Raw genomic sequence first — 144,179 nt, forward strand, 5'->3', positions numbered from 1 at the left:
TGAGGTTTCTTGTAAGGTAAAGACTGGTGGCCATTTTGTACTCAGTATGGTGCCGGCCACTTCCAAGATGGTGTTAGTCACACCTAAGATGGTGCCAGTCACATCCAGGATGATGCTGGTTGCGTCTTAGATCCATCATTCCTGCCTTTTAAGTATAAAGAAAAGGGGAAAGGGGCGAGGGTCTCATTCCTCTGAAGCTACTTAGTGCTGAAGGTGGGTGAAGAGGAAAAATTTGGCCACACAGAAATGTCATGTGTTGTTGTGGGGCGAGGTCTTCTAAAGGGAGATGGTTGGTTTGGAGAGGTTGATATTTATGTTCCATGAAGAATTTGGTTACCTTTTGGTTGGCAAAGTCCTGCATACAGTCCTGCAAAAAATTGGAAAAACACCAGAAAAGGCAGGGGCCAAACAGCAGGAGAAGTCCCAGCATGGTAGCGGTACCAGCAGGGGCATTAGCCAAGGGGTCCATTTCCATAGCCCGCTCCACCCTTCCCAAGAATCAGTGGCAGCCTGTCTCCTTTTTGCATTTGGTCACAGAGTTGCTGGGCTATATTTCTAACAATGCCAGATTTATTGGTGTAAAAGCAGCATTCTCCTCCTAAGAATAGACAGAGACCTCTCTTCTCTGCTGTTAACAGGTCTCGTCCTCACCTGTTTTGTAAGACGACTTCTGCTAGGGAGTCTAATTGGTCTTGGAGGGCTATCATAGTTTGGACTACCTGTTCAATTCCATCAGCCAGTTCTTGGGTTATTTTATGGTAATAAGATGTCGAGGTAGCTATGCCTCCCACTCCTGTTCCTACTCCTGCCACTATACCGAGCCCGAGGAGCAGGAGAATGACCTGAATGGCTTGTTTTACCTGGGTATGAGCCACCAGAGGGATCTCTAAAATTTGGTTACCAGGAACAATGTTAATCTGGGGAGTTAAAATTGCTGAGGTACAAATTCCCATCCAGTTTTCTGGGAGGCATTGGTACGAGAATGGTCCACAAAGTAGACTCTCTTCCAGGGGCTGCAGGTGATGTTTGTGTTATCCTTTGGAATTCAATCTTTTGTTGTAAGATTGCCCACTTCTATGTTGCCAGTAAGATCTGTTAGACAATACCCTGCCGGCTGAGGCTGAGTTAAGGTGATGTGGGTGGCCACCACACCCAAGAGAACTGAGATACGGTTGTTTGTAGGCCAATTAGACAGGTTGAAAGTAGATATGGGTGTAGCCTGATATTGGGGAAGGGCTGATCGTAGGCAAAGCCAACATCCTCCTGCTAACGAGGGGGACATATAATTAAGTAAATGGTGGGTGGCGTTGAGGAGCTGTATAACTTTGGGATCCATTTGAAATAGATATCAGGGTTAAGGGAGCTGGAGAGGACATCAGTTTGGCTGGGTGGGAGTAAGGTTTTTTTTTTTTAATAAGATGACCAGTGAGGGGATCTTAACCCTTGGGTTGGTGTTGTCAGCACCATGCTCAACCAGTGAGCCAACTGGCCATCCCTATATAGGATCTGAACCCGGGGCCTTGGTGTTCTCAGCACCACACTCTCCCAAGTGAGCCACGGGCCAGCCTGGGAGTAAGGTTTTTAATGATTTGTTTGATTTGTTTTTGACGTGTTTGGTCCTGGAGTCCTCCCCCATCACTATAATCTAGGTGTGTGGTCCTGGTGAAGCATACATATTGGCTTCTTGTAGGGCACTGGGCTCCAGCAGTATCCCCCTTGGAAAGAGCCATTCAGTAGTCCCTTTTTTCATGGGAACATGGTGTGGCTTTGGAGCTATCATAACAGGAAGCTGGAAGATGTGTAATAGAGGTGAACCTATTTTGGACATTCGCATACCCGAGTCTAGCTAGTGCCTGTGCACCAACTGTCCATCCTGACCCGAAGGTCCTGATTTGGGTAATGCACTGTGTGCATGGTGAAGCAGAAGCAGGTGTTAACGGCGAGAGCAACAGAAACAGGAAGAGGAAGAATGTAAGGGTGGAGGGACCAAGAGAACACATAGTAGGAAAAAGGAGTAGAGGGTGAATTCATAAGGGGTGTAATCGCAAAGGACGCCCTGCCAGGCTAGCTCAGTCACCCACTTAAGGATGTTGTTCACATCAAAGGAGGCAGGCTGGGATCTGTCTCGGGTTAGATCCTGAATAAATGATGTGAAATGGGCAATAGCAGGTTGGGATCAGTCTTGGAGTGGCTCTTGTCTGAGTAGTGTGAGGTAGGCCTGTAAAAGCGAGAGGATGATTGCTAGGAGGAAAGATGATTTTTCTTCTGGAATTGAAGGAAGAGTGGAGGTCCTGGAAATTTTCAATTTTGTAGGTCCTAAAATAGACTCCTCTGGCTTGGTGCTAACAGATTTTTGGGTAAAGTCGTAGGTGCTCATTTTATCAACAACCAAGGGGCCTTTCTTAGTACTTTTACTGCCATGGGGGTGGTGAGAAGTACTGTATATGGCCCTTCCCAGCATGGTGAGAGCAGCTTTGGGGTCCGGGTTTTAATGTATATTTGTTGTCCTGGGCTTAGTTTCAAATTTGAAGGGTAGTGGGGAAAGGATGAGGTAATAAAAGGTTGGCTTGTTCATGAAGAAGGTCCCTAATGAGCAAAAGAGTAGGGAGATACTGGCCTAAAGGTGATGAGCTAGGAGGTAGTGGCGTAAGGGTGGAAGGCCTGCCATATATGAGTTCAAATGGGCTGAAGCCAGTGGGTTTACGGGGGGCAGCCCATAAGTGAGCTAGTGCCAAAGGGAGGAGCTGTGTCCAGGGAAGAAGAAGCTCCATAGACAATTTGGTGAGGTGTGTTTTAATGAGATGATTAGCCTTTTCTACTTTGCTGGATGACTGAGGCCAATATGGTATGCGAAGGTTGCACTTGATGTTTAGGGTTTGGGCTGTGAGTTGTGTGACTTGGGAAATGAATGCCAGGCCATTGTCTGACAGTCAGGCTAGTGGGTAGGCCAAAACGGGGATGATTTCTGAGGTGAGAGCTCATGTCACTGTGGCTGCATCTTCTGAAATGGAAGGGAAAGCCGCTACCCATCCTGTGAAGGAATCTATTAAGGTTAAGAGATAGTGCATCCTCTTGTGGGGAGGCATGTGGGTAAAATCAATTTGCCTATCTTGGCCAGGTGTACAGCCTGTAGCCTGATGGGTGGGAAAGGATCGGACCTGGAGGCCACCCTGATTGGAGCAATGGAAACAAATAGGGCAGTTTTTGGTGATTTGTTTAAGTAATTTAGTCATGTGGGGATAATAATATAAAGGCTGGAGGAGGTGTGATAGGGGCTCATAGCCTATGTGGATTGTGTTGTGGAAATCTAAGAGAATTTGTTTTGCCTGTGTTCCAGGGAGAACATAATGACCAGAAACAATATACGAGCCATTTTTCCTTTGTGCCCCCAGTTCTAGGAGGTGGTGCACCTCTTGAGGGGTGTACTGGGGTGAAGGCATAGGGGCCATAAGAAGAACCTGAGTTGGGGAAGTGTGGGGGTCTGATGATTGAGCAGCCTGTTTTGCAGTTAGGTCTGCCAGTTTGTTACACTGAGTTATGGGGCTGTTGGAGGTCTGGTGCCCCTTGCAGTGTATAACTCCGACCTCCTTCGGAAGATGGGCAGCCTCAAGAAGCATCCTGATGAGGTGTCCATTTTTTAAGGGCCCTCCTTGGGTGGTCACGAATCCTCTCTCCTTCCATATAGCTGCACGAGAATGTAAAATGTGGTAGGCAAAAATTTTAAAAAAAAAAAAGGTGGTAGGCATATTTAGAGTCTGTGTATTTATTGACTCATTTATTATTGGCCAGGGTGAGAGTGTAGGTGAGGGCGATAAGTTCTGCTTGTTGGGAGGTGGTGTTAGGAGCAAGGGGAGCAGCCTCGATGGTTTGTGTTAAGTTTACTATGGCATATCCCACCCATATCCCACCCAGGGGGCCGTTGCAGAGGTGGCGCTCCCATCTATGAACCATGTGTGTTGGTGCTCTGTAATGGGGTGTGGTGAAATGTGTGGAAAGGGATTGAGAAAAAGGTCGAGGGCCTCCATGCAATTGTGTTCTACGGATCAAGAGTGTCTTGGAATGAGAGAGGCTGGGTTTAAGGGAGGACAGGGTTTAAAGGAAAACTGAGAATTTTCAATGAGAGTAAGGTGGATGAGTTGTAGGTGGGAGGGGGAGAGAATTAACTTTGCCTTATGACTGACAAGGTCTTGAAGATGATGGGGGGAACAAATGACTGTTTGCTGTCCAAAAGTTAATTTAGAGCTTTCTTGTACTAAAAGGTTGGCTGCTGCCAAGGCCCGTAGACAAGGGGCCCATCCCCAGGCTGTGGTGTCTAGTTGTTTAGATAGGTATACCACCAGGGAGAAAATATCTCCTGCCTCTTGTCCCAAAACCCCGACTGCCAATCCTTGGGTTTCGGTGACATATAGGACAAAAGGATGAGATAGGTTTGGAAGACATAGAGCTGTAGCTGTGAGGAGAGCAGCTTTTAATCACTGGAAGGGAGAATGAATGGGCTTTGTAGAATCCAAGGGAATGGCAGGATCCCCTTTGGCTGCCTCATAAAGTGGCTTTACTAGCACACCAAAGTTGGGAATCCATAGGCAAAGACACCCTGCAAGTCCCAAGAAAGAAAGGATTTCACCTTTTGTGGTAGGGGTAGGGAGTTCGAAAATTAAAAGTCTTGTGATCCACCGTAATGTCTCTGGTGCTGTGGGGGAGGTGGACTCCCAAATAGGTGACTGAAGGGGAAGAAATTTGGGCCTTGCTGGGGGATACTCAATATCCCCTGGAGGCCAGGAAACTAAGGAGAGCAACAGTGTGGGCCTGTGAATCCTCACAGGAGGGGCTACAAAGGAGGAGGTCATCCACATACTGTGGTATAGTGCTGGAAGTGGGTGGAAGTTCAGAAAAGTCTCGAGCTAAGGCTTGGCCAAAGAAGTGGGGGCTATCCTGAAACCCTTGGGGCAGGACCATCCAGGTGAGTTGCTGGGATCGATGTGTGTTGGGATTGGTCCACGTGAAGGCAAACAAGTCTTGACAGAAGGGGTGAAGGGGAATAGAAAAGAAAGCATCTTTGAGGTCAAGCACTGAAAAGAAACGAGTCGTAGTAGGAATGGTGGATAAGAGGGTGTAGGGATTGGGAACAACTGGGATTATGGGTAAAAGGGCCATATTAATGGCTCGGAGGTCCTGGACCAAGCAGTATGAGCCATTGGGTTTTTTTACTGTCAGGATGGGTGTGTTGTATGGTGAATGAGTGGGTCGTAAAAGATTGGAGGAAAGGAGTTTATGTATGATGGGCTTTAACCCTATGAGATGATTGAGAGCAATGGGGTATTGAGGTATGTAAAGAAAAAGGGAAGGATCTTTTAGAAAAACCTGTATGGGGGAATGATGAGTGGCTATAGAGGGGGAAGATGTATCCCATACAATCAGGTTGACCAGGTTAGAGGAAAAGAGAAAGGTGGAGTTCGTAGAGTCCTGATCTGGGGTGCTTGAGCCAACAACAGAAAGGAAGGTGTTTGATCATATAAGGTTAAAGTTGCCCTGAATTTTGAAAGAATGTCATGCCCCAATAAAGGGGCAGGGCACTGGGGCATAACCACGAACTTATGTGAAAAGTGGGTGTGGTTAAGGGTGCAGGAGAGGGGTAGTGTCAGTTCAGGGTGGTATTCGGATCCTGTAACACTCACCATGGAGATAGAGGATGGAGTGGTGGGCCCCGAATATTCAGAGAGAGTGGAGTAAGCGGCCCCAGTGTCGATAACAAAAGAGACTGGCTTACCTGCTACAAGGCGAGTACCCTAGGCTCACGCATGGTGATCTCTGTGGGAGCCTCAAACCCTGGGCCTCGTCAGTCCTCCTCCTGGGCAAAGTCAAGAAGTTCAGGCAAGGATGGTCTTACTGGTGGGTTGGGGATTGGCCCACTCCCTCTCTGGTGAGCGGGGAAATCGACCTCCCAATGACCCTCCTGTTTGCAATGTGGGCAGGACCTGGGAGGGGGCTTAGGGTTGGGCAGGCTCAGGCTCAGTGGCCTGATTGGCCACACCTGAAACAGTTGCCGGGTGGCACATTTCAAGGTTTGGATATGTGAACCCTTTGGGTAGGGGATCCCTGGATGGCATCAGCCAGAAGCTGGTATTTGGCCTGATCTCTTTTGTATCACTCCTTCTTTTCTTCCTCCTCTCTGTTGTTAAAAACCTTAAAAGCCAGATTGAGGAGGTCTCTCTGGCTGAAATTGGGGCCATCTTCAAGTCTTTTTAATTTTTTCCAAATGTGTGGGGCAGACTGAGTGATGACATGAGAATGTAGGGGAGCCATTCTGGCCGGTGAAGAGGGATCTATGTGGGTATGTTTTTGTAGTGCCTCCAAGAGATGGGTTAGGAATTCACTGGGGTTCTCAGTGGGTTATTGAGTAATTTCTCTTAATTTATCATAATTAACTGATTTGTGGGTAAGTTTTTGTAAAGCAAAATGTATATGGGTGACCATTTGATCTTGGAGATTATGGTCCCCATGTCTGCACTGATAATTCCAATTGGGGTCAATACGGGGAAGGGCTTCAACACCTGTAGGCAATCTATTGTTCTGCGCATGAGAGTCATCTGCATGTTGTTGGGCTGCACCCCAGACCTGTTCTCAAACCTCAGACAAAAAGGATATTTGTAAGGATCATGAAAATATAATGCCAGGTGAGGGCATAGGATTGTGTGAGATATTTAAGTTCTTTTAAATAAGTATCAGGGTTAGTTTGGAAAGATCCGAGATGTTTTTCAATTTGGGAAAGGTCAGAAAGAGAAAAGGGAATGTGAACGTGAACAATACCCTCTGTACCGGCAACTTCACGAAGGGGATACAGGGGGACTGGTGGCTCAGGAGGGGCCGGATGGGTGGAAGAGGCATCCTGAGAGTGGATGTGGGGTGGTGAGGGGGGAGGGGTTGGCACAGGCAAAGGGGTTGGGGGGGAGCATATGGTGGAGGCCTGGGTGCAGAGTGATCTGAGGGGTGGAAAGGAGGGTTGGCTTCCGGCAGGGGAGGTCAAGCGTGGGCAAGGAGGATTTGGGACATAGTACAAGCCTGACAGAGGGAGGGAGGAGACCAAAGATAGAAGCCTGAATGTAGGGAGTCTCTCCCGCCTTGCTGCTTCTGTGACAGAAGTTGTCAAGATCTGTTAGGGTGGCCAGATTGAAGGTGCCATTTTCTGGCCATTGGGATCCATTATCGAGTTTCTATTTTAGGCCGGACTTGATTGCAATAAAAAAGGAGATGTTTGGGTTTTGTATCTCCTTGAGGGCTGAGAGGTTGTAGATTGGACAAGAGGCATCCCAGAGGAGTAGATCAGGAGGGTTTAGTCTGACAGGATCCCATGCTGAGGGTGAGAAAGGGGAGAAATCCCAGTAGGAAGAGGGTGGGAACAACAAGAGGTGTCCCTATTGTTGTTCTGCCCCCTCGGATGGAGGGCAGCCACCGGTGTGAGGGCGTCCCCTGTAACTGGGGTGAGAGAAGGGTCTTCTCGGCCAGGGCCTGGTCTTTCGAGAGAGACCGTAGTCGTAGACTGAGGATAGAGAAAAACCCATAGGAGTAGATAGGAAAGAACTCTTCTAACTCACCCCAAACGAGGCTGGTGGTGGATGTGTCGGTCTGAAGCAGCAAGGCGAAGGCGAGAGTCCCGGGGGCCACCTGGTTTGGCAGGTCTGGGAAAGGTGGTCGGGAGGGCCAGTCACCCCACAGGGGATCATCCAGAGGTCCTGGCCAAGACCCTTCCCGGGTTTCGGCACCGAAATGAAAGAAAGTGAGCCAAAACGCCGGGTACCAATCAAGCTTTATTAAAGGAAGAAAATCTGCAGGGCTGCGCTCAAAATGGCATGCAGCAGCAGCTAAAGGGAGTGAGAGAGCTTATATGGGTTGATGGGTGCGAAAATGCAGGCGGAGAGCGGGAGGGGGTGCTGGTGTGGAGGGTAAGTCCAATGATTGGTGTTGCTGTGGAGGGTAAGGCTGACGTCACCAAGATGGGCGGGTACCTCTATGCGGAAGTAGAAGAGTTTCTTTGTGTCAGAAACCACCAGATTTCTTGCAAGGTAAAGACTGGTGGCCATTTTGTACTCAGTATGGTGCCGGCCACCTCCAAGATGGCATTAGTCATGCCTAAGATGACACCGGTCACATCCAAGATGGTGCCAGTTGCGTCTTAGATCCATCAGTAATAATGTATTGATATTGGTTCATTAATTTTAGCAAATTACATGAATTTACGTACTAATGTAAAATATTAATAATGGGGGAAACTGGGTGTGGTTATGTTGGAACTCTGAACTATCTATGCAATTTTCTTGTAAATCTATAAGTTTAAAAAAATAAACTTTCCCTAAAAATATCAATTAACTACATTTGTATATATTTATTTCTCAATTCTACCTGTTCTATGAATCTGTGTTTCTTCTTTGTCCTATAGTCCACTCTCTTGACTACTGTAGCTTAATAATACCAAGAGGAATCAGTTCCATGGGTCCTCCAAGTACTGTTTCTTTCCTGCAATCTTTTTTGTTTTCTCTGGAATTAGTAATTGTCTTGGTTTGCTTGTTTATTTGTGTGTTTCCTCAGACTACTTACTAATTCATCCCTCAGGTCTTCACTAGTTTAAACCTCCACTCCAAAAAACCAAACATTTTAAGAATATTGTCAATTTCATCTTCCTAAAGAAGTCATTCCTAATTGTTTTTTTAAAAAAATTTTTTGCAGCTGCCAGGTCTGGGGATCTGAACCCTTGACTTTGCTGTTACCCCTCAAATCTTTTTTAAAGATTTATTTTACTTGTACATATTTGTGAGTACAGTGGGTTGTTTCAATACATGCATACCTTGTACAATCATTCACTTATGGTAGACAGCATATCCATTACCCAAACGTTTATCTTTGTGTGATTACGTTCAAGGTCCATTTTTCTAGCTATTTAGAAATATACAATATATTATTAGCTATAGTCAGTCTAGAACACCAGAATTTATTTTTCCTATTTAGCTGTAACTTTGTACCCATCAATTCATTGCCCCCTTCCTCCCTACTTCCCTCCCAGTACCTGGAGACCATTATTCCACTCTCTATTTCTATGAGAGCCACTTTTTTTTTTTAGATCCCATATATGAGTGAGATCATGCAGTGTATGTCTCTCTGTGCCTGGCTTACTTCACTTAATATGATGGTCTCCAGTTCCATCCATATTGCTGCAAATGACAGGATTTCATTTTTTAAATAGCTGAATAGTATTCCATTTTGTATATATACCACATTTTAAAAATCTGTTCATCCGTTGTTGGTCATTTACATTGATTCCATTTCTTAGCTATCGTGAATAGTGGTGCAATGAATATGGGAGTGCAGGTATCTCTTCAATATATTGATTTCACTTCCTTTGGGTATATACCTAGTAGTGGGACTGCTGGATCATGAGGTAGTTCTATTTTTAGTTTTTTGAGGAACCACTATACTGTTTTCCATAATGGCTGTATTAATTTACATTCCCTCCAATAACGTATGAGAGTGCCCTTTTCTCTGTATCCTTGCCAACATTTTTTATTTTCTGTCTTTTTGGTAATAGTCATTCTAACTGCATTCCTAAAATCTTTTGATTTACTACTTTTTGGACTGCTTTCCCTTAAATAGATTGTTCATTTCCCTTAAATGTTCCAGTACCCAAGGGCCCAGGAGGTTAGGATTTGCTCAGATCTGTATGAAGCCCGTCTTGTATCACTTCTTACTAGAGTGACCAGTAGTCCTGGTTTGCCTGCATTATCTTATTTTAAAACTGAAAATCTCATGTCCTGGAAAATCCCAGTCTTGGGAAAATGGGGATGGTTGATCACTGTACTTCAAATATAAATCCTAACCCTTATGTATGAGTTGACTTCAAGTTTGTGAATTATGTATTGGAAAATTGAATAAATTCATAAAATACCGTTATGTTATAGTTTATTTATTGTATCTGTTGTTAACCACTTACCATGGAAATGAACTGGCAGTGAACTCCTTATTTTATTCTTTTCCTTTTCCGTTGCCCTACTCTTTTGTTGCCCCTTTTTCTACAACCCTGCAAAATTCAAGTATGATTTCAGGTTTATGAGAAAGCAGACTGTTTTGCCTGTCTCTCCTTTGCGGTAGTTAGAAAAGCAAAAACTTTGCTTTAATAAAAGTCCCTTAGATAGGTCGTAAGACTCTGAGATTGTTGAGAACTAGAGGGCGAGATGGGATCAGCCATGGGCCCCTGTGCAAGCCTGTGAGGAAGGGCTGAGGAGAAGAATCTGCCAGGGCGTGGAAGGGAGAAAGAGCCTGGCAGACATGTCACCCTCGGCTAAAATGAGGAGTTTAAGGCCTTAAAATGACTTATCAGACAGATTAGAGACTGTAGTAAGCTGCTTCTGAGATGGCCCCCAGTGATCTCTGCTTCCTTCCCTCCGTCTTGAGTGTGACTTTCTTCTAACTCTCAAAGGTGATGCGACGTAGATGCGTGAGATTCTGACTTACTTGTCAGCGGATCTATTCCCTTCTTGGCTTGCATTCTTGTGTGATGTTGGGGAACCCCAAGTGGCAACTGATTGTGGGTGGCCTCTAGTTGTTGAGGGCAGCCTCTATCTAACAGCCAGCACAATACTGAAGCCCTTACTCCTATAACCGTAATAAATTAAGGATGGTGTAAGCACAGACCCACTCGTACTCAGCGCAGTCTTCCCGCAACTGCGCAGGCGCCAGGACCTCTGGGCGCCGCGCGCCCCCCGCGGTGCCCCGCCCCGTCGCGATGCACGACGGGAAGGCCAAGATGGACGCGTCCATTTGAACGTCTCGCACGCCTGTCTACTATTAGCAGTCACACACGCTGCTGTTTCCCGTTCTTCCTCCGGAAAAGGGCAGGGAAAGGGGATGAGAAGCTGCAGTGGCCGAGGAGTAATCGTGACCGAGCCCGCTGGTGCCCTCGGGCCTCCTCGGCCCCCGCGCCTCCGGGGAGCAGCCGGGGCTCACCGCGCCTGACGCGTCCCGAGTTACACAGGTGCGGGCCAGGGCCCGCAGCGCCTGGTGGTCTGTCGCGCGCCCCGTGACTCTCGCACCGGTCCCGTGGACGCCTCTCACCCGGTGACTCCAGGGTGGGCGCTCTGCGGCTCCCTGGGCTGAGGGGCTCCCGGCCTACGGGTTGGGCTTTCCGGGGTGCGCCTTCACGCTCACTCCTCGCGGACCAATTTCCTGAGTTAAACGCGGCGTCCCCTTTTTCGCTTCAGCTTCTAGATTGGCCCAGTAGCCCCTCTGAGCGGGTTTTCTGAGTCCTAGGCTTTTTTGTTGGTTTTACCACCCCCTACAGAGGCTGGGAAGCTCTACCTTTTTTGTGGAGACTCCAGGTCCCGTGTGTGTGCATTTAGGTCACCTCTTTTTGGCATGGTAGTTTTTGTTCCTGGTATTCAATGCTGATATTTTGATTTATAGGATATCAATTTAATATAGTACTTTTATGCGTTGCTCTTTATGTTGCCCCTAACAATTAAAAATAAATTTGTAGGAGTTTGAGGCACTGTAAAACTATTAAATATGTTGTCTTAGTCAGTACAAAAAGATACTGTACTGTAAAAATAATTCTGTGGTTAATAATTCTGTAGTTTTCCCTCAGAGTTATAAGGGAATAACATTACAGAATCATATAACTAAAGTTGGATAAAGTCACAAGTTCTTTAACGTTGGTTGTCCTATTGAGTAGAACATAGGAAGTCCAGCTAAGTTTTGTTGTTCTCTTGTAAGTTTTATAAGGCACTCTAAGTTATGTCCCAAGTTGAAGTGTTCTCAATACTGATTTTTTCTAGCAGGAGGGGGAAAACCCTTGTGTCATATTTTGTGACATATAGTTATCTCAGGAATAGCATTTAATTCACAGGGAAATAACTGCGTTTCTACAGGAGCTGCATAAAAACTACATAGGCTTTAAGGTGTTTGTGCAGCAAAGAAAACTGATGGCAGAATGACCTCAGATGAGAAATCCAAGTCAAATTTAATTAAACCTTTTTAACCTTGAGTCCTGTCTCACACACTCTAAAGGTTGTCTATAGTGCTGATATCAAATGTTTGTTTTGATTTCTGTGTCTGAGGATTACAGTTTAAATGTGATGCCATGAAACTCGTTTTTATTGTAGGTGTTTCAGAGACAGAATTAGCAACCACCTTTTATACGATGTTATACAGTGTCAGAATTTTACTGTCTGTCACTTACTATATGTAGAAAGAAGTGTTAGGGAGGGACAGTGGCATATTTCCACCTACAGGTCATCCATATCTTTGTGGTAATAAACTGTAGTGTAATTGATTATATTAATTAAAAGTTAAGACTCTTAAACCTGTTACAAGCATGACTGTTCCATGGCTAGTTATTCATGTCTTGGTTCTGTGGGCTTAGTCCAATACTTGAAATTGGTTGTAGTTATATATTTAGGTGGGATTGGGGTGATGAAACTACTTATGACATTTGATAACTTATTAGGTCTTTTGTGGATTGGTCAGTTGAAAGCTGTAATTCAGACCTCTGATGAATTAGAATAATATGTGGTTCTTTTTGTTTGTTTCATTCCAATATGCCAGTAATCCCTAAAGTGTACTTTTCAAATGAGGTTCCAGCATCTGAACAGAAATGACCTTAAATGTTGAAAAGCCAAATATCATGGGACTGTAAAGTACTTGTCTAAATACTTCATATATGAAGTGTGGAAAAATTAGCATATAATAGTAGGAAATGTGGGATAGGTGTTGTGGGACATAAGTACTTGTCTCAATTCAGTGTTTTCCTACAGTGGTAACTGTCTGTTTGCCAGTTAGTCTCTGATGAAAATGTGGTGATAACCACAATTGCCTGAAAGAGTCAGGTCTGGAATGCTCTTTAATGGTACAATTACTTTTACACCTACAATATGATAGGATTATTTGACACTTATTTAAGTACTAATGACTCTTATGTTTATGGTATTTTTATTCTGGTTTTGACTCTAGACGCTGACCAGAATGTGTTTGAATTCATACAGAAATAATGTTGATATTTGGAACCGATGTCGAACTTCTATGAAGAAAGGTCAACGATGATTGCAGCCGGGGATTTGCAGGAATTTGTTCCTTTTGGTCGAGACCACTGCAAGCACCACCCTAATGCTTTGAACCTTCAGCCTCGCCAGCTGCAGCCAGCCTCTGAATTATGGTCTTCTGATGGTGCTGCTGGCTTGGTGGGATCCCTTCAGGAGGTTACAATCCATGAGAAACAGAAGGTTCCATTAAGTTTCCCATTATATTTTTGAAATGTAGATTGATATAATCTACTTGTGATTTAAGGCTACCCAGATGCAACTGAGAAATGAGGATGATGCTACTTCTAGGGTAGAGGTTAAGGTTTTTTTTTTTTTTTTTTAAGATGACCGGTGAGGGGATCTTAACCCTTGACTTGGTGTTGTCAGCACCACACTCAGCCAGTGAGCGAACCGGCCATCCCTATATGGGATCCGAACCCGGGGCCTTGGTGTTATCAGCACTGCACTCTCCCGAGTGAGCCACGGGCCGGCCCAGAGGTTAAGGTTTTGTAATTTTAATCCATGCTAAAATAATGACTTTATAACAGTGACTTTATTGTGTCCTAGTGTCATAGGTATTTATGTAGACATAGTATATAATTTGTGGTTTTATAATGAGAGTCAAGTTCAGTACTATGATTATGGTCCATTTTAAACATCTTTTTCTTTACTTAGTGTGTAGGGACCAGATTTCTTGTTATTTGATGTTTAAATGGTAGAGATTAGAAATGGTCCCTGCTGCAATCTAGAGTAGAGGAGAAATGCCATATAAGTATGTAGAGTAGTACTTAAATAGAGGAATGAAATGTAAGTGTGTATCAGGAAATCAATCCATCCTGCCTCATTCCATTTTCATATCCCTTTGGGATACCAAAATCTCAAGGAGGGAAAGTCTGTGTAGCTGGAAATTGAAACATCTCTTTTTTCCATTCATTTCAATGGGTGGGACAAGGGAAGGAAAGTGAATGTATATGTAGCTGTGAAACAGTCTGCGTTGTGTGTAAACTCCCCCAGTGATTCCCATGTGCACCTCACTTTCCCATCCCCCCAAACGCTTAATACATCTTTTTAGTCTCCCAAGCATGTAGTTTCATTTTGAGGTCTAGAGATAAGGTATAATTTTTATTCGTTTATATTTTTGGCAGAGAAATATAGAGGTGTAATAGAAAACATTTAATATGGAAAATTCTTGAGTAAATTCTTGTTAATGAAATCCTTTAAGATATACTCTACATATTCTACTTTGTTAATCACTGCACTAGCTCTTGTAGGAGTGGGGCTTGGATTGCATCTTAATCCATAGGCGAATAAATCTTGCTTCAGACTATTGAAAAAGAAAAAGAGTGCTTGAATATGTCTTACATGTGTTAATTTTTAAGGAAAGCTGGCAGTTAAGGAAAGGCATAAGTGAAATTGGAGAAGAAGCGGACTATGATGAGGAACTCTATGTGGCTGGAAATATGGTGATCTGGAGCAAAGGAAGTAAAAGCCAGGCACTGGCCGTTTATAAAGCGTTTACAGTTGACAGTCCTGTTCAACAGGTGAGTTGATTTGAATTTTAGCATTTGATTGACTATTCTGCTTCTGTTTTAAAATTAACAGAAATGATAAAAACAACATAATAATCCCAGCACCTGGGTATACATTTTAACATGTAGTGAAGATAATGGCAAGAAAATAAAGATTTCATTTTTTTTTTTTTTTTTGGCACCTGGCTAGTACACAGGTCCAAACCCTTGACCTTAGAAAGAATTTTTTATTTCATATATCATCACTTTTTTACACTATCCTTTGCCAATTTAATGATAATCTTTAGATACTCTGCTCTTGGGTGATTAAATTTATTTTCATCAAAAACTTATAAGACATTAGGGTACAAAAGTATTTTAGTACATGATTGTAATTGATTGCTAAGTACTGAATAAGTAAAAACTGTTGGGTTCATGGTGATACCCAAAAAAAGAAAGGAAAACAAACCTGATTTGCTTCCATTGCAGTTGGCTATTACACCTAACTCTGCTCTGAATATTGGTAATTAAAAGAATTAAGCATTTGCCATATCTTTGCAGGAAAATATGTAGTTCATCTCCATTTCATGAAGGAAAACTTACTTATAGAATAATGCCAACTAATAAACGTAGAAGGAATTGATAGAATTAGAAAATCACCATTTTGTAACCTCCAGCATAATAATTGATTCAGACAAAGGTTTTGAGTGAAGGGATGTTAGCATGGCACGAAGGTATCACTCTGTGGATTACTTGCTGAATATGAAGGAACAGAGATGTACTTCTACTTGGGAGTTATCTGTTGGTCTCCACTTCAACCAAGTGATTGAGTTTAGCATAACCCACAGTGGGATGAAAGAATAGTATGTATCTCCAGCCATAATGCCAGATGAAGTACATGATGTGTTCTACTAAGTTTTTTTCCCCAGAAGTATTTAACCTGAATGTTTAGATCGAATGTGTAGTTAATAGGAAATACGGGGACTAGAGGATTCAATTTTAAAATATCACGAGATGAGGAGTGGGTTAGAGGTATAGGTGAGATAAGAATAGTTGAAAGTTGATAATTATTGAAGCTGGTTGATGGGGACTTATTATCTTATTCTGTTTACTTTATATATATTTGAAATTTTTCATAATAAAAAGTTTAAAGAAAAAATAGACATGAGAAAATAATTAGACAAACCCAGAATATGGGACAGTCTATATTCTAGTCTCTTTCAAAAAGTCAGTCATGGAGAAAAGAAAAAAATAGGAACTATTCTAGATTAAAAGAGCTAAAGGGACATCACCAAATGCAATATTATTTGAACCTTGTTAAGTGAACTTTGATTGAATTCTGGTTTTAGGAAACTAGCTAAAAAAGACTTTTTAAGGAAAATTTGGGAAAGTTGAAAATGGACTAGATATTAGGTGATGTTAGAGAATTTTTATTATGTTTTTTAGGAGGGATGATGGTTTCATGGTTTTATAGGAGAACGTCTTTATTGCTAGGAAGTGCATGATGAAGTGCTTAGGGGTGAAGTGTCATGATGTGGTGCAATTTATTTTCCGGTAGTCAACACTCCCCCTTTAAAGAAATCCTACATGCACACACATAAATATGGCAAAATGTTAATGATTATTGGATTTAGGTGAAAAAGATAGTCATTGTATTATTTCAACTTATTGAAAATTTTTAGAATAGAAAGTTGGGGGGAAAAACTAATACATTTATTGTAGTTGAATTAGGGATTAAGCTGTTGACATGAGGTTTTAGAGGCTTTGACTAATGTTGAGTTCCTTGTTTGTAAAAACTGAAATCTTTTTATTGTACTTGGACATTGCACCCCACCCCGCCAACTATTTCCTGATGAGCATTGTACTCTCTCACTACTTATTGGAAAGGATAAACTGAGTTATTCTAAAATTTAAGGGCATGTGTGTAAGCATTTCTGTACAGGAATGTCGAAGCCAGTGATCTTTTTGATGATAATTTTTTCTCTATGTGACCCATGTAGTTAGTATAGATGTGAAAAGTGGATTTGATGATATCCAAATAGTTCTTTGCTTCTATGTTTCCATCTTAATTTCTCCAAGGAACAATTGCTTGTTTACTAGATTCCATGAATGTGCAGTTACATGTATTGTCTCCTTTATGTTAAGTTGCTTGTTAGTTGTAATCATAGGATTTAGAATTTCAGTCCTTTTGGTCCGGAAAATATATTGTTACTTAGTCTTCTTGCTAATATGAAGAAAGATAATTTTATGTTGTGGTTAATAATACCAAGTGTATATGACTCAGATTCTATTTGTTTATTTTTATTCATTCTACAAGTGTTTGGTGTCACTCTGTTTCAGACATTGTACTTTGTGCTGGGACTACAGAGATGAATATACAAACCAAACATAAACTAAAGTGCTATATTCTGAGTGATTTATAATAAGTGTGTCCACAGTGTAGTAAGAGGCTGAAGAGAGGGTTTTTCAAAGATGATGCTATTTAAATTGGAAATTGGTGAAAGAAGGGCGTTCTACGCAGAGGGAATTGCAACAAAAAGAATTATGGTAAAGCATGACTTTTTCTAAGTTCAGAATGGCTGTACACAAGATGTGGGTGTGGAGAGATGCAAATGGGTGCTAGATGGATCCAGACTGAAGGGCCTTGTATATAAACCAAGGAATTTTGATTTTTTTTTTTTTTTTAAAGATGACCGGTAAGGGGGTCTTAACACTTGACTTGGTGTTATCAACACGACGTTCAGCTAGTGAGCGAACCGGCCATCCCTATATAACCTGTGGCCTTGGTGTTATCAGCACCGTACTCTCCCGAGTGAGCCATGGGCCAGCCCAGGAATTTGGATTTTAACTGTATGCAGAAGGGAGCCTACCAAGGATTTTTAAATGGAAAGTAATCAGATTTGTATTATGAGAAGAGATTTCTTTGATGGCAGTATATAGGATTGATTGGAGAGTAGGGAGACTTGTCAGGAACACTATTTTGTGGTAATTTAGGTGAAAGAGATTGGTTCCTTGAAAGGGAGGACAGGTGAGAAAAAAAGCTGAGAGAGATGTGAAATGGACTAGTTGTCTTTTAGATATCAGGGGTAAAGGAGACATTAAAATATTGAGTTTTAGAGACTGAGAAGATGGGATTTCATAAAAAGAAGTTGAGACTATAATAGCTGCAGTATAAATTTTGGACATTTCAGATTGGAGTGCAGCTCTGATGCATGTTTTTCTTCACGAATTTTCATTTGCTAAAATGCTATTCAAAACTTCTACAACTCAACAGCAAAAAACCAAAAAACTCAGTTTTCAAATACGGCATTTAAAAAGGATTTAAATAGACATTTCTCTAAAGAAGATAGAGAAATGACCAGTAAGCACACGAAAAGGTACTCAACATTACTATTCACTAGGCAAATGCAAATTACAACCATCATGAGATACCATTTCACGCCCATTAGTTTGGCTGTTATCAAAAAAACCAGAAAAATGACAAGTGTTGGTAAGGATGTCCAGAAATTGGAACGCTTGTGTATTACTGGTGCTGTGGAAAACAGTGTGGTGGGTTCCTCGAAAAGTTGCACATAGGGTATCATGTAATCCAGCAATTCTACTTCTTACAGAATTGAAAGCATGGACTCAAACAGATACTTAACACACCAGTGTTCATAGCAGCATTATTCATGATAGCCAAAAGGTAAAACTAGCTCATGCATCCATTGACAGATGAATGGGTAAACAATTTGGTGAATATATGCCAATGGTGGAATATTATTCAGCATTAGAAAGAAATGGAATTATCATCCATGTTACAACATGGATGAAACTTGGAAACATTATGTTAAGTGAAATGAACCAGACACAAAAGGACAAATAGTGTGTAATTACACGTGTATGAGGTTCCTAGCATAGGCTAATTCATAGGGAAAATGGAATAGAGGTTACCAAGGCTAAGGGGAAGGGAAATGGGGAGTTATTGTTTAATGGACATGGAGTTTCTGTTTGGGATGAGGAAAAAATTCTGGAAATGAATAGTGGTGAGGTTGTACAACATTGTGAATCTATTTAATGCCACTGAGTTGTATAGTTAAACTTGATTAAAATGATAAATTTTATGTTCTGTATGTTTTACTGCAATTAAAAACACATACAGATGCCATTAAATAATTTCAATAAGTGATTGTCAGGCATGTCAGTTAAAGTTGAATGGCTTTTCCTAGTACATGTTTTCTAGGATGGGTCTTTAAGAAGGGGAGATGTTTTTCTTAGTATGTTTTCTAAAGTGAGTTTAGAGAGTGTAAGAATGATAAGATCAATCGGTAAGTCTGGAGATTATAAAGTAGCTTACCAATTTTAAATTCTTTAGATAATCTTTAGCTTTGTATAGGATATAGGGTTTAATACAAGTTGAGCCACTACTTGAATTTTTGCTGCAAGTCTTCTATCTAGTAGGTTTTTTGATTTTGTTTTCCCTTCTCTTTTCATAAAAGTTAATTGCAAATAGTTTATCTTTCCTTATAATATTTATCATCAATTAGTCTAATTTTATTTTCTTAAATTCTTTTTTGTTCTTATGGTGTACATATTAAGCAGAGGAGGAGGGAAAGTTATTATGTAAATGCCAATATTATTGTTTAGATGTCATTAGTTAAAAGGTTATTATTTAGATACAGTTTTCTTAGGCAAGCATTTTGTTTTGATTTTAGGCATTGTGGTGTGACTTCATTATATCACAGGATAAGTCTGAAAAAGCCTACAGTAAGTGTCTTTTTGAAATTTTATTTCTCTTATGATGAATCCAAATGTTTATCTTGTTTTTTATCCTACATAAGTAGCCACTAGTAATAGTGGTTTAGACTAATCATTTTTATATTGTACATTAAAGAATTTGTGCTGTTAGGATTGAACTCTTTTGGAAAAAAAATCTATAAATCTTGTTGTACCTTTTCTTTTTAGGTAGCTATGAAATAGAAAAATGCATATGTATATTGCAAAGCTCATGTATTAACATGCATAGCATAGAAGGAAAGGATTACATAGCTTCCTTACCATTTCAGGTAAACTTGGGTTTTTTAATTTTTTTCATGTGTTTTTTGAACATTCTTTAAGTAATTGGTTTCAGGTATGTCTTATGTCTCATGTCTTGTAGTAATCAATAATGTTACTTTACTCAAATAAAATAACTGTATTTTGGTAGCTTTAGTGGCTTACTGTTTTTCTGTTCTTTACATAAAAGATAAGTTATTTAAAGAAGTGAATTATGAAGTCTTTTATGAGAGGTTTTTGTCAGTTTAAATGATATACTCATATGAGAAATGATTTTGGTCATATTAAGTAAGACATATGAAAAATACTGGTTTTTTTCCTGTTGCTCATCGTGTTTTTAATGCCTGATATTGTTAAAATTTTATCACCTTGTCATTTTGTTTCTGATACTAGCCACTTGCAGGAATTTCATATTGAACTCCTCTTCCTTAGATTTGATTTTATGTTAGAGTTGCTTGTTAGAATTTCTTTTTTAAAAATGTCATAGTTGGGCCGGCCCCGTGGCTCACTTGGGAGAATGCGGTGCTGGTAGTGCCGAGGCCGTGGGTTCGGATCCTCTATAGGGATGGCTGGTTTGCTCACTGGCTGAGTGTGGTGTGGACGACACCAAGCCAAGGGTTGCGATCCCCTTACCAGTCAAAAAAAAAAAAAAAAAATGTCATAGTTAACGTTACTTTGTAAAGCTCCTACTAAGCTGCAAGAAAATCTAATGTTCTGTAATGTTTTTAAAAAATATTTTATAAGGAGTAGGTTCTCTTACTTCTGTCTTCTCCCACCTTTTTACCTGATAGGTTGCAAATGTTTGGCCCACTAAATATGGATTGTTGTTCGAACGAAGCACTTCACATGAGGTACCTCCAGGTCCACCCAGGTATTCATTTTATTCGGTTCAGAATATTATTACTTGAGCTTTTTTTTGTGTTGGTTCTGAGGTAAAATTGTTTACCTAAAAGTTTGGGATGGTGATAACTTCCATGCTAACAACATTGATTTCATATGCCATTTTCTCTCATCTCAGTATTATGCACTCATGAGCACTACTCACTTGGCAGTTAATTATCTACAGCTTTTTTCCCCCCGAGTAATAAAGTTAAGCAAGCAAAAAGCTTAAAGATAACAAAATTCAATTCTTAGTGCTGCTTTTTTTCATTGTGCTACTTTGGCCAAATCATTAGAACTTTCTTAGCTATAGTTTCCTTATCTGTTACAGGATTACTGCCATTTACCTTCTTGGATTTATGCAAAAATTAAATGAGCTAAATATACATAAGCTTTGACATAGGGCCTAGTAGGTATTAGGTGCACAATAAATAGTAGATGCTTATCGATGGTGTGTTTATCTTGCCTTGCTATAAATTGTGAGGTCACTGAAGGACAGGAACATATAGCACCTGTCATAGTGTGGTCTAAGAGGTAGACACTTGCTAAGTTTTAAAAAAAGTGCTTATCGAATTTAGTCTTTCTTTATTGATAGAGAAAGCCTGTTTTTGCCTTTTTTAAAAAAATCACTTCTTAAAAAATACAGACTTTTTATTTACTTGAAGTGTTTTTTCTTTTTCTTTTTTTTTTTAAGTGCACTCCTTTGTAAGCAAGTGTAGGAGACTAAATTTCTTTCTCAGCTTCCATAGATGCACTGCCACTAAGAGAGATAAATTCAAAAAAAGACTGCTTTGTGTCCATATTCCATTGGTACTGTAATGTGATGACTGCTGTTTACAGATATTTCCTGGGCTCTGTTGATTTCCCTATGTGTGTGTAGGTATGTAATTACCTAAGTAAGAGGAGAGATTTCTGGGAATGAAATAGAAGATACTGTGAAAAACAGTACATAGAGAGTTTAGGAGAGAGCTTAGGTTGCTTTTTGAGACAGTAAGTTTCTAGTTGCTTGTGGAATCTGGAGAAGATATTTCTTTGTAAGGGAAGTGCAAAATTTATGTACAAACATAGTCATCTTATATTGGTGATTGTTTGATTATTTATTTGTTTATTGCTAGAGAACCATTACCCACTATGTTCAGCATGCTGCATCCACTAGATGAAATAACCCCACTTGTTTGTAAATCTGGAAGTAAGTGTATTTTTATATTCTTTTGCATAAACTCTTTCTTTGACTTTGGGGACGGGTAAGATAAAAAAAAAAGGAGCTTATATGGAAACTGATTTGTTTTATAAAAATAATATAATTTAAGCATTTTACAGGAATAACTTCTATTATGAAAGTAATTCATATTAAAGCAAGAACTTGAATACCATCATATTAACTGTTCAGCAGTTATTCTAGTAAAAAGAAGGCATATAAATCAATCAGGGATACTGATATGTTTACTAACCTGCCTGTAGATGGCTCTGTTCCTTAATAACTAATAAGTGAGTGAATGCTACTTGGAGGAACTGAAGGTTTTTCTTTTTTTTTTTTTTAAGGGCCTTATGCCTATAGTGTGTAAATTTTAACATTTCATTTTTCCTGCTCTTGATAACATAATTATCTGGGGCTCAGAACTTTTAATATTTCCTACAACTATTTCTAGATGCTTATCTTTAAATTTTAAGTTTGGCTAAACATGATAGATAATTATAAATAATTATAATTGGACTTGAAGGCTGAAAAAATATTTATAGTCCTTGATGTTTTTATTGTTATGACTTTATCCCCAGTACCAATGGCATTTCCTTGCTTATATTCTGAAATACCACTGAGGTTTTTATCTTCTATGTCACAGGTTGGCAAACTACAGTCTGCAGCTTGTTTTTGTAAAGCTTATGAGTTAAAAATGGTTTTTACCTTTTTAAAAGGTTGTAGAAAACAACTAAGATTATGCAACAGAGTCAGTATGTGGACCACAAAGCCTAAACCATTTACTCTTTGGCCTTTTACAGAAAAAATGTGTTGGCAATTTTATATTATGTTGATAACAATTGCAAACAACCCAAATAAACATGTTAGAGCCTAAGATTAAGTGGTATGCAGCCATTATTGACTGTGTTTTTGAATAGTATCTAATGACCTCAGGAATTTCTTATTCATAATGTCAAGTATTATACAAAACTGTAAATACAGTATGACTCTAATTTCGTCAAAACCTATGAAGTGTGTGTACAAGTATAGAAAAAAATAGGGAGAAAAGCTTGGTAATGTATTAATAGTGGATATTTTGAGATAGTGGCAAGAGTGATTTTTATTTATTTCTTAAAAAGCATTTCTTATTTTTGTGAAATCACATTTTCTATTTTTCAGTTTTTTAACTAAAAGGGAAGCATTTAGCTGTTATGTAAGGATATAGAAACCAGTATTTGAACTTTAGAAGTAAAAGCTGAACTCACTAGGAAAAGACTTGTTTTGCACGTGTAACCGAAAAACAGAAACAGTAGTGTACTGTTCAGCATTGTTTAAATAGTTATTATGAAAAACAGATTTCATATAGAAGAAAAGAACAAATAAGAAAGTCAAACTTGACAGAATAGTTGATTGCAATTTATGAATAAATTGGTTGTTGGAGTTGTGGACCTTTTACCTGTGGCTGATGAATTTTAACCGTAAATCAGCACAAATCTTCCACATCTAATTGCATGTATGTGAAATTGACACTTGTAATACTCTAATCTTTAATGTATTTTAAGGAAGTTGATGCCCAAATTAAATTTATTAAAAATTTTGGGGCGGCCCTGTGGCTCACTTGGGACAGTGTGGTGCTGGTAGCGCCGAGGCCGCGGGTTTGGATCCTATATAGGGATGGCTGGTGCGCTCACTGGCTGAGTGCAGTGCGGACTGCACTGTGCCGAGGGTTGCGATCCTCTTACCTGTCAGAAAAAAAAAAAATTGGGGGTGAATTATGTAATATATTAATGGATTTTGTGTTTTAATTGGCTTGGTTTCTTCTTTAGGAATTTTAAGAACTCAGTTCGTAAAGATTAGTTTTCTAAAACCCATTGTTCTCTACCTGATTGTTTCTGTTTTATTTTTGAGGTCTTTTTGGTTCATCACGGGTGCAATACGTTGTAGATCATGCAATGAAAATAGTTTTCCTCAACACTGACCCCTCCATTGTAATGACTTATGATATTGTTCAAAATTTGCATTCTGTGTGGACTCTTCGAAGAGTCAAACCAGAGGTAAGAATGAAGGCAGGTCACCTCTCCTTAATATGAAGTGGTAGTTAATACTGAGTACATTCGCATGTTTTTGGAAGAAATGTGAAATAGATTGAGCTCCTTAGGAAAAAAGAAATATTGTGTCTTTAATGACAGTCTTCTACCTGCATTCTCAAAAGGAAATTGCCCTTTTATTCTAATTATTGTCTTTTTTTTTTTTTTCTTCCCTTCATTTTGACTTAAGGAAGAGAATGTTGTTTTAAAGTTCTCTGAACAGGGGGGAACCCCACAGAATGTAGCCACTAGCAGCTCCCTGACGGCACATCTCAGAAGCCTCTCCAAAGGAGATTCCCCTGTGGCTTCACCTTTTCAGAATTATTCCTCCATTCACAGCCAGAGTCGCTCAACCTCATCACCCAGTCTACACTCTCGCTCACCTTCTATTTCCAACATGGCAGCTCTAAGGTGGAAGTGTTTCCTTGTTTTAAATAAGCTATCCCAAGCAAAAGCTACCTTCTTTTCAAACTTTCTCATATGTTTTGGATGGTTTAAAATTTCTGTTGATAGCTCTTGGGGAGATTTTAGGGAAAATAGCTGTTATCCCAGTTATGCTACTTTTACTAATAATTTCAAGTATATCATGTCACTTTTTTTCCGTGAGTCAAATTTAGAAGCTGCTTGTGCTTGTCATAAGATTGGTTGCCTCGTTTCTACCACTGCATGGCAGCAGTTTGATGAATATTAACTCCAAAAATATTTTGGTATTATTTTCTTTTGCCTTAATTAATATTAGTTTTTTCTTTTTGGTTTTGTTAACTGGTATCTCTCTCTATAGATATATTTATGTAGATATATTGAGTTATAAATCTGTTTTTGTTGATATATATTATATATACACACACACATATATTCTAAAAAGTTCATGGAAATATTCATATGATCTTTTAATTCTATTTTTCCGTGAACTTTGTTAGGTACCCTGGTGTGTGTGTGTGTATTTCTGGTGTTACAGGGACAGTTTTGTTGGTATGTATATGTCCAACTATATAGGACCACAGTTTAGACCTTTTTGAATAATATAAACAGTTCATTTTCTGAGGAAGAAAATGAACTAAGTTTTAGTTTTAAAAGAATGAATTCTTCTAACGAGAATTCTGAATCTTTATAGAATATAGTAAAGCACATTGACATGAACTGTAAATAGCTACCCATTTAAAAATTTTTTTTATTTCTGGCTGAGATTATGCCATGAATGCTATTCTGTATATAGACTTTTGGGAAGGGTATTGAAATGTGTTTTAATTATGTAAACTTGCATTGCTAATTGTGCTATGCTCTCTTCTGTTTATATTGCAGTCGTGCTCATTCTCCTGCCTTAGGAGTACACTCTTTTTCAGGGGTGCAGAGGTTCAACATTTCAAGCCATAATCAATCTCCAAAGAGACACAGTATTTGTCACTCTCCAAACAGTAATTCTACTGGTTCCTTTCTTGCACCAGAAACAGAGCCAATTGTTCCTGAGCTGTGTATTGACCATTTGTGGACAGAAACAATTACTAATTTAAGGTTTGGAGTATATGTATATTTTTTTCGTTTATTTGTCTTTAGCTTCTGGCCAGTAGAGGGATCTGAACCCTTGCTCTTGGTGTTATAACACTGTGCTCTAAACAGCTGAGCCAACCAGCCAGCCCTATATTTTTATATTCAAAGAAAAATGTTGCTAAAAGTTTTGGAAAATATTTGATATTTTGATTAAGCTTTCTTCTAATATAATCAGTTTTTAATACATATAAAAATATATAGAGATCTATATTAAGGCCACCTTAATTGCCTTCAGTTTCAGTAAGAGGATATTAATGATACCAAAGTGATTATAAAAATATAATTTTGTTATTTGATATTTCTTCCTTAACTTAGTAGTAATGACTTCTCAGATTTGAAGTGTTTGATATTTTAGGAAGAAACAACCCATTTCTGTAGATTAGGAAATTTGGGATTTTGAAGTATTTTTCATCCGTTTTCATGTTAGTTGAAACATGAAAAACTCTACTTTTGGGAAACACAGTTCAGACCTCTGTTCTATGTGACCTTTCTCCTTCTATGTTCTCTTTAATAATTTATTAATTCAGCCGTACGCCTGTGTGTTTGTGCTGATTAACAGCTAATAAGTCATTGTCTCTGTCCTCAAAAGAGAGACAAGTAGTTGAAGGATGTTCTGCTGGTAGGGCTTTGGAAAGATGAATAGATATTTGCTAGGCAGGTAAGTGGGGAATGCCACAGTTAGCAGCTGGGATCAGAATAAGAGTTCATAACTGTGAGTGTGTGGTATATTCAGGGAATTGGAGATGCTCTCACTTTGGTTTGTGCAGGGGGCAGGGAAAGGGCTGAGAAAATGGAAGCTTGAGAGAGCGATTGCCCTTTAGGCCTGTTCTATTTGATGAGAGCTGGCTGTAAGAAGGCACTTGATATGCAGGTTGTAAACTCGGCAGAAAGAACAGAGCAATAAATGTGGGAGTTATTGGCTTATAAATGGTGACTGAGGCAAGAGAGTTGGATTAGAATTTAAAGAGTGTGTAGAGGTGGGATACATGAGGTTCCAAGAGGACCTGTGAATGAGCTTGCAGTTGCAGTGATTCTGTTAACTCTGTGGAATTGTATTCAGTAATCGTGTGTATGTGTAATGTTGTAGTGTATGTGCCTTTTCCTACGGAGAAGGTTTTTACATTCGTTAGATTCTCAAAGGGATCTGTGACCTCCAGATAGTGAGTCTATACTCAGTAGTGCAGAATCAGAAGATGGCTAGGATGGAAGTCCTGCAAACTATAGATTTTGGGGGTGATAGAGAAAAAGCCACTATAGAGAGACAAAGCAAGGGAGGTCAGATGAGAGAAAAGCAGGGAATATCATAGAACACACAAAAAGAGCATTTCAAGAATAAGGAGGTGCCAGTATTGCCAGGTGCTGGTGAAGTGTGGTCCTGAGAGGTGAGCTGAGATTGGAGGTGCTTGGATGGCAGTGATTTCACTGGTGACCTTGCCCAGAACATTTTAGGCTTCGAGGGTGGTGGGGGGAAGTGGGGTAGAAAAAGTAAATGGGGACTGAGGAAGTGAACATAGGCATATAAACTGTTTTAAGGAGTTTGCCTTTGAATGAGGATTAGGATACAAAACTAGCTAGAGGAAATCTCAGGGTCAAGGAGAGTTTTGTTTTTGCTGAACTATATTAAAGAAAATTAGTCTTCATGGCATTTTACCCCTAAATACCTCTGTGTGGATCTCTAAAAAGTTAGAACAGTGTTTTTTCTACCTAACCACAGCACCATTTTTCTATCCACTCAAATTAACAATAAGTCCTTCATATTTGGGTATTTGCTGTCCTCAAAGAGGAAAAGCATTGAAAATCCAGGGGAGAGGAAATGATTTATGGAACAAGGAACAGAAAGGAGCACAAGTGGTATATTGACAAAATAAAATTTAAAAAAAAAAAAGAAAGGAACACAAGTGGAGAGACTAGCCTTGGGGAGTGTATTAGTCCGTTTCTGTTGCTTATAACAAAGTATATGGGACTGGGTAATTTGTAAGAACATGAAATTTATTGCTTACAGTTTCTGAGGCTGGGAAGTCCAAAGTCCAAGTAACACAACTGGTGAAGGTCTTGGTGGTGGTGACAGTGACCCCTCCCATTGCAAGATGGTGGAAGTAGAGAAGAGAGAGAGACTCTCTTCTTCTCTTTCTTATCTTCATTTCTTTTCTTTTCTTTTCTTTGCGGCTGGCAGGTTTGGGGATCTGAACCCTTGACCTTGGTGTTATCAGCACCACACTTTCCTAAGTGAGCTAACCAGCCAGCCCTCTCTCCTCTTCTTTTAAAGCCCTCAGAACCATGCCCCTGACCACCATTTTAGTCCATTCACTACTGCACGGTCCTACAATCCAATCACCTCTTCACAGCCACACCTTTCAGTTACCATAATAGGATTTCCCACTTTCTTAACAGTCACAGTGGGGGCTAAGTTTCTAACAGATAAAACTTGCAGAACATAATTCAAGGTTCAGCGAGTTTTGGGGGGGACATAATTCAATCCGTTACGGGAGAAAGAAGGATTCATCAGATACATTGAGCAGGAGGTTGAGCTTCAGCCTTGTAGCCTTGTTTTCTCTGTGAAAGGGAAGGCAAATGCATGTTATTTATTAGAGGATGGGAGTGGGGAATAGGTAGTCAGGAAAGCAGAGATGTAAATACAGGTTGATCATTCCAAATCCCAAATCTAAAATGTGCTGAAATCTGAAACTTTTGGAGCACTGGTGTGCCACAAGTGGAAAATTCCACACCTGGCGTCATGTGACAGGTCACAGTCAAAACATAAGTGCACAACACAGTTTATTCAGCACCCTCAAGGAAACAGACCCTTCTAGCCTTCTTCAGCTGTGATATATCTTCTGTGCATACCCAGATTGCCTCACGCAAGCACACCCACAAATGGTAATGAAATGGCACTTGTGCAGGCTGGACACGCCAACAATAGGTTTCACGTGATGCCATACGTGAGGCCAGGACCTGTGTGGGTAATACAGTGGCATCTTTGCTTTCTGATGGTTCGATGTAAACAAGGTTTGTTTCATGCACGATATTATTAAAAAATACTGTATAAAATTACCTTCAGGCTATGTGTATAAGGTGTATGTGAAACATAAGTGAATTTTTTATTTAGACTTGGGTCCCATCCCCAAGATATCTCATTATGTATAGGCAAATATTTTAAAATCTAAGAAAATCTGAAATCCGAAATACTTTTGGTTCCTGTTGAACTAGGTTCTCTCTGTTTTTGTTCCTCATGTGTATAATAAAATTTCTGTCATGTAAATTTAGCCCTTAAGTTTTTATTTCTATGTTGATGTCTATATAAAAGGAATAAAATTTTCTCAAGTAAAAAAAAAATTCCTACATTTAAAAATCCTTTTTCTTTAAATATTTTATTGGTAAGTTGAATATATCACAGATCCCTCTTATACTTCTGTACTACTTTAGAAAGAAAGGTTTGGGAATTAAGAGGTATGGTTTAAAAAAGAGGAGTGAAGTGGGGCCTAATCTGAGAGAGAGAGAGGTTAGAGAGGAAAGGTCATGTTATAAAAAATCTGACCCTTTAGACACTTTAAGTGGTAGGAATGCAAGTTTGCATTTCTTTATAATTAGGTGGCTTGCATAGTAGTATGGAATTAAAAAGTCCATTTAAATAATAATTAAGTTTATTATAAATTTTCTGAAGAAAGCTATGTAATGGGCTCCCAATCAAGGAGCTGGAAGGAATCTTAGTGATCATGAAGTTTAATTCTCAGAAGTGCCTTTGTGTCTTCCAGTTATTTCTTGACCCAAGTAGTTTTTAGATGTCTTGCAGAATATATTCAGAGACTTAATAGTTACTGTGGTAGATTTTTGGACCAATGCTGACAATGTTTTTATTAATGTATCAATTGCAGAGAGAAAAATTCACAGGCCTCAAAAGTGTTTATTACTTCTGACCTATGCGGGCAAAAGTTTTTGTGTTTTTTAGTAGAGTCCCAGCTCCAGTTACGGTAAGTGTATAGATGTCCCATTGTTTCTGTGTAAATTAGAGCTGCTTTTTCTTTTATTCTGGCTTGGGTAGCTTTATTGAGAAATAATTTCTAATCATAAAATTAACATGTTTTAAGTGTATGATTAAATGACTTTTTGGAAATTTATAGAGTTGTGCAACCATCACCGCAATCCAGTTTTAAAGCATTTCTATTACCGTAAAAAGATTCTCTTGTGCCCATTTGCAGTCAGTCACGTTCCTGTTCCCAGCCTCAGGCAACCACACTCTAAAGGCTTTCTGCCTCTGGAATAGTTTTTTCTGGACATTTTATTTTACTTTCTTTTTTTGTTTTTTATTTATTTATTTATATATATATATATATATATATATATATATATATATATATATATATATATATATATATATATATATATATATATATTTATTTATTTATTTATTTTAAATTTTATTTTGTCGATATACATTGTGGCTGATTATTGCTCTGTCATATCAACTTCAAATAATTGTGGTTGTTATATCTTCTTCCCCCCCCCCCCCCCGGTTTGTGTGCGTGTGTGTGTCTGTCTGTGTGTGTGTGTGTGTGTGTGTGTGAATTTATATATTAATTTTTAGCTCCCACCAATAAGTGAGAACATGTGGTATTTCTCTTTCTGTGCCTGACTTGTTTCACTTAATATAATTCTCTCATTTTATTTTACTTTCGATTACAATACGTAGTTTTTTTGTGTTAGGCTTCTTTCATTTAGTATGATGGTTTTTCTGATCTAGCATGTTATAACATGTTTGAGTACTTCATTCCTCTTGCTGTTTAGTATTTCAGTGTATAGATATACCACATTTTGTTTATCCATTCATCAGCTTATGGACATTAGGTTTGTTCCCACTTTTAGACCATTGTGAATTATGGCACTGTGAACGTTCGAGCAAAAGTCTTTGTGTAGACATACATGATTTCATTTTTCTTGGGTAGATTCCTGGAAGTGGAATTGTTGAGTTGAATGGTAAATTCATGTTTAACTTTTTAAGAAATTGCCAAACTATTTTGCAAATATGTTATACCGTTTTGTATTCCCACTAGCAATATATGAAGGTTCGTTCCCCTTTAACCTTGACTCTGTTGGATAATTGTCAATCTGTGGAGCCATTCTAGTGGGTATGAAGTGGTTTTCATTTGCATTTTCCTAAAGGCTTCTGATGTTGATCATCTTCTCATGTGGTTATTAGCCATTCATTTGTCTTCTTAGGTGAAATGTCTTTTCAAACCTGCCCATTTATTTATAATTATTTTGAAATAATTATAATAATATAATTATATTCATTATAATTATATATTTATATTAATATAATAATTTTGAAATAATTATAGATCATCAGAAAGTTGCAAAATAGTAGAGATGTACCCTCCACTCTTTTCCCCCCAGAGGTAACATCTTGCATAACTGTTGCACATTATCAAAACCAGGAAATTGACATCAGTACAATCCACTCACCTTATTACAGATTTCATCACTTTACATGTATTCATTTGTGTGTGTATATGGTTCCATGTAGTTTTCTCACATGTGTAGATTTGTGTAAATACCAGTACCACCACGATTAAGATAGAAAATATCTTTACCATTAAATATCTTCCTTATGCTACCTCTTTACAGTCACACAACGTCACACACAGTTACACATATAGCCCCCCGCATCCCTGCCACCCTTCAGTCCCCAGCAGCCACTAGTCTGTTCTCCATCTCTGTATTTCTGTCATTTGAGAATGTTGTACAAGTGGAATCATACGGTATGTAACCTTTTGAGATTGCTTCTTTCCATTCAGCATAATACCCTTTAAGACTCATGGGTTATTGCATGTATCAGTGGTTTATTTTATTTTATTTTTTATTTTAATATTCAGCTGTGTGAAGTTTCAAGAGAGTAATGATAAAACCCAGCTCATCTTTGGCTCTGTGACCAATATACATGCAAAGGGTGCAGCACCAGTGGAGGTAAATGCAGGCACATTTCTTGAGAAGTTGAAAATAATTATGCTTCATCAGATTTTTCAGCTGAAAAATCTGCCAATGTGCTCAGATTGGAAAATAAATTTTTTTGTCTTTTTTGAAGAAAATAGGCACAATGTTGGTACTGGAGGGCACTGGAAACCTGGTGCTGTACACAGGAGTGGTTCGGGTAAGCAATAAGTACCGCTTTCATGCTTTTAGACTGCTCTCATTATTTTTTAATGTTATTTTAATTTGATATTTAAAATATGTTGCCCTCCTGCCTGCACACTTTGGCAGAATATTTTTGTTAAAAGTTGAAAATTAAGTTTGCACTTTATGTTGGTCCTAATTTGGAGTGCCTAAGGCTCACTGCCATCGGATGCATTGGTACTATGAACCTGACACAGATGGGGAGCCTTTAAAGTATAGGTAGATAATTAAAAAAAAAAAAAAAAAGTTAGTTGAACTGTTTTGAAATTGGTGTATGGATAGCTTCTATAAGTTCCAAAATTTTGGTGAAGTTTTATGTATTAAATGTGATATCTGTTGGCTACATCTTTTTTTGGTTAAACATTTGTGAAGTTTACTTACAGAATCATATAAATTTTATGAATTTAGATTATGAAATTTAAATACATACAATTTGAGGAAGAGCAATGACGTGAACATTCATATAACCACTACTCAGGTTATGAAATAGAATATTGCCAGTATCTTTATCTTTATTATGTTATTTTCTGATTCTATCTCCATCTTCCTCCCGAAGATAGGTACTATTCTGACTTCAGTGATAAATCAGTCCTTTGTTTTTTATTACTAGTTTTTGCAATTAGATATGTATCACTAAACAGTAAATTGTTTAGTTGTCCTTGTTTCCGAATTTTTATGTGATGGAAATCATACTGTGTACTATTCTCTGACTTGCTTATTTTGCTCAACATTGTACTCTTCTTAGATTTTTCTGTGTTGATGTGTAGTTGTTGTTTGCTCGTTGACTGTTATAAAGTATTCCATTGTATCATTATACCAGAATTTTTACTATTTTACTGGTCAGTAGAGTTGTTCGTGTTCTTTCTACTGTTTGCTCTGATAAACAGTGCTTTAAAAAAAATTTTATGTATGTCTCCTGATTTTCAGAGTATATGCGTATTTAACTTGGCCACATTGTGCCAAATTGTTTTCTGAAATGTAAATTGTACCAATTTACAACATTTCTCTCTACTTCTTGCCTTCAGGAGTGTGAGAGAGTTCTCAGTACTTTCTTTCTTGCATTCTTGCTAATCCATAGTACCATTATTTTTTGGAGGGGGGGGAGTGTTTCATTTGTTTTTTCCAAATTGGTGCCTTGTTACCAGGTGAGGGTGGAAACCTAGGCCTTTGCTGGTAGGACTAGGGGTGGGGCACAGTTTTTTTCATAGTGTTTGTCTAGAGTATGTTGGTTATTGTGTAAAATTTTCTGTCTTTTTAGGCTATTGCCTTTGTAGTTCTTTGGCTAGGGAGAACAGGATTTCTTGGGCCCTTTTTTTGGTGTGCTCCCATTGGTGTTTCTGGGTTGCCAGCTTGGCTAGCACCCAAGCTAGGATATATGAGGCAGAAAGAAAACCCAGGAAACTCATCATCATGTCATTTGTTGGGTCCTGAGGTATCTAGCTGGTCTGTCTTCTCTCTACCTTTCAGAATCTTAGGTTTGTTTCATATATAATGTGTAGAATTTTTAGCTGTCCTTAGCATGAGGAAAAGTGATCTGTCTGTCTACTCTGTCTTGTCCTGTCTGCTGGGATTTTCATAGGGGTGGGTTGAATCTATAGATAAATTTGGGAGAGGATTGACATTTTCCTATATTTAGTCTTTTGACCCATAAAGAAGATATGTCTTTCCATAATTATTTACATCTATTTTCTGTCAGTAGTCTTCTGTATTTTTCAGTATACTGGTCTGATATATCTTTTGTCAAATTTATCCCTAAGTATTTCATAGTTTTGATGCTATTGTAAGTGTTAACTGTTTTTTAAATTTTAATTTCCAGATGTTCTTGCTTGTGTATAGAAATAGAATTGATTTTTGTATATTGAATTTATATCCTGCAACTTTGGTAAACTAACTTATTAGCTCCAGTGGCCTTTTTTCTTTTCTTTTTTTTGGTGAGTGGCTGATATGGGGATCCAAACCTGTGACCTTGGTGTCGTAAGACTGTGCTCTAACCAACTGAGTTAACTGGCCAGCCTCTCTAGTGGCCTTTTTGTAGATTCCTTAGGATTTTCTACATAGATATACATAGCATTAGCAAATAAAGACAGTTTTACTTCTTCCTTTTCAATCTGGAAGCCTTTTATATATATATATATTTTTTTTTGTCTTTTTCACAACCGGCACTCAGCCAGTGAGTGCACCGGCCATTCCTATATAGGATCTGAACCCGCGGCGGGAGCGCTCCCAGCGCCACACTCTCCCGAGTGCGCCACGGGCTCGGCCCGATATCTTTTCTTTTTTTTTAATTGCACTGGCTAGAACCTCCAGTACAATGTTGAGTAGAAGTAGTGAGAGCAGTAGCCCTTGCCTTGTTACTTATCTTAGAAGGAAAGCATTCACCATTAAATATGATTTTGGATATAGGTTTTTCTTGAATTCCCTTCGTGTGTTTGAGGAAGTTCCCTTCTGTTCCTGGTTTGCTGAGAATTTTTTATCATAAATAGATACTGGATTTTGTCAAATGTTTTTTTCTGTATCTGTTTAGATCTTTGGCCAAATCTGGCTTGAGTTCTACTTTTGTACAGTCTATGAGCTAAGAATAGTTTTTACCTGTTCAAATGGTTAAGGGAAAAAAGAAGAATATATAATAGACTGTATGCGGCCCACTGAGGCTAAAATATTTAGAAAAAAACATACAAAATTTGCCAATCCCTGATGTAGATGATCATATTTTTTTCCTATTTTATACTGTTATTAATGGTTAATTACATGGATTTATTATCAAATGTTAAAACTTACGTTGCATTTGTGGGGGTCATGATTTATTATGCTTTTAATCAATTTTAGTGATTTATTTTTCAGTAAATCAGCCTTTCATTTCATTGGCTTTTATTTTTTTGTTTTGGTTTTATTTCTGCCCTTTATTATATTGTTTTCTTTCACTTACTCGGGTTTAGTTTGCTTTTATTTTTCTAGTTTCTTAAGGTAAGTTTCACTCATTGATTTTAGACCTTTTTTTCTTTTCTAATATAAGCATTTAGTGCTGTAAAATTTCCTATCAGTAATGCTTTATCTGCATTCAGCAAATTTGATAGAGTGTAATTTAATTTACATTGAATTTAATTTCTGATTTCCTTTGTGACTATTTTGCTCATAAGATTTTTTAAATGTTTTGTTAAATTTCCAGAGTTTGAGGGATTTCTTTTCCCTTGTATCTTCTATTTTATTTCTCTTAAGTTTAGGAAAATGATTTGTATGCCTTTTATTATTTTGATTTTTTAATTTTTTCAGTTTGTTTCGTGTACCAGAATATTGTTTATCTTAGTGAATCTTCTGTGCATTTGAAAACAATGTGCGTTTTGATATCATTGGATGGAGTATATTCTAATTGTCAATTTGTTCAATTTGGTCGATAGTGTTCATATCTTCTTCATCCATGGCAATTCCTTTTACTTTTTGTATTGGTAACAGAGAGGAGTTTTGAGGTATTAACATGTCATTGTGGTTCTATCAATTACTTAAAGAGGGTATTGAAGTCTCCAAGTGTAATTGTGGATTTGTCTATTTCTCCTTTCAGTTCTGTCAGTGTTTGAGTCTGTCATTTTTTTCCTTTGTTCTTTCCTTTACTTTGCAACTTTCTTGTTTGGTGCGTACACATTTAAGATTTCTATTCCTTCCTGGTGATTTGGTCCATTATCTTTAACTAAAGACTCTCTTTGTCCCTAGTCATTTTCTTTCCTTTGAAGTCTACTTTATAGCCACTCCAGATTTCTTTTGATTAGGGTTTGCATGATATATATTTTTTCTATCCTTTTACTTTTTTAAAATTTAAAAAAAATTTTTATTTATTTATTTTTGTCTTTTTTTTTCGTGACCGGCACTCAGCCAGTGAGTGCACCGGCCATTCCTATATGGGATCCGAACCCGTGGCGGGAGCATCGCCGTGCTCCCAGCGCTGCATTCTCCCAAGTGCGCCACGGGCTTGACCCCATCCTTTTACTTTTTAAAAATAGTTATACAGTATCTTGCTTTTGTTTTTAAAATTATTTATTTATTTATTTTTAGGCAGCTGGCCATTACAGGGATCCGAACCCTTGACCTTGGTATTATAATACCATACTCTAAACAGCTGAGCTAACAGGCCAGCCCACCATCCTTTTACTTTTAACTTATCTATGTCATTATATCTGAAGTGAGTTTCATGTAGCCAACATATAGTTGGGCTGTATTTTTTTTAATCCTTTCTTCCAGTCTCTGTTATTTAATTATTGTGCTGTAAATACATTTAATATGATTAGTGACCTGAAGGGATTTAAAGTTTTCATTTAATATTTTTTTCTGTTTGTTCCTGGTGAGCTTTGTTCCTCTGCTTCCCTTTTTCCTTTTTTCCTATGAATGACTTGAACAGTTCTTAGTGTTCCATTTTTATTTATCTATAGTGTTTTTGAGTTTCTTAATGTTTTTTGTGGTGTTACTCTAGAGTTTACAATATATAAATAGTCTATCATTGTCTGCTCTTATGAAGATAATACCATATAGGTTTCTTTACCCTCCCCCCTTTATGGTGTAGTTGTCTTAAATATTACCTGTACAAACACAGAGAATCACATCTGATAATATTATGGTTTTTGGTTTCAAATATCAAACATAAATAATTTCGAGATTATGCATAAATTATTCTATGTTCCAGGTTTTCTTTTTGTAACCATTTCCTTTCTTTTTGAATCATCATCTTTTGTCATTCTTTTAGTTCATGTCTGCTGGCTAGAATTTCTTGTAGTTTTCTTTTATCTGAGAATGCCTTCATTTCACTTTCATTCCTGAAGAATAAGTTACTGACACACAGAGTTCTAGGTTGACAGGTTTTTTCTTTGGCACTTGAAAAATGTGCTACTTCTTTCCGGCCTCCATGGTTTCTATTGAGAAGTCTCCTGTCTTTTGACTTGTCCCTCTAGTAATGTTTCTGTTTTTTTCTACTTTCAAGATTTGTTTCCTTTGTCTTTTATTTTCAAAAATTTTATTATCATGTGTGATTTCTTTGGATTTAGTCCTGGTAGGGGTGCACACAGCTTCTTTAATCTATAGGTTAACTCAACTTGGGAAGTGTTTTCACTTTTTTTTTTTTTTAAAATATTTTCAGCTCCAGTTTTTCTCCTTTCCTGATTCTCCAATTTATGAATGTTAGATACTTTGTTTTAGTCCCACATACAGGTTCCTGAGGCACCATTTATTTTTTAATCTTTGTCCTTCCTTGCATACTTCTGTCTTATTATAGAGTGAGGATGAAAGCCAGGGCCCTTCCCCCCTCACAGTTGCACAAGATGGGAGGTAGTGAGCTGCTCCATCCTGGCAGTCAAAGATGGGGCTCTATCCGCAGTCTCTGCAGCTGCAGTGCCTAATGAGGAGGGGGAGAGATGTCACCTAGTTCTGCAGAGCAGGGATGTAAGCCTGGCCCACAGTCTCTGTCTGGCGGAGGGGTACCCCCTGGTCCATGTATTGTAGGGCTGAAAGATAGGACACTGCCCACAGTCTCCAGGCCATACCTCCTGGTGAGGAGCGGGGGAGGGCTGTGGCTTTTTTCGTGGTGTTTGCCTGGAGTAGGGAAGATATGGTTTGTTTGTTTCTGTCCTACTTGGTCACTCTTTTCCCAACACTGGTTAGAAAGAGTAAGGTTTTCTTGGGACCTCTTTTGTCTGGGCTGTGGGTGTGTTTGGGTTGCAGGCCCTTTAAAGTCCAAGGCCTGATTATGTAAGGGGTTAAAAAAGCAAAAACCAAAACCAAGGGAATTCGTCGTTAGGTCATCGCTGTGTCTCAGGTCTCTAGCCAGTTTGTCTTCTTTTCCTACCTTTCAGAGTCTTCTGTTAGTTGCATTATAAATTGTGTGCTGGTTTTTTTTTTTGTTGTTGTTGTTTTTTGTTTTTTTGGTAATTGGGGGAAGAGTAATTGGAATGTGCATATTTCATCTTTTCATGAACTGGGGGTTTCAGATAGCTTTTTAAAAACTTGTAATATACTAGGTTTCACTGTTATTTTTGTTTTTTAAACCTGCAGATTTTATATGGGTGACTTCTATTATGAGCTTTTGAGTGTATATTAACATAAATTTGTATGTTGTTAAAATTTCACTTTAGTTTTGAGCATCTCCTTTTAGTCTTAACAAGTTTTCATCCTGTGTAGATATGAATATCTGTTGTGTTTTTCCTGAGAACTCTACAGGTAGGTAAAATAAGGGGTGGTTAGTGTGGATTTTCAACTCATTCTTCTTAAGGTCAGTGAAGAATTTATTCTATTCTATGAAGAGCTTTATCAAGGAAGAGAGTTTATGGTGGAAAGCAGAGATGGTGAGCTACAGAGCACAGTTTGAATTAGATTTAGTTTCTTGAGCATCATCCATCCTCATTTTTCTAGCCCTTGGGGAGTGTTTGGTGTTCTTTGTCTCTGCCTTGAGACTTAGTTAATAAGATTGCTTAGGGACACTAAGCTTATCCTTTGTAAGCTTAGTGTCCCTTTTGTCTTTACTACCAATAATGTAGAAAAATTTATATAATATATGGAATTTTGTATAATGTCTTGACTATGTTAACATTCTCCTCTTTCCTGCAAAAAAAAGTTCCTCAGTAATGAAGAGAAAAATCAAACCAAGAGAAATCCTACAAAAGTATTTGCAGTTGGATGGTGGCATTTGATAGATTATTAAAATTTTAATTCCGATGGTGTTTTAGTTGTGTTTGTTGAGCACGAAGTTTGAAATATCAAAAGAAATATGTGCTACATGCCTTAACATTTATTTAAGGATATGATGCATTAAAGCCAGTATTTTCTTCCACGTCTTTCTATTGCTCAAAGGTGGGAAAGGTTTTTATTCCTGGACTGCCGGCTCCTTCCTTGACGATGTCCAACACAATGCCTCGGCCCAGTACTCCATTGGACAGTGTTAGTACTCCTAAGCCTCTTTGTAAACTACTTGGATCATTGGATGAGGTAAGAAATGGATCAGGTGTTGCCAAAATATTAATATTGTCTTACAGAAATTTGGGCAAATATGGGTTCTTTCCATGGTTGACTTAATTTTAGCTAATACTTGTAGAATAAATGTTTTCAAACACAAATGAGTCAGTTAACGCACATTGATTTCCCTTGTGATGTGTGTGGTACTGTTTGAACATGCTAGAGAGAAGAAAATTATGTATTCTTTTTCACTCTAGGGATTTCACAGTTTACTTGGGTGGAATAGATGCATTGTCTGCATGAGAAATTACAATTTAAGGTAGACTGTTAAGACTTATGAAGGAGGATCCAAAAGTACCAATAGTAGATTCACCGATGGGGTGATACATCCTGATGAGATGATGTGGCAAAACCAAAGCCTCAACTCTGAGGGACATGTCAGATGAGGTTTAGACCTTGAGGATACGTAGGGTATCTGTAGGTAGAAAGGGGTGTTCGGGGCAAGGAGGAATCACACATGCACAGGCATAAAGGCAGGAGAATGCAGAACCTTTTTTTAAATGCATAATTGTACCTCCATCTCCTAGAATACAGTTTAAGGACAACATATCTGAAAGAATACTTATAAAAGTACAAGAGGTCTGTTGGGTGAGGCAGGGCAGTGGGTGGGATAATAACAACAACCTTTTTTTGTGCATTTTCTATGTGGTAGGCACTGTTCTAAGTGCTTTATCATTATTAACTCATTTACTCCCTTAGAATAGCTTTATTGAGAAGATGCTGCTGTGATCCTTGTTTTACAAATTAGTATATAGAGGTACACAGAGGTTACTTGTCTAAGGCGATGAAGCCAGTAAGTGATGTACCTGGGACTTACACTCTTACTGATGTGCTCTTAAAGGGATTTACACTCTTACTGATGTGCTCTTTTTACTGATGTGAAAAGGTGGTTTTATTCTGAATGCAATTGCCAGGCATTACAGGTTTCTCAGGAAGGAGTTATGAGTGTTATCTGGATTTTAGATTGGCTTATCTTGAGATTGAATATAGGGAGACCAGTTAGACTTGAAGTGAGGTTGTCTGTGTCAACCTAAGAGTTGTGAAGAGGGTCTGAGCTAAGGCAGTTTATGTGGAAAGGAGGAGAGTGACATGAGAGGCCTGGAGAGGTGGAAATGCCAGAGTCTGTCAGCTGTTTGGTTTTGTGCTGCTAGGCTGGGGAGAGGCGATGTGGAACAAGGCTCAGAATTCTCTGAGTGACCTGGATAGGTACTCTTGCTTACCACGTTAGGAATCCTGGACAAAAGTAGTCTGTATTGGAGGGACAGCTGAGTGCAGATGTTTAGGGGCATTTCAAAAGGAAGATTAGTGCTGGCAGTTGCATTGGGTAATGTGTAGGACCTGATTTGAACTTTCTTCCTTCAAGCCAGCGCATTTGTAGAACTTTCAAAAGGGGAGCTGGAGAAGTATCAGAGAGTTTTGTGTGATTTGGAAAAATTTCTTTTATAATAAATAGTTTCCAATTTTTAGAATTCCTTAAACCCAGGACAGATTGTGTCTTTTTGCTAGCTGTGAGGTCACAGGGACACCATAGTCTTAACACATTGGCTGATGGCTTTCCCACTTCTCTGACAGATTGTGCTGCTAGGCTTAGAGTCAGGACAAGGGGGGCTGAATTTTTCTGGAAACTGTTGGAGTAGAAGCTGGAATGTTATAAATACATTTATATATTGGCTCTCAGGGTTGACAAGATGTTCTATTTAGAAATGTCCTATACAAATTTAATTATGGGAATATAAAGAAGATCATTGGAGATTTAAAATTGAAAGCATCTGTGTGTACTTAGTAACTAAGATCATTTAACTATTTTTGTTTGTATATTTGCAGTTAAATAAATAAATGCTGTTCTTATTTTCAAATAAATATTTGCTGATAGGAGAAATACCACCAAATATTGGTCACGCTTCTTTGATTTTTAATTGCTCTCCTTTCTCCCTGGGTTCTTAGTTCTTCAAGTCATGTCTGTCTTGTCTTCCTGAAATTACAGTTTATGTCTCTGGTCCTGTAAAATTGCCAGAAGTCTTGCTACCTCCCTTCCTCTTAGCTGTGGCCTTCCTTTCACATTTTCCGGCTATCGCTATGCTTCCCCAACGACCCAAAATGCAAATGCCCAGAGCAGGAAAAGCAGGATAGGAATGTTGGCCCTGCTCTCTGTGGGTCCTGTTTCTCCTAGATCTTGGTCCCTCAAGTTGGCTAGCCTCTACAGCTTTCCAGTACCATTAATCAGATGTTTTGCTGTTTTATCCCCCTTGTCTAGTTGTTTTCTGTGAGCACCTTGGTCTCCTGCCAGGTACTTCATCATAGCTGGAGCAGAGTGATTTTAAATTCTTACATATAATTGTTTGTTAGACCATATGCAAAAAAGAAATAGTTAAGTTTTTTTAGTACTTAATTTCTCAAAAAAATACTTTATTTGTGTTGTATTTATGACTTTTACAGGTTGGTCTATTGTCTCCAGTTCCAGAACTCAGAGACTCTTCAAAACTTCATGATTCTCTCTATAATGAAGATTGTACTTTCCAACAGCTTGGAACTTATATTCATTCTATCAGAGATCCTGTCCATAACAGAGTAACTCTAGTAAGTATATTTTAAAAAAATCAGGTAGCTTTCTAAGAAATATATTTGTCAGAATGCACAATTTTGTCTCAAAAATGAGAACATATATTTATCATGATTTTAAAAATGTGTTGTAGTATGTCATTTTTTGTTGCATTATTTTACCTTTATAAAGTAATTCTGCATGTTTTCTAAAGTTTCTATCTTATTAAAAATTTATTGAAAACAAAAGCTTGTTCAGTTAGTTGAATCGTATATTGACATGATTTTTGTCATCTCTTTGAGAGTTGTCTCCTTTTGAGGATCGTGTCCCTTGTGTCTGTATAAAAGTTAGACACTTTTTATTAAAACAAGGATTTTTGAAAATTTTTTTCACATAAACACATTTACAGTTTTTGAAAGTTGGAAGTGTTCAATTCTGTTTGAAAAATACTGTTTTTCATTTATTTTACTGTATTTTGCTTTGACAGGTAAATAGTCTTGTACAGCACCAGCTGTTTTTAACACATTCAAAGACTTAGAATGCACAAATTCCATTTACTTTCTCTTGTTTGTTTCCGTTCTTTTCACTAGGAACTGAGTAATGGCTCCATGGTTAGGATCACTATTCCTGAAATTGCCACCTCTGAATTAGGTATGATTAAGAGTCAGACCTCACTTCTGTGTTCTCAGTTTGATTTATAAGATTTGGAGTACAGTCATCCTCCACATAACATTTCCATCAGTGATGGACCATGTATACAGTGGTTGTCCCATATGATTATAATACCATATTTTTACTGTACCTTTTCTATGTTTAGATATGTTTAGATATGCAAATATTTACCATTGTGTTACAGTTGCCTACAGTATTCAACTGTATACTGTACAGTACACTGTAACATGTTGTACAGGTTTGTAGCCGCCATAGGCTATATATATAGCCCTAGGTGTGTAGTAGGCTGTACCGTCTAGGTTTGTGTAAGTACATTCTGTGATGTTCATACAATGACAAAATCGCCTAGTAATGCATTTCTTAGAACATATCCCTGTTGTTAAGTGACACATTGTTGTAATTACTGGTTTATTTTAACATTTAGGGTTTAAAAAATTATTTTGTTATTTCTGAAGTCACCAGATCAAGTTTTTCACTTTGAAGAGAAGGTGTAAATAGCTGGGGAGTGCTTTGTGATGTCCACCCTGTTTGCTGTAAGGCGGGAATACAGTTGAAGGATATGCTAATTCTGTTTCTCTGAGTCTTAAGTCGAGGAATACCATGTACATGCCTCTTGTGAAAAAATATGAGAAACAGGAAGCCTAAGTGACTGTTTCTTGGCATATTCAATGATGTTTTTAATCCTAAACTAAATTTCTCAATCATTAGATAATTTGTGAAATGGACATATAATTGAATAATACTTAGTATTATAGTCAAAATACAATCAGAAGTGCTTTAATAAATATTAGAGTCTGCTTGAATTATTACTGAAATGCAGGGGAAGATACTAGGGGAGAATATTTCTGAATATAGCATAGTAAGCAAAATGTTAGAAATTTAATGGTTTACCAACGAACGTTAGGAAAAGAATGCTTATATGGGTATAAAAAAGTTCATGACATTTATTAGTTTCAAAATCTAAATGCCAAAGTAAGGCATTGGCAGATTGTACATTAGAATGATGTTTTCATTTTAGGGGTTTTCTTTCATGGTTGTGGTAAATGATATTCTAAGTTGATATACTATGGGTCTTCAAAAGTCCATGGAAAGATTTATATTAACTTTTAATTCTATTTTTTCATGAACTTTTAATGTACTCTTGTAGCGATTCCTCGCCTTTCTAAAGTACTTAGAAGTATTATAATCCTAAATAGAATATGTAAAACCAAATATTAATGGATGAAATAAAGTAAATAAAAACAAAATAAAATCTTAACCCTTTATAGACAAATAGAATTCACATGGTTCATGCATACAAGCTTATGCATTTTACTTAGAAAGGGTTCCTCAGACCCTCAGGCAGCATCTGGTTTATACTTACTTTGGATTCAACTAGACATGCTTGTTCATTTAGAACATCTTGTAATGCTAGCTAAGCATTGCTATTTGTGGATGCGTAAATTGAATATTATTCATTTACTGAAGTATTTAAGCAATATTTCATATAAATGTACTTACATAGAAATTGTAAGTTTCTTTTCTAGAATAACCTTTAATTTATTGTCCAAACTAGGACATTTTTGAGAGTGAAAGAGGGAGCAATTATTAAGTGCTAGGGCAGTTGATGTAAGTCAGGAGTGTCTCAGGTAAACTGGGCTATTTGGTCACCTTATTTCTGGTCCAAAATTAATGATTGAAAACTGCCCTCAGACCTCTTGCAAGCCCCATTTATTGGAGAATACAATAGTTGATGTAAGTGTCATATGACTGGCGAGGTAATGTTTGCATCCTTTTGGCTCTTTAATGACAGTTCTCTTTTCGTAGTAATTGGCCTTTACATAGTAGTAGTTTAAAAAGTTTTTTATGGAAGGGGGAAAAAAATGCATGCATAGGAAACATACTAAAATTAATCTTTGCTTTTAATAGTGCAAACATGTTTGCAAGCAATTAAGTTAATCCTGCCAAAAGAAATAGCGGTTCAGATGCTTGTCAAGTGGTACAATGTCCACAGTGCTCCAGGAGGACCTGGTTATCAGTCAGAGTGGAATTTATTTGTGACTTGTCTCATGAACATGATGGGTTATAACACAGACCGCTTAGCATGGACCCGAAATGTAAGTAAATATAATTGTTTCCTTCATGAGTTGTTTTGTTATCAGTGGAATGTTTGCATAATTGGTAATACAACATTCAGAGTACATAACAGATAAATTTAATAATATGCGTCCCTTATTCAAATTAATGTACTAAAACTAAGGCTTATTGTATCTATATATTGTAAATCAAATATTTAATATTATTAAATATTTGATAATAAATAACATTTTATTAGTAATTACAATTATTGAATTTTTGTAATGTATTAATGCACATTTGACTGTTATTTCTCATTTCATCTTTGTAAAATGACTGCACGTTATGCTAGGATTAGTAATCTTGGTTTTGTTGATAAACCAAATCACAAGGAGATCAGACTTGTGATTTGCTCAATGCTGAGACTACACTGTATCTTCTGACTCATTAAGATTCTTTTCTAAAGATAAGACTTTCTTTTTACACACATATTGCTTGGTATTTGAGGAAGAAGGTTCAATTTGAGGGGGATTGACAGTGCCTTAGCCTAAGTATGTACTCTGTGAATGGTATAAAGCTGCATTCCTCACCCTCTTCCTTCAGAAACCTTCTTACAGGCCCTTAATACATTATTTACAAAATCAAAAGGGTTGTGCTTTCATTGTTGGTGATTTCCTTTTAGCTCTAGAGATCCCTCCCAGGACAACCGTGCCTGGGTTACTCTGAAGAAATCACTCTAGAACACCTTCCCTTTGATTTTGGAAATATACATTATGAATAAGTGCACTTCAGCTTTTTGTAGTTTTTGTGCATAGCTATCCCGTGGAACTCATTGAAGAATATAGATCATTGTGCCCTAGTTTCAGGCAGAGAATCAGTGTCCCTCACATTTTCGTATTGTGGGGGTCAGTGAGCATCCACCCTTTTTTTCTTTTGTAAATAAAGGCATGGTTTTCTGACCTATGTATTTCTGACCTAAAGGAAGGAAAGAGAATGAATTCTTGAGGCCGAGTTGCTTTGACACTCGTTTAGAGGAATATATAGTTAAACCCTTGCTAACTTTTGTCCTCCCAGTTAAAGCTCAGGATGAAATGGCCCTCACTGACAAATTATTTTCATTTTGCTTTGTCCAGATCTATCCATTTTCTTGTTTTCATTTAAATAATGTAGTAGAGAGTACAAATATTTTTGGCATTTCTTTGCGCTTTTTCCAATTTACTGATGTGTTCAATGAGAGCATTGGATGGTACACTCTATGAACAGATACATTTGGGGTTAACTTTTTGTGTCCTTTGGGATGCTCATGTTTTCATTAGGTATATATTGAGCCCCCTGCTGTGAGCTAGGCACAATACCAGGCTTGTCAGATATACACTAGGAAGACAGACTGTTCCTTTCATGGAATTGATTGTCTTGGGAGAGACTAATAATAAATATTTTACATACGGGTTATGACATATCAAGGGTGGGGATCTACAGGAGCATATAACAGGGTTGGCTAACCTGAGACACTTTAAAAGAATGAAGATAAAACAGATTTGTATATGCCACAGAGAGGTATTGCTATCAGGCAGTCTCTGCTCTTCTTTCCCATAACTCCAGGTCTCATGAATCTGATAACCATAGCAGGGACGTTCTTTTTGACTGTGATTTAGACTCTGTGTGTGTGCGTGTGAGTGTGTGTGTGTATGTGTGTGTGTGGTATTTTGGTGAAGTTTTAGATATCTCTCATTTCACCTGTTGCTTAGATTTCACTGTCATTACCAGTTTTTGATTATATTGTGTGTGAATTTGGCTGTTTTTTATTTGAATGCTTCACAAGCAAACCTTTTCTTGATAATATTCACTTTAAAAAATTACTTTATTGCTGTCTATGTTAATTTTTTTATAGAAATCATCTTTCAGAGGAATGAGATTGATATATGTGTACGTTTTTATAGTATAGGAAAATAACCATTACGATTTATAGAGTTCTGGTTTATTAGTTGGTAGTTTATTGCCCCTATGAAGTAGTAGGGGTGGCATAGGTTATGCCAGGGGGAATTGAAGAAAAGTGACTTTTCGAAAACTGCTTTTATGTAGTTGTATTAGTTAGGATAGGCTAACTGTTGTAACAGAAAGACCTCAAGAGATAGAAAGGCTCAGATACAGTAGAAATGTCTATCTTGCTCATATAAGTGTGCTTGGCAAGTAAACAGGCCAACCTATTATTCAGGACTTAGACTGATGTAGGATCTGCCATCTTTAATGTGAGTCTCCAAAGATTGCCTTGGGGTTGACTCCATTCTAATCAGGTGGTGGAAGGCGCAAAGAGTCTGGAAGAGCAGATGTGGGAGGTTTTTTTCATGGACTGATCCTGGAAGTGGTGACATACACTTTCATTCGTGGTCACTCTGTCACACCTAATTTCAAGGAAGTTAGGGGCACACCCAACTTCAAGGGAGGCCGGGGTATGTTGTCTGGCTTTGGGTCCAGGAGAAAGAGAACAAAGAACAAAGAGGAGAAAGAGTAGCTAACTGTCTCTGCCATAGAATTGTTAGATGGTCCACTGTAGATGTTAAATAAATGTCTGCTTTGTTCTAACATTTGGCTAATCTTGGGTTTATTCTTTGAGAATTGGCATATTGTGGTATGCCTAAAGAAAGATGCATACCACATTTGTTCTGCTAAAGGTGTGATATACTCTGTGTTATCATAGAAGTAGGAGAGGAAAGAAAACTACTATTGCAGTGCTGAGGCTCTGTACTAGATGCTTTGCATATATGATTTTATTTCGTCTGTACAATGATCTAGAAGAAAGATATTTGTGCCAGGATTTTCCAGATGAGGAAGTGAGTTTGGTTGACTTTCCTTGGTTTCCTTTATTGGTAAAACTGATTTCTGAATCCTTTAAGTTAATTAGTGGACTGTAATAAATTAATGATTTTTGTCTTCTCTTTTGGGGTTATTTTCTAGTTTGACTTTGAAGGATCACTTTCCCCAGTCATTGCACCCAAAAAAGCAAGGCCTTCTGAGACTGGATCTGATGATGTAAGCATTATTATTTCTTGCTAATATAAATTGATTTGTGGGTACTCATACTAGTCTCCCACTTCAGTGGTATTCCTGTCATTTGTCTGTATTTCCAACACCTTTTGCTCTATTTATTTTAATACTGCACAAGTTATTTTGAAGGGTAGGATTTGTTGTTTTGTGTGCATTTATTCACTTTTGACTTTAATGATCATCTAAAAATTATTGTAGACATATGTATTGCTGCATGATTTCAGTTTGGGTTTATAGATATTTTATTGCCAAATGATCACCTAAATTGACAGCATTTCCTTTTGTTATGGATTGTTCCTCTAATTTAGATTCTCAGACATATCAGATTCCAGGGGTATATTCTTAAGTCCCCCCCAAATTTTTTAATTTGAGGTATAATTTACATAAATGAGATCCTCATATCTTGAGTTTACAATTTGATTGGTTTTGACATATACACACTCATGTAAGCCACACTCCCATCAAGATACACAACATTTCCATGACTCCATAAAGTTCCTTCATGCTGTTTTTAATCCATCCCTTTCTCTTCTTTAAGCAACTACTGATCTGAATTCTACTACCATATGTTAGTTGTGCCTGTTCCAGAACGGGATGTAAATGAAAATAATGTAGTATGTAATCTTTGGTTTAAGGTTTCTTTCACTCAGCATGATGTTTTTGAGAGTCATCCATGTTTTTGCAGATATCAGTGGTTTGTACCTTTTTATTGCTGAGTAGTATGAATTATACTGTAGTTTGTTCATTCTTCTGCTGATGGATATCTAGGCTATTTCCATTTTTTGACTTTTATGAAAAAAGTTGCTGCCAACATTCAGTAACAAGTCTTTGTGGACATATATTTTCATTTCTTTTGGATAAATTCCTAGCAGTAAAATTATTGGGTCGTTGCTGGTTCCCAAACTGCTTGTACCATATGACACTCTGACCAGTAACATATGCAAGTTCCTCATGTTCTGCAGCTTTGTCAACATTTGCTGTTGTCAGTTTTTTTAATTTTATCCATTTCAGTGTGTGTGAAATTTTTTCTCTTAGTGGTTTTAATTTTCTTTTCCCTGATGTCTGCTGACGTTAAACACTTCATGTGCTCATTAGCTACTTATATATCTCTTTGTGAAGTTTCTGTTCAAATGTATTACCTATTTTTAACTGTACTTTAAAAAATATTTTTTAAGCTATGGGCATTCCTTTTATATTCTGGATATGAGTTCTTTGCCATATACATGTATTGAGAATATTTTCTCTTTGTATGTGGCTTAACAGTGTTGTTTTTCATGAGGAGAATTTTGTATTTTGGTTATCCAGTTTATCAGTTTTTTTGTGTATTTGGTCCAAGAGTTTTTAAGGTAGAATAACAACACACTGTTTTAAGGCTTATAAAATTACCAGTAAATTCCAGGATCTGGACATAATATGAACTACATTCTTTGAACGCAATACAGTAGATCACAAATAGAAAATCAATAGATCCAATGCTTGGAATGTATAATCACTCCTAATATAAAATTCCGTTGGTTATTGGATCATTGTTCTAGCTCCAGCATCTCATAAACATGGAAAGATAAATATACCAACTAAATACAGGTAGGTCTTCTCTCTTACTGTAACATGGATCAGTGTAGTGGTTGCTAGACCTGCCTGTCCACACTGCCCATCTTTTATTCTTTACTATTGGCTTCATAAAACACAGTCTGAGATAAACTTAAGTTTTTTCTCTCAATCCCTACCTAAACAGTAGGATTTTACTTGCACAGTCTGTTCCCTAGAAGAGATGGTTTTCAAATGGTTTTTAAAGGTGGCTTATCTTGGGCTGGCCCCATGGCTCACCACGGTAGCGCCAAGGTGTGGGTTCGGATCCTATGTAGGGATGGCCAGTGCGTGTGGTGCAGACGACACCGAGCCAAGGGTTGCGATCCCCTTACTAGTCAAAAAAAAAAAAGAAAAAGAAAAAAAAAGGTGGCTTATCTTAATGTTTATCACTGGCATCCGGAAATTGCTTGACTATTTTGTAGTTTTTTTTTCTTTTTCAGTATTGTGATTTTTTTCATATTCTTAGGTTGACTTAATGTGAAAATGGATCTTGAATTGTTTTAAGTGAATTTGAATTTCTTTTTTAATGATGAAATTACAAGGAGGCGTTATTTAAAAAAATATATCCTTTTTATTCTTCTCAGGACTGGGAATATTTACTGAATTCAGACTACCACCAGAATGTTGAGTCTCATCTTTTGAACCGATCCTTATGTTTGAGTCCTTCAGAAGTTTCGCAGATGAAGAATGAGGATGTTTCACAGAACCTCAGTCTGGATTCTTCTACACTTCTTTTTACTCACATACCTGCAATTTTTTTTGTTCTTCACCTTGTCTATGAGGAGCTGAAATTGAATACGCTAATGGGAGAAGGAATTTGTTCGCTTGTTGAACTTCTCCTTCAGTTGGCAAGGTAAATGTTGTTTGTGGATTAGAAACTTGCAAGAGGTTCTTATGTGACTGTCTTTTCTATATCATATAGGAAGCTTATAAATAAGTTTCTGAAATCTACCTTCTCCGAAAACCAGAGCATTTTCTGTAAACCACAGAATTGTTTGAAGATACAGGTTATGTAAGGACTTGTGGGCCATGCTGGGAGTTTTAGTCTTTGTTCTAAGATTAGTGGAAAGTCAGGAAAAAACAAGATGACAAGATGACTGGTTGGCTACACTGTGGTGGAAGTTGTACAATAACATTTGCTCCTTTTTAATAATACCTACATTCAAATAATGCTTTATAGTTAATAAAATCATAGTTTACATATAAAGTTTCAAAGTAAGTATTATGATCCCCATTTTAGTGATGAGGAAACTTGCCCGGATTTGCTTCTCAGAGCCCAAGTGGTGTTTGCTCGTTGTGGGCTCTTTTTGCTGTGCTTTCCTTGTTGCAATCTGTGGTCATTCCTGTCTGTCAGGCACTTATAGTGGATCCACAATAAGATAATGCTAATAATATGTATCAACAGCTTTTTTAGCACCTTGTGTTTGACTCTGAATTCTAAGAGTTATAGGTGTCATTTGAACCTTTTGTGACCCTTTGTGATAAAGAAATTGAATTTGAATGGACATGCCAACCTTTGAGTTAAGATTATAGCACATTTTCTAATTTCTGTGGTCTTCCTTGAGATCCTGAAATTCCATTCTGAGACATGACTGCTTTAATTGATGGTCAGTATCAGTTATGCCAAATCATTACTATCATGGAAATTCTTTTTTAATTAAATAATTTCCAAGTTGTAATCATGGCTCTCTGAAATAAGTAACATTTGTCTAATGTTTTACATTTGGTAAGGTGTTTTTCACATATATTATCTTATTTAATCTTCAAAACTTCAGAGTGTGTTAGCTGGTGTTCCCCCATTTTCTAGCAGAAAATACTGAGGATAACAGAATGACTCGCCTAAGATCACACAGCTAATAAGTAACAGACGAAGAACTAGGCCATTGTGCTTTTACTCTAGTTGTACCTCCACAAAATGTATGTGACAAAAGGACTTTGAGTTGCATTTGTCACTGGGAAATTTAAAGTCCAGAAATACAATAAAGAAACTAGATTTGATTATCTTCTTTCTCATAAGTAAGTTTTTTAAATTGAAAAGTTCAACTAATAAATCCTTCTAATTCTGTGGAAAGAAGATGCTATAATACCTTCTGTTTTATATGCTCTTATTGTTTTAGAGACTTAAAATTGGGGCCGTATGTAGACCATTACTATAGAGACTACCCAACGCTTGTCAGAACTACCGGACAAGTGTGCACAATTGATCAAGGTACGTGTTTGTGTGGTTAAAAGGTTTCTGAACAGGATAGTGACATTTGCTTCTTTCTAAGTGAATGGCAGAAGATGTGTTTCTTACTATTAGTCTCTAAGTCAGGGGCAGCATCTTTTCACTAAGCAGATTTCAGTTGTAGCGCTTGATCTCTGACTTATAGTAAGCCATAACTTCTTCAGTGTGTAGGGAAAATTTTACCTATCCCTAAGGTTCTGACTTGCAAAAGCTTAGAATTTTCAGTGCCAAGGTTGCTTTAGCCTAGACCTGTGATGTCCAATTAGTAGCCATTAGCCACATGTTAATAAAATAAAATTAAAGATTCAGTTCCTCAGTGCACTAGCCACATTTCAAGTGCTGTTGGACTGCACAGATATAGAATTTTTTTTTTTTTTTTTTTGTCTTTCTCGTGACCGGCACTCAGCCAGTGAGTGCACCGGCCAGTCCTATATAGGATCCGAACCCGTGGCGGGAGCGTCGCTGCGTTCCCAGCGTCGCACTCTCCCGAGTGCGCCACGGGCTCGGCCCGATATAGAACATTTTAATCATCACTGTACTGAGTCCAATTGTTGGAAAAGAACTGAATCCTGGGTGTCTCTTCTGTCTTTAGGGTGAGGCCAAAAAGTTTTGGTAAGATTTTTCATACGGCTTGGGCATAAGAATTTGCTAAATTTCATCCAGGAGGAGATAAAATAGAAGTCATTTAAATTTTGCATATGATAATATAGTCAGTTATTTACTGTGACAGAAAACATGAAGCATTTTGGAGAATACAGAAAAATGTTATTCTGATTGTTTCAAAGTCACTTGTTATTGTTGATCGTATTCCCTTTAGAATAAAATAGTACTGTCTTAATGGGTTCTTGTATCTTTATAAACGTTTATCTAATTTTAAAGGTCAGACAGTGTTTATGCATCATCCATCATTTTTTACTTCTGAGCCACCAAGCATTTATCAGTGGGTGAGTTCTTGTCTGAAAGGTGAAGGAATGCCACCCTATCCTTACCTCCCTGGAATCTGTGGAAGAAGCAGACTTGTAGTCTTGGTATGTATTTAGAGTATTGCCTGTCTTATTTAATTTTTTTCTTTTTCTTTTTAATTTTAATTTTAAAAATTACCATACAGTAAAATTAACTTTTTTCTTTCTGTGTACATTTCTGTGGATTTTAGCACATGTATAGATTCATGTAATCAGCACCATAATTAGGATATAGAACATTTGCATCACTCCCAAAAATTCCCTCATGATTTTGAGATTCATCCAAGTTGTTGTCTGTATCAACTATCAACAGTTCATTGCATTCTATTGCTTACTAGTAGTCCATTGTATGGCTATACCACAGTAGGTTTAACCATTCAGGATAGTTGTGTTTGTTTCATTTTCTAAGAATTATAAATACAGATGCTGTAAACATTCAGGCTTTTGTGTGAACATAAGTTTCCATTTCCCTAGAGTAGATGCCTAGGAGTAGGATTGATGGGTTCATATAAAAAGTGTATATTTAGTTTTTAAAGAAACCATTAACTGTTATCTAGTGTGGCTGTTCCATTTTACATTCCCACCAGCAATATTAAAGAAATTGTTTCCCTGAGTGCGCACGCTGGGCGTCCCCGGCTCGCTCGGGATTCTCGCCCGGTGAGGCCGGGGGAAGGTGAATTCTGTGGCCCGCCATGTTTTTCTCCATGGCGCTCCGGGCCCGGGCGGCTGGCCTCACCGCCCAATGGGGAAGACATATAAGGAATTTTCATAAGACCGTCGTGCACAATGGAGCTGGAGGAGCCTTATTTGTGCACAGAGCTACTCCTGAGAATAACCCAGACACTCCATTTGATTTCACACCAGAAAACTATAAGAGGATAGAGGCAGTTGTAAAAAACTATCCAGAAGGGCATAAAGCAGCAGCTGTGCTTCCAGTCCTGGATTTAGCCCAAAGGCAGAATGGGTGGTTGCCTATCTCTGCTATGAACAAGGTTGCAGAAGTTTTACAAGTACCTCCAATGAGAGTATATGAAGTAGCAACTTTTTATACAATGTATAATCGAAAGCCAGTTGGAAAGTATCACATTCAGGTCTGCACTACTGCACCTTGCATGCTTCGAAACTCTGACAGCATACTAGAAGCCATTCAGAAAAAGCTTGGAATAAAGGTTGGGGAGACCACACCTGACAAACTTTTCACTCTTATAGAGGTGGAATGTTTAGGGGCCTGTGTAAATGCACCAATGGTTCAGATAAATGACAACTACTATGAGGATCTGACACCTAAGGATGTTGAAGAAATTATTGATGAGCTTAAGGCTGGCAAAATTCCAAAACCTGGGCCAAGGAGTGGACGCTTCTCTTGTGAGCCAGCTGGAGGTCTTACCTCATTGACAGAACCACCCAAAGGACCTGGCTTTGGTGTGCAAGCAGGCCTTTAATTTACATTCAACTGTAAACATGTCACAGAGAAATAAAATATGAACCTCCTAAAAAAAAAAAAAAAAAAAGAAAGAAATTGTTTCCCTGCCTTCTTGTCAGTGTTTGGTATTGTCGCTATTATTTATTTTTGTCATTCTGATAGATGTGTAGTGATAGCTCATTGTGATTTTAATTTGCATTTCAGTGATAGCTAATGATATTTTGAGAGTTGTAGATATGAGGTTTAGTGAGATGACATGGTTTGCAGACTTTTCCATCTGGTTTGTGGCTTGTTTTGTCTCATTATTCTCTTAGTGTTTCATGGGACAAAAGTGTTTAATTTTGATGAAGCCAGTTTATCAATTTCTTTTATAGATACTGCCTTTAGTGTCATTTCTAAGAATTCGTTGTTTAACTTCAGGTTAAACAAAACATGAAAACAACGAAAACATGAAAATTTTCTCCTATGTTTTCTTGTAGATGTTTTGCAGTTTCACGTTTTACATTTAGACTACTGATCCATTTTGTATGTTTTCTTATAAAGTGTGATATTTAAGTCGAGGTTTTTATTATTCTGTTTGGATATCCAGTTCTTTAAACTTTTTGTTCACCATTTGTTGAAAAGACTATCCTTTATTGTGTTTGCACTTTTGTCAAAAATCAATTGACTGTATTCTTGTGGGTCTATTTGTTACTTTCTGTTCTGGTTCATTGATTTATGTGGCTGTCCACACTGTCCTGATTACTGTAGCTTTACAGTAAGTGTAAAAATTAGCTAGTTTCACTCTTCCCTCCATTACTCTTCTTTTTCAAAATTATTTTAGCTTTTTTGACTTTTCATATTAATTTTATAATTAGCTTGTCTGTAGCTGCAAAAAACAATCCTGCTGAAATTTTTTTTCAAAGAAACACATCTTTATTTTTAGAAATTAGTTTGTTTTGAATGGTTAATATATGTCCAAGGTCAAACCTTTGCATAGAGCCAGAGGGTGTAGGTAAAGGTGACTTCCTTGGTGCACATATCCCTCAGTCTCCCCATCCTGGAGCGGCCTGCTTATAGGCCTCTTGTGGATCTTTTCAGAAATGGGGTCTTCCCAGTCTCACAGGAGAACCATCCCTTTCCCAAATGTTAGCAGACTATAAATGTCCTCATATTTATCATTTTAACTGTTTTCGAGTATATAATTTATTGGAGTTAAATACATTTGCACTGTTTTATAAGCATCACAACTATGTATACCCGAAGTTTTCCTTATCCCCAACATAACCTCTGTACCTATTAAACAGTAACTCCATGTTTCCCCATTTCCCCAGTCCCTGGTAACCTCTGTTCTGTTTTGATGAATTTGCTTATTTTAGGTTCCTCATATTACTAGAATAATACAATATTTGTCCTTTAGCATCTGGCTTATTTCACTTAGCATAATTTTCAAGGTTCATCCATGTTGTAGCATCTATGAAAATTTCATTCCTTTTTAGGCTGAGTAATATTTTATTGTATAGATTACCACAGTTTATCTTTTCGTCTGTTGAAGGACATTTCGGTTGTTTCCGCCTTGGGGCTATTGCCGATAACGCTGCTATGAAACATGGGTATATGAATATCTTTTAGAATCTCTGCTTTTAATTCTTTTGTGTACATACCTCGGAGTAGAATTGCTGGGTCATGTGGTAATTCGATGTTTAACTTTTTGAGGAACTGCTGAACTCTTTTTCAGTGGTACACCATTTTACATTATTACCAGCATTGTAGGAGGGAGGGTTCCAATTTCTCCACATCTTTGCCAATACTTGTTATTTTCCATTTGTTTTTTTAAGTTATAACCTTTCTAGTAGGTGTGAAGTGGTATCTTATTGTTATATTGATTTGCATTTCTCTCATGATTAGTGATGTTGAGCATATTTTCATATGCTTATGAGCATTATTTCATATGCTTATCTATATCTTCTTTGAAGAAACATCTATTCAAGTCCTTTGCCTATTTTTGAAAGAGGTTGGTTTTTGTTGTTGAGTTATAGGAGTTTATATACTCTGGATGTTAATCTCTTATCAGATATATGATTTGCAAATATTTTCTCCCATTTTTTAGGTTGTCCTTTTGCATATGTATTCTCAGTAAAACTGGCTTCAATGCTCAGTTTACCTCTCTGGCCTTTGTCTTCATTTAGTTTTTATCCTCTCAATGTTTCTTTATAACTTGCCAGGTCACAGATATATTTATAAAAATATTTTTAAAAATCACCAGAAACCCTTGTTAATAGGTTTTGGTTTTGTCACTATGAGTTTTAGTAGATTTAATTTTTTTTGATATACTGTTTAGCTAATGAGACATTTGCAGCAACCTGTACCAGACCTTTCTAGCTTTCGGTGGCTCTTTGCTATTGAGTCACTTTTATAAGTGGAGATGATATTATTTGTTTACCATTTGTTGAAATAAGGGACGGGAAAGTAAGGAAGTGATCTAACATTTATTGGGGACTTGTCATCAAGGAACTTTATAAATTCTCATTTAATGGAATTTGTCTATAGTTATTACTGTGGTATTTTTGAATAATGTGATTAACAGGTAAAAAAACAAGGTTAAAAAATGTATTTTTGTGTTTGCATTATATGCTAGATATTTTAAACTCTTTTTGGAGAGTTTTTGCCTTTTATCTTATCTATATTTTTTCTTTCCTTTTCAAATCAAATACCACTACTACTCCATACTACTAGATACCTGTTAGATACTCCTAGAATACTACTAGACCTGTTAGGATGACTGAAATATTTTGGCGAGGATTCAAAGCAACTAAACATTGCTGGTAGGACTGCAAAAGTGGCATAGCATTTTGAAAAACTTGGGCCGAGCCCGTGGCGCACTCGGGAGAGTGCGGCGCTGGGAGCACGGTGATGCTCCCGCCGCGGGTTCGGATCCTATATAGGAATGGCCGGTGCACTCACTGGCTGAGTGCCGGTCACGAAAAAGAGACAAAAAAAAAAAAAAAAAAAAGAAAAAGAAAAACTGCTTGACTGTTTCTTGTCAAGTTAACTGTATATTTACCATAAGACAAAGCGGTTCTACTCCTGGGTATTTACCTAAGAGATACGAAAATATGTACCTGTACAAAGACCTTTATGCTTATGTTTAGAGAAATTTTGCTTATAATTGCTACAAACTGGAAACATCCCAAATGTCTATTAGATTTTGGTACATCTGTGTAATGGAGTGCTACTCAGCAGTAAAAAGGAACAAACTACTGATACATGCATGTAGTATTATGCTAAGTCAAATAAGTAGGACAGAAAAGACTACATAGTTTATGATTCCATCATTTACATAACATTTTAGGATGGACAAAATTATAGCACAAGAAAATAGGTGAGTTGTTTCCAGTGCAGGGTGTAGGAGGAGGGGATTGCCTACAAAGGGCTCAGAGGAACTTTTTAGTGTGATGAAAGTATTCCATATTGTGAGCATGGTAGTGGTTACATGATTGCATAACATTTGTCAAAACTCATATAGCTGTATACCTAAATGGATGAAATTTTCCTATATTATGATTATTTCCTAGTTATACCTCAGTAGTTTAAAAGGTAATATGTTTACTTTCTCCTTTTGCAGAGTATTGCACTCTACATACTTGGTGATGAGAGCTCCGTTTCTGGTGAAGCCCCACAGTATTTATCCAGAATAACTCCCGGTAAGTTGATGTCGTGGTCGGCCTCCAAAACAAATTCTTATAAATGTTAATATCACAACTGGTAAAAGAAAATTAAAATTTTCATAATTGTTTGCTTTAGAGGCCACATCTTGCCTGTTTAGTACTGTTATAGTCTATAGTCCGCAACCAATTTTCACACACCAGGATTACTTAAAATCTAACAAATTTTATATTTTCGGTATGGCTAAAAAGTTGTGTTTTAGCCTGAAGGAAATTATTGTTATTTCTAGCCTGCTGCAGAACTGCTTATTTTATTACTGTTTTAGAAGTTGTTAATGAATGATTTCCAAATGTCTTCTACATGTTGTATGTTTTCTTTGCTAGGATGGCACTATCAAAATAAAGTTTCATTTTGTTGCCTTTTTAGCCCCCCAGAAGTCACAAGCAGAACAAGAGGAAAATAGGTGACTTTTATTCAGATTGTGCTTCTATATTAAATTTTTAAAACAGTATTACGTTTTACTGTTCTGTTTAATAACTTTATGTTTTCTTCTCTTATAGGTTTAGTTTCAGGCATTCTACATCAGTTTCTAGCCTAGCTGAAAGATTAGTTGTCTGGATGACTAATGTAGGTAAGAACTTCTTTGTTGCCTTCTAATTAGGCCCTGCTCCGTACTAGCTAGAACTGAGACGCATGAGGAGAGAGGGGCTCTGGTTTTAGGGAAAAGTGTCACAAGATTGAGATTATGGTTCATTGAGCCATACTTCCTTTTCCTGACAATCTCACAACTTCCATGTAATAATATCTGAGATACCAGCTCTTTATCTCTTGGTGCGTAAGAAGTCTTTATTTTCCATTTGCCTTGGACCAGTTTAGGCTATGGCTATGTAAACTGGTCTCAGAATGGAGAACTCTAATTACTGCACATCCAAACTTGAAGCCATTATGATACCAAATATCAGAAATGGGTATTCTGGCCAAGTCTGAAAGTAATTATATAAACATTTCAGGGTATGCTTTTTTGAAGGCTTAAGGTCAGAGATTTTAGGCACCAGGGTGAACATTCAGCTGGGAAGAGGAAAAAGGGAGGAAAAGAGTTCGGTATTCTCTATTCCCAAAACCTGTGCTACTAGGTTTTAAAATAAAGGACATACTAAAGAAATTTTTTTCAAAAAATAAAGAACTGGAAAAATTAAAAATTACTGATATAAAGATATCAAAAAAAGATGTCGTATAGAATAGAATGTTAGAAAGTAATGTTTTAATGAATATTACAAGATGTTTCTGAATTTTTACCTAAAATGTATTCTAAATGAAGTTCTTCATAGTTCTTTTTTGTATCCCACCTTGAAAATGACAATAATCATCATGTAGTATGCATACAGGACACCTGCGCCAAAAAATACTGGATAAATTTTATCCATTTGTATATCACATATGAGGGTACTTTAAAAAGTTCATGGAAGGATTTGTATTATCTTTTAATTCTATTTTTCCACAAACTTTTTGAAGTACCCTTGTACATTTAATAAAAGTGTTACTTTCATATAAGGAAAAATTTTTTGCCTCAGTAATTACTCAGCTTTCTATATTATAAATAAGGCATAATAATAATAATATTGTAAAATTTAGAAAATCATTATAGGAAAAATAAATTTTAATTAACTTAAAGATTCAAAAAATTTTAAATATGAATATACATACAAAAGAATGTATAAAATGTATGTGTTTAGTTTAGAGAATAATATAAAGGGAGTATTGATGTACTGGTCACCTGCCTTTCGATATAGGACATTACTGGTGTAGTAGAAAGACCCCTGTGTATCTGCTCCTGGTGGTACCCTCCTTATACACGCTCCACTCCTATAGGTAACCACTGCCCTACCTATATTTTATATTACCTTACTTTTCTCCATAGTTTTACATCTTTATATGTTGCTTAGTGTTGTATATTTTTGAGTTTTCTGTAAATATACATATATAACATGTGTTCTGTCCTATTTTATTTATACAACATTATTTTTAAAAGATTCATACATGTTGACTCATGTAGCAGTAGATTATTTGTGCTGCTCTACTATTTCATTGTTTGAATATATCACAACTTGATAATCCATCTGTTGATGATAGACATTGAGACTCGCTTCCTTCCCTATCCCTTTATTTTTTTTGCCATAATGAAACAATATTTCTAATGAATATTTTATACTTGTGTCCTGGTGCACATGTGCACAAGTTTCTCTATAGGTATTGATGGACAAAAGGGGTATGTACCTACCGTATATACCAACTGTTTCCCAAAGTAGTCATACCAGTTTATACTGCCATTGTTTATGGATGAGGATTACTGTTGCTTTACATAGTTACCAACACTTGGTATTGACTGACTTTAATATTTGTCCAGTGAATGTGAAATTATATTTCCCAGTGGCTTTAATTTGTATTTACCTGATCACTCATTAGGTAAAGCATCTATTCATATGTTTATTGACTGTTTATATTCCCTCTTCTGGGAAATGTCTTTTTGTCTGTTGTGGTTTTTTTTTTTTTTGTTTGGATTGTTTGTCTTTTTCTTCAGGTTTCTAGGCATTGTTTTAAAGAGACCTTTTACATGAATCCCTCAGGTCAAGATATTAGTTTGGTAGTAAGATGAATAAAATGGATTTCTTTCTTATTTGTCAGGATAGGTGTTTATTATAACTTCGATCAAGATAATTGGAGCAAGTCTAAATTAAAATTTTCTCTCTTCCTTTCACCATAAGGATTCACTTTAAGAGATTTAGAAACTCTTCCCTTTGGAATTGCTCTTCCCATCAGAGATGCAATTTATCACTGTCGTGAGCAGCCTGCTTCAGACTGGCCAGAAGCAGTCTGTCTCTTGATTGGACGTCAGGATCTCTCCAAGCAGGCCTGTGAAGGAAACATACCCAGAGGGAAATCTGTGAGTGTCAACATAGAAAGTTCAGTGTTCAGTTTTAGTCTCAAATAAAATCAGTGCAGAAATTCTTTTTCATTTTCCTTTAAGTCATTTTGCAAGTATGTATATCAGTTTGTCTTTTATATTATATGCCTTTTGGGGTTTATAACTGGACACATCTTATTAATCATAAATTGATTATGGGAACAGGAGATTTTGTGAATGCCTTGGTTTGCTTCGATGCTCCTTTGCCTTGAGTCAGAAGAAGCGCTGAGTCAGTAGGGCAATTACCATGAATATTTCTCTACTTGTACCATATTAGTAATTAACTACTTTGTAGTTATTACATGGGAAAAGGAAGGACACATAGAACCTGAATTTGGATAATTAATATATAGCTACTTTCTCTTTTATACGTTTGATGTATTAAGTTTCTTGAATTTAACCTTTTAAGTAGGCATAAACATTTGTTCAATCACATAAAACTGAAGCCCCAGGAAAAAGATTTTTTTCACTAGAGCTGTTTAGAAGATATCCTAAGTTATCCCTCCTGAAATACTGTCCTTCATCAATCTATAAATCTTGGTTGTTTTTTTTTTTCCTGACCGGTAAGGGGGTTGTAACCCTTGGCACGGTGTTGTCTGCACCACGCTCAGCCAGTGAGTGCACCGGCCATCCCTATATAGGATCCGAACCCTCGGCCTTGGCTTTACCAGCACCGCACTCTCCTGGCTGGCCCTATAAATCTTGTTTTTTAAGAATGGGTTCTAAGAAGCTGACAAATAGAAAGTGAAATATTTTATTACTCTCCAAATCTCTCTCTTTTTAAATCAAACTTTCTTAAACTGAAACTTCTAAAACTTCTTGTATAATTCTAACTTTTAAAAAATAGATGGTAGCACCTCATTAAGGACGATTCAGGAATGATTATTTTACTCCTGGTGACTCTTCTACTTTGTTCATGTTCTGAGAAAACAGTGGGAATGTGGCTTATCTCTTATTAGCCTTTGAATCAGTACATAGTAATCAATACATTATAACTATTTATGAGCCGCTTAGGCTATTAATGCTTCTTCAGAGCCTGTATCAAAATGTATTCCTAACCCCAGAGTTGCCTAATGTGGACTTGTGCCAGGATCAGTTTCCATGGGATCCCATCTCCAGCAGGGTTGTTCCAGCACATATCTCTTTTAACCTGCATCCAAATAGCAACTGTGTTGTTTTTGTCTTGTTTTAAACAGAAAATCAATCTTTCTTGCTAGTAATATGGAAGTTCTTTTCCTTGACCAAGAAACAGCTTTAGCATTTAGATCTCTTTGTTACTATGAGAGAGAGCTGCTCAACACCATTACACTAAAAAACCCATTAATCTGTATTTAAATGTCATTTAAGTACTTCTATCTAAATTCAATTTGTTCAGTTATTTGAGGCTACATTTTATTACTACTTCCATATAAATTCAGTTTGTCAGCTACTTGGGTCTGTATACTCACCCATTAGAATATAGTTTCTTTTAAAATTAGATATTCCATAGGAATCAAAATGAATTTTTGTGAACTAAGAGTGATTATCTGGTCATATTTGCTGTTTTTTTTTTTTTTTTTTCCAGGCTAGTGTTGTTGCTTCCACATTAAATGTTGCAAAACTTTTAGCATTTCAGCTAGGAGTTAATCTTTTGTTAAACAAGTATAAAACATTTTTGAGAGAAAATGAAAAGATTCCATGCAATTCATATCTGTGTTGCAGTCAGATTGAATGATTTGGACTGGGAAGCCCCATATTAAAGCACATGCTGAGCTAATGAGGACCATCAAGGAATTAACCCCCAAATTTGTTTTCTGCAGTTTAATCCCTTGACTTCTAAGAAATTTTTATTTGAAACATACTTAGGAAAAAAGAAAGGTGAAAAGAAACCATGATCCATTCTACCTAAAGTACTGAAGTAAGAAAGTGTTACCCAACTTCCCCCAACCCTTGATGTATATCTTTCCAGGTCTTTTTCCTTTAGCTTCTGTAGTCAAATGCTCTACCACTGAGCCATACCCCTGCTTTTTCCTTCTGCTTCTGTGCATCAGCAGGCATATTTAAGCTATTCTTTAGTGAGTCGAGTTCATATTCCACTTGGAGTAATTGGTTTCCTTTTTTTTTTTTTTTCTTCTTTCTTCTTTTTTTGTGAATGGCTGCACCGTGCTCAGCCAATGAGTGCACTGGTCATCCCCATATAGGATCCGAACCCGTGGCGGGAGCGCTGCTGCGCTCCCAGTGCCGCACCCTCCCGAGTGCGCCACGGGGTCGGCCCTAATTGGTTTCCTTTTTAAAATGATTAGTTTTAGTTAGATTTTTACAGTTTATTTAGAATATTTCTCGCAGTAGATTTAACCTCCTGTTATCCTTAATTTAAGCTTTTTCCCTCAGTTTGATAAAGAATGTTTTCAATTAGGCAATATAATACTTTTTAAAAAGATTTATAGATTAGGCTCAATATACTTTGGGAACCCAACCCAGCCTGGCTTTGAAAATACATGTTTTCTCTGTACTGGTGTAGTCATGGTACATCAGCCTGTATGTATATCCTCATTGTTCAGTAAGTGTATGTTGACTGCTTTTTAAATTATTACAATAAAGTCTGTTCCTCAGGTGCTCTCATCAGATGGTCCTTCAGGAACAGAAGCTGAGGAGGAGGATGATGGCATGAATGACATGAATCAGGAGGTTATGTCATTAATATGGAGTGAAGATTTAAGGGTGCAGGATGTGCGAAGGCTTCTTCAAAGTGCACATCCCGTTCGCGTCAATGTGGTGCAGTACCCGGAACTCAGTGACCACGAGTTCATTGAAGAAAAAGAAAACAGGTAAAGGAAACATTGTTGGGTGTCTCTTGTCATGTTTTTGTGTTACATTTGGGACTTGTTCATATTTGTTCTTCCTTCCTTTACGTTTTTAGCATTTAAAACCCTAAAAAGATTTAAAAGATAATTTAAAGTTAAAATGTCCCATGTGTTTAAGTTTTCATCCAACCTTAGTAAACACTACATATTTTAAAAATATCTTTGGCTTTCCAGACCATAGTTGTATTTCAGATCCTCATCCTCTTAATACAGCAGTGTACTGTTTCGAAAGGGTGAATCTAAGACCATTTTGCTGGTAGTTACCTTAAGAATTTACAAACAGAGCAAAACACTGGAATCATTCTGTGTCTTGATCAGGAGCAGATTTTGACTTTTTTTTTTTTTTTTTTTAAGTTTAGTGTAAATTTATAACAGTATTTTTTTTTTTTTTTAATGTGATAGGTAGTACTCTCCAAGCCTTTCTCATGTCACTCTGTAACACATCGTATCTCCCTTGATAAAGTGTAAGACTCAGTAGTAACCAACATCATATACCTGGGACATTTCAGAGCTACTGCCTTGGGATACTTCAACTGTTATTTTAAAATTCTCTCCTGTCCTTTTATCTGCCTTGTCTTTATTATCTGCCATTCCTCTGCCACTGTTTTCTAGTTCTCCTTCAAGGGGAAGGGCCACCCACTCTTAGCCACAGGCTACTGAAGGTCTGAGTTAGTCATCATTTCTCTATCACTGTTTCCTCTCCACTTGTTCCCAGGTATTAGTTACCTATAATGACAGACAAATTGAGTATAGAGCATAGTAGTTATGAGCATGGGCTCTAAAGCCAGGTTTGGCACTATCTGCTGGGTGACTTTGCTTTCATTTCTTTTTTTTTTTTTTTTTTTGGCGGTTGGCCGGTATAGGAATCCAAATGCTGGGTGACTTTGGATAAATTTTTTAACCTTTTGCTGCCTCAGTTGCCTCACCTATGAGAGTATGCTTGATTATAGCATTCACACCTCATAGGGTTGCTCTGTGTATGAAGTGAGTTATTTCTACATAGCGCTTAGAATATGCCCAGTATATAGTAAAGCTCAGTGTGTCAGCCATTATCATTAACAGAGTTCTTTGATTCTAAAATGCTAATTTTTTAGCTTTTTAATGTCTCTGAAATTAGAATGTTTCTTTTGGTCAATAGATGTCATAGTTTAATTGGCAGCACATTTTCTTTCTTAGTACCTCATGATATGATGCATGTTATAATTAGTGGTATTTTAGATTCAGGGGATACATTATTATAATTTTATGACTTCTGCAAGGTTGAATTGGATTATGTGTAAGGTTTTCTCTAAAGAAGTTCTATGGGATGCATCCTCTTGGTCTTAAATTTCCCTGGTCCCAAATTAATGTGGGGGCAGTGTTCCCAAAGAATCTTTCAAGCCAATGGGCTTGAAAAATAGTTCTATGTGTGTATGGTTAAAGAGAGATCATGATTGCAAATAGCTTTCTCTGCAGAGAAAATGTAGCCTCTGAAGGAATATTTCTCTGTCTTCAGATATAACTTGTATAAGCATTTCCTAGCTATAAATTCTTGTACTTCTAAAATTTGTTAGATTTTTGTCTTGTTTTAAGGGGCTATATGGAATGTAATTTATTTTAACAGAGAAGCAAGATAAAGAATGGTGCAGTATAGCCTATAGAAAAGCCATTTTAATTTTGAGCACACCTGATGTAAGTCCTGTAAATCCTAGCTATCATGTAAGTGAAACTAATTCTGTGTTTCCTCTGGAGACACCATGAAATCAATTCACCTCCAGTATAGAGACTTCCTTTTTTTCCTTGTGTAGAGGCCATAGAGGTGGCGCTTCTGAGACTGTATTGGCAAAAGGGATGGGAAGAGGATCCCATATGTACTGAGGGCAGCTAGACTGAAAATAACACAATGACGAAACCCAGAAAGTATTATTTTCCTTTGAGAAGGTTAGCATCCATCAGAGTAGAATTTTAAATTTCTTTTTTTGATTTGGCTTGGTTTATAGACAAGCTGGTTTTAATTCAAAGCAAATATGCAACAAAACAAAGGAAAAGTATCTTCTCCTTAGAGTCTGTAATGGGAGTGAGAGTATTAAAATGAGAATTATTGTGTTTGTGTGGTTCATCCATACCTTTGTGTGGATTTACTTTGAGGTGACTTCATCGTACACAGTATGCCTTCTTTTAAAATACTTACCTATAGGTTATATTCTGGTTATGCTTTGTTTTAAAATTTTTCAAATGTTGGTTTTTTTAATTATAGGTTGCTCCAGTTGTGTCAGCGAACTATGGCCCTTCCAGTAGGACGAGGAATGTTTACCTTGTTTTCATACCATCCTGTTCCAACAGAACCTTTGCCTATTCCTAAATTGAATCTGACTGGTATGTTAAATTCTGGGCTCAGTAAGAAAGGAAAATGATTAAGTAAATGCATAAGTGGAGTTCTTTTGAATAATTTAAGTTAAAACCAAAGGAATGCTTCTTGTATCCTCAGTGATTTTAAATATTATTAATAGTCACTATACTGGTTATCAAAGCTCAAAGAAATCAAACTAAACATTGAGGGAAGTGGAATATAGCCCATTATTTATTTTTGCTTTTAAATGAGCTTATTTCAAGATACAAAAGTCACTTGGAAAAGTTCAGAAAGATATTACTAATAATGGTGAGATTATTGAATTTTAAATAATCTTAAAGTGTAATATGTAAAGATATTTAGTCTTAAAATGTCTCATCATATTATGAATATATGGTAATAGTACAAAAACAAGGAAATATATACTAAGCAAAAAGAGAAAAAATGGTCACTTATAGTAATCCCACTGTCTAGTGTCACTACTGTTAACATTTTGGTGTATACGTTTCCCAATTTTATTTCTACATATTTCAATTTTATATTTGTTTAATTATCAGAAAATTTAAATCTGTTTGAGAAATTGTTTTTATAATTTATTCTGTAGTGAGCATCCTTCCATATCTAGCATATATATATGTATACCATTATGTATGTATTTATTGTGTACATATATTTTTAATCAGCACCTTTATTTTTATTTGCTTCAGAGTTTTTCATTCAATGAGTATATTGTAGTTAATAGAAACAACCTTGTATTGTTACAAATTATAATTTTTTTGCTATCATAAACATATTGTTGGGGCATATTTATCCTATATATTTAGGCTAAATGTTTACTAGAAGTAGAAAGGACAGCAAGATGAATGGTTTTAATTAAGTCTTTGATGTAACATGTTGTCAAGTTGCCTTTCTGGTTGCTTACATGCGTTTTTACTACTGCCACATATAACTGTGTCCATTTCCCAATATTCTTTATTACAATAGGTTTTATAGTGCATGTTCATCTAATGCTGGTTTGAATGTGTTCTAAAGATGACAATTGCATATAGTCGAAATTATCACTGAAAATCCCTTATAGTTTATGTGTTTTTATGAAACCTGTACAAAATGTATATATAATGTGTGCAGTAGTGAATAGTATATATGCACATATAATCGAACAGTATTTTAGAGTGTATACTTCTAAAAGTCCAGTCTCACTCAGATTTGTGAGGAGCTTATGCTCTGAGCAGCATGCAGGAAATGAGGAGCTCCTCTGAGGGCAGAGTGCATTCCCATCTCCCATCTCATTCCTATCCTGGGCCCTAGTCCCAGTGAGAGGCATAGCAAGCAGTTACTTTCAGTATTTAAATTGTCCTCTCAGAGATGAAGCAACTATGGCAAAATCTGAGCAATTATTGAATCTCAGTGGAAGGCATGGTATATAGGTGTTCATTTTTCTAGTCTTTTCAACTGTTTCTGTGAAAGTTTTTATATAAAAAGTTTGGGTTGAAAAGAATCTCATGCAAAATTGGCAAATGTTAAAATGTGTTAAATCTAGGCTATTTAATACCCAAGTGATACTTGGATGGACATTAGAAGGTAAATACACAAATTATTATGTTTTCTTTTTTTCTGAGTACATTTAGTTAAATTTTCATGATTTAAAATGTGTTCAGAATATTACTCCACTGTTTTATTCTTTTAGCCAAAAAAAAAGGGCAAAAACAAAACTAAACAATTATACTGTTTTAAAAATAATTTAGGAAAAAATACTTTCTAAAAATAGTTCCTTTATCCATACTGATGTGGCCTTGTTATACTTTTGTATGTTGTTATTCTTATTGAAGAAAACTTTCTTTACCCTTTGCCTGTCATTTTCTCTTGTGTAAATGGTATGTCTTACGCATATCATGAATGAATGTTTTAGAAAGTTTGCTTGTTTTTTCAATATTGATCTCTGTGCCCTTTTTGAGAAAGTACAAGTACTTGCATAACTCATGAACTTGTTACCCATTTTTGTGCTAACACTAGCAGTTGAGTTAGCTTTTAGGTACAAAAAGCAAATGGTAAAGACAAATATGTTTTATTTTGTGCTTGTGCTTTGTATGCGTGTGTATGTGTAAACACTACAAATTAGACAATATGCATATGTTTAAAATTTATTTTGCAAAACTTTTTAGAACTCCTTTATAAAAACTATTTACAAAGCTCCCGTGAAATGGATAACTTTATATAATTAGAACATTTATTTTATATATTTATCCATGACTTCAGCTAAGACAGAATATTCAAAATATAAAAAGAATTCAGTATCTGCCTATGCACAATGTAGGCCCAAACCAAAAGAATCGAGGAAAAAAATCAAAGAGAACATACAGCATCTTGAACGTTTAATTTATTTTACTCTTAAATGGACCATAAAATTAAATTTAGTGAATGCTGTTGAAGTTCACTGGATAACCCACGTCTATAAAAGGATGTTTTTTATATAGCTGTCTCTGAATGCAATTTGGCATTTTTAACACTAGTATAATTAGATATCTAGATACATAGATAAAAGTTATACATTGAGCAGATTTGTAAAGGTCTTTATCTCTTTTTAAAATGTCGTTTTTCCTTAATGTTCAGAGAAAAATGCGGGGGGATGGAATAGTTGAAATTAACATTAGTACCATCAATCACGTTGAAGTTTATTATTCATATAGGTTAACTGTGATGTTAATGTTCATTCTGATATCTAATTAAGCTCACTGCTATTTGAAAGAAAGATTTCAAAACAGTGAATATCCTAATTGGATCTGTATAAAGCTAAATTGGAATCAGTTATCTTATAGTGTTCATAGAGACCTAACATTATTCCAGGCATTATGGGGTTAAGGGTTTTGAATATAGAAAAGGTAATCTTGTTCTCAAGGATATAAATTTAATAATTATGGTTCTGTGAATTTTTATTTTCTCAATGTTAAATTTCATTTGGCTGGCTAGGGCGGGCCCCTCCTCGGAACACAACAGTAGACCTTAATAGTGGAAACATCGATGTGCCTCCCAACATGACAAGTTGGGCCAGCTTCCATAATGGTGTGGCTGCTGGCCTGAAGATAGCCCCCGCCTCCCAGATCGACTCGGCTTGGATTGTTTACAATAAGCCCAAGCATGCTGAGTTAGCCAATGAGTATGCTGGCTTTCTCATGGCCCTGGGTCTGAATGGGCACCTTACCAAGCTGGCTACTCTCAATATCCATGACTACTTGACCAAGGTGAGAACTTGTGCTCCCAGCGCCTGCATTGTGCCTCATTTGCCTACTGAAGTAGCTCCTAATTACTCTATTTGCTCTTCCTTCTTCATTAGTCTCACAGCACACAGAGTATTTCTAAAATGTAAATCAGAGTATGTCACTTCCCTGGTCAAAACCATTATAATGATCTGCTGTTGCTCTTAATGTACATCCTAGGAGTCTGTGTGATCCTATTCCCTTCTCTAGCCTTACTTTGCACCACTCTTCCCCATTGCTCTCCACACTGCAACCATATAGATTGGCTGTTTTAAGTCCCTGGCAAACCAAACTCTTCCATTTCAGAGCCTTATTTTTTAAAAAAGCTTAATACATATGTATACACACATACATACATATATATATGTATTATATAAATATGTATTTTATATATATATATATAATTCACATGTCTCATGATTCAGTGGTTTTCAGTGTATTCACAGAGTTGTGCATCTATCACCACTGTTAATTTTAGAATATTTTTATCACCCTGTAAAGGAACCTTGTACCCATTGGCCATCACTCTGCCACCCTCGTCCCTGGAAACTATTAATCTACTTTCTGTTCCTTTGGATTTTCCTATTCTGAACCTTTCGTTATAATTGGAATAATACAATATGTTATATTTTAAAATGGCTAAAATGAGCCAGTCTTTTATGACCAGCTTCTTTCACTAAGCATAATGTTTTCAGAATTTATCCATGTTGTGCATGTATCAGCACTCATTCCTTTTTGTTGCTGAATAAATATTCTGTTGTATGAGTATACCATATTTTATTTATCTGTTCATCAGTTGGTGAACATTTGGCTTGTTTCTACTTTTTTTTATATTTAAAAAATTTTTTTTATTAGCATATTCATCATTACAAATCATACTTATTCTTTATGCGCCTTTTCAGTCTCTCCTTCCTACCCCTCCTTCCTCTAATAACCATAGATTTGTTCTCTCCACCTGATAGATTAACTGTTCCTCTGTTGGTTTGTTGCCTAGATGATCTGTCCAGTACTGAGACGGGTGTAATCAAATCTTCCTCTGTTAGTGTACATTAGATGCTTCTTCTGTTACTCTGGAGTGTTCTTTGTGGGGAGAGAGGACTCTTTTTTTTTTTTGGTCTCTGCTGGTTCCTCTCCTTGTGTCAATGAAGTTGAGAATCTGGTGTCCCATCTACACAGTGACTGTGACTGCTGCTATAGAGACTAGCTGCTTTTGCTGCAGCCATGGCAATTACGGTAACTGTAGAAGGCTACCTGTATGAAAGTGGTGTTTTTGGTGTGTTGTTTACCTGGTTGCAGCGGGGTTTGGCTTCCCTTGGCTGCATGCCTCAGGACCCAGTGGGGCCCTGGGGTGGTGGTGGCAGCAGCTTGCCTAGTTGCGGCTGGGTTTGGCTTCCCCTGGCTCCATGACTCATTCTAATATGTTGTTGCAGGGCAGTTGGTAGGGGGAGAAAGAGAAGGGAAAGGGGAGGGAAAATAGTGTGGGAAGAAGGGGAAGAAGGGGGAGCATAATTGAGACCTGTGTTCCCCCGTTCATTCCGGCTGGGTAGACCAGGGGGCTTCCAGCAGCGGCCGGGTCATCGCTGGGCTGGATGCAGATGTCAGGGTGGTGTGGCTGAAGCCCTCAGCCCCCCACTTTCCTGGCTTGAGAGCCTGGGGTGCTTCCTGCAGCAGCTCAGTGGTTGTTGCTGGGCTGGTTACAGATGTCGGGGAGGTGTGGCTGAAGCCCTTGGTCCCCTACCATCCTGGCTTGGGACCCAGGGCGTTTTCTGAAGCGACTGTTATTGTCACTGGGCTGGTTGCAGATGTCAGGGGAGTGTGGCTGAGGCCATCAGCCCCTCATCACCCTGGCTTGGACCCAGGGCACTTCCTGTGGTGGCTTGGTGATCATTGCTGGGCTGGTTGTGGATTTTGGGGGATCATGGCTGAGGCCCTTGGACCCCCACCTCCCTGGCTCAGAGCCCTGCGGTCCTTACTGTGGCAGCTCAGTGGTCATCACTGGGCTGGTTGTGGATGACAGGGGTGTGGGTAGGGCCAAGGGCTTGGGTAGGGCCAAGCCTGTTCCAGGCTTGGGAACCCAGGGGGCTTCCAGTCCTTCTAGGTTTTATAGGTGTTCTTTGCTGGTGTTAGACCTTTACTAGTTAATATCAAACTTTGTCTTTGGTCTGTGGGTATTTTGTTTTTTTCTTTCAGTTCTGTGTTGGATTATTCGCTGTTCCCACTACTTAAACTCTGCACTGGAACTAATTTGTTGGCCTTTGCTTACTTCTAAAATGGGGGAACTTCCTGTGGGAACCAGCACTTGAGCCTTGTAGTTGAGCTAAATTACTGCTTTGCTGCTGATGCCCTGGAAACTTTTTGTGTGTGTAGCTCAGGTTTTAATGGTTGACCTTGTATGTACTTCCAGGTCTTGTGAGGTCTGTTATACCCAGGTTGCGTGGAAACTCTTGTCTGGGCCTGAGTCTTTTCAGCAAACTGAACCCTCTGCAGTTCTATATTCCTGACCAGTCTCCACTAAGAGGTCCTGCACTGATTGGAGGGGAGATCAGCTGTCTGTGCTGTGCCCCAGTGTTCCCCGGTGACACTGCGTATACTCCACACACTTCCTATGGGATGGGATGTACACCAGTCCCTTGTGATGATCACTGGCCTCTGAGTGGTTCCTTTTTTTAGATTTTTAAAATTATTTTTATTTTTATTTATTGATTTTATTTTATCAATATACACCATAGTTGGTTTTCATGTCCCTTTACCGATTCCTCCCTCCCCCATCCCTCTTCCCTCTCCCCCTGATCAACATCATGTCTGTTCATTTGTCTTAACAAGTTCAAGGAATTGTGATTGTTATGTCTTATTCCCCACCCCGCCATTTGTGTATTTATTTATTTTTAGCTCCCACAAATAAGTGAGAACATGTGGTATTTCTCTTTCTGTGCCTGACTTATTTCACTTAATATAATTTTTTCTAAGTCCATCCATGTTGCTGTGAATGGTAGTATTTCATTCTTTTTTATAGCAGAGTAGAATTCCATTGTGTAGATATACCACATTTTCCATATCCCTGAGTGGTTCATTTTTTCTGTTGTCTGTGGCTCCTTGCTCCTGTGTGGTTCCACAGGAACCTGGTTAGTGGTCTTGCTGTCCTGGGAGCCACCAAGGCTCTCCTCTCCCCTGCTGTGTCCAAGAAGCTTCATAGGAAGGGCACAGCTACGGCTTTTGCTAGCTCTTGCTCCATCTGTTCACCAGCTCCAGCCTTAAAGTGGCTGGGGCTCAAAATGGTAGGAGTGATCCTTTCTTTCTCTCATAGTGGCTTCTCCTGCCTTCACGTACTCTGTAGATCTCTCCTCCTCTTCCCCTGAGCTCTAGCAGCCCCAGCTTGGCTGTTGTTGCTTCTTGATAGTGGTAAATTGGTTGATTTGTGGGAAAGTGACACTGGGGACCGTCTATTCTGCCATCTTGACAGGAAGCCCTTGTTTCTACTTCTTGGCTATTATGAATAATGTTGCTATGACCATTTGCATAAATGTTTTTGTGTGGATGTAGGTTTTCATTTCTCTTGGGTACATACTTAGGAATGGAATTGCTCGGTCATATGGTAGCTCTTTGTTTAACTTTTTGAGGAACTGACAAACTGTTTTCTATAGTGGCTGTACCATTTTATAATCTTACCAACAATATACAAGGGTTCCAATTTCTCCATATTCTTGCCAACACTTGTTATATTGTGTGTCCTTTCAATAATAGTCATCTTAGTGGGTATGAAGTAGTATCTCACTGTGGTTTTGATTTGCATTTCCCTGATACTGATAGTGTTAAAGCGTCTTTTCATATGCCATTTGTTTTTCTTTACAGAAATGTCTATTCAAATCTTTTGCTTATTTTTTAATTGAGTTTTCTTGTTGTTTGTAACAGTTGTTTATGTGCTCTGGGTACTAGTCCTTTAACAGATACATGATTTGCAAAAAATTTCTTCCATTCTGTGGGTTGTCCTTTCATTTTCTGATGGTGTCATTTGAAGCACAAAAGTTTTTAATTTAAGTGATGTTCAATTTATCTGTTTTTTCCTTTGATTGCTGTGCTTTTGTTATGTAAAAAGTCATTGTCTAGTCCAAAGTCACTAAGATTTTACATTTGTTTTCTTCTAAGAGTTTTATAGTTTAACTCTTACATTTAAGTCTGTGATCCATTTTAAGTTAATTTTGTTTATGATATAAGGAATGGATCCAACTTCATTCTTTTGCATGTGGCCTCCAGTAGTCCCAGCACTGTTTTTTGAAAAGACTATTATTGGTAACCTGGTGGTCAGTTAACCATTAATGTGATATTTATTTGTGAATTACCTCAGAGCCATTTATATGCTATTTTATCACTAGAAAACATTTTTCTTTACCTTCTAAACTTGAGTGCTTTGCTTCCTACCTCTTTTTCCTAGATAATTTGTACTCATCCTTCAGGTCTTATTATAATTTCTTTATAAAATCCTCTTTAGAGATTCCTTTCCTAATAATCCTCCAGTCCCTCCTAATCTAAATTAGGCTCCTTTAAAATACTCTATATAGTTTAAAATAATGCTTTGTACTTTTCTCATTATACTGCTTTTTGATAGTGTATTTGTGTATTTTTAATTTAACCCTTTTTTTTTTATTATTAGGGCACTAACTCCATGAGAACAGGGACCATGTCTGTTTAGTTTACCACTTTATTCTTGGTGTCTCTCACCAGGCCTATCACATTGAAATTGGCAGACAATATTTTATTTAAAACTGCATATTTATATTGGTGGTGATTCTGAAGTTTCATTCTATTTTCTGTCTTAGGGCCATGAAATGACCAGCATTGGATTGCTACTTGGTGTTTCTGCTGCAAAACTAGGCACCATGGATATGTCAATCACTCGGCTTCTTAGCATTCACATTCCTGCTCTCTTACCCCCAACGTCCACAGAGCTTGATGTTCCTCACAATGTCCAAGTGGCTGCAGTAGTTGGCATTGGTCTTGTATATCAAGGGACAGCTCACAGACATACTGCAGAAGTTCTGTTGGCAGAAATAGGTATGGGATTAATAGTGCTGCATCTTATAGGCATACATTTGCTACCCACGTGAACCCAAGTAAAATGGTAATTACAAAAATTAAGGAAAAACAATAGCCTTTGTGAGCACATATACTCACAAATAAAAATAAAAAAAATTACAAGTAGTGTTTTCCAAGACTAGTATTACTGTGTAGGTTATTAGCCTGGATATTTATTTGACCAGCCCATTACTGAGTTCCAGTGGCTACATTTAATGAGGTACCTATGGACTTAATTACATATGAGCATGCTGTTTATCCTGCTGTGTCTTTACCAGACAGTGTCTAACAATGGCCTGCACTTAAACTAAAAGTTGATTGTTTTGGTTCCTAATATCACAGTATTCATTCTATTGGACAGCAGCACTTCCAACAGAATGTAAGTGATTGAGTCCCACTTTCTTTACATGCTGGTGGGTATGTTGGTGATGAATCTGGAAATGGTGAGGCACACATACTTCAGTTAACATTTTCTGTTTTTCTTTGAGTCCAAATTTTTTGGAAATCTGTGTTATGTGTTATCATTTTTTCCTAACAAATGGAAATGCTGCTGGCATTATTAGTATGCTCAGCAATGCAGATACATACTTATATATCCTGTTCTTACCTGTTCAGGATCCTTTCTTCATGTATTTCAGAATATATTATTGAAGATATGTTATGTTTTAGTATGATTGCATCAGTTAGCTCTTGGCACAGAAATTCTACTTAACAAACACCCACAAAATGGGCCTGAGCAGTTCTGCTTCAGGCTGTAGATCTGTGGGTTGGCTGCTCTGGTTTTGCCTCACATGCCTTATTATGGGACCCAGACGTGATAACAGATGCGTAAGAGAGAGAACCAAATAATGGAAGTGCACTTCAGGCCTTTGCTTACATGATGTCAGCTAAGATCCCAGGGCAAAGTCAGTCACTTAGCCATGTTCACTATGAGGCATTGTCAGGGATATGGATGTATACTACCATTGTTAGGGAGGTGAAGATTGGGACAGATAATTTTACTTTACTGTAATGATAAATTATTCACAAAGCTCAAATGTTCCTATTACCAAAATATATAATAGCTTAAGTTATTGATCTGTAAAACACTTATTCATAAGATTCTTAACATTGGTTGTTTAAAGCTTATTCATCTACAGAGTAATTTAACATTCTTTGGCTAAGCATAATAATATCTAATGATGTCATCACACAGTTTCAGAGCCATAGCATACCTCTTTCATATTGTGTACAGAGGATTTCATCTTCAATTACTGTGTATTTGCTCTTTTATATAATTACTGTCACAATGTACATAACTGTTTTTATTCTGCCCTTTTAATGTATCATTGTCATAAATGGTTTTTTAAATTAATTTTATAAATGTGAAATATCTCACTGATGTTTTGTAAAATGCCTATTTTTTTATTTTTATGAATTTTTAGGTTTTTAAAAATTCTTTCCTATTATGCGTAAACATCGCACTGATTACCTTTGCATAATTTTTGTTTTTTTAATTGCATTTTTTTTCTGGGGATAAAATTTCAGGATTGTGAAGGTTTTTTTTGGAGGGAAGGGTCTTTATACATAATGCATTTTGTTTCCCTAAAGGGTAGAGTTAGAGTTATGGGGTGCTCTTTAAAATTATGAATTTTACATTTAGCCAAATTTAGGATTAATACACCGAAATTCTACTATAGTAGAGTTCATTATTATATACAATCCAAATAAATGTGTGAAAACAAAATTTAACACCTTAAAAACATAAAGTGTTTTTCCTATTTTATCAGTATTTGAATGTGTTTCACCATATCTAATGAATGGATTTGAAAATAACAAAACAAAAAATGCAAGAGATTAAAAATTAAAGCTTTTTTTGAGTACTCTTCTCTTAAAAATTTGTCTACTTGGTAGTAGTTTTTTTGGTAAAACTCAAGATTTCACACTATTCAAACGTCATTGCTTATAGAGGCTTAAACAGGCAAATAAAAAGAACCATTTGGGGGCTTTTTTGGTAGTAAACTGATAGTTGTGGACGCCATTTGTGATAGTATTATAACTTTTTGAGTTGAGTTATATTGAGTCCGTATCTCTTATGCAACTTACTAGGAAGTTAACACTTTAAAATTTGTGAGTTGGGATTTTAAGAGGCTAGCTTGAGCTGTGTTGTTTTCTTTTTTACAGGACGGCCCCCTGGTCCTGAAATGGAATACTGCACTGACAGAGAGTCATACTCTTTAGCCGCTGGCTTGGCCCTGGGCATGGTTTGCTTGGGGGTGAGCGTAATATGTGCCTCACTATGCTTTAGTTACGACATCTGCATGTTGAGACGAATAACCTTGACACTTAACTCTGAATACCACTGCCTTACTGTAACTTAACCTGATTCCCAGCTCTTTCTTCTTTTTGGATATTTTTCAAAGTACTAGATTTGTGAATGGAAAGAAATTGTAGTGAAAAGTGGGGCTTTAAGATTTCCTTCACCTTGGCTTGGATATAAGTATTCATGAATGAACTAAGGGAATGAAGTTTCTTGAAAAGGGTTTAAGACATAAGATGAAGAAGTGACAGCCCACTTGACAGAAAAAAGAAGATAGTGAAAATGTGTATGATGGGGAAACTTAGTCTGCAGTAGTTGCCAAAAATAAATCCTTACTTCTTTTGCCACTCTGGTGTTCACTATGTATCACAGAACGATGCAATAATAACATTTGCTTTGTGACAAAATCCATTATCAGGTTGACTCATGTTCTCCTTCCAAGGCATGTGCACAGAATTACCAGAAGCATTTCATTAAATGATTGTTTCACCTGGAATGTGATTCTCTTAAAGAATCACCAATACGGTGTTATGGTCAAGCCAAACGATATAAGGAAATTACAATGGAAAAAGTTTTTTCTTATGAGCATTCAGAAAATCCACCTTGTGTTTGACCATCTTTTGAGGTTTTAACTTCACATTTGGCACAGGAGGAGGTGGTACAATGGAAAAGCATCCACTGGGAATTGGGACCTGAATTTTGGTCCTGACTAGTAAAGTCTAGTTGTTTTAACTACATTATTGTCTATTGGTTAAGAAGCTCCATGAACTGTTGAGCCAAATCGCCTTGTTTTATGTCTAACCCTGCTGTTTACTAGCTAGGTAACCCTGGGGTTAATTCAACTTTGCCTAACTTTCCTTTTTTATAATATAGGGTTCTTACTAGTAGCTATTTGATGGGAATATTGAATTAAGTAAGTTAATTCATGTTAAACACACAGAATAGTGCCTGGTACAGAGCATGTATTCAATAAATTATTATTATAATAATTATAGTTAATATTGCTGGAAAAGCTCATAGGCACAATAATTAAAGTATTCAGATTTTCATAGTTCAGGTTTCAATGACATAGCTAATATTTTCATTTATTGTTTAGTGTAATTACCTATTTTGAGGCCTTCATGTATTTTATGAAATGAAAGTACTTAAACTTGAACCTACATGTATTATAATTTTTATGAGAATTATTGTTAATAGTTTGAGTAGTAACTCATGTGTGGTCTTTATTTTAATTGGAAAAATAGCAAGCCGGAAACCAAAATACCCTGCTTTGAAGTTAGTTCATTCTTGTATTTGTCATGGATCTTCTTCCATAAGATTTCTGTTTACATGTCTGTTATTTTATTTTCTAGCATGGCAGTAATTTGATAGGTATGTCTGATCTCAATGTACCTGAGCAGCTTTATCAGTACATGGTTGGAGGTCATAGGCGCTTTCAAGCAGGAATGCATAGGGAGAAACATAAATCTCCAAGTTATCAAATAAAAGTAAGTCCAAATCAAAGTAACAGATCAAGATTCTGGAAGCTAAGAAGTTAATTTGAAAATAACTTTCATATCAACAATTTAAAATACATTAATTATAACCATAGGATAGTATTCAGAAGAATTTTATAATAATTCAGAACTCTTTTATGTGAATCAACTTTTTTTTCAATAGGAAGGAGATACCATAAATGTGGATGTTACTTGTCCAGGTGCTACTCTGGCTTTGGCTATGATCTACTTAAAAACCAATAACAGGTATTTTTACCCCCCTACCCCTTGCCATGACAGCACAACATCCTTTCTGACTTCAGTAATAAAATCAAGTTAGCATATGTGTTTATTTACCCTGTTACATCAACCTGATTTTCTCTCAAATACTGTATTATACAGATTTTATCTAGAAATAATACATTTTGCTATTTTAATGCTATTTGACAGTAGAAAATTGTCACTGGCATCCAAGTTCCTTTTTTATTAATTTTGCATATTGTTGTGAGGACTGGTTAAGCCAGACGTACTTAGCATTATTCTGTTCTTGGTTACCATTTATAGAAACGGTTTCTGTTTAGTTGAAGAGCTTTCCTAATGACCAAAACTTCTTCTTTCCCAACTCCCTAGAATTAGTGCTGACACTTAAAAGTAGACCTTTGGCATTTACTCTTAGACTTTGCATAGAAGAATAAGTTGGGTAGGAGATGTTATACCATGTTTTAAGTTTTTAATTTAAAAAATATTCTAACATTCAATAAACTTTTCAGTGTTCTAAATTCTTCCCCTTAGAAAAACCAAATGTGTGCAGAATTAACAAAGTTGTTAAAAATAGACATTTATTCTTCTACTATTTGGATGAATTTGTATGTCAGTGCTTTCTTGGTACTGGGGATATTTTAGTGAACGAAACAAAACTAAAAATATCTGCCCTTATGGAGCTTATATTATAGTAACACATATATAGGTACATAATGAATATTATTTTAAAGGGAAAGAGAATGAAGCAGTGGTGGAGTGGGGAGAAAAGTTTTGAAATATGTCTTGAGATTCTTGATTATCTTGCCTTCTACTTAACCTTTACTGTTATCTCCACGAACAGATCCATTGCAGATTGGCTCCGAGCTCCTGATACCATGTATTTGCTGGACTTTGTGAAACCAGAATTTCTCTTGCTTAGGGTATGGTGCTTTGTCATTTCTCATTTTTGTTAACATAAGGAGTCTATTTGTGGTTCTCAAATTTAGCTTGCAAATATAAATGTCTTTACAAGAGAGGCTTTTACTTCTACTTTTAATCTATCATGTAGATCTAATTGGCAGTGTTCTTTTGAAATTTTCCGAATACAATTTTAGGAATTCCAGGAAAGGTAACCACACTGATACATAATACTTGGAGTGACATTTCAACTTCTTCTATTATAATTCAGAACTTCCTTATAAAGCAACACGTGACTAGGAATTTATTATTTCTTTATATTACATTTTTTGATTTCTATGAACGGCGTAATAGTACTCTTAAGGTCATATTTAAAAACAATAACTGCTGGACATAATTGCCTTAAATTTTCCTTCTATTCTTTTGTTTAGTGTTTAAAGTTAGCACATGGAAACCTGTCTACGGAGCTCTGGTTCTTGCCTTTGTGATTTTTCTTTTATAGTGCAAGTTTTAAAAAGTCCTCTATCCCCTATAAACTTCGATGGTGATCAACTCAATTATAGTTTTTTTTGTTAAAGTATAAATCTTTAGTTTATTTTAATGAGTAGCTTAGGTTGGTAGTCGTCCCTTGCTATATGCAAGGGATTGGTTCCAGGACTTCTGAGTATAGCAGAAACCACAGATACTCAGGTCTCGTAGTTGGCCCTACAGAACCTGTGTATATGAAAAGTTGGCCCTCCCTATATGCAGATTCTGCATTCCAGGAATACTCTATTGTCCGTTTGCGATTAGTTGGAAAAAATTCCACATATATGTGGACCCATGTTGTTCAAGGGTCAGCTGTACTTAAAATTGTCATCTGTTGGGAACTGATTCTTAAACTGATGTATTTAATATTATCATTGTTACAAAAGCTATAGAATTTGCCTGCTGTAATTAATTTTATCTGTATTGCATTTTTAAAGACACTTGCTCGATGCCTAATTTTATGGGATGATATTTTACCAAATTCCAAGTGGGTTGACAGCAATGTTCCTCAAGTAAGTACATATAATAAATATTATTCTTTAATAGCATAAAATTATGATTTCTTGTGGGATTTTTCAAAATCCTATAAAATATTATTTCTTATGAAGCCAGCCAATATTGATTATAAGGGTATCTCTTGAAGACATAGGAACTTTCATTTTAAGATTGTGTACTGACTAGACCACAGCCTTCCTGTTTGGTCGCAGATCACTAGAAATTGTAGTTTTTAGAAATTAAATATACTGAAGGTACTCCAAAAAGTATTTTTGACATTTTTATCCTTATTAAGTATACATTTATCTAAGACGCTATTTTACTTTGTGTAATTTTAGATCTCTTATATAATAACTTGTAAATTAAAACAATTACTTTACAGCATATTTATTCAATAAGTCAAGCATATTAGTTAAAAAAAATAAGCAGACCCTTGCAAAAACTCAAAGTCAAATATTGTAACTAACCATTGCTTTTAGTCAGCTGTTTGTGTCTAGTGGTCTCAGTTCATTTTCATTTGGAAAATAAATCTATTTACCCTTGATAATATGAGATTATTTGTTTCCCCAAATATTTTCATAAGAAAAATCTCAAACCAAAGAAAGGTTGAAAGAAGTAATATATCACCAGTAGATTTTACAATTAATATTTTACTATATAAACTTGTTTAATCACCTATCTATCCACTTATTTCTCTAATCCGTCTTATTTGATGAATTTCAAAGTTAGTTGCAGATAGTAGTAATACACTTCTTCCTAATATTTCAGCATGCATATCATTAACTAGAATTCAGAATTTATTTCCTTTTTTTTTTCTTTTAGGATAAAAATTTATATACCATGAAGTGCACAAATCTTAAGAATACTATTTGATAAATTTTGACTAATGCATATGCCATGGAAACAACCTCTGTTCCTACCTTCCCACTCAGGCTACGTACACCCCCCCCACCACACCAAGGCAATCAATATTCTGTCTTTTCCTCTAAATATATTGATTTTCCTGATGTAGACCTTTATATTAATGGAATCACGTACAGTATATACCATTTTGTTTAAGATTTCTTTCACTCAGCATGATTTTGAGATATTATTGAGTGTATCAGTAGTTCATTCTTTTTATTAGTACTTGTATTACATTATATTGAATATGTATCAGTTTATTTTTTCATTCTCTTTTGTTGTACATCTGGGCAGGTTTCAGCTTTTGTCCATCATGAATCAAGCTACCATGAAAATTTTTATACAAATATTTTGTAGACTTATGTTTTAATTTTGCTTGAGTAAATACTTAGGATTGGAATTACTGAGGCATAGGGTGGATGGTATGTTTAGTCTTATAAGAACCAATAAACCTTTTTGGGGTTGTACCATTTTACACTTTGACAGTTTTTGAGATTGCTTGCTGCTGCATATCTTGCCGATATTTGGTGGTGGTAGTTTTTTAAGTTTTAGCACTGCTGATAAATACATAATGATATCTCATTATGGTTTCAATCTGCACTTTTCTGCTGGCTAATGATGTTGATAACCTTTTCTTTAGCTTATTGGTCCTCCATGTATCTTTTTTTATGAAGTGTCAAAAGTCCTTTGCCTGCTTAAAAATTTGTATTATTTATCTTTTTATTACTGAGTTCCTAGAGTTTTTTAATATATTATAGAAACACCTTTGTTACACATATTTTGCAACTATTCCTTTCTGTCTGTGGCTTGCCTAATTCATTTTCTTGATGAGCAGATGATCTAAAATTTTTAATAATGTCTAATTTGTCAGTTTTTTTTCTTTCATGGTTATTGTTCTCTGTGTCCTATGAAAAAACATTTGCCTAACCCCAAGTCATGAAGATAATGTTTTATACTTTTCTCTAAATGCTTCGAAGTTTTAGATTATATGTATAGTTGTGTAGTTCATCTCAAAGTAATTTTGTGTATGATATGAGGTAGGGATTATCTATCACAGAAGTTTATTAGAGACTCAGCGCCCAAGATTTTTATTGGGAGCTGACATGTAAGGACCCCCTTCCTTGCACTTACCAAAATTGCAGACTGTCAGAACAGTGTGTGTTAGCCTAAACCACATAGTTTGTACAAACAGTTTAGACACAGTGAACTACACTTATCATTTAGGGAAAATTTTGTGAGTGTATGGAACTGTTTGCCATTCAAGTTCCCAGATGCCAGCCAGGAGTCAACCTTGGAAACAGGCATTTCTAAGGATAGCATTCTCAGGCCTGCCTGCTGTATGAGCTCCTTTCTGCACAAGACTGTTAATTTTTGCTTTTTTGTTTGTTTTAAGCACATTACAGATGTTCCATTGTCTTTTGTCTGATGTTGTTTCTGATGAGATTGAATTTTCTAATTATTTTTTTACCTGTATGTAATATACCATTAAATTCTTTAGCTGATTTTAATATTTCCTCTTTACATAAGGTTTTCAGCAGTTGACTGTGATGTGTTTAGTTTTCATTTTTTTTGTATTAATCCTTATGAAGATTTTTGAATGTAAATTTATGTCTTTGATTAAATTTGGGGGAATTTCAGAAATTATAGCTTTAAATTTTTTTTCTGTCTCATTCTATTTTCTCTTTTTTGGACTCCAATGATCTATAACCTTTTGAAATTGTCCTAGAGCTCCCAAAGACTTTTTTTTTCTTTTATCCTTTTTTTTTGTCTTTTCTATAGGTTGTGTAATTTCTATTGTTCTATCTTTATGTTCAAAGACTCTTTCTTCAGGCATTTCCATTTTCCTAGTAAGTCCATGAAATGAATTTTAATTCGTTGTACTTTTTAGTTGTAAAATTTGCATTTTTCCTTTTTTATAATTTCTACTTTTTTTGATGAGATTTTCTGTCTTTTCATTCATTGTGAGCATATTTTCTTTTGTATACTTCTAGTTACAAGAGCTGTTTTAAAATCCTCTTCTAATGCCAACAGTAAGGCCATTTCAGGCATGTTCTCCGTTATCTTTTCTCATTATCTCCATTATGATACATATTCTTGTTTGTTCTTATGTAAAGTAATTTAAGTTGTATCTTGGACATTCTGAATGTTGTTTTTTGGAGACTGGATTGTTTTGTATTCCTCTAAACATGTTGATTACATACATTTATGTGTGTATATATGTATGTACACACACATTTGTTTTAAAGCAGGCACTGAATTTACTTGGAATTAAATGTCAAGCTCTGTTTCTTGGGTGTTAGCTCTAATCTCAGTTCATTTTTTTTAATCCTATGGGCTGTTGGAGTCTGCCCTATGCATACATGGTTTGTAGATCAGGCAGGCATTTGTTCAGAATTTAGACACAGAATTTGGGTTTCTCTTTCTGTGACTCTCTCCTTTATAGTGTTCTGTCCTCATCTCCTAATGGCTCTGGTTTTCTGAGCTCTCTATTCTTGTTATTAAAGCCAAGATGATTGTGGGTTTTTAATTGGAGTTTTAGCCATCTCTTATGGCCCAGACTGGGACCTGCTTTCAGCCAGAGACATAAAAAAGGAAACTTACCCAGTGGTGTTCTTGTCTTCCAAGTATCAACACCACTCTAGAATCTGCTTGCTTTTGTCCACCCTCCATTGCCTGTAGGTCAGGAGTTGGTGAACTACAGCTTATGCATTGTTGTAAATGAAGTTTTATTGGAACACAGCCATGCCAGTTTGTATACTTATTGTATATAGCTGCTTTTGTGTTACAAATGCAGATATCAGTAGTTGCTACAGAGACTATATGGCCTGCCAACCTAGAATGTTTACTGTCTGGCCCTTTTAGAAAAAGTTTACTGATTCCCTGTCATAGGTAGTTTGGTTTTTATATTTTGTTGAGAGTTTATACTTGTTACCTGAGTCAATCTGGTAGGAGTTTTTATCCATCCATTATTTGAATAAGTAGAACTCCTAGGTTTGTTTTTATTTGTTTAGTTCTATCGGTTTTGTTAATTACCGATGTGAAACAGATGAGGCAGTTGTTTTAATTAACTTATTCAGTGTCACCAAAATTTTAACTCCTAGCACATTCAGATGGCAAAGATGTCAGTTTTTTCGAAAGTGCACTTTAAAATGTATATTGTTGGATGAAATTATACTTTTTCTACCATTCCTTCATTCAGCGCATACTTGTTGATCTTCTGAAAATGCAGGACATTGTGCTAATAAATCCTATAATATATTAAAGGTGCATCTGACATGTAGGCTGCTCTCAAACTTTAGTTTACTAAATTTACTAAGTGAGATTAAACATGTACACATAACTGTATTCCAAAAGAGAAAGTGTAAATTAATGTCAGAGTTCACTTTTCAACTTTTGTGAAAATATGGACCTTCTTGGACTTTATTATATAGAGTTCTCTCTCTGACATTTTTTTTTTTTTTTACTTCAGACTTAATAATGTTAAATTTGGTCTTTATTACATTAGAGAAACCACAAATAGGACATATAACAAGTTCACAGTTCTAGTCATGATACTTCCCTTCACTTTTCTACATGTTCTCACCCACTCATTTTGTTAATTCTGTAGTTGGGCCCCATGCAGTGAGCAACATGGCATTAAAAGGAGGATTTTAAAAAGGTCACTTTCTAAACTGCTTATTTGTTTGAACTTAAGGCATGTGTAAAATAACAATTAGCATCTTCATAACACTTTTTCCTTCATAAAAAGCTGTACAACCTTATATTACTTTCACTCAGTATTGTGCTAAAAGTGGTTCAAGTATTGCCCCCACTGTATGGGTAGGAACAGCTATTTTTGATTATCTGTATTTCTGTGCCTCCATTAGACTGTTAACTCGTCAAAGTCAGCTACTGGGTCTTTTCCATCTTTTGTTCCTAGCAACTAGTATGCAGTACCTATAGCTCAGTGCATCACCATTACGTGGAAAGAGGACAGATTAGTCCAAAACTACCCAGCTAGTAAGAGGTGGAGTAAAACTGAAACCTAGCTATCAGGATTTCAGATCTTGAGATTTTTGCATTGGACCCTGTGTAAGACAGAGGAGTTTGGTAGTCTTTTCTTACTCATTTCCTATGTGCCTTAACCTACTCTTAAGTGATTACATTTCTCCCTTTTATTACTCCTTATGTTTTGATTTTTTTTTTTTTTTTTTAACTTTAGAAGACCATAGAAAGATGACAAGGACCAGATTCAAGACGGTTTTCCCCCCACAGTTATTTACAACTGAAGTTCTTAGCGATGCTTTTAAATAGTTAATGATCAAGTGTGTTGTTATGCCCAAGGGTGGTACAAATTACTAATAGTGACAACAACAATAACAATAGCTAACATTTACAAAGGACTTAATATATGCAAGGCATTAATTTTAAGAGCTTTGAGTAGATTTAGTCATCTAATTCTCACAGAAACCCAGAAGGTGGGTGGGAACTTCTGTTATGCTCATTTTACAGATGAGGCACAGAGCAGTCAAGAAGCTTGCCGGTGGTTACAGAGCTTGCAGGTGGCCCTGCTGCGATTTGAACCTAGGCCTTCAAGCTCCAGGTTACATGCTCTTTTGAAGACTCAAAGGAGCTTAGAAATGCCTGCTGTCAAAATAGAAATAGGTAAACATGTTAGTGTATAGGGATGTATAATCAGTTTATACATGTGTATATAGATTACTCACTTTGGAGTTACATCAGTTCTTCAGAATGTCACTCAGTTTCTGAGTAAATAATATTCAAAATTAAGAATAAAGACCGGAGAGGAAGGAAGATGGAAGTAGTTATCAGCCTGTATTGCACAGCTAATATAATTGCTTGCCTCATTAAGATTATGAAAGAAAAAAGGTATTTCAAGTTTTTGATTTGTTGATTTTTTGTACGTGAGAAAACAGTATTATAAGTGACTTCTGAATATATATTGCTTTTTTGAGAGAGCATCCTGAAATGTTACTTTCCCAAGCAAACTTCTAAAAAGAATTAAAAGAATAAATCTTCAGTGTTTCACTTGTGTTCTGTGTACTTGCGTTCGTGTGTTTATAAAATACATAGCTTTTTCTTTTTTATTTGTATTTTTTAAGAGAAAAAGATCAGATCTGTTCTTGGTTGTTAAAGCTCTGTGTATGTTTTTTGATAAATTACTAACTACCTACAGTAAAAAGAAAGAAAAGATATCTTTCTAAACAATAGTTACAGATTAATATATTGACAGCTTAGTTTAGTTTGGGTAATTAGCGTGCTGACTAACCTTACCTCTGGTAGGTAGGCAGGCTTAATGCTACGAAGAAGTATATATCTGTGATTAGAGTTCTCTCTAATTGCCTTTTTCTTCTTTTCTCACTTCTTCCTCTTACCACTGCTCTAATTCTACAGCCATCATCTTTGCTTTTCGGCGGACTGGTGTGAAATTTGATTACTCTGTTATTGATTCAGAATATATGAAGGGTCTTCAAAATGTTCATGGAAAGATTCATATTAAATATCTTTTTTTTGAGCGGGGAGTGGCTGGCTGGTATGGGGATCTGAACCTTTGACCTTGGTGTTGTAACACTGCACTCTTAACCAACTGAGCTAACTGGCCAGCTCCTGTATTATCTTTTAATTCCATTTTTCCATGAACTTTTTGGAGTACCCTTGTACTTAAGTCCTCCTGTTTATATTCTTTCACCCCTATTCAGTTATCGTTTTTATTTAGCCCATCTGAGATTTGAAATTTGATTGCATTCAGTGTGATTGAAATATAGGCCTTTGAATGAAATAGTTTGGTAAAGCTTACTTTAAGTAAATATGGGCATGATGAGTAGTTTTGTTATTCTTCAAATTATTAAATATTTGTAACTAGAATCACGATAATTTGTTAAATTTTCAAAAGGAGAGAACAACTGAGGCCACCAGAGGCAAGGGGGGGACGACTAGTGAGAAATTAGCAAAGGGCCACAAAAAATGATTACATTGTTTAATGTTGAATATACTAATTATCCTGATTTGAGCATCACATGTTGCACACAGGTATTGATATTCAATGCTGTACCCCATAGATATGTATAATTATGTTTCAGTAAAAAATAAGTAAATAAGTATTTGTAACTAGAACATTGATGTCCGAGTATTCTTGCTTTCTCTCTTGACAGATTATAAGAGAAAATAGTATCTCTCTTAGTGAAATTGAATTGCCTTGCTCAGAGGATTTGAATTTGGAAACTTTGTCGTAAGTAATATAATGTATAATACAAATTAGCTCTCCTAGCATCTGTCAGATAAATAAATTGAAATATACTGTGCAGTAGTCATATTGTCCCTGATTTGAATTATTCTCAGTTCCCCATTTTTCTAACCATTGTTTAGCATGTGTTCACAAGGTTGGGTTTTTTTTGAAGCTCTCTGAAGTATAGAGTTTTTGCCCTCAAAAAAACGATATTGGAGATTTAACTTGTACGTATTCTTTTATCCTTTCAATTAAAAAAAAGTTGAGAACCATTTTTCTTTTTTTGTTTTCCCCCCCGACTGGTAAGGTGATCACAACCCTTGGCACGGTGTGGTCCACACCACGCTCAGCCAGTGAGCGCACCAGCCATCCCTATAGGATCCGAACCGGCGGCCTTGGTGCTACCAGTGCCATGGGGCCGGCCCAAAATTGACAACAATTTTTAAAAATTATCTTTTTTTGCTGCATGTGAAACAATACAGGCAAGAGGCCCACTTCATCAGTAAGAATTACATAGTGTTCCTGCTGGAAAAAAAATACACAGAAATCTGCTGATTGAATAGGGGCATATACTTGAGCATTCCCAGAAGTATATAAACTAGTTTAGAGTATAGGAATGTTTATTATTTTTATCCTAAGATAATAAATAGATAATAATGAATTTTAAAGCAAAATATGACAATATTAACTTTCTTGTAATCTGTTTCAGGCAAGCACATGTCTACATAATTGCAGGAGCCTGTTTGTCTCTGGGTTTTCGATTTGCTGGCTCAGAAAACTTATCAGCATTTAACTGTTTGGTAAGAAGTATCTTAGTTTATTCTGCTTTGTTTTCTTTTTTCACAAAGCCTTATGATGCTTCTTTTAACTTTGGATTTTTTTCTTTTGTTTTTACAGCATAAATTTGCAAAAGATTTTATGACTTATTTGTCTGCATCTAATGCTTCTGTAGTAAGTCTTTTTATGATTCTTCTTGGGAATAAAATTAAACTCAAAGAAAATTCATGGATACTCCAGTTACTAAAATATGAGTATTTCTGCTGTTTGTTTAAATTTAGAATGGGAGATTTTGAGCACTGGCTCATCTTCTTGTTCTGGGATATTAATTAGATGAGAATACAGTTACTCTTGAAGGATGTCCAGGTATCTAATTCTTGTGACAAGAGAATAAATAAGAAAGGCCATAATGTTCATGGATTGTCATACCTTTTGTAATTCTGTCTCAGTACTGAATATAGGGGATTTCCTTTTAAAAAAAATTAGTACTTAGTAAAAGTTCAGTTGTTTTTGAGGCATTGCTGCTGTGATGACAGGAAAACTGGAAAATTTTATTTCCTGGTAAAGACCACACAGATTTATGCAACATTATTTGTAATAGGGTAAAATTAGAGACACCAAAAAGTCTAAAGTAGGGCTTGCTCACTTGGCTAGAGCATGGTGCTGATAACAAACAAGGTCAAGGGTTCAGATCCCCTTACCGGCCAGCTGCCAAAACCAAAAAAAAGAAAAAGAGTCTAACAGTGTTAAATTTGATTATGGTATATCCATACATTCATATACATTGGGGCTATCAAAGTCATGTTGTATAAGAACATTTTGCAAGTGAAGATTGCTTATAATAAATTATTTAAAAGGTAAAAACTATTGTGTATAGTAATATCTCAATGTAATTTGAAAAAAATATGTATAGGTACAGGAAAAGATTCAGAGAAAAAAAACTCAGAATGTTAGTACTTTGGGTGGTGTGATTCCAAGTAATTGTTATTTCCTTCTTGGTAAATTTATTTTTTAAATTTTCTTCATTGAACTTTTATTTCAGAACCAGGGAAAATATTTGTTTTTACAGATTTTTTGAGTCACAAACATTCGTAGTCTTCTACTGATGGCTAACTTATGATAATAAAGAAATGTAACATAACAGTTATAGTGATGTCATCTTTTTGCATATTCAGACAGGTCCTTACAACCTAGAAACTTGCCTTAGTGTGGTGCTGCTGTCTCTTGCTATGGTAATGGCTGGCTCTGGGAACTTAAAGGTTTTGCAGCTTTGTCGCTTCTTACACATGAAAACAGGTGGTGAAATGAACTATGGTTTTCACTTAGCTCACCACATGGCCCTTGGACTTTTATTTTTGGGAGGAGGAAGGTAAGTGAGTATTTTTTTCTTCTTTTCTCAATGAAAACATCTCATGAGTGAGAGCTATGGGTTACTTATTTTGATTTCAAAGGTACATGAGAATATTAAATTCTTTTAGCTTATCTAGGGGCAATATTACACTTTAAAGTCTTCTTTATAGTTTTAACCATCATTTTATGCCCTGCTCAGTGGAATCACCATCCCCTCTCTGACATACTTAGCATCACTGCATTTTTCAGAGCAGTCTGTACCTAGTATTTTAGTGTATCACCTCCGGTTCCCAAATGTTGAAAGATTTACCCTTCTATTAAACTGCTTCCTCAAAAAGGTAATGAACAACATTGGTCACCAAATCCTACATTTTCTTGGTTTTCAGCTTTCTTGCTCTCTTTCCAGCATCTGTCATTCCTGACCACCTCATCCTTTGTAAGACTGCCCTGGCTTTTAGTCTGTGTTGAATAAAAATACATGTACACAAAAGTGTACAAATCATTGGAGCACAGGTCAGTGAACTGTCTACCATATGAAAGTCTCTTTGTTACCATGTAGATCAAGAGACAGAATAGCTCAGAACACTTATCTCCACTCCTGCCATGCCCCTCCCAATCACTATTACCTTACTTCTCCTCAGAGATAGTCACTGTTTATTCTAACGCCTTTGATTGGTTTTGCCTGTTCTTGAAATCTAAATGGAATCATACACTATGCTTTTGCACCTTACTTTTGCTCAACATTATGTTTGTGAGATTCATTCATGTTGCATGTAGCAATAGTTCAAGTTTCAACACTGTATTATATTCTACTGTATAAACCATACCACAGTTTATCGATCTACTCTGCTATTGATGGATATGTTTGTTGCTTCTAGTTTGGGGCTATTAGGAATAATGCTGTTATAGACATTCTTGTACATGTCTTTGATTTTGTTGTATATAGATCTGTGAGTGGAATTGAGTCATAGGGTGCATGTATATGTTCAACTTCAGTAGATAATACCATCAGTGCTCCAAAGGAGTTGTACCATTTTATATACCCATCAGCCGCTTATGAGGTTCTAGCTGTTTCATATTCTTGTCAACCATTCTTATTGTTACCGTTTTTTAAATTTTAGCCTGCTGTCTAGTGGGTATGTAGTAGTATCTTATTGTAGATTTAATTTCTCTGAATAATGATGTTGAGCACCATTTTATATCTTTATTTTCTGTTGAATTAATTTTAAAAATTTTTTTATGAGCATATTCATTGTTACAAATCATAATTATTCTTTATGCCCCTTATCCAACCAGTCACTCCCCAACCTCCCTCCCTTTCCCCCATCGCTAGTATTCTTAGGTTTGTTTTCTCCTTCTGAAAGTTCAACCATTTTATATCTTCAATAATCAACCACAAATCTTTTTTTGTGATGTGCAAGTCCCTTGCTACCTATTTGTCATATTTATTTAAACATTTTTTTGTGATAAAATACACATAAAATTTATCATTTTAACCATTTTTAAGTGCTCTGTTCAGTAGTTTTAAGTATATTCAGATTGTTGCGCAACCAATCTCTAGAACTTTTTTGTCTTGCAAAACCGACACTGTACCCAGTAAACAACTACCTGTTTCTCTCTGCCACCAGCCCACCATTCTACTTTCTGTTTCTGTGAAGTTCACTAATCTACATTGATTTAACTTTGTATTAATTTGAAAGGATTCTTTCAACTTTATCTTGAGCCCTTGGTCAGTTTTGTGTGTTGCAGTTGTCTTCTCCACTCTGTAGTGTCTTTTGATGACAGAATTATTAATATTTTTTTATGGCTTACGAAGATTTTCTAACCCTAATGAAATGGAGACATTCTCCTTTTTTATTTTCTAGAAGTTTTTTTAGCTTTTTCTTTGACATTTCAATCTAAAATTTACTTGGAACTTATTTTTCTGTGTATGTTCCTGTATGTTTTTTTTTTCCCTGCTGCTATTGAAAAGTTTATCCTTTCTCCATTGTTCTGCAGTACTTTTATTATTTAAATTAAGTGTCCAAATACCTGTGTTTATTTTTGAGCTATTAGGTTCTATTAGTTTATTTTTCTATACTTGCACCAATGCCGCACTTCCATAATTATTGTAGTTTTTCCCTTCAAAAGTGTGTTTTTCTGTTCTCGCCTCTTTGCATTTTTATATAAATGTTGGAATTTGTCATTTTCTATGTTAAATAACCTAATAAAATATTGATTGGAATTGCATTGATTCTATACATCAGTATGAGGAATTGAAATCTGTTACAGTATTGAGTCTACCAAGGTGTGTATATGTTATATCCCTTCTTTTTTTTAAAACTCTGTCTGTGACCTTGGCTAATTACAATTTCTATAAGTTATGTAAGCTTATTTTCCCCTCTTCTTCAAGACTGAGCTAACTATCGGAGCTCATTTTTCCAGAAGTATAAAAAGTAATTATTAGAAAATGGGCACTTCCTCCTTGAATGTTTTGTAGACTTCTTTCTTTAATTGTCTAGAATTAAGAATGGTTAAATAAATATTACTATGAAAATTCTTCTCCATTTTATGATTTTTGAAATTTTTTTCTTTTAAAATAAACCCCTACATTTATTTCACTCTTTTCAATTTCTTCTTTCATCATTCCACACTGTATGACTCCACTTGCTCTTTTTTCATATGGACTAGATTTTCTCCCATTCTACCATTGCTCTTACACTGATTTTTGGTTTTTAAATGGTTATGTGTACTCTGTAACAACATTTAAACTTCTATCATAGCATAGTGACGCTATTACATTTAATCTCCAAATTTCTCATATTAATATCTTAACTTTTATCTTTGAATTTTGGTTTATCAAAGTGGTACAGGGAGAATGGCCTATGTTCCATACACGTGCCAAAAGAGATGTATTTTCTTGCTTGAATTTTGAAATCTTTTTTCTAATTCATTAACTATGTAAGTATGATGAATGCTAAGTTCTTATTTGATGTTCTGTTAAAAATAGATAGGGACAGAGATTTGGGTATATGTGTATATGTGTGTGTGTAATAAATATGCATATTTATGTTGAATATCTACAAAAGTGGTTTTGTGTTATGTCCTGTACCATCTTTATTTTAAAATATTTGTAAGAAAAACTACAGAACTTTAGGCTAATTTGCCTGTTTGCTGTGCTGAATTTGAGCAATGGTAAAATAATTTAAATTAGGGAAATGTCAAAAGATCCTTTACTAAGAGAATATGGCCTTTATAAAAAGTTTATGATATTGATAAGAAAAAAGATATATATTTAGAAGAATAGTTGTTTATACATTTATTGTAACGTTTTAATAACTTTTGCCTTGTTTATTTAGTTCATCGTTCTAAGTACTCATGCTTTATAGAAACAGAAAAAAAAAAATGTTTAAGATACCCAGTAATAAACCCTGTATTTTTAAAAGTCAGGTTCAAAATCCTATATATAGTCATATATAAAACTGAGGAAGGTGGCGTACTTGATCCACAACTCTTCCAATATTTATAATCTCTAAGATTGCATTCATCGTCCTCACTACTGTGCTATTAAAGATTAAAGCCTTGCTTATTAATTCAAGGGTTGAGATTAACACTTGTGGGATGTTGCTTCTGTTTTAAATAGTAGATGGTCTTGAAATGGCGTAAGGACTTAACCGAAAAGTGAAACGTTCACACCATTGACACACTTCTGTTTATCAAGGCATCTCATCTGTATGCCCCAGTTTCCTGATTCTCAAGAATGCCTTGAACGTATGTGCAATATAATTAGTAACATCTGTCCCTACCAAATTTGCTTTGCAGGTACTCTTTGAGCACCTCAAACTCTTCCATTGCTGCTCTTCTCTGTGCCCTTTATCCACACTTCCCAGCTCACAGCACTGACAACCGGTGAGTCTAGTGATTCTGTCTTCAATGTGATATTTCTTAAGATCTCTAAGGGGATAATTTGGTTGTGTTTTGGTTTCATGGACTTATTTCTATTTAGTATTGTTCTGTTCTTGAACTTAGTTGTCTTCCTGGCTAAGTCTTTTAAGAAGTTTCTCTCACAAAGTAGTAGACCAAAAGAGAACTTTGGACATCTGATGACTGACCAGCCTTCCACTTTTCTCAAATCTCCAGAACCGTTCTAAACCCAGAAGTGGGCCAAACAAGGTTATCTTGAGGGAAAATGCATCCAGGAAATGTTAGTAGCCAAGGGAAGTTCAAGAGAATACCTTCTGTGCTATAATTGTTTAATTCCAAGAGAACATTTTGTCTGATTTAGTGGCAATGTCTGTAATGAATCCCTTTTCACCCTCTTGTACGTAAATGCTGAGAAGCTTTGTGTAAATGACAAAGAAGGGACAAGAAAAGCAAAATGCAGCAAAAATATCAGACAATATAGAAGTGGCAGTGAGCAGTAGAACCTCAAATCATATAGAAGCAGTCAAATAATACAAAAGCTCTGCATTTTAGAGCACAAAAAACCACCAACACTTCAGTTTCTCTAGAGGTTTCAGATATAGCAGATCTTTCTTGCATATGGGGGAAGGGAAGAAAATAGCTCCTTATAGCCCAGTGACATCAGACATGACCACTATGCTCTATTAAAGTCACCCCTGTTGTCTGCCCAGAGAAGCGTCAAGAGCACTGATTGTGTAGTACAGAATGATCAGGAGCACCATTGTGTAGTAGAGAATGGTTAAGAGCACTCACTGTGTAGTAGAGAAGGGTTGGGAGCACCATTGTATAGTAGAGAAGGGTTATGAGCACTCACTGTGTAGTAGAGAAGGGTTGGGAGTACTCACTGTGTAGTAGAGAAGGGTCAGGAGCACTCATTGTGTAGTAGAGAAGGGTCGGGAGTGCTTATTGTAATAACCTCAGCCATCATTTTAAACTACAGTATAATGTGTAACCAGTGATAGAAGAAAGATAGCTGTTTTACAAAAGCCTGATCTGAAATTCAAACTCTGATGATAGGTGGAGCATAAGAATATTGTTAAATTAATACAACTCTGACATGTGGTCTTGCACCTGTCATTTAGAAAAGATTTTTGAGTTGTTAAAGTTACTTACTAGTTAGAGCACAATGGAGAGCCATGCTTACATATTGTTGGTCATAGTGTTAATTAATTTAGCTATTTTAAACAAAGCAATTTGGTGATAAGCATTAAGAATCTTTATGTAATTGATAAATATCAGGGTTTTTTTTTTACTGTATAAGTAAGTTTATAATAAATTTACTATATAAGTAATCTACGTATAAGTATATAAGATTTTATCTTTAGTAGACTTACAGAAGTGGATGGATTTGGGTGGGAAGAGGGAGACCATTGTCTGTAACTATGATTTTTTAAAAGATTGAAGTCTCATTTTATCCCATTTTATGGGATCTTTAAATACAAAAATTTTGTTTTGTGTTTATATTCTAAAATATGAATTTTAAAGTTTAAAAAATTTGAGAACTCAGAAGCACACACAAAGAAAAATATTGTTGTAATCCCACCCATAAATTTTTGATGTGCTTTATTTCAAGGGTGTGTGTGTGTGTGTGTGTGTGTGTGTGTGTGTGTTTGTGTGCAAGTATGTATATGTACAAGAGCGTTGCTATCTGACGAAAACTGGCATCCTTTCCTCCCATATCCTCCCTACCAACCCTTAAGAAAAAAAAGAACTAGCAGTAAATTCATGAGAAGTTGAAAAGAGATTCCTTTGTTGAGCAGAAAGGGATATTTGAGAGGGACTAATTTTATAAGTGTTTAATTCATAGTAAATATTTTCATCTTAAGACAATTTTTACTTCCCTGTAAAGCCTCTTAACTGAAAACTCAGGTAAAGAATTCTTGGGTCAAGGATCACATATATGATTTTTTAAAGAGAATTTCTCCATTACTTTTTATTGAGTCTTGTGATCTTTTAAGATTGCTATTCATTTTAAGACATTACACCAGCTTCTGTCCTCTTCTGGCTTGTAGGCAACAGCAGATTGTAGAGCCCATGCTATTGCCATGTGTTGGTTACCTACTCTCCGTATTTTCTCTGAACAGGTATCATCTCCAGGCCCTCCGGCACCTCTATGTGCTGGCTGCAGAACCAAGGCTTCTAGTGCCTGTGGATGTAGATACAAACACACCCTGTTATGCCCTCTTAGAAGTTACCTACAAGGTAATTCTTTCTCCTTATCATTTATTTGTAATTTTGTTACCACTCATCCATCTTTTCAGGACAAAATATCTCAAAAGTATTGTCCAAAGTTCTTGTACATCCTGCAAGCCATTCAGGCCCATTTATAGCCTATGGGTGTAATTTTTTAGGGATCATCAGCTATTCTTTTGTCTTTAGAGCTTATAGGTTGAAAATGTCACTGTAAGTTTGCATGGCTGATAGTAGTGTTCTAAAAAATTAACTGAAATACTACCCAAAGTGATCTACAGTTTCGGTGCGGTCCCTATCAAAATACCAATGACATTCTTCACAGAAATAGAAAAAACAATCCTAAAATTCATATGCAACCACAGAAGACCCCAAGTTGCCAAAGCAGTTCTGAGCAAAAAGAACAAAGCTGGAGGCATTACACTACCTGACTTCAAAATATACTGCAATGCTATTACAACCAAAACACCATGGTACTGGTATAATAAGATACATGAACCAGTGGAACAGGATAGACAACCTAGAAATAAATCCATGTATCTGATTTTCAACAAAGGCATCAAGAACATACATTGGGGAAAGGACAGCTTCTCAATAAATGATGCTGGGAGAACTGTATATTCATGTGTAGAAGAATGAAACTAGACCCCTGTCTCTCACTATATACCAAAATCAACTCAAAATGGATTGAAGACTTGAAGACAGAAACAGAGTGAAGAGGCAGTCTACAGAATGGGAGAAAATATTTGCAAACTGTTCATCCAACTGATGCCAGAGGAAGGGTCTGGAAGGCTCAATAGCTGTTCTCAACCCACCCATCCTCTTACTGAGTTCTTGACTCTGCCACAGGAGAGAGTTAAGAGCACAGATACAGTAGAAAGTGAGAATAGGTTTAATGTAACGAATAGAGACACAGATTTCGTAGAAAAAGTGTGGCATAGCTCCTGAGACTGAGCAGGGCCCACTCCAAGTTTAATACAAAATTAAGAAATGCACATTCACAGACAAAGTGCAAGCTGGCTCTACAATGAATAGCATCCTGCTAAAGGCAAGTCTGATACAAAAGAAAGAACTATGCACTCCACAGGCGGAGTGTGGGCTGGCCCCAGAGAGAGTGAGCAACAGCCCTACCTTCTGCTGGGATTTAGCTTTTATAGATTTGCCACCCAATACATATTCATGGCATCTAATACATATTCACAATACCCAATACATATTCATGATATCTAATAAATATTCAACCAGGGGTGGGCTGCAGCCCTCCCCCTTATGTAACATAATCTTGCACATGCTCAGTTGGTCTCCTTTTGAGGCATGTTCATTGGTCAAATTCTATCACATGCACCAGACACATTCAAGAATATTCTGTGCTCTTTAGCACCTCTAGTGGGAGGTCATTCAGAGGATTAAATTCTTTTCCACTGAGCATGCTTGGTGACCTGGGTTGTATAAGCCTCTATAAATTTATTTTATTGAGTATACTCAGCTACTAGGTTTGCATAAGTCCATCCCTGTGGTCAAAATCTCCCTGTGTTGGTACTGAAAATAGGTCCAACAAGCAACAGTAGCTCTCTTCTAGGGGAGGGCCTAGAGGAGGGACTTAGAACCTTGGGGAGTGGCTTGAAACCCAGAAGTGTGCCCTGAAACCTGAACCCATGGAAACTGAGCATCTCCTATCCGACAACAAGGGATTAATACCCAAAATATATGAGCAACCCAAACAATGGCAAGAAAACAAATAATGCAATTAAAGAATGGGCAAATGGCCTGAATAGATATTTCTCAAAAGTAGGCAATCAGATGGTCAGCAGGTACGTGAAAAAAATCTTTAATATCAGTAAGAATCAGGGAAATTTAAATCAAAACCACAGTGAGACATCATTTACCCCAGTTAGAATGGGTATCATCAAAAGACAAAAAATCATAAATGCTAGCAAGGATATGGAGAAAAGGGAACTCTTATAAAATGTTGGTGGGAATGTAAATTAGTATAGCCATTATGGAAAACAGTATGGAGATTTCTCAAAAAACTAAAAATAGATCTACCAGTCTCACTGCTGGGTATTTATCCAAAAGAAAGGAAATTAATATACTGAGGAGACACCTGTACCCCAATGTTTATTGTAGCACTATTCACAATAGCCAAGATATGGAATCAACCTAAGTATCCATGAATGGATAAAAATTGTGGTATATATACACAATGTACTGCTATCCAGTCATTAAAAAGAAAAAAAATCCTGTCATTTATGACAACATGGATGACCCTGGAAGACATGTTAAGTGAAATAAGTCAGGCACAGAAAGACAAATACCACATGTTCTCACTCATGTGGGAGCCAAAAAAAGTTGAGTTTGTAGAAACAGAGTGTAGAATTGTGGTTATTAGAGGCTGGGAAGGGTAGGGGGCAGGAGGGACAGGCTGAGGTTGGTTAATGAGTACAAAAGTATACCTAAATAGAAAAAATAAGTTCTAGTGGTCTATGGTAGTGCTAGGTGTCTGTAATTAACAGTAATTTATTGTATGTTTTCAAATGGCTAGAAGAGAGGAGCTCAAATGCTCCCATCACAAAGAAGTGACTAATTTTTGCAGTGATAGATATGCTAATTACCCTGATTTCATCATCACACTTATACATGTATTGAAATATAACTCTGTACCTCATAAATACGTACAATTATTATGTCAATTAAAAAGTAATAATAAAAAAAAAACCCCAAAACGAATTGAGTCAGACTAATCTTGGATTTGTTGGCTGAGTACTTTAAAGCCCAAAATTGTTTATTTGGTGAGAGATCTTTTGTTTAGATGCACAAATAGATTACAAGTCATATATCCTTACATCATTCAGCAAATTATGAGATACCTTCTGTATATCAAAACTGTGCCAGGCTGGGGCACAAAAACGAGATGGTATTGTCATATTCCTTAAGGAACTTTCATTCATGGGGGAGCCAGGCATGGATGCAATGAGAATAGAGTGTGGTAATAGGAGGTTATGTGTGGGATGCAGAGGAGCAGAGAAGTGCCCTTGTCTAACTGTGTGGGTTTGTGAGGCTGTTTGGGCTGAGACTTGCCAGATGAGTGAGGCTTGTTCTCAGGGGAGAAGACAACATGTGCAAAAACCCTGAGACCTCGGGAGTGGGGCCCTTCACTACTGCTGGCCTGGAAGGGCAAGGCTCAAAGTGATGGGAGGTGATGTGTGCCCTGTAAAGGAATTTAGAATTTCGTTCTTCAGGACTTGAGGATCAGAGACCACTTAGCAGTTTCTGTACAAACTGTGGGGAAGGGGGAGGTGAAGAGTGGAGATGTTTCTTCTTTGTAGTTTCCTCTGATTACCTAGTGAACTGTGGCTGTACTTTTACGTTTGTAAAGGGCACTCAGTGGTATGAACAAACCAAAGAAGAACTGATGGCTCCTACCCTTCTTCCAGAACTCCACCTTTTAAAGCAGGTAAGTTAGGCATGACTTAGGGAGTTCTATCCCAGGGATAAACTCAAACTAAACAGCATAGCGTTAAAGATAGCAAAATAAAAGCCTCTGCTTTCTCCATGTTTTGTAGAAAACAGAAAAGCAGCAGCAGGAAGAATAGTCATGAAGAATAGAGAAGGTCTTGTCTTGGAGACCTTCACTGATGTTTAGATGGCCTCATAATATGGTTCACATACAGTTTGGTCTGGAAATGGAGCTTGTTAACCTTTCAGTGTCACTTTCCAGCTCAGTTATTATTTCTTCTGAGAAGCATGGGTTTCAGTTTGTCACACTAGTACTTTTTCAGCTTTGGGTTGACTATGTTTACATTTATCTCGGCAGATTAAAGTTAAAGGCCCAAGATACTGGGAACTGCTTATAGATTTAAGCAAGGGATCACAACACTTGAAGTAAGTATATTGAATTTCTCAGATGTACCTTTTAAAAAGGAAGTGAATAAAAAAGGCATAACTTATAGATGATTATCTAAAATGTTGCTTGTCACCCTTTGATCTTATCCAAGACAATATGTATTGAATAAAGTGCCCTTATCTTTGAAACATGGTTTGTATTAGCAAATGAAAGTTTTAATTTAGAAATCAAGCCCTAAATATTTATATTTATTCATTGGGAAACTTAAACTGACTTAACTTGGTACAGTAATGGAATTGTCTCTTGGTTCAAAAATGTAACATTTATTTTAAGAAAATAAAGCTGATGTGTATGTCCACAAAGGAAACTTTATTATAAAAATTGATGTTTTTCAGACCACATCTTCTGTTGCTTCTCTTTACCATTCTCTTTTTAGAATGTTTCATAAATTTAACATTATAGTAGATTGCTATTAGGTCAGAGTAGTCATATGCAAGTAATTACTGTAGAGTGTTAATAATTTTATAGTTTAGGTAGTGTGTAAACTAAGTCATTAGATTTCCAAAAAGTTTAACATGCATGTAAAAGCTTTTATAGTTTGTTGCTAATTTATGTTTTCCCAAGCCATTTATATAGTAGCTATTTTGTATATTGTTCTGTCTTTATTTTCTTTCTGCTTCAAACTAATTAATAGATACTTAGTACCTCCAGTGTCCCATGCATAGTGCTAGGGAATATAGGGAATACAAAGAAGTGTTAGATAAAATGCTACTTTGAAGCTTATACTTGAGCAGATAGTCAAAATGCGTTCTCATTTAATAATTTCCATGAATCTAGACACCAAGGAAAGGCAGAACTTTATTTTAGGCTTTCTTGTAGGAACCAGTTTAATTTTAGACTCAGTAAAATGGTGTGGAAAATGGTAAAGGTTTCATCTCCTATGAGCATGGTATTGGAAAACACTATGTTTCTAGCCAAGAAGTGCCCATAATACCTCATATTAAATTCATTCTTTTTTCTTTCAGGTCCATCCTTTCCAAGGATGGAGTTTTGTATGTTAAGCTCAGGGCGGGTCAGCTCTCCTACAAAGAAGACCCAATGGGGTGGCAAAGTTTGTTGGCCCAGACTGTTGCTAACAGGAACTCTGAAGCCCGAGCTTTCAAGGTTGGTTGGTAAAAACTGAAAGATGAGAGGAAATAGTTGCAAATCCCACTAGCTTTCTCTTATTGCTGTAAATTGTAAAGGTGGATCTGTTTCCTTTCTCATCACTGTAGATGATAAAGACTAATTAACCTTGGGTCTGTTTGTAGTTTTTTGTGACAGCCATAATAAAATATGGACCATCCTCTAGTACCCTAAGTAAGATTTACATTTAGTGGCAAGGACAGTCACAATATACCTTAAAACTATAAAAAGTATTTAGTTTAGTAATTTTAGTTATTAATCCTCAAATCCGTCAAGATTTACTTAATTCATAGCAAAATTAGAAAAATATTCTTGCAAGATAGCAATTCCATTTTTAAACTGTCATTTGTTTCTTAAATCTTGGTGAGATAAAATGATGAGAGATTTAGCCTTTTTTTATTAGTTTGCTTTATTATTTGCACAAATGAAGAAGTAGTTAAAATAAGAGTATATGAAACTCATTCTCATGTGGGCGTCAGTACATATTTTTTCTATATTCTAGAACTCAAATAACTTTCTAATACTAGAAATATGTTCCATAATCTGGCATTAAAATTTCTGAATTTAACCCCAGTATTTAGGAATTCCATGAACATATGTGTTCCTGCTGAAGATACGTAGAAGAGCGGTCTAAAGTAGTCAGGACCCAAAAGGGTAGTTAGATACAGCAAGAATGTGGCAGATAGACTAGCTAAGTGGCAGCTGGAGGACTGAGTTATCACTCTTTGTTCTTCCAAGTAAGGAGGTAGCAGTTTATTTTTATTTGACTTGCATTTCATTTCAGATCTGTTACTTATGACTGAGCCTTTATAAAGTTCCCAGGGTTTAAGTATATAGATAGTTCCCAGGGTTGACATCAGTCAATTTTGTTTGGCAGTTTTTAATAGATTGTCTGTGAAATACTTTTGAAGGATTTTCAGACAAAGCTTAATTTAAATTAGCACTCTTGCTTCTTCTAAAAATTAGAGCCTATCTCAAAGACTCTAGTCCAATTTGTAAAAAAAATAGGTAAGTTTAGACTTGAGTTTGAATGGGAAGAGTATATGAAAATTAAAAGACATCTCAATTTCCTGGCTGCTGGAAGTTCAGAAATAAAATATAAACCTTACTGGAAAATACCTTCATAATCCATTTTCAGTCTTAAACCTTGAGTGCGATTCTATTTTCTTCCAATTTTTTTATTGTGGTAAAAATACACTTAAATATAAAATTTATTGTCTTAATCATTTTAAAGTGTATAGTTCAGTGAATGAAGTACATTCATATTGTTGTGTAGCCATCACCCACCATTGATCTCCAGAACTATTTCATCTTGCAGACCTGAAACTCTGCACCCATTAGACACTAACTTCCCATTCCCCCTCCCCCAACCCTTGGAAACCACCATTCTACTTTCTGTCTCTGATTTTGACTACACTACATACCCTCATATATGTGGAGTCATATGGTATTTGTCTTTTTGTGACTGGGTTATTTGTTATTATTTTTCCCTTAACCTTTTCAGTAACAATTCTGGTTTCTAGTAGGCTTTTTAGTCAGTGAAGGAGGAGGAAAGCCTTTTTTGGGTAAGTTGTGTAAGAAAGAAGACCTGTTTATTATTGGCCTTTCGATAAATCAGTAGCTCAAGCGTTGAGCAAGAAGCTTGTGCAAAAAGCATCTTGTAACTTCTTAGCAGAACAGGCCGATGAAGATTTAGCAAGTTTGTACCACCTTGGTTTTGTGGGAAGCCTGTGTGAAAAAAGGGGAGGTAGAATTCTTAGAATAAAACTGCATTCATTACAATTTCAGCGGTAAGGAAAATAATCTTTTATTACCTCATTTATGTTGTTGTTTGTTTGTTTAGCCAGAAACAATTTCAGCATTCACTTCTGATCCAGCACTTCTATCATTTGCTGAATATTTCTGCAAGCCAACTGTGAACATGGGTCAGGTATGTATTAATATGGTTTGCTGATCTCCAGGACTAGAATTTGTTATTATTTTTATCTGTGGACCACTAAAAACATCTATAATATTTGTATCTATCTTTGAGATTGATGACATGCTTCAGGCACATTGGATGATTTTTACTTGACAAACATAGTTTTTCTGTAGCCTAAAACTATTAAATTCAGTAACTTCCTACTTTGATTGAAGAAACAACTTAAATTTCTAAGACATTAGTACTGATAGGTGATAATTTCTTATGTCCATACTTGTACTGATTTATGTATTCAATGTTTTCCACCTTTCTCTTGTTTTTATGTCATTTTATTAATTTTGTTTCTTCTGTATATTATAATCCTTCTTTCTGTTGGTCATATAACTACTCTCTTCAGGATTCCAAAGGTACCTAGCAGATCTTTGATTTAATCCCCCAGGCAGACAGGGAAAGATTGGATGTAGGAATTAGATGATCTGGAATTGATAGCCTGTTCTCTACAAGTGTGTGTAGACCTGGGAAAATTTCTCAACCTCCCCAAAATGTAGTTTTCTCATTTCTAAAAGTGGGATTATAATAGAATCTACCTTACAGTGTTGTTTTGAGGGTTAAGTGAAGTAACCTTCCCCTCTCTTATTTGTTGCATCTTGAAGACTCCGCTAAGTACTTTATGTAATTTTCTCATTTAATTCTGACCCTGAGGGTAGGTACTTAATCATTCTGGGTTTACAGATGAGGAAACTACCACTCAGAGATATCACGTGTCCAAAATCACACAGCTAGTATGGGCTGGGTGTGCACTCATGGCCACAGGTCTCTTGATATAGCCCATGCCTGTCCCTAACACCAGCTGGACTTGAATCTGTTGCCTCCCCCAAACTTGTTCTGGCCAGTGTTTTCTTCTGCATCTTTGTTGGTGTGATATTCCCTTTCTGGATCCTACTCTTCCCAGCCCAACCCAAGGCATATCTCTGTGATGTCCTATCTGCTCATTTTACACTAGTTTGATTCATTGCTCTCCTCCATAACACTTACTGTCCTTAAGTGTCCCTTGGGACTTAATATTTATTGTTTTTTATTGATTAATGTTGCACATGCTCTGATTTTTTTCTTTTTTTTAGAATTGGTGCATTTATTTTATTTTATTTTAAAATTTTTATTGAATCATAATTATACATATTTTGGGGTTCAACATTGGCATATATTGATCAAATCAGTATTACTAGCAATATATAACTATATTGTTACAAATCATACTTATTCTTTATGCCTCTTCTCCAATCCCTCCCCATCCCCCATCCCTCCCCCCTCTAATTGCCCTAGATTTCTTCTCTCTTTCTGAAAGAGTAATGGTTACTCTGTTGATTGGTTGCCTAGATGGTCTGTACAATGCTGAGAGATGTGTTCAGGTACCCCAATATGATCGTAGAGCAGATGCTTCTTCTGTCACTCTGAAATGAGCTTTGTGGAGAGAGACATCCTCTTCTTTTCTTTGGTCTCTGCTGGTGACTCTCCTTGTGTCAGTGCACTCCAGTTGCTGGTGGACCATCTGCGTGGTGGTTGTAGCATCTAGCCGCTTTTGCGGTAGCCATGGTTATTGCAGTGGCTGTGGTGGGCCACCAACATGGAGGTGATGTTTTTGGCATGCTCCTTAACTAGTTGGTGGTGGAAATGGCAGTGTGCCTGGTTGTGGGAGGTTGTGTGGTACCTGCCTCCATGCCTCAAGACCCCAGGCAGGCCCCATGGCTCTAGCGGTGTGCCTGGTTGTGGGTGGAGGGTCTGGACCTCGGCTCCATGCATCAGGACCCCAGGCAGGCCCTGTGGCACTGGCAGTGCACCTGGTTTTGGGCAGACGGTCTGCTACTTGGCTCCCTAGGAGTCTGGGTGGGCCCCGTGGTGCTGGTGGTGTGCCTAGTTGTTCCCTCTTTCTGTCTTGATAGCCCAGCTGACATCCGGTCCTTCTAGGTGTTATAGGTGTTTTTTAGTGAAATAAGACTTTTACTAGTTAATATCAAACTTTGTTTCTGGTTGTGGATACTCTCTTTATTCTTTCAGTTCTGTGTTGGATTATTTGCTGTTGCCACCACTTAAACTCTGCTGGAACTAATTTGTTGTCTTTTGCCTACTTCTAAAGTGGGGGAACTTCCTGTGGGGATCAGTACTTGAGCTCTGAGGTTGAGCTGAATTGCTGCGTTGCTGTTGATTCCCTGGGGAAGGCTTTGTGTGTAGCTCAGGTTTTAATGGTTGACTTTGTAGGACTTTGAGGTTTAGTGAAATCCAATGCACCTGGGTTGTGTAGAAATACTGGTCTGGGCCTGAGTCTTTTCATCAAACTGTACCCCATGCAATTCTATATTCCTGGCCAGTCTCCTCTGACTGGTCCTATGCTAATGGTGGGGGGGCAGATCAGCTGTCCTTGCTGTGCCCAAGTATTCTCCCTGTGGGCCTGTCTCCCTTACTTCCTGTATCCCGCACTGTCTCTGGTTTGTTGCACCAGTGCTGCAAACACTTCCTATAGGACAGGCCATGTGCTGGTCCCTTGCAATGACTCACTGGCCTCTGAGTGGCTCCTTTTTTTCAGATGTTGTGGCTCCTTGCTCCTATGTGGGTCCATGGGAACCCTATTAGTGGTCTTGCTGGCCTGCGGGCCACCAAGGCCCTCTTCTCCCCATGCAACTCCATCTGAAGGGCACGGCTGCTGCTTTTGCGGCTCCTTCTCCATGCACTCAGCAGCTCCAGCCTGGGAGTGGCCGGGGCTAGAAACGGTCGGAGAGATTTTTTCTTTCTCTCATCGTGGCTTCTCCTGCCTTCATGCTCTCCATAGGTCTCTCCTCCTCTTCCCCTGAGCTCTAGCGGCCCTGGCTTGGCTGTCGTTGCCTTTTAATAGTTGTAAATTAGTTGATTTGTGGGAGAGAGTGACACTGGGGACTTCCTATTCTGCCATCTTGACCAGAAGTCCCCTGTGACCTCTTCAAATTCTCTGCCTATGGGACGTAGGGAGAGGAGACAGGACCCCACCAGGCTCAGGTGGCGAGAACGGCAGGAGGCAGCAGCCCAGTGGGAGGCTCCCCTGGAGGGCAGCTGAGCCAATGCCAGCTGGCGTGGGCAGCGAGGAAACGTACCTTGGCCACTGCTCCCACCGGCTGGCCGGGGCCACTCTGGGCCCTCCGGGGCTGCAGGCTGGGGCAGAGCCGGCTCCAGGTACCCTGGCCACCACTCAGTCGAGCACCCAGGTCTGGGGTAGGCTTCAAGTCTGAGGTCTGCTGCCTCCCCACCTGGGCTGGTCCTACCCGGCCCTTGCAAAGCCTGAGCCGCAGGTCTCTGGGATCCCACCACCTGCTGCTGGAGCAGCTGGCCACCTTCAGAATTGGTGCTTGATTTTCTTTAAAAAGAGATTGCTATTTTACTTTTGTATCATTTACTGTAGAGTTTAAGAATGAGCCATAGTAGTTGCTATACAATTGTTTCTTGAATTGATTCTGGAATATACTTGGTGCTACAAAAAACTTCTGATTTTCCACAGAAACAAGAAATTCTGGATCTCTTTTCCTCAGTACTCTATGAATGTGTTACTCAGGAGACCCCAGAGATGTTGCCTGCATATATAGCAATGGATCAGGTATGGTTCCAAAACCTGTTCTAATTCTAATGAGATTTATCCTATATTCAAGTAACCTACTGAATGGTGTGGCAAGGTTCCCAATGTGTCCTTCCTTTCAGTTTTTTGTTTTGCTTTTAGAATTTTAAAAAGGAAACCCTATCAAAGTTGGAAGCTGTGTATATATATACAAAAGCTTGCACTGTATGATGACAGGAGTGCCCCTTGGGGGTGCTGTCTTCCTCTAAGGGTTCCCAATCTCCCCGTCTGTCTTCCTCCCCTGACTAGGAGAGGAAGAGAGCGTTCTGTCCCTCTCTTCCTCAGCATCTTTTTGTGGTCTCTTGCCTTTCTCCTGGCAAAGCCTCTTTGTGGGAAAGACGGTACATAAGCAGGAAGTGAACAAATAGTGTCCTAACGACTGCAGTAATGTGAATGTACACCTATGTGTTTAAGCTTGCAAGAGGTTACAGAATCAGTGTGTAGTGATTTAGAGAAGTTGGAGTTCATTTTTAAATATTTCTTGTTACTGCTGGTTTAAAAGAGCCTAGAAGGAGTAATGCAGAAAATAATGCTTAACAGCTTTCCTAAAAGATTGGACCAATTTATTCACTTTAGGTTATTAGTAACACTTATAGGTTTTTAAAGGTGTCATATGTTTCAGACCCAAATTTGCAGTTAAGCTAAGCCAGTAGTAAAGGCAGGCTGAAACTTCTGGAATCTTAAAAATACAGGTCCTCAAATCCCATTCCATATCTACTGAGTCAGAATTTCAGGGGTAAGATCCAGAGTCTGTAGTTTTAAACAGCTCTTCAGTGAATATGATAGAATGAGTTTATGGATCAGTGTTTGGGACTTACTGTCTAAAGCCAAAGAAATAACCTCTAATGGCAAAATAATCTGCTAGAAAGCTGAGTGGGGAAATACAATTTGGCAGAGAATAATGCCCCAGAACCTGCAAATCGCACTGTGTTAAGTAACGTGCTTAATTAAAAGCCAAATTCCAATACAACCAAGTAGGCCCAGAATGCTCTTGTTGTCTGGAGCCTCCCCCGTTTTTGTAAGTATGAATATATGGTATCCATGCTGGCACTGCTTCTCACAGTGCTTCTTTGTATAGCAGCCAGGTAATGGGTTGTGATTTTTCGTTGCTGGCTGAGAGTGTGTCCTCTTTTTTCCCTCTGAATCCTCCCCCATTTGCAGTCATGGGCAGGTCTCTCTGGATGAGCACCCCCTCAGGTTGCAGCTATGGTGACTTTACAAATGGATCTCAAGAACAGTATTATTATTATTAATAGCATTGTTTTTGACTTCTGTCCCCTGAGATCCTGGCCTGATCCCTGCCGGGTCATTTTACCCCACCTAAGTCTCCCAGAGGTGACTGACTGCAGACCTGTTGGGTCTTGATTATTTGGAGCTGTTGAGCCAAGAGTGAGTGCATTTGCCTTTGTTGCTTTCACCTGAAAGCTGCTCATGTGGAGGTGGTATTGAAGAGAGTGACGCCATGCACCTGTACCCAGTGCAGGGCTTTTCTGTGGAGAGACTGCATCAAGACACAGGATGGATCCCCCCTGCTCTTTAGGGATCTTATGAGCCATATTTAAAAAGTACTCTAGGATACAACTCTGAGGAAGAGGTGGTTAGAGCACTTTACGCTTGCATTAAATGGTTGCTGTTCCTCTTTCCTCTTCAAGGCTATAAGAAGACTTGGAAGAAGAGAAATGTCTGAGACATCTGAACTTTGGCAGATAAAGTTGGTTTTAGAGTTTTTCAGCTCTCGAAGCCATCAGGAGCGGCTACAGAACCACCCTAAGCGAGGGCTCTTTATGAACTCTGAATTCCTCCCTGTTGTGAAGTGCACTATTGATAATACCCTGGACCAGTGGCTGCAAGGTATGGTAGAATTGTGTACTTCTTTGTACTTTTGAGATACACTGGTCTCAGGCTTTTCTCTTTTAACATTTTTTTCACTGGTAAGCAAGAAACATATATGTGAGTATAAGCCAGAACGGCTGTAGATTTAACGTGTCCAGTTAGATGAATTAGACTCTGATTGTCTACTTCAACTTAAAAAAAATACATTTAACCCTGCTTTATAAATCATGCAGAGACTATATGTAGTATTTTAAATACCGCTTGACCCTTAGGACCTTGTTTTATCTTCCCTAGTATCAGATCATGTTTCCTTTCCAGTGCCTTTGTCTTCTGTTTCTTAGGGGTATAGCCTGTCGCCTACCTGAGGCCAGTGGCCATTTTCTTCACTTTTCTGTATGTCCACACCTGCACACTCTTGAGTGAATGCTTGTTTTACCAGCTCCGTGTGTCAGTGAGAACCTGGGACATTATGTAACAGTGGCTTTCTACCAGTAGAAGCACTGACCTGTGATTGTAAGGAAATGGTAAAGCTAGTGTAGAACTGATTCTGACTCATGAGGCAAATGATGGGGGCTTTTGATTTATGGAAACGTATTTTTTGTGTATGCCTACAATTGGTTTTTGGTAGTAACTCCTTTTTCTTTTTTTTTTTCTTCATTTTTAGTTCATTCAAATGCTTCCAACAAATATCTGACAGCAGCTTGCTTTGAATACTGAACCTAGTAATATCAGTAGTAATGACTTTTACTTGATTATTTAAATTTATTAGTAATGAATAGAAGTTAGGAATCTGAATATAATTCAGTTAAAAACTATCTATCTGTAACACTAGGAAATAAATTTCTGAAAAAAACTAAATTGTAAACCTGATTGTAAGGGATCTACATGGAAAGTAGCAATTTCAAACTCTCAATATTTATATTTAACAGCTGCATCCAGTCTATCATTTCCTCTTAGGATTCAATAGATCATGTAGTTTAAAAACTTTTAATCATTTTTATTTTCAGTTTTTGGGAAAAATACAAGTTATTTCATATGTTTCAGTGTTTTGTTTTTATTCAGGTTAGCATTTGATCACCTATAGCAGACTTTTGTTATTGATAATAAATATGTCCTTAAATCTCTGCAGATTTTCTGCTTTGTAAATTTCATATAATGTAATGAAACTTTGGCAGTGACTGGAACATTATCTAAAATAGTGCCCTTGATTGTCTGGTTGCTTTTTAGAGCATTTGGTCATTTCCGGTATTGCTCTGAGCCGCCACCAAATTTGACTTGCCACTCTGACCTCACAAAAATGTGTTTATTTTCTAGTGAAGAACGATTGTTTTAAAAATTCTTAAATATATGGTCTCCTTTCTCACAGGCACTGGCAGTTGCTTTGGGATAGAGAATAATAAATTAAATGAAGATGTAGAGCCTGGATATCAGCATTGGAAAATGTCATTCATATTTGTGTCTCTGTAAAAATCACAAATGCTTCCTGTGGACCTTTTGGGTCATTCATTCATAACCCAAACTATGCTCTTAAATCTGAAAATTCAGTGGATTTATCATACTATTTAAATGTTTCGTGTGTGTATCTCCTCAAATTATAATCTTAGGCAAAGAAAGTAGGTTTTAAGTTTAAGCACTTAAAACAGTTAATAAAACTTATTTTTTAAAAAATTTTTATTGAATCAAAATTGATTATACAAATTTTGGGGGGTTGACATTGAGATATGTTGATCAAATCAATATTCCTAGTATATATATAGTTACAAATTGTAATTATTATTTATGCCCCTTGTCCAATCCCTCTCCATCCCCCTCCCCCCCCATCACCCTAGATTTCTTCTCACCCTCTGAAAGAATAATGGTTACTCTGTTGATTTGCTGCCCAAATGATCTGTCCAATGCTGAGAGGTGTGATCAGGTCCCCCAATACTATCATAGAGCAGATGCCTCTTTCATCACACTTGGGAACATGTTAGAAATGCAATTTTTCTGGCCCCACCACAGACCTACTGAATCAGAAATTCTGGGAGTGGACTCCACCCATCTTTTTTTTTTTTTTTAACAACCTTCCAGGTGATTCTGATATTCATTAAAGATTGAGAACATCTGGCCAAGACTAATCAGGAAATAGTACTGGAGTTGAAGTCCCCACAAATGTTGTTACAAAGGGAAGGCTGGTGAAATGGGTGTTTGGGGAGATATCGGCAGTGACCACTACACCTTTACAGCATTCATCTCAGTTTGTAATTATGCATTTGTTTATGGCATTATTTCTGTAATCTCTCTCTCCTGCTGACACTCTAAACTTTACGATGAGAGGCACTCAGTCTAATTTACCACAGTAGCCTCAATACCCAGTATAGTGCCTGCCTGGTATATGCTAAGTGCTCAATAAGTTCTTGATGAAAAAGTAGTAAAAATAAGACATTGCTTGTGCCTCTCAGTTCTGTCATCAGTTGGTTCAGTTCCATTTGTGCTTCTCTCACAGCTGGGGGTGATATGTGTGTGCATGCCTACCTCAGTGGGCAGCCCTCTGATGAATCTCAGCTGAGCATGCTGGCCTGCTTCCTCGTCTACCACTCCGTGCCTGCTCCACGGCACCTGCCATCTATAGGACTGGAAGGTAATTGAGTATCTTAAGTTTTCAGTACCTCTGTTACCAACCTACTTTTGTTTTTAGTTTCTTGGTAGGAAAAATTTGTAGTGAGTTACTTTCTCTAGCTTGGCTTTCATCTTCATATATGTTTTAGTGTCACTGTTGAGAATTTTTTCTGGGGGGAAAAAAAAACTACCAAATTTACACATGCGTGAACTTTATATTCTGAAAAGGATGGCTTCTTCTTCACAGAGCTTTAACACCAGTTTACACCAAAACTAAATGTTCGTATTCTTCTGTACTAATTGATTTTTAAAGTTATTTTTCTTTATTTTCTTTTGGGTTTTTTGAGGGTGGGGATGGCTGGCCAGAATGGGGATCTGAACTCTTGACCTTGGTGTTAAAACCAGCTGAACTAACTGATCAGCTCCAGTTTTTTTTTTTTTTAAATCACACAGAATCTTAATTTTTTTTTTTTTTTTTTTTTTTTTTTTTGTCTTTTTCGTGACTGGCACTCAGCCAGTGAGTGCACCGGCCATTCCTATATAGGATCTGAACCTGTGGCAGGAGCATCGCTGCGCTCCCAGCGCCGCACTCTCCCGAGTGCACCACAGTCTCGGCCCTTAATTTTTAAAACTATAAAGCTTTATAAATTAACAGGGACCAAATTTCATATGTGTTTGAATTTTTTTATAATAGAGAGTTAAAAAAGTTAATAGTGTTATTAGCACCTGACTATATTTTGGAGAATATGGAAACATACAGAGATTGTTCAATAAACTGAATAATAGAATGTGATGAATTCTAAGCACCCATGTTTGTTTATATCACTTTCAAATTGCTGCCTCTTAATTGAGGGTGAAAAAATATTTTTGACAAGAATGAAGATTGTTCTATTTATCATTTAAACTTAAAGTTTACTGACATTACTAGTTTATTGCTGTTTTGGAAACCTCAGATAAAAATATACTATCTAGAGTCTTCTAGCTATAGCCACAGTGGTATTGCTTGTATTGGACTGATTCTCAAAAACAAATATAAAAGCTAGATAGGATACATTAAAAAGCTGTTTAAAGGAATCTGCTGCCAGGACTTGATTGAGGGGCAACAACCTGTAAGAGAAGGGAAGCCATGATGAAGAGAACTCCATATTTACCCTGGCTTTTCCCACAAAGGCATCTGCCAGTTCACAGCACAAGAAGTAGAGTCCCAGCAAAAAGCAGCAGTGCTACTGGAATGAGGAGACAGAGGCTGGGTTTATGATTTCCCAAGAGCCTAGAGCTTGAGGAGCAAAATCCCAGATATGAGGGAACAATAGGAATAATAAATCAAAAACCAGGATGCTCTCTTGCCTTTGCATTTACCAGATCTTAACCTGCATATGCACAGGTTAAGACTTAAAGAGATTTAGCAGAAGCCAGAAGGCTAAAAATGTAAGCAAAAATTTCAGCAGCAGCAAAGTGCCAAGGAGACAAAGGGTAGGGTTTAAGGTCTGCTAACGTGAAGTGGCTGTGGTAAGCATTTAGACATCAGGTGAAATAATAGGACCAAGCCCTATGAGTAAAGGTAAAACTGGAGCAGACCAGACCTAAAACTAGCCTAGAGCAGAATTGAGGATATCTGCTTACATTCTACCTGCACAATAGAAGAAAACTTAACCTTCAGAGAAAGAAAACATCCAGAACCTCTGTAATTTTTAATATATAGTATTCAGTGTTGAATCAAAAATTATAACACATAACAAGAAAAAATACCAGATAATAGAAACAGACCTATATGTGATCCAGATATTGGAGTTATAAGACTCAGGCTTAAAATAACAATGACTAATATTTCCAAGAAAATAGAGGGAAAGAGAATTTCACCAGAAACCTGGAATCAATAAAAAAGAGTTAAATGGAAGTTCTAGAACTGAAAAATACAGTAACTGAAATTAAGACTTCAGCATATGGGTTAATAAACTGGAAGACAGTTGAGTAGAAAGTAAACAGATTGAAGTACAGAGAGAAAAATGGATGGAAATTACAGAAAACTAACTGAAAAAATTGTGGAACAGTGAAAAAATCAAACATGCATGTGGTTGGGATCACAGAATAAGAGGAGAGAGAAAATGAGGTAGAAGCAATATTTGAAGAGACAGAGGCTAAGAATTTTAAAAAATGGATGGTGGATATAAACCCACAGTGAACCCTAAGCATAAAGAATACAAAAACAAAACAAAACAAAACACCACCACCTAGTCACATTGTAGTCAAACTACTAAAAATAAAAGAAAAAAAGTTTCAAGCATAGAATTCCCTTTCAGGCCAGTATGGTATGGAGTAACAGGGACCTGATTTATTTTCCTGCCTGAAACCGAAAACACTGGACCATACATATGAACCAATGGCTTTTGAAATATTGTATATCAGATAACAAAGAACAGTGATCCTTGAGAGATGAGAAAAAAATGAGATGAGCTTAATGGTTGTCTTAGCCTACTGCTTTGAGAGAGTTTCCAGGTGTTGAAGGAGGGAGAAAAAAACCCAGGCAGAGCCTGGAAAACTTTCTGAGTTGATGAGATGTAGTTGAGAGTACAGGGAGACCAAAAGAGCTAGCATTTGCAAGATGGAGTACCAGAAGAGAGAGCTACACAGAGAGAGAATGCCAGACATCTGTAGAGGGTCCCTCTCAAGTATCAGAAGAGTACTTTCTGATCATGCATGTGAAGGAATTGTCTGAGGCTGAGGGAAAAGCTGTCAAATGCATTAGAGGGCACACCGTTGGTTCACACAGGTCCAGGTGCCTGGTCCCACAACATCATAATTCTACCTAGGGGGTCTTAGGTAGAGTATTTAGCAGGGTCTTGCCTCAGTTGTGGGAAATAATTAGCCCTAGACTGAGCAGAGTCTGGTCCCACCTAACAAATCTTAAAAGCACAACACAAAAGGATTAAACCATTTTTCAAATAAATTAACTATATACCAAAACAAAGCTCAGTAATACAGAAATACAAAAATATCCAACACCCAAGAAGGTAAAATTCACATCTGGCATACAATAAAAAATTACAAGGCATACAAAGAAACAGGAAAATCTGACCTTTAATGAGATAAGACATCAATTACAACTGACCCAGAATTGGCACAGATTTAGCAGACAAGGATATTATAATAGTTATAACTCTTCCATATTTCAAAAAAGTAAGAGACATAAAAAGATGTAAAAAGATTGAACTTTTAGACATGAAAACTGCAAAGTCTGAGATGAAAAATACACTGAATGAGATGATGGCAGATTAGACATTACAGAATAAAAAGTTAGTTAGCTTGAAGACATAGTAGTAGAAACTATCCAAAATGAAATGCAGAAAGAAAAAATAATTGGCAATAAAAAAAAACCCAAAAAGGGAACAGACCATTAAAAATGAAGCAGCCTGTGGGAATTAAAGCACCTAATTAACATGTAATTAGAGTCCTTGAAGAAGAGGGTAGAAACAGGAAAGAAAAAATATTTGAAGAAACAATGGCTGGAAAAATTTCCAGATTTGATAAATACTATAAATCCACAGATCCAAAAAGTAGATCTTGTAGATCAATGAACTACAAGCCCAAGAAACATAAAAGCTACAGCAAGGAACATCATAACCAAATTGCCCAAAACCAGTGATAAAAAGTCTTAAAAGCATTACTCTCATTAGATCATCACATAGTATGTGCATGTGTTGAAATATAAATCTGTACCCCATAAATATGTGCAATCAATATGTTTCAATAAAAAATAAACTAAAAAGAAGTCTTAAAAGCAGCCAGAGGAAAAGACATGTTACAAAAGAGAAACAAAAATGAGAGTGACAGCATATTTCTTGCAGGAAACAGTGCAAGTGAGAAGTTAGTGGAGTAGCATCTGTGAAGGACTCAAAGAAAAAACTGTCCAGACTTTAATACTGAGCAAAAATGTCTTGCACAAATAACCATAAAATAAGGACTTTTCAGAAACAGAAATTGAAAGAATTGCTCACTTACACATAGAAAATGTTAAAGTAAGTCCTGCAGGCAGAAAGAAAGTAATATCAGATAGAAATTTAGTTACATGAAGGAATGAAGAGCATTGGAAGTGGTAACTACATGGATAAATATACAAGGTTTTTTTTAAAAAATCTTTTATACAATGTACTATGAGATTTGTAACATATGTAATGTAAAACACATGACAGCAGTAGCTGAAAGGCTAAGACGGAAGCAGTGGAAGTACTGTTGTAAGGCTTTGATGCTGTATGTGAAGTGGTATAATCGCACTTGAAGATAATCTGTGATAAAGTAGTACACTGTAAATTATAAAGTAATCACTAAAATAAGAAAACAGAATTATAGCTAACAAGTCAACAGAGGAGCTATAATGGTATTATACAAAATACTCATTCCAAAAGAGGCAGAAAAAGAGGAAAAGTGGGAACAAAGAACAGACGGAACAAGTAGAAAACGAGCCAGGTGATAGATTTAAACTAACCGCATCAATAATCACGTTGAGTACAGAATGGTCTCTTAGATTCCGCAGTACATCAGAATATTGGAATTGTTTTTATGCCTCCTTGAATGTATTTATTCTTTGTGCTTGGGGTTAAGCAAGGTTTGGGGAACACTATGGAGTAACAAATAGGAGGAAATTTGTCTTAATTCCTGTTGAGGTTTATTAAACACAACTTATTCACAGCTAACTGGCAGAGCCCAACACAAAATACTTAGGAGAAGTAGCTGCCCTCCCTATACTCTGTGTAGCAGTAGAACTCATTCTTGTGTTAGAAAACCACTCTACCATGTCATGAGACTCTTCTCTGCTCATCTTCATGGGATCCTATGAGCCACTTATACCCCTCTGCTGCCTGCATGTCTTCTAGGATGCTTGCTGTGGGTTGGAGAGTCATAGGAGTCATATGTGTGTATATGTTGGGGTGGAAGGGAGTTTTGGGCAGTTGTGTGTGGTGGGATGGAGGCGAAAAGGACGATGGTGCTTAATAGCATTTTAGGTAATTCACTTCCCACTTCCCATTGGTGCTGTGGTTCTTGACCTTGGATGCACATCGTAATCACCTGGGAAGCTTTCAAAACTCCAGATTCCCAGGCCACACTCCAGATGAATTACTGCAGAATCTCTGTCGGACCAAGGTTGAGTGTCTTTGCTTCTTAGAGGAAGAGACATCAAACCTCTCCGTTACTTACTTTCAGCCTATGTTCTTTTTTTAGGTAAAGTACTGAGTGCATGGATTAGGAATTAAAGTATTAGAACCAGTAAAAAATCACTTCGATAGTAACTGAAGGTAGATGGCACATTTACTAATTATATTTAAATAATATATATAGTTAAGCAATATTAATAGTTTCACAAAAATTATAGATCACTTCCTGAAGTACAGAATGGATGTTTAAATTTTTATATCAAATCATGTATTAGAATACATTAAGGAAATTCATAATTTAAATATTCTCTTCAGGTAATTGTTTTCAAAGGGTAGAATGACTGCTTTAAGCATAATTGTGTCTCTGAAGCTTCCTTGAAAGGAAAGTATGGCTGAATTTAGAGATGTGACCTTTTCCACCCATTTTCATTTCTTTAGGGAGCACAAGCTTTGCTGAACTTCTCTTCAAATTTAAACAGCTGAAAATGCCAGTGCGAGCTTTGCTAAGATTGGCTCCTTTGCTTCTTGGAAATCCACAGCCGATGGTTATGTGACCATGTCTTTTGGTAAACTTACCGTGAAAAATGTCTTCTGCGCAAAAATGTGACCAAACATCAAAGCTAAAGAAACATTGATAACTTTTATAATATAACTAGGGGGAAATGAACTGCCTAAACCTAGATGTATTTTAAAATTTATGTGTTTTAAATATTTCAGAGAATCTGTTGCTGTCAACATTAACATTATATGATATATAAAAATGAGTTAAAATTTACCTTTGTAAATAAAGTTTTTTGTTTTGTTTTCAAAACTTAATTACTTTAGTTTTGGACTTCAGAGATTAGAGCAATGGGGGCTGGGGTAGATACTGGCTTTTTAAAGTCTTTGAACTATAGTGGTTCAGGTGGACTGTGCTCAAAAATGCAAAGTTTTAAATGAAGCTGTGTCAAAGTTTTACTTTCATGGCAACAAAAGAACTTTTAGCATTTCCTAAGATGTCACAGTTGTACTGTCTAAAATGTTTGTACTTCCTATGACAGTGCCCTCTCATGGTGTGATCGCCTTAAACAGGAGAAGATGTATACACGAGTGAAGAGCATGAAGTGCTCATTGCCCAGCATGAAGTACTGTGGACTGAATTGTGTCCTCCCAAGATTATGTGTTGAAGCCCTAACTCCAACATACTTGTATCGGAGATAGGACTTTTAGGAAGTAATTAAGGTTAAATGAGGTCATAAGGGTGGGGCACTAATTCAATAGAATTTGGTGGCCTTATAAGAAGAGGAAGAGAGAGATTTTTTTCTCTCTCTCTCTGCAATGTGAGGACACAGAAGACAGCTGTCTGCAAGCCAGGAAGAGAGCCCTCACCAGGAAACGAATTGGCTGGCACCTTGATTTTGGACTTCTAGCCTCCAGAACTGAGAAATAAATTTCTGTTGTTTAAGCTACCTAGTTTGTGGTATTTTGTTATGGCAGCCCAAAGAGACTAATATATCAAGTCTGCTGTAAATAGATAAAACATGAAATTTCCACTACCAAAAAATTTATAGAAATTGTATTTAAAAATAAAGCAGTCCATTTCCACCCAAGATGTAGAGAATGTATGTCTGTATCAGTGGTTTCTGCACTTGATGGTGATAAAAGATATTCATATAAAGGTGTCTCCAGCTTCAAGTTTCCAATACAAGAGGAGGAAAGCTCCCTATTGTCCAGAGTCTGACCTGTGCCATGCTTCCTGGAAGGCCAGTGGGACCATAAGCTGGTAGGAGCTACACAATCTTTATCCATTTATTTTACATTACTTCCACATCCTGAATTGTCTTGTTTACCTCCATATAAAAATTAAAGCAAATAGAAATGTTTCCATTAAGCTTTTGGCAAAAACCCCTGTGGCATTTGCCTCTGCAGAGAGTCTTGCATTTAGAAGGCATGCACCTGGAGGCAGAATGGTTCTCTGCATATTCCATCTGTGTGCCTGCTCCAAGGCCTTGCTCCTGGATGGGAAGCACAGGCAAGATGTGGCTGACTAGGAGGGCCAAATGTGCTTCCCTTCACACTTAAATAGTTTTTCTTCTTAAAAATAAAAGAAAAAATTTCAGTGGTAGATTATGAAAATTCCATTTGAATCAAGACTCGAAGAACTCAATGTTCAGGTAACTATGGCTGTCTTCACTCTCAGTTTATGATTGCTTGTATGCTTTTACCTGAATAAAGAATGACAAGAGATATTTATTTAGTCATTTGCACATAAATTAACTCATGAGGGAGAACAGTCATTAGAATGTTGTCAACAAAAGCACATACCAGGCTTTGAAAGAAAGGATGGAATAAAAGACTGCAGATGGTCTGGGAACAGCATTTTAGGGCCTCCAGATGAGCTGGCAGGGAACAAAGAGGAGGCTCTGGGCAGGTGCCCTTGAGCAGGCATGCTAAGATCATCAGGGAAGTCAATTCCAGCTGTTTATGGGCTCTTGGAAAAATCTTGAGGGGATGGCTCACCATCCGGAACATCAGCCGCCTCAGAGCCAGGGCAAGGGAAGAGCTGGAGAAACGCATCTGTCTTTTTAGAGTTTTGGCCCAGAAGTGGGACAGACCACTTCTGGTTAGATCCCATTGGCCAGAAGTAGTCACATTGCCCCCTGTCACGTGCCCATGACTGGAGGAGAGGCAGATGCTGTGAGCACGAGCAATTTTGCAGTATGGCTTCTAACTTCCTAGTAACTCTCTGTGTCCATCCTTTCTACTTACACAGGAAGAAACATCTGTCATTGTACAATTACACGCGCACATACACTCAGATTATCGTTTTTTCCCCAATGAACACTGATATTTGTCCTCCCTTGAGTGTCATAAAGGTGGGGACTTGTTGGCAACTCTGAGGCATAGATGCCAGGCCTTCCTTGGCCAGAGGAGACTGCAGGTTTAAACCCTACAGAACTTCCCCGCTGTGCTGCCTAATCTTACTTGAGTAAAGCCATTCTCACCCCTTGTCTAGAAACCAGCCAACTCTACAGCTTATGATGAGGGGCATGTCCCAGCTCAGAGAGTTTTGTGACATCCCAGAGGAAGCAAGGAGGAGGGTGTCTCTCATCTCTCAGCCTGATGACCAGTGTGCAAACCCACTTGGGGGGCCAGAGTGGGAGACAGGATTTGGAGTAGAAGCCAGAGCATGTGGAGCTGAGGCAGGAATTGCCAGAGGAATGGATTTGTGTTGATTCTGAGGAAGTCCAAACCAAGAAGACTTTGTTGCCTTCCCCCATATAGGGTTGGGGGCCCCTTTTCTTGTACTGACAAAATTTTGTGGGAAATGCCTCACTGTGTGGGAGGAGGGGAAAAGATCTGATCACCTTTACATCACTAGTGTTGCAAATTTCAGTCAGCAGTGGAGGGAAGCAGAGGTGAGGTCAGAGCAATGGCTGCTCTGGAGGATGTGTCTGGGCTGGCAGCTTTTCAGCATTTATGGGCACCCTGCAGATACCCACACAAGTTTACAGAGGTTCCTAAGTGACATCTTTTCCTGCTTCCAAGTACTGCCCAGGTTCCTCCTCCTCTGAAATATATCAGTTGCTTCTTATTACAGTCACAAGCTGCGGAAAAGTCCATTTTAATAAAAGCTTGTAAAACCACATCCTTAACTCTTGCCTGCGGGTAAGGATGGACTTGCCTGTTCACAATCATCTTGCTTTGCTCTGACGACCTAAAATAAAAGTGAGGCTCAGATGGGGAGTAGGGGCTGCTTACGAAGAGCAGGACCTTCAGGCGAGGAGATCCTGTTTATCAGGCAGCTGCATAAAATGTTAGTGCAGGAAGCTCCCTTTGATGGTGTCTGTCTTGCCCTTAGTTCTACTGCTGAGACCCTGGAGGCTCAGAGAGAGGTGGCTGCCCAAAGCTGCACCACCCCACATCACAACCCTAACCAGGCTGGGCTCTGAGACCACACTTCCTAAACTCCCACCCTGGACCTGGTCTGTTACCTTCTGCCTTACTGGTCCAGTAGACTCTTACGAGGAGGCAATGATTCAAAGTTAAGAGGACTTTGCACCATGCTGAGTTTATGATGATGTTAGAAAAGCAGGCAAGTTAAACTTCCTTTCTCTGTGCATCTTTGGAAAAACAAAGGGCCTTTGTGTAATTTCTTGGAATTTGATTAACTGAATTAGTCTGTGTTTTGCTTTCTTGGTCATGTTATTTATAACTACCATCTTAAATTTTTTTTTTTTAGCTAAAAATATTTTTCCTTATTTTGTGTACTACATTATAACATGAAATTGGAATTTTAAAATAAGAATTTTATACTAAATTCAATAAAATCTGTAACTGCTTTTACTCCAATACATAGGTGTAAAGTGTGTTGCCTTTTCTGTGTCATTACTGGATCCATCTCTAGTCTCATATTCAGGTACTCTGCCTTGGGAAGCTATAGACCATGTGCTTTAAGAACCCAGACATGCTTGATCATGTTCTAGAAAGTCACTTCAATAGAACTTAACATAGAGACAGAGGTTGGGAGCTAGTTAGTGGTGCTGTGTCTCTCATTTGTTCTGTGTTCATTTTTTTGCATATCTTTCACCTATCAAGGATATTTTAAGTAAATAGCCAAGATATGGAAGCAACCTGTGTCCATCAACAGATGGATGGATAAAGAAACGTGGTATATATACATAGTAGAATACTGCTCAGTCATAGAAAAGAATGTCATTCATGGCAACATAGATGAGCCTGAAGGGCATTACATTAAGTGAGATAAGCCAGGCTCAGAAAGATAAATACCGCATGTTCTCCCATAGAAGCTAAATGAGTTGATCATGTATATGTAGAGAGCGGAATAGTGGTTACTAGAAGCTGGGAAGGGTCGGGAGGATGCGGGGACAGTAGAAGGTGGTTAGTGGATACAAAATTACAGCTAGATAGGAAGAATAGGTTCTGGTGTTCTATAGCACTGTAGAGTGACTATAGTTACCAACAGTTTATTGTATATTTTCAAATAGCAACAAAAGGATTTTAATGTTACCAACACAAATGATAAATATTTGAGGTGATGGTATGCTAATTACCCTGATTTGATCATTACACGTTGTATACATGTATTGAAATATCACACTATACCCCATAAATATGTGTAATTATTACATGTTAATTAAAAATAAAATATTTTAAGTATTGCTTATTGTACCATTTCAGATATTAAGACAGTTTCATCAGCTGGAAATGTGGGTAAACGCATGCAACTCCGAAGTTGAAGGAAGACTCATTAGCAAATTCACTGTGATTAGCATACCTAACTGCAGTCTCCTTGCCCATAGGTCTAGATGAGCTCAAACTCTCAATGTCCTGCGCAAATTTCTGCAAGTTCCCAAAGCAGGGTGTGGATGCTGTCTCCAGTGTCAGTTTGCTCCAGACCCCTCTGTGCTTTACTCATTCCCTTGGGGGTCATCTCCCTGCACCTGTACATGGGCTGGATGTCACCTCGGCATCTTTGCCATCTCCTCTTCACTCTCTCCTTGGCCTGGTGGAACTTTTCCACGTGGTGCCAGGTAAGAGACTGCCTGTGGGAGATGCTTGATTGAGGCCTGGAGAATGGAAGAGGAGATGGAGCTGTTACTCTCCTGTACTGGTTGTAGCAGACCTATGGCAGATGGCACACTCCTGGCTTCAGGGAGCTAATAGCAGCTGGGACAGGTGTCTCCACCCCTGAGTTTCTGGAAATTTACAGGGGCTTCTCCATCCTCTGCTTCTCCCCTCTGATTCTCTCACTGCTTGAATTCCTGAGCAGACCCTGTTGATGCCATGTGAGATGTGGTGATCCAGATATAAACTCAGACCCATCCCTAAGTCCCACCAAAACCCCTTACCACCACTCAGGGACTAGGTTTTGCTTATAGAATGTCTAGCCTCCTAGTTACCTCCCATGAGCTCCCAGTGCTGTTCACATTCCGTTTTCATTCTCAAACCCCAGTTGCTATCTAAAACTCCCAAATTTCTTTGCAATCCCATAACCCAGCAACAAATAGGACTCAGCTGACATCTGGAAGATTTCAGATGGACTGGAGCCTATAACAAGTAGGTGAAGAGAGGGGCACTGCCAGGCGTTGAGGACCCCTTAAGTGAAGCAGCCAGTGCCTTTCTCTGTGATTGGCGGGGAGCCTTCTCAGGCTTTTGTTTGGGGGCAGGAGTAACATAAGCAGAGCTAGTTCAGGGAGGGGATTGGCTAATGGAGAGGGAGGGGAAGCCTTGGGATACCTGTGGGAAACAGTTCTAGGACAAGGAGAGACAAAGGACCCCAATCTGAGCAGGAACAGCAAGGTGGGGGGGGCACTGGGGTCAGCAGTTAGAAGGGGAAAGATGGTGAAGGAGAAGCATTTTCAACTGCAGTGGAGCCACACTTTGTCTAGTCTGTGAGTTTGATCCATTTTCTCTATTTGTCAGGTCAAGGAAAAATTTCATGTGTGTGTGCGTGATTTTGTTTTTAATTACCTTAAGTCTTATAATCACATAATTTACAAATTTGTGTATATCTCTTTTACTTTAATCCTTCCAATGATTTGGCAAAAGTGCCCTTACCAATCATACATACACGGTAGTTCTGAAGTTTTATGTGTTTTTGCATACCTGTCTAAAGACGATCCTAAATTATAACTGAGCTTGACTCAGTAAAGAATTCAAAAGTAAATTTTAGGGACTTACGATCAAGATGTCAGAATAGATGGTACCCAGTGTCACCCTCTCCCACAATCAACCAATTTACAACTATTAAAAAGAAATGACTGCCAAGCTGGGGCTGCTAGAGCCCAGGGGAAGAGGAGGAGAGACCTATGGAGTTCATGAAGGTGGGAGAAGCCATGATGACAGAAAGAAAGGACTGCTCCCAGTGTTTCAAGTCCTGGACACTTTAGGGCTGGAGCCTATGAGCACACAGAGCAGGAGCTGGCAAAAGCCACAGCTGTGCCATTTGTATGAAGTTGCTTGGAAGCTGCAGGGGAGAAAAGGGCCTTGGTTTGATAGAAGTTGCATTAAGTCTTTAGACTGATTTGGGGGGAATTGACATATTTGCTATGTTGAATATTACAGTCAATGAATATGGTATATCTCTCCATCTATTTAGGCCTGTGAGTTCTTCCATCAACATTCTGCAGTTTTCAGCATCAAAGTCCTGTATATTTTTTTGATTTATGCCTAAGTATTTCATTTTCTTTGGAGCAATTGTAAATTGTATCACTGTATTTTAAATTTCGTTTTCCACATGTTCATTGTTAGTATATAGAAATGCAATTGGCTTGGTGCTGTATACTTGCTGAATTCATTTTTTAGTTCTAGGAGCTTCTGTGCAGACTATTTGGGATTTTGTACGTAGACACATGTCATCTGCATATTAGAATGATTTTATTTTTTCTTTCCAATCTGTATGCCTTTTATTTATTTTTCATGACTTATTGTGCTGGCTAGAAGTTCCAGTGCTGTGTTGAATAAGAGCATTAAGAATGAACATCTTTACCTGTTCCCAATCTTAAGAAGGAAGCATTCAGTCTTCCATCATGAAGTATAACGTTAGCTGCAGGACTTTTGTCATTGTTTTGTACAACATTGGTGAAGTTCTCTTTTATTCCTAGTTTTCTGAGAGTTTTTAAAAAAATGATGAATGGATATTAGATTTTGTCAAATACTTTTTCTGCATCAATTAATATGATCACATAATTTTTCTTCTTTAGCCTATCGATATGGTGGATTATACTCTTCGATTTTTGAATGTTGAACCAGACTTGCTTCCCTGGAATAAATTCTACTCGAGTCATGCAGTATATATAATTCTTTTTATATATTGCTGGATTTTATTTGCAAATATTTTACGAAGGATTTTTGCTCCTATCTTGTAAGAGATATTTGTCTGTAGTTTCCTTTTTTTTTTTTTTTTTTTTTGTACTTTTCTGTCTGGTTTTGATATCTGCTCCATAGAATAAGTTGTGAAGTATTCTCTCTTCTTCTATTTTCTGGAAGAGATTTTCTAAAATTGTGTTAATCTTGAAATTTTTGGTAGGATTTCCTCCAGTGAAACCATCTGAACCTAGACATTTTTTTAAGATGAGAAGCTTTTAAATTACAAATTCAACTTTTTATGTAGTTACAAGACCATTCATCTTGGCTGAGTTTTGGTACTTTGTGGTTTTTGAGGAATCAGTCCATTTCATCTGAGTTGTTAAATTCATGAACATAAATGTGTTTATAGTATTCCTTATTATCCCTGTACTGGCTGCAGGATCTGTAGAGAGAACCCCTTTTTCATTCTTGAAATTGGTGATTTGTGTCTTCTTTTTGTTTTATTGATTTTCTCACTTGTTTCTGTGTTTTCAGTTTTATTGATTTCTGCTCATGTTTTTGCTATTTCTTTTTGCTTGCTTTGGGTGTCGTTTGCTCTTTTTCTAGTTTCTAGAGGTAAGTACTTAGATTATTGTTTTAGACCTTTTCTATTTCCTAATGTAAGCATTTAGTGCTTTAAATTTCCCTCTCAGCACCGCATTACGTTAGCTGCATCCACAAATTTTGGTGTGTTGTGTTTTCATTTTTATTCAGTTCTATATATTTTTAAAATTTATTTTGAGACTTTATTTTTGACCAATGGATTATTTAGAAGTATGTTGTTTAATTTCCAAGTGTGTGGGAATTTTCCTCTTGTCTTTCTATTATTGATTTCCAGTTTGATTTCATTATGTCAGAAAACACTCTGTATGATTTCAATCCTTTTAAATCTGTTGACTTTTTAAGAAAATTATATTTACAGAAAATTTTATTTAACTTTAGGACCTGAAGCACAAAAATAATCTTAACTTTTATTGTTAACAGTCCATCAATGTGTGTATAAATAAGGGTCTTTTATTTTGTGTATTATCTATAATTCATTTATGCATTAATATATTTTTAAAAATAATAAACATCTATCTATTAACTCACTGTTCAACACAAGAACTAGAATATTGCCAATAAATTTTAAGTACCTATGCATTCACATATTTTAAGTCTTTATTTTATTTTATATTTATAATTTTATTTTTTATTGAGACATAGTTGATTGTACATATCTCTGGGGTACAGCATTGAATATCAATACCTGTGTGCAATGTGCTGCTCAAATCAGGATAATTAATATATTCAACATTATACAATGTGATTGATTTTCATGGCCCTTCACCAATTCCTCCCTTACCTCCTCCCCCTCCCCCACCACTGGTATCCTCAGTTCTTGTTTCTCCTTTAGGAAATTCGATGTATTATTGTGATTGTTGTATCTTACTTTCTTTCTTATTTATTTGTTAATTTTTTTTAGCTCCCACTTATAAGTGAGGACATGCAATATTTCTCTTTCTGTGCCTGGCTTATTTCAGTTACCATCATTTTCTCTAAGTTCATCCATGGTAGTATTTCATTCTTTTTTATGGCAGAGTAGCATTCCATTGCGTAAATATACCACATTTTACTTATCCGGTTGTCAGACAATGCACATTTAAATTGGTTCCAACTCTTGGCTATTGTAAATAGAGCTGCAATGAACATGGGAGTGCAGGTGTCCCTTCGACATGATGATTTCCATTCCTTTGGGTATATACCCAGCAGTGAGATTGCTGGGTCATATGGTAGATCTATCTGTAGTTTGAGAAAACTCCATACTATTTTCCACAATGGCTGCACCAATTTACAGTCCCACCAACAGTGTAGGAGGGTTCTTCTTTCTCTGCATCTTCACCAGCATTTGTTATTCTCTGTCTTTTTGATAGCAGCCAGTCTAACTGGAGTGAGATGATATATCAGTACGGTTTTGATTTGCATTTCCCTGATGCTGAATGATGTTGAGCATATTTTCATGTGTCTGTTGGCCATCTCCAGAACATTTCTATTTTTTTTTTCTTTTTTTAAATTTATTTTATTTGTTGAATCAAAATCAATTATACATATTTTTGGGGTTGAACATTGAGATATGTTGATCAAATCAATATTACTAGCATATATATTGTTATAAATCATAGTTATTCTTTATGCCCCTTGTCCAACCTCTCACCTTCCCCCATTCCCTTCCCCTCCCCCCTCTAATTGCTCTAGATTTCTTCTCTCCTTCTAAAAGAATCCTGGTTACTCTGTTAACTTGTTGCCTAGATGATCTGTCAAATGCTGAGAGATGTGATCAGGTCCCCCAATATTATCATAGATCAGATGCTGCTTCTGTCACTCTGAAATGGGCTTTGTGGAAAGAGACGTCCTCTTCTTTTCTTTGTCTCTGCTGGTGACTCTCCTTGAGTCAACGCACTCTAGTTGTTGGCAGATCATCTCCATGGTGGTTGTGGTGTCTAGCCACTTTTGTGGCAGCCATGGTTATTGTGGTGGCTGTGGTGGGCCACCCACATGGAGGTGCTGTTTTTGGTATCCTCCTTGGCACTGGTGGTATGCCTGGTTGTGGGGTGTGTCTGGTCCCTTTCTCCATGCCTCTGGTTCCTGGGAAGACCCCAAGGCACTGGCGCCATGTGCCTGGTTGTGGGAGGGGTGTCTGGCCCCCTTCTCCATGCCTTGGGTCACTGGGCAAGACCCAAGGAACTGGCATGGTGTGCCTGGTTGTGGGAGAGAGGTCCGGTCCCCTTCTTCATACCTTGAGTCCCTGGGTGGGCCTCAAGGTGCTGATGTGGTTTGCCTGGTTGTGGGAGAGAGGTCCGGTCCCCTTCTCCATGCCCTGGATCCCCAGGCGGGCCCTGAGGTGCTGGTGTGGTGTGCCTGGTTGTGAGAGGAGGATCCGGTCCCTGGCTCCATACCTTGGGTCACTGGGCAAGACCCGAGGCACTGGCTAGGTGTGCCTGGTTGTGGAAGAGAGATCTGGTCCCCTTCTCCATGCCTTGGGTCACCAGGTGGGCCCCAAGGTGCTGGTGCGGTGTGCCTGGTTGTGGGAGAGATGTCCAGTCCCTTTCTCCATGTTCTAGGTCCCTGGGTGGGCTCCAAGACACTGGCATGGTGTGCCTGGTTGTGGAAGAGAGATCTGGTCCCCTTCTTCATACCTCGAGTCCCTGGGTGGGCCTCAAGGTGCTGGTGTGGTGTGCCTGGTTGTGGAAGGAGGATCTGGTCCCTGGCTCCATGCCTCGGGTCCCTGCGCTGGCCCTAAGGCGCTGGCACAGTTTGCCTGGAAGTGGGAGTGGGGTCTGGTCCCCAGATCCAAGCCTCTGGTTCCCAGGCAGGCCCCAAGGTACTGGTGGTGTGCCTGGGCTGGAACTAATTTTTTGTCCTTTGCTTCTAACATGGGGGAACTTCCTGTGGGAACCAGTACTTGAGTGTGTGGTTGTTTAAATTGCTGTTTTGCTGCTGTTTCCCTAGGGAAGCCTTTCTGTGCAGCTCAGGGTTTAATGGTTGATCTTATAGGTACTTCCAGCTCTCCAGAGACCTGGTGGATCTGTGTTCTGTAGAATCTCTGATCTGGGCCTGAGTTTCTTCATCAAACTGCACCCCATGCAATTCTGCATTCCCAACCAGTCTCCTCTGAGTGGTCCTGTGCTGATTGGGGCGCAGGTCGTCTGTTCTTGCTGTGCCCCAGTGTTCTCCTGGTGTTCCCATCTCAGCCACCGCCCATGCAACAAACACTTCCCATGGGATGGACCCTGTCCGGTCCCTTGTGATGATTCACCAGCCTCTTAATGGCTCCCTTTTTTCAGTTGTTCTGGCTCCTTGCTCCTGCGTGGGTCCATGGGGGTCCTATTAGTGGCCTCGCTGTCCTGGGGGCCGCCAAGGCCCTCTTCTCCCCTGCTGCCTCCAAGTAACTCCATCTGAAGGGCACAGCTGTGGCTTCTGCTGGCTCCTGCTCCATGTGCTCAGCAGCTCGCGCCTTAAAACAGCTGTGGCCTGGAACACTCAGAGCAGCTTTTTCTTTCTCTCATCGTAGTTTCTCCCACCTTCATGAACTCCGTAGGTCTCTCCTTCTCTTCCCCTGAGCTGCAGCGGCCCCAGCTTGGCTGATGTTACATTTTTATAGTTGTAAATTGGTTGATTTGTGGGAGAGAGTGACGCTGTGGACCGTCTATTCCACCATCTTGACTGGAACCCATTTCCAGAACATTTCTATCGTCCCAAACTGAAACTCTCTACCCATTAAACAATAACTCCTCATTCCTCCCTCCCCAGCATGTATCACAATTTTATCCTTTTTTAAGGCTGAATGATATTCTGTTGTATGAACATATCACATTTTATTTGTTCAGTAATCAGTTGATGGACATTTGAGTTGTTTCCACTTTTTGACTACTATGAATAATGCTGCTATGGACATATTTGTATAAGTTTTTCTGTGGATACATGTTTTCATTTCTAAATTGGGTAAAGGTAATTTGTCTTTTTATTATCGAGTCATATTATTCTGTTTTCTTAACAGTAGATGATATTTTGTTGGGTGAATGTATTTGCATAATAATAAATACAACATTTTTTCTTTATATATTCTAAATGTAATTACTTTATCAGATACATGATTTACAAATATTTTCTCCCATTCTGTACACTGCTTTTTTACTTCAGTATCTTTTTGAAGCATCAGAAGTGTTTAATTTTGATCATGTTTATTTGTCTCTTTTCTTATTTTCTTTGGTTGCTTGTGCTTTTGTTGTCATATCTAGGAAGGTGTTGCCCAATCCAAGTCCATAAAGAATTATGGCCTACGTTTTTTCCTGAGTTGAATAGTTTTAGCTCTTATGTTTAGATCTTTGATCCACTTTGAGTTAATTTTTGTATATGATGTGAAGTAAGTACTATGGTTTAAAAGTGTCCCCCAAAGTTCATGTGTTGTAGACTTGATTCTCAATGTGGTGGTGCTGGGAGGTGGGACCTTGGGAGGTGTTTAAGTTATGCAGGCTCTGGTCTCATGAATGCATTAATGCCACTATTGTGGGAGTGGGTTCATTATCAAGGATGAGTTCAGCTCCCTTCTTCCTCTCTCTTGCCCTCTTAGTCTTCTCTTGCCCTTCTGCCATGTTACGATGCAGCATGAGGGCCCTCACCAGATGCCAGCACCTTGACCTTGGACTTCCCAACCTCCAGAGCTGCAAAGAAATAAATTTCTGTTTATTGTAAGTTACCCAGTCTAAGATATCTGTTATAGAAGCACAAAATGGACTAAGACAGCAGGGGTTCAACTTCGTTTGTTTGCATGTGGCTATCTATCCAGTTGTCCCAACACCACTTTTAATTTTAATTTTTCAGTAATTTTTTATTGGATGGGAAATCTAATGTTTCCAAGGAAAATCACTTAGCTTTGGGTAAATAAGGGAAGCAAGAAATCTAACTCCTCAGACTGTGTACACAAATAAATTCCCCTAAAGGATTTAAGAGTCATGTATCACAATATTAAATCATAATAGAAGACATAAGTAAATATTTATAAAACGTTCATATGGAAGGTTAGGATGTTCTAAGCTTAAAAGTATTAGAACAAATCATAAAAAAAAAGTCAATGTATTTGACTACATAAAATATATAAATTCCTGTATATCTAAAAAGACCCCAGCCAAGACCACATTAAAGGTTAATAGCATGTTGAGCTTATGTTGAGAGATAAAGTTTGTATTTTTTATTTTTGTATTTTAATCCCATCTTTCCATAAGCTTTTTGAAGGTTGCTGTGTTTTAGTGCAAAGTGGACATGAATGCTAGGTAAAATGCACAGAATTTCTCAATTTTCTTTCAGTATAATGGTCTCAAACTCAAATGTCAATAATGACCAGAAGAAAACTTAAATATATGAAGTCAGTGGATAAATAATTATAGGAGGGATGGGACATTGCCAACAGACTGGAGATCTCGAACTCAGTATGCATGTTTTCAAATTCAATTTTTAAAACATTGTGGTGGCCACATAATCACATATGACCACGAGTGGCCAGAAGGTGCTTCAGTATAACTTCTGCTTGGCTTGTCTATGTTATGAACCCAGAAATTAAGATCGGCTGTATATAATAAAAACACAAATATTAGCAGCTTATATAAGGCAAAGTTGTTTGCTTCTGGTTAGCATGTAGAAAGATGTGAACACTTTCTTCCCAGTGATAACAAGAATGAACCATAGAGAACAAAACTCATATGTTTCATAGTGCTTTTGAGGATTGTTAGATGTAAGGAAGCTCTGATGAACTGAATTGCAGAAGGCGCGCCCCATACACATGAGCAAAGAGCCCTGGAGCTCTCTGGGTCAAGTGCCTGAATGAGCCCCTGTGGGAAGAGCGACAGGCCGTCCACAGAAGGAGCATCCTGGGTACAGGGGCGAGATGAGGGTCTGGAAAAGTTCCAGATGCAAAAATCCATTTCTCAGCCCAACCACTGTCTCTGTTCCCTGGAGTTTTGCTGGGAAAGTGGCACTGGGGAAGGGGCTGGAAAGCAGTGTGGATATGGACAGCCTTACTCATGCTTGTGGTGCTTGGGTTCTAGAGCCCTGCAGGAGGTGAACCTAAAGGTGATCTTAAACTACCTGAAATAATGGCCAACTTCAGCCCCAAAGAAAGGAAGAGATAAGAGGCTGTGAGTGACAGCAATGCAAGTGGCTGGGGTTGGGCCACCAGAGGTTCTTACACTAACTGTAAAGTGGCATGATGTAAATTCAAGGGACAGACTGCAGACAATGGAAAAGAAAGACCCAAGCTTACGTTACTTATGAAAAAAAAACCCACCTTAAATATGAAAACACAGATAAGTTGAAAGTAAATGGATGGAAAAGGAAAACACGGCCATGTCCAGAGTCAATGTGAGAGGAAACTAACATAGACATATGACTCATTGTCCCTGGGAGGGTGGGTCATGGTCACTGGGAGGGTGGGTTGTAGTCACTGGTAGGGTGGATCATTGTCACTGTTGGGGTGGGTTCTTGTGTCTGGGTGGGAGGGTCATTGTCACTGGAGATTAGGTCACTGTCACTAGAGGGTGAGTCAGTGTCACTGAGAGGGTGGGTCATTGTTACTGCATGGTTATTGTTACTGGTCATGGTCACTGGAGGATGGGTTGTTGTCACTGGAGGGTGGGTCATTGACACTGGGAGGGCGGGTCATTGCCACTTGTAGAGAGGATCATTGGAGGCCATGTGGCATTTGAGGTGTCACGGCAGGCTGGGTGGGGAGGGAGAATCCTGGGCTTGGGAGCCTTCTGTTGTTCCTTGATTCCTCCTGTGGAAACGGCTGCTTGTTCTTCCCCAAGGGAGGCTGAGAAACGCCCCCAGCAAACAGGTAACTGGGAACCTCTAGACCACCAAGGACATTCTTCTTCTGTGACCACTTAGGGCTGGATGTTCCACCCAGTGGAGGGAACACGGCTGTGGTCTTAACCAGGCCCCCTTTCCTTTTCCCATCATAGATCTTTGAGGACTGGAGAAAGTCCAGGAAAAAAGAGTAGCTCAAAACGTACTGTTGTTCCAGGGTCTAATTACAAAACCAGCTTGGCACTGAATATGAATCCGTGAATTTTTGCTTCCTGTGGTAACGCAGTGAAATCCCATTTCCTTATCCATGATGTGGGAGTAGCAATCCCTATCTCCTGGGTTGTTGGGCGGACTGGCTGATTCAGGATAGGTTTGTAAACTGCTCAGGCTTTGCCAGGTGCCTGTGTCAGGCACTGATGGTGGCAGTCAGACATGCTTAGGTTGGCTTGGAGTGCTCCCTTGTGGGAAAAGTCTGAAGAGCAGCATGCAAGCATCCTTGTTACTGCGCAGAAATGATCCAGGACAGTGTGTTCAGAGGACGTATATGCTTAGGGGATTTGTACTTTAAAAGTATTGTAAAAATGTCACCATCTTAAGTTGTTAATATGCAGGAATTTTGTTTGTGTTTATTGTAAAGCTACTTGCCTAGCTATCTCATGTGGGTTTTAAGGGACTATCATAATGTATGGGAGAGCATTTTGAAAGGGTAAATGAGGAATTTGTAATACTTTAAATAGAAATAATGTGTGGTATTTATGGGACAATTTACCAAGAAGCTCAAATGTAAATATACACGTCGATTAACCTAGGGCCCATCTCTCTTTCAGAGAAGCTGGTGAGCATTTTATATTCCTGGCAGCAGAGATTGGGTCTGGGTGGCGTTTCCTCTTCAGTGGGATTTTTGGTTATATAATGGTCAAGGTGAGGAAGGGCTGAATTACAATCCTGAATTACCTTTGCTGGGCCATGCAGCCTGGCGTTCCTATAGGTAGATATTGTGCCCAGGGTGGTCTGCAAATTAAAGGGTCCTTGGGCAGGGTCAAGGAAAGGGCCACTGAAAGTTCTGGCTGAAGAATGGGGCATCACTCTTGAATATGATGTGGTTTTCTCTTTGGCTACTGCTGAGCAATGACATGGCAGGAAGACTGAAGTTTTATTTACTTGGTCCTCTATTTACTTGAATTAAGAAAACACTTGTTCAATGAGTTGAGTTCAGTTTCCATTTCTTATTTTTCATTCCATTATTCATCACAATAATTTAGATACATGCCTGGGTTTACGTGCATGGAATGAATTCGGTTCCTACATGCTGGGTTCTTATAAAAGCAGGAAACCACCCCCAGATTATGCAGGCACACAAAGGTCACCCTTCTCAATACGGCATTGATGGGGGGTTCCCGTGAGGGGACCGTGGGTGGATGGAGAGTGGAAGGCAGTAAGGGCGGGCGGATTGGAGGAAGCAGGGCTGGGTAGCACAGCTGGGGTCCGCTGCAGGCACTGAAATTAGACGGGAGTGAGTGGGAGGCAAGGGTGGAGGGGGCTCCAAGCAGTCAGAGGTGGCCAGGCTGGGGCGGAGGGAAGCTGTCCTCATCGTCCCTGACCTGGCCATGCGGCCAGTCAACAACACGTGGCTCTAGAGAAGGCAGCAAAGTGGCCTTTTGGTGGGTTCAGAGTGGGGAGGAGAAAGTGGCAGCAGCCCCCATCTGCCCTCTTGTCTGCCTCCTCCTTCAGCCCAGGGCTGCCTCTGCCCCAGGCAGGGTCCACGTGGCTGGGCGGGTGGAAGCTGGGACTGCACTTGGTCTTTCTGTTTCTTTCTGGAGGTGAGAAGTCACAGGGGGTCCTGTTGGATTTTAGGATGTCAGCTCAATGTGGAGATGGTGCCAGTCACAGTCTCATCGCATGACCTGGGCTCAGATCCCCGCCCGCCCCCACCCTGTGAAGCCCATCTGTCCTGGGCTCCTGTCCCCTGGTGCGCCCCTTGGCGGTCATTTGGGAGAAGAGGCCCTACTCCTTATGGGTCTCTACTCCTAAGGCTGCTCATTCATCCCAACGAAGGCCGCGTTACTTTGCTTCAACTGCCTCTTCTTGTTTGGAGAGACGAGTTGAATCACCCTAGGAATTAAATACTGCTGTGGTCAAAACTCTCAGCATTCTTTTTACTCAGTGCAGTTCATTGAAGGCTAAGCCACACTTAATACCTGAACCCCAGTAAGCTCTGAATGACATTTGCCTGTGCCCCCAGCTCAAATTATGTAGGAATTTTGTAGGAATTATGTGGGAATTTCCTGTAGGAAACTCCCTTCAGGGTGGAGAAGAGAAGCCCATCTGCAGAGTCCAGGGAGACGCTCCTCTAGGGAGGCACATTGCAAACCTCTGCTTTGTCAAGTCCACATGCCGCATGGCCAAGCCCAGCAGGGGAAGGGGGATACACTCCACCCACCACGAGGCCATGACAAGGACATGCATGGATGAAGGACAAGGGCGGGGCCACGAAGGAGTAGATCCTTGCTTCAATCTGCCACACACATTTGAAATGTCTGCAGAGCTCAAGAGCTCAGCTGCCTGCGGGTCGTCTGCTCTGTGGTGGACAGGGACAGGCTCTGCAGCTTTCTCCCGAGCCTCAGACTCGAGGAGTCACTGAAACACACCTCTGCTTCCAGACGAGATGGAGTAGCAGGCTCTGGATTTTATCCTCCCACCTGAAATAATTGACACAGAACAAAATAGATGGAAAAAACCCCCCAAAAACAAACCCCAAAGCCAAACAGTTTTCAAGACACTGGACATCAGGCAGTGCAGCGCAGTGGTCCCTGAGAGGGCAGACAAATGAGGAGCCCTGTGACAGAGGGTCCTGCCCTGCAGTTTCCAAGCGGGGCCCATGGAGGTGGCCACTGGCATGGAGTCCCTTCACGGAAAACATTTTATTGGGGAGCAGCAACATTCTTTCTGATTTTTCTGATGCCAATCACTGTTTCTCCTATTGTTCAAAAGGAGGCAAGGACGCCCTGTGCCCCATCCTTCCTGTAGTACAGCTCGGGTGGCATAACACATCTCCCCTTTTGTTTTTTACCATGTGGGATGAATCACCGAGCCTGCCGTGGTGTAGCTCCCCAAATCTTTTCAATACCTTCTTCACCATTTAATAGCTCTCCATTGTGTAAATCCTGCCCTCCAATGTGGAATTGCAAAACATTACATTTCACAGGGTTTCTTATCAGGTGCAAACACGTGACTTAGGGTCCAGTAATCACACGCACCCACTCGAGTTTCTGAATCTGGACAGTTGCCACTTGCTGCTGTAGATTGTCGTGGGGGGGGGGGTGACAGGGGCTGGCAGCCATGGCAGTGGCTTCCTGATTCAGCCACGTTAAGATGGTGCCAGAAACTGCTGGGTCAGTTCTATGGTGTGGCGCTGGTAGATCTCTTTCTCCAGCATTCAATGATTTGGTATGCTATCTTTATCCAGTAATAAATCATTTACTACTTAAACTAGCTGGAGGGGATTCTGCTGTCTATAACTAGAAACCCTGACTGGTGCATTTGTTGTTTTTAGCTGTTAGAAGGGAAAACCCCCAACTCAACAGGCCTGAACATGACATGAGGCCCAGAGCAGGTGGCCTAGGGTGACTGATTTAGCAGACTAGTGGCATCATGAAGAAGCCAGCACCTCCCATCTTCCCACTCATGGTTCCACAATTTCCACCCCTCCCTTTGCAATCTGGAACATTCCCATCTCTAGTCTTTGGGCATCTCTTCTTTTCCCTATGGTGCCAAAAGGCCATAGATCTTGGCCAGGGAAGGAACTGATGTGAGCAGGCGACATAAGTCCATTCAGAGGAATCAGCTTCTCCTTGGAAGCAGAATCTCCCCTTTCGTATCTGTGAGGAACGCCAGAAGGAGAACTTGAACTAGAATCTGAGGGCTCTCCCTCTCTAGCACTCGCCAACATGCCCACTCTGGCCACAAGCCACAGACCCCTCTTCTTTCATCATTGCACTTGGATATGATTCAGAGGTTGCTTTTGCTATTCCCTATTTGGGCTGCATGGTAGGTTTCTGTCACTTGTAGTATTTTCACTTGGTGATGTTTTCCAGCTTTGGTGAAGGCCACTCAGACCCTGACCTCAGAGACTTCCCGTGCAGGTTCCTCATCCCATTGCAATCATGTTGGGTTGCAAAGTCAGGCTTGCATCTTGGAGAGCTTTCTGGTCACCCTTCCTGAGTTTTGTGTCCAGCTCTGTGGATGGGTTCCTAATAAATCCTGTGGATGGAATCTTCTGGCTGCCTCCAGACTTTTCTATTCTTCTGCTACACCTGTGCAGGGGGGGAGGGTGAAGTCCAACATTAAAGGAGCCTGTGTCTGCTCAATGAAACTTCTCACTGAGGCCAACCTTGGTCACACTATGTGAAATTTAATCGTAACTTCCTCCTCTTCCCAACAGGCATTTCTAATCCTCCTTACCCTTTTCTGTTTTTTCTCCATAGCGCTTACCATTTACTATACTATGTAGCACATTATTACTTATGATGTGTCTCCACTTCTAGAATATAAACTCCTTAGTGGCAGCTATCTTTATCTCTTCTGTTCACTCAGGTGTTTTAATTGCTTAGAACAGTACCTGGTACATAGCAAGTGCCTACTAAATAGTGTGTGCATGAGTGAGTGAATAAATATTCAGGATTCTTAACAGTATAAGACCACCAAAAAAACCAAAAAAATAAATACTGATCAATTTTCCAAAAAACTGGAAATCTCAGGTGAAATAATTCCCTATGAAATGTGAGAAAAGCATAGATTTTTTTTTTTTGCATTTGCTTTTGCATTTGTATTAAAACATACATACTGGGAAGTGCCCAAATCATAAAGGCACAGGTCACTATTTAGCCAGACCTTTGCTGGTTTGTCCTTTTATTTAAAAAATTTTTAAAATTTAATTGTACACATCTGTGGGGTACAGTGTGCTAGTTCAATACCTGCATATACTGTCCAAGGATTCACTTAGGGCAGACAGCATATCCATCTGCCAAACATTTACCTTTTCTTTGTGGTAATTACGGTCAACATCCCCTTTTCTAGCTATTTAGAAATACACAATAAAATATTATTAGCGCCACTCAGCCTAGAACAAGCCAGTTTTTTCTTTTTGGGTATGTTTAGCCATCATGTGCCTGGGTGGAGTGCTCAAGGAGGGACCCTCTGGGGCCATCCAGCAAAGTCCCCCATGCCTTCCTTAGTTATTCCATCATCCAGACACCAGCACCAGTGTCCATGGCCTTGGTGATCCTAAGCTCTGCTGGTTCCCCACCTCCCGGGCCACCCTTTCTCGTCTCTCCCACCTCCTGACCCAGACGCTGAACATCCTCGGGACTGTTCTACTGTATTTTCTTGCTGTGTTCTCTTTCTATTCGGTTCATTCTTCCCCGTGTCTCTTTTTACCACCTAACACCACGTGCTGAGCACACCCAATTTCATGCCCCTGGTTGCCCCCTTGGTGGCCTCGCACCTCCCAGACTAAGTGTATCCAAGACTGTGCTCACACCCTCCCTGCCTCAGAATTCACCTCCACGGTCCTCCTGGGGGTTGTGTTGACAATTTCCCATGGTGTCCCCTCATCTCCAGTTTGTCAGCATGTTCCCTTGTACTGACTTTAGGATTTCCTAACTCCTAACATCTCCCGGAACCTGCTCACTTCCACCTCCCATTTCCCCCAGACTGAGTCCCCACACCTTTCACTGGGGTGACCCAAGGAGAAGTTACATGTCACCCCTTTCTCATGCTCACTCCAGACATGTTCTCTACCTCAAAGCTGGAGTGGTTCTTGAAAGCTCACATCTGATGTGTCTTTAATGAGCCCCCTTGGTGAGTTTGGTGTGGCCTCTTTGGTGGAGAAGGCCATTGCAACTCCTCCCCTTCCCTCCTGTGCTCCAGCCTCCCTGACCTCCTGTCCAGTGGGACTGAGCCGAGCCCCCATATGAAGGGCTTTCCTGGGGCTCTTCCTCTGTCTGGAACACTCCTCCTGCCTCACGTCACCTGGCTGACACCCACATATTTACCAAGTCCTCCTTAGATGTCACCTCCCCAGGGAAGCCTCCCCAATTCCCCTGCCATGTGCTGGCTCAGTAAGACCTCTCTTTCTGTATCCTGCTTCTTTTATGGGGAGTTCCACGCTTGTCCTTAAATAGCTACATGTTTAATGTCTGCACCTGCCACTTGACTGTAAGTGCCACCAGGGCAGACTCTATCTAGGCTGATTTGGATATTGTGTTGCTGAATTTACAGGGCTGGCACATAGTAGGTACTCAAAAAACATTTGATGAATGAATAGATGTTTCAACGAGGGTGGAACTTGCGGGGAAGGTGGTCTTTCTGATCCTCAGTGTAGACTCCAAAAGCCTGTGCTGCTGGGTGCTGCTTCCTCTGAAAGTCTTCGGTGTGCCTCCTGAGACTCTGCTTGAGGCGCCACAGTCTCCACTGACAGCTGTCCTTGACTCCACTCAGGCCACCATCTCGCGGCCTTGCCACTTTCCACATATGCAGCGTCCTCTAGCTGTCGGGCAGTTTGGCCATGGTCACTGGGAGCTTCTGCCACTGTGTCCCCTCACCGCCTGCTGTCCTCTCTCGCACGTGGGAGTTTGTCACCTGCTCCCCCATTTCTGTGCCTGCCTCTCTGCAGCACTGTGAATTGCCGACTTTACCTGAGGTCAGAAAGAAGCTGCTCGTTCATTCTGGCAGAAGCACAATGGAGGAGAAAGGGACCACGGAGACTAACCTTCTAGTCTTGTCGGCATCCTGGTGCCTTCGTGATTTCCCTTCGTTCTTGGGCATTAATAGGTGTCACAAAGCTGGAGTGACTTTGGGAAAATGACTTAACCTCTCTGAAAGCTGTTTGGTCATGAGGATTGTGGGGGGTATTGGATTAAATTCCATCGACAACCATTGCCATCTTCAGCTTTGCAAATTAGAAAAAGTCACGGTGCCTGGGAGAGAGGCCTCAGCCCTGGTCCCATTTCTCTCTCTTGCCTCCTTCCTGTGGATTCAAGCTTCTTTCTTTCTGTCAAGTGGGAAGTATGAGAATGGAGCCAGGGCTGGTATTTCCATCCTGATTCTGCCTCGAACCCGGGCAAGCATCCCAAACCCTCTGCACTGCTGTCCTCTTGGGAGCCACGATATCCTCCCCACAGTCGTCAGGGGTTAGCAACAGAGATCTAGTGTGAAAAGGGCCTTCAGAGAGTCTCATGGATATAAAGCACTAAACAAACACACGCGGGTATTAATTTTTTTTTTTTGGCAGCTGGCAGGTCTGGGGATCCAAACCCTTGACCTCAGTGGTATAACACTGTACTCTAACCGACTGAGCTAACCTGCCAGCCTTGTTACCATCCACTTCACCATGGGAAAGTTGAACATACTAATTTTTAATCTCTGCTATCGGCAGGCTGTGCCCCCCCAGGCAAAATCTGAGTATTTGGAGCCCAGAAACATGCACTCTGACTCCCTCTTAGAACCTGGGATCTACTCTGGTGTCATCTGGCTCTCCTTGAAGGCTAACTGCACATGGGACTCCTGTCTCCAGCAAGTTGACTGCGTGAACAGGAGTCAGTGCCATGCCACCTCAGACTAAACCAAGGCTGCCTTTTTCTCTTGGAGTAAGGAAGTGGGTCTGTCCCTGGGGAAGTTGCCATGCCAGCTAGTTTTTTTCCTAAATTTCAGGATGCTACTCATTTTTTTTAAAAAAATGAATCTATCAGGACATACATTTTCATGGGTGTAACCCTGTTTGAAGTGGTCACACTTGGAGATTTTACATACTTGCTCCCATTATTGCTCAAAATTCTGTGAACGGACTTCAGGATGTGACTATCCTCGGTGGCAAATTTTAATGATTTAAGATTAGTTTTTATTTGAGAAAGAGCCAAATGTTTGTTGGCAACAAGAGTGCCACATAAGGTAGGTGCTAAAGCAGCCCACACCTGCTGCGCTATGTGGAGCCTGGAAGACGGCCAGCTCGTGTTCATGGAAGCGAACCAAGAAATGAGACGGTGGCTGTGATAAAGACGGAGGTTCTCACCTGCTTATGACACTTGTAAACAGGATCTTCCAAGCTGTTAAGACAACACTTGGATGTCTTTATGATGGTATGTTTGCTCTGAAAAGTAGACAGAAGAGAGAACCATCATGTCACAGTTCCAATTCCCAACAACAGGCCCAGCAACACTTCACGTTATTCTGTGTATCAGAAAGGCACTTAACCCAATAATCGAACCTCTCTGTGCCTCAGTTTCCTCACCTTTACCTCATACAGCTGTTCATGAGAATCAGAGGAGATAATATTTGTCAAATACTACAGAGCAAATGCTATAAATACAAGTTGTAAACTATGGTGGGGTTCACTCCACTCACGCCCAAGTCTGAACTCTCATGTGTAATAATGCCACAGTCTATGGTCTCTGTGTCCTGAAGTGCCCTTCTTCCCGGCCCTTTACAGAGCAAGAGATCCAAGGAGCTGTTTCCTCGGATAATAGCTTGGGTGATTTGAGCTTCTGGCTTGGGAGCACAGGTCTGGAGATGGCTCCAGTGTGGGCGGTTGGTTGGTCTTATTTCCCAGTCACCTCCTGCTACGCAGAGCGGGCAGGACTGTGGCTCTGGCCCGTTCATTGGCAGGTGATAAAGCCATGTCCTGTCTTTGGCACTGGGTGCCTGATACCGTCCGTGGCCAGCAGATGGCAGAAGTTGCACACCACCGACCACCGCCGCTAGCTTTGTTCCACTCAGGCTTTCCAGAAGGGAAGGATCTATTTCTAACCCAGCAAGGCTCTATGGCAATGCTTAATCACATGGACAGGAACATGCAGTAACTACTGGTATTTCTGTAAACATGCATGCTAAGAAGCAGCTGCCAGTTGGAGATGAGGACGAGGGAACACTCAGTGAGAGGTCTCCCGAGGACAATCTATAAAAGGAAAACCCTGCGGGTTTTTAAATTTGAGAGCCAGTTAACCTTCGTGACTCATTGCAAGAAGCATTTACAACTCGGAAGGATGATGATAATACGCTTTATGGATTGTACCCTGGTCCAAGGTCCACCCTGTGCCCTTAACCTTCCACCAAAATGTCGAACTTCGGAAGGAGAGAAAAGATCACCTTGCACAGAGCAAGGATGCCCACCTCACAACCCGCACAGGGGGCAGCACAGGGGAACACCCTCTGGTCTGGCGCTTGCTTATTTCCTTATTCTTTTGTCCTGGCAAGTTGCCTGCTTCTTGGGTTTGTCCTTTCTCTGGAGGAAAGTTTATTTGAATCTCATTCCACCATTAATGAAATTGGCACCGGATGGATATGAGGCCGAAGAAGAGACACACCACAGCAAAACGAAAAGTGGAATCTGGTCAACAAGGGGGCAATGAGGATTTTCGTAAATGTGGACACTTAAAAAATTTTTTTTAAAAATTGTGGTAAAATACACATAACGTAGTTTACTATCTTACCCATCTTAAAGTGTTCAGTTCAGTAGTGTTAAGCACATTCACGCTGTTGTGCAGCCAATCTCCAGAGCTCTATCCATCTTGCAAAACTGCAACTCTACACCCATGAAGCACTAACTCCCTACTGCCTCCTCCCAGCCACTGACAATCACCACTACTTTCCTTCTCTATGAATTGGACTAATCTAGGTACCCCATTTAGTAGAATCATGCAATATTTGTCTTTTTGTGGGTGGGTATCTCACTTAGCACAATGTCCTTAAGGTTCACTCATGTTGTAGCATATGTCAGAATTTCCTTCCTTTTTAAGCTGAATAATACTCTATTGTAAGCGTGAGGGTTAATTTTATCTGTCAACTTGACTGTACTAAGGGACGCCAACTAGCTGACGACACGTTATTTCTGGGTGCGTCTGTGAGGACGTTTCCAGAATAGACTAGCATTTGAATCATAGACTGGGTAAAGAAGATCCCCCTTCACCTATGTTGGCTGGGTGTCATCCAGTCTGTTAAGGACTTGAATAGAACAGAAAAGGTGGAGGAAGAGTGAAGTTTCTGTCTCTCTCCTCCTGAGCTGGCTGGAACATCTATTTTCTCCTGCCCTTGAACACTGGAGCTCCAGGTTCCTAAGTCTTAGAACTCCGGGACCCCCTTCCCCACTGGGTTCTCCGGCCGTCAGCGGAGTGGGAACCACACCACGGCCTTCCCTGGGTCTCCGGCTCACAGATGGTGGGGATGTTTGGCCTCCATAATTGGGTGAGCCAGTTCCCATAATAAATCTCCTCGTGTCTATATAATCTATTGTTTCTGTTTTCCTGGAGAACCCTGATTAAAACAGGGTTCCCCTGACAGTGGTGTTATGATGAAGTGTGTATATACCACATTTTGTTTATCCATTCATCCATCAGTGGGTACTCGGGCTGCTGCCTTTGGGCTGTCATGAATAGTGCTGCTATGAACTTGGGTGTCAGGTATCTTTTCAAATCCCTGATTTCACTTCTTTTGGGCATATACCCAGAAGTAGAATTGCTGGATCATGGGATCTTTCTATGTTTATTTTGTTGTGGAGCTGCCACACTGTTTGCCATCGTGGCTGCACCATTCTGCATCCCCACCAATAGCGTGCAAGAGTTCCGACTTCTCCCCATCCTGGTCGGCACGGGTTACTTTCTTTCTTTCTTTCTTTTTCTATAGTAGCTATCCTAAGGGGTGGCATGTGGACACTTTGCTTTTCCTGGGACTTTTTCTTGAGCGGGTGAGGCCTGATCTCTTCCTGTGACAGTGGGGTACAATAAAGAGGATGTCTCCCCCTCCGCTTCTGTGTGTGACAACATCTAGGTCGGCCTCTCTACCCCAGGGACTTGCACGAGAGTGGCTTCATTTGGAATAATTTTAGTTCACTGGAATTTTCTAGGATGTCACCAGACCACTGCTTTGAGGAGTACATAGCTTCAGATTCTCTGGGACAGGGGCAGGTGATTTATTAAACACCCTGTGCACGTTCCTGCCTGGCCCAGAGTTGGACGGCCCCAGCAGCCCCCTCACCAAAAGACTTCCTGGAAGTTGGGAGGTTCCCAGTCCTCAGCCTGGCCACCAAACTTGGAGGCCTTTGAATACCCCATGACATTGCTGGACACATGGTATATCCACATTTATCCAAAGGGGGCAGGCGTCTCCAGCAGCGTCTGCCCACAGTACCCCTCAGTCAACTCCCAAACATTCTCTTGAGGCCAGTCACCTGCCAGGTACTGTGTGTGTTACCTCTCATGCAGATTCATTTATTTGAAAAGTCTTTCTCGATCCTCTCTGAAGAGGGACCTTCCGTGGCAGATGCAAGCCGGCACAAAGCTGCCTGCTCCGAGAGCTGAGTGTCAGCTGGGGAGATGCATGCTTGGGGTGCGGTGGGCTCTGCAGACAGATCAAGTGCTGTGGTGTCCGGAGGTACCCCACGTGACCTGTGTCTGAGGCCCAGAGCGGCCACTGATTTGCTCTGGGTCCTTGGGCAAGATCCTCCCTTTCTCTGTGCCTCAGCTTCCTCTTCTGCAGTGATAACTGCATCAGAGCCATTGGGAGGCTTAAACGAGCGAATGGCATGCATAGAAGTGTCTGGAATAGCATCGTGCTCTTCAGGGATCACCTCTTTCTCCGTGAGCTGCCTGCTCAGCACGGGATGGGGGAAGAGTGTGGGAGCCACTGTGGGCAGAGGGGAGCCAGCAGGCAGCGTCTCACCCTCCCACGTTCCATCGGGAGCCCGTGGTGGCAGCTGTCAGGAGGCAAGGGCCCCTGCCCTGGAGAGAGCAAAGGGCCCAGCTGCAGGGCTCCAGCGGCAGGACCTGGCCAGTGATGAGTCCCCACACGGTCACTTCCACTTTCTGGTTAAACTGGGGGTTCAGACTCCGGAAGGGCTCAGCTTTGCAAGTGAAGGCCCTGCCCAGATCTCTATTTTATTCTTGCTGTCAGCCAATGGCCCAGCTGCCCAGAGGCAGGTATAACTCCTTCAAGCGCAGGAGAATTCCAATTTTACTATTTAAAAAAATCACATCATTCATTGAGTATAGTAAGCTTTGAGATACAGTAAGCTTTGAGATAGTAAGCTTTTGAGATATCCATTGATAGCAATGAATGGGCTATTTATTAAGTGGAAACTAGTAACCTCAGTAAGGAGGTTCCAGTAGCAGTCTGGGTTAACAGTTTGCAGTTTGCCTTTCACTGATTCATTCTTTGCAATACGCTGGTGTGACACAGGGCATCCCATTTTGCAGATGGGGAAACGGAGGCAGGGAGGATGGAGACAGGAAGGCTGTGGGGGCAGACCTGGGGGTTCCGAGGACGAATGCATTCTAATCATGACTTGCCACAGCACACTCATCCCTACTTCTGGTCACTTGGCTGCTGACTAGAGCTCAGCTTTAGAGCAGTCGATGTAAAGTACAGCCTAATCACACCTGCGATGGGGCATGCAGGAAGGCCGGGAGGTGTGCAGTCCCCCGGATGCCACAGCACGGGTGCAGATCAGGTCTGCCTCTTACAGCCTACAAGACCCTGCGTGTTTTATTCCCTGGTTTGAATCTTTCCCTTTCTCACAGCTCTTATTCTGCTAGTTAACCATTCCTTCTCTTGGAGGGGTAAAGGATGTGGGTGAGGAGCAGAAAGTGGGGTCAGGGCATCTTGCCAGGAGCCCTGGAAAGTGTGCTGAGTTGGGGCATGAGCTGCCCTCTTCCGTTTTCTTGTGAATTCACTGGAGTTGGGTTGCAAAGACCCAGCACCTTCTTGTGGCTTTTAAAATTGGGCATGTGGGCAGCATTCAGCAGAGACCGGGCCACAGCAGGGGTGCCCCTGTGCGCTCCCACGCCTGGCAGCTGCAACCTTTAATTTGGGGGCTTTTGTGGTATTGTTGGTATTATTAGGGTTTTGGCTTCAAGAGGCTCTGTGATGATGTCTTTGTCATTTCACAGAAGTTGGTAGCAGTGCTTGGCACGTATGTGGTAGTGCTGGTTTCCTTGTTTGCCCCCAGCACCTTTCCAGGGAGTGAGGCTGCAGGCAGGGCGTGGGGTCAGTTGCTGATCTGTAAACACTCCTGTAGACACCTCAAACTCTTGCTCAAGAATTTTCCCAGGCTCTGTGCATGTGCAAATTTGTGAAAATAACAAAGTCAACCTGTATCATTTGTTCCCTAAATAAGAAGTAGCTTCGTGGTTTGTTTGCTAGTGAGGAAGAAAGAGAGATTTTGGTTCTTCAGAATCTGTCCGACCTTACAGGGATGGTTCTCAGCACTCACATTTGTTGTATTCCTGTCCCTGTGACCTTCAGGGACTTGTCTTATTCCTTTAAGTTACTCCCTGAGGCAAATGCTCATGGCTCATGCTCCTCAAGGTCCTTCATGTTATTTCTGGTGAATTTCAGGAACCCACAGGGGATAGACTGAGTCATCTTTGGGGTGGAATGCTTTCTGTGTTTGCTTTTCCTGGAGACGCTGGTGCCCAGTCTGTGCCCGACTGGCTTTCTGCAGGTGTGTCATGGTCCAGCCATGCATCACTCTGTCCTAGAAGGGACAGGACACCTGGAGTTCCCTCCCAGCCTCCTGTTCCACGTAACCACCGCATTCTCTGGCAATAGAGGTGCAGACCGCAAGTCAGATACAGAAGGACAAGGACAGGGTCTGTAGACTGATTTTTTTGAGTAAGGAGGTAGGCCCTTTTAAAAATATTGAGGTATAATTTGCATCAGATAAAATTTACCTATTCTTCGTGCACACAATGAATTTTGGTAATTATGTATATACTTGTGTGACTGCCATGGCAATTGAAACAAAGAACACTCCATCAATCCCCTGTCCCCGAAATTTCCTTGAACCTCTTCGTAGTTACTTCCCTCCCCTTGGCCCCAGCACCAAGTGACCTGTTTTCTATCACTATAGTTTTGCCTTTTCTGGAATTTCATATAAGTGGAATCAAACAGTATGTACTCTTTTGTGTCTGGCTTCTTACACTTAGCATGATATTTTTGAGCCTTGTCCATACCACTTTGTGTATCAACGGGGGATTCCTTTTTTTTTTAACCACCACTTTAAAAAAAATTTTTAATTTATCAGTGAACAGTGTAGTTGATTTTCATGTCCTTTTACCAGTTCCTCCTTTTTCCCCCTCCCCCCCATTAACATCATATCTGTTCACTTAACAAGTTCAGGGAATTATTGTGATTATTGTGTCTTCCCCCCCCCCGTTTATTTGTTTGTATATTTATTTATTCATTTTTATTAGCTCCCACATATGAGTGAGGACATGAAGTATTCCTCTTTCCCTGGCTTATTTCACCTAACATAATTTTCTCTAAGTGGTGGACTCTTTTTACTGCTGAGTGCAATGCGTTGTGTGGATGGACCATGGTTTGTTTTCCCAGTCACCGGTCGGTGGGCATTTGAGTGGTTTCCA

The 144,179-nt window shown here is 38.5% G+C and overlaps 2 protein-coding genes across 9 annotated transcripts; both read left to right on the forward strand.

Moving 5' to 3' along the window:
• Positions 1–10,786: 10,786 nt before the first annotated feature.
• On the forward strand, positions 10,787–116,024 carry ANAPC1 (anaphase promoting complex subunit 1). Of its 8 annotated transcripts, XM_063078159.1 has the most exons (49): positions 10,787–11,020; positions 13,026–13,262; positions 14,441–14,602; positions 19,264–19,315; positions 19,514–19,614; positions 20,395–20,474; positions 21,598–21,671; positions 23,568–23,713; positions 23,937–24,157; positions 25,049–25,258; positions 29,167–29,262; positions 31,165–31,255; positions 31,374–31,439; positions 38,288–38,422; positions 40,886–41,026; positions 41,579–41,639; positions 43,569–43,756; positions 46,671–46,745; positions 48,935–49,203; positions 50,468–50,559; positions 51,457–51,605; positions 56,567–56,645; positions 57,034–57,070; positions 57,168–57,238; positions 59,370–59,548; positions 62,162–62,376; positions 64,649–64,767; positions 67,709–67,980; positions 72,810–73,044; positions 75,229–75,320; positions 76,717–76,851; positions 77,024–77,106; positions 77,942–78,020; positions 78,963–79,037; positions 86,076–86,152; positions 86,859–86,949; positions 87,047–87,100; positions 88,102–88,295; positions 92,078–92,164; positions 94,303–94,420; positions 97,785–97,862; positions 98,223–98,290; positions 99,278–99,416; positions 101,281–101,367; positions 104,882–104,977; positions 106,648–106,846; positions 109,314–109,448; positions 115,015–115,142; positions 115,617–116,024. In XM_063078159.1, exons 2-48 carry the CDS (start codon positions 13,050–13,052, stop codon positions 115,128–115,130), a joined length of 5,832 nt encoding a protein of 1,943 aa, XP_062934229.1. In that variant the 5' UTR covers positions 10,787–11,020; positions 13,026–13,049; the 3' UTR covers positions 115,131–115,142; positions 115,617–116,024. The 8 variants fall into 8 exon arrangements, with proteins under 8 accessions (XP_062934229.1, XP_062934227.1, XP_062934226.1 ...); XM_063078157.1 differs by having other exon boundaries at positions 12,994–13,262; positions 115,015–116,024; XM_063078156.1 differs by having other exon boundaries at positions 115,015–116,024.
• Positions 52,206–53,039, forward strand: LOC134363172 (NADH dehydrogenase [ubiquinone] flavoprotein 2, mitochondrial-like). The gene has a single exon (XM_063078744.1). It carries the CDS (start codon positions 52,232–52,234, stop codon positions 52,979–52,981), a length of 750 nt encoding a protein of 249 aa, XP_062934814.1. The 5' UTR covers positions 52,206–52,231; the 3' UTR covers positions 52,982–53,039.
• Positions 116,025–144,179: the final 28,155 nt, after the last annotated feature.

The sequence above is a fragment of the Cynocephalus volans genome, chromosome 14 (genome assembly GCF_027409185.1).
Source record: "Cynocephalus volans isolate mCynVol1 chromosome 14, mCynVol1.pri, whole genome shotgun sequence".
Taxonomy (NCBI): domain Eukaryota; kingdom Metazoa; phylum Chordata; class Mammalia; order Dermoptera; family Cynocephalidae; genus Cynocephalus; species Cynocephalus volans.

Bases quoted from the DNA above. Each gene is read 5' to 3' on its own strand.
- ANAPC1 (XM_063078157.1), top strand. From the start codon at position 13,050: ATGTCGAACTTCTATGAAGAAAGGTCAACGATGATTGCAGCCGGGGAT. The intron at 29,263-31,164 runs GTAAGTGTATAG...TTTAATATTCAG, and splicing joins GAGTCCCAGCTCCAGTTACG to CTGTGTGAAGTTTCAAGAGA. The intron at 78,021-78,962 runs GTATGGTGCTTT...GCATTTTTAAAG, and splicing joins CAGAATTTCTCTTGCTTAGG to ACACTTGCTCGATGCCTAAT.
- LOC134363172 (XM_063078744.1), top strand. From the start codon at position 52,232: ATGTTTTTCTCCATGGCGCTCCGGGCCCGGGCGGCTGGCCTCACCGCC.